General features: G+C 36.5%; 12 protein-coding genes, 1 long non-coding RNA gene and 1 pseudogene across 15 annotated transcripts in view; 8 read left to right on the forward strand and 6 right to left on the reverse strand.

The window, feature by feature from the left end:
- The first annotated feature begins 2,234 nt into the window (after positions 1-2,234).
- On the forward strand, positions 2,235-10,286 carry LOC110713018. Its single transcript, XM_021891484.1, has 10 exons — positions 2,235-3,930; positions 4,937-5,095; positions 5,213-5,296; positions 7,400-7,468; positions 7,720-7,812; positions 7,898-8,041; positions 8,858-8,965; positions 9,652-9,703; positions 9,782-9,798; positions 9,926-10,286. The coding sequence occupies exons 1-10, from the start codon at positions 3,568-3,570 to the stop codon at positions 9,956-9,958; spliced, it is 1,122 nt and encodes a 373-aa protein (XP_021747176.1). The 5' UTR covers positions 2,235-3,567; the 3' UTR covers positions 9,959-10,286.
- Positions 10,287-17,282: 6,996 nt separating this feature from the next.
- LOC110713019 (uncharacterized protein YuxK-like) lies at positions 17,283-19,895 on the forward strand. The gene is made up of 3 exons (XM_021891485.1): positions 17,283-17,703; positions 18,603-18,770; positions 19,381-19,895. Exons 1-3 carry the CDS (start codon positions 17,403-17,405, stop codon positions 19,602-19,604), a joined length of 693 nt encoding a protein of 230 aa, XP_021747177.1. The 5' UTR covers positions 17,283-17,402; the 3' UTR covers positions 19,605-19,895.
- A 203-nt stretch (positions 19,896-20,098) lies between these two features.
- LOC110713056 (protein PLASTID REDOX INSENSITIVE 2-like) lies at positions 20,099-22,660 on the reverse strand. Its single transcript, XM_021891521.1, has 3 exons — positions 22,324-22,660; positions 22,135-22,230; positions 20,099-20,546 (listed from the first exon to the last, which is right to left on the reverse strand). Exons 1-3 carry the CDS (start codon positions 22,567-22,569, stop codon positions 20,352-20,354), a joined length of 537 nt encoding a protein of 178 aa, XP_021747213.1. The 5' UTR covers positions 22,570-22,660; the 3' UTR covers positions 20,099-20,351.
- Positions 22,661-34,512: 11,852 nt separating this feature from the next.
- LOC110713045 (DNA polymerase lambda-like) lies at positions 34,513-43,501 on the reverse strand. 2 transcript variants are annotated; one of them, XM_021891513.1, is made up of 14 exons: positions 42,982-43,501; positions 42,716-42,853; positions 41,089-41,475; positions 40,668-40,743; positions 40,456-40,586; positions 39,857-39,919; positions 37,267-37,446; positions 37,108-37,161; positions 36,196-36,284; positions 35,860-35,950; positions 35,566-35,646; positions 35,292-35,359; positions 34,980-35,064; positions 34,513-34,886 (listed from the first exon to the last, which is right to left on the reverse strand). In XM_021891513.1, exons 1-14 carry the CDS (start codon positions 43,090-43,092, stop codon positions 34,788-34,790), a joined length of 1,653 nt encoding a protein of 550 aa, XP_021747205.1. In that variant the 5' UTR covers positions 43,093-43,501; the 3' UTR covers positions 34,513-34,787. The 2 variants fall into 2 exon arrangements, with proteins under 2 accessions (XP_021747205.1, XP_021747206.1); XM_021891514.1 differs by lacking the exons at positions 42,716-42,853; positions 42,982-43,501 and adding an exon at positions 41,904-42,483.
- A 6,049-nt stretch (positions 43,502-49,550) lies between these two features.
- Positions 49,551-50,636, reverse strand: LOC110713068. Its single transcript, XM_021891531.1, has one exon. It carries the CDS (start codon positions 50,634-50,636, stop codon positions 49,551-49,553), a length of 1,086 nt encoding a protein of 361 aa, XP_021747223.1.
- Positions 50,637-53,022: 2,386 nt separating this feature from the next.
- Positions 53,023-56,004, forward strand: LOC110713069. Its single transcript, XM_021891532.1, has 5 exons — positions 53,023-53,136; positions 53,897-54,684; positions 54,733-54,955; positions 55,038-55,181; positions 55,399-56,004. The coding sequence occupies exons 1-5, from the start codon at positions 53,023-53,025 to the stop codon at positions 56,002-56,004; spliced, it is 1,875 nt and encodes a 624-aa protein (XP_021747224.1).
- An 11,301-nt stretch (positions 56,005-67,305) lies between these two features.
- LOC110713071 (protein FAR1-RELATED SEQUENCE 7-like) lies at positions 67,306-68,802 on the forward strand. Its single transcript, XM_021891533.1, has 4 exons — positions 67,306-67,460; positions 67,566-67,644; positions 67,742-67,879; positions 68,629-68,802. The coding sequence occupies exons 1-4, from the start codon at positions 67,306-67,308 to the stop codon at positions 68,800-68,802; spliced, it is 546 nt and encodes a 181-aa protein (XP_021747225.1).
- A 10,476-nt stretch (positions 68,803-79,278) lies between these two features.
- LOC110713037 (DEAD-box ATP-dependent RNA helicase 22-like) lies at positions 79,279-87,153 on the forward strand. 2 transcript variants are annotated; one of them, XM_021891508.1, is made up of 9 exons: positions 79,279-79,737; positions 81,139-81,426; positions 81,666-81,788; positions 81,880-82,319; positions 82,552-82,879; positions 84,376-84,528; positions 85,169-85,220; positions 85,557-85,633; positions 86,395-87,153. In XM_021891508.1, exons 1-8 carry the CDS (start codon positions 79,423-79,425, stop codon positions 85,601-85,603), a joined length of 1,746 nt encoding a protein of 581 aa, XP_021747200.1. In that variant the 5' UTR covers positions 79,279-79,422; the 3' UTR covers positions 85,604-85,633; positions 86,395-87,153. The 2 variants fall into 2 exon arrangements, with proteins under 2 accessions (XP_021747200.1, XP_021747199.1); XM_021891507.1 differs by lacking the exon at positions 86,395-87,153 and having other exon boundaries at positions 85,557-85,896.
- Positions 87,154-88,774: 1,621 nt separating this feature from the next.
- LOC110713041 lies at positions 88,775-92,370 on the reverse strand (annotated as a pseudogene).
- A 6,113-nt stretch (positions 92,371-98,483) lies between these two features.
- Positions 98,484-108,549, reverse strand: LOC110713035 (protein NLRC3-like). The gene is made up of 17 exons (XM_021891504.1): positions 107,846-108,549; positions 105,646-105,858; positions 105,324-105,382; positions 104,127-104,264; positions 102,560-102,634; positions 102,081-102,164; positions 101,920-101,981; positions 101,675-101,744; positions 101,396-101,471; positions 101,034-101,164; positions 99,884-99,943; positions 99,708-99,782; positions 99,514-99,618; positions 99,325-99,420; positions 99,140-99,220; positions 98,952-99,053; positions 98,484-98,858 (listed from the first exon to the last, which is right to left on the reverse strand). Exons 1-17 carry the CDS (start codon positions 108,144-108,146, stop codon positions 98,790-98,792), a joined length of 1,797 nt encoding a protein of 598 aa, XP_021747196.1. The 5' UTR covers positions 108,147-108,549; the 3' UTR covers positions 98,484-98,789.
- Positions 108,550-110,136: 1,587 nt separating this feature from the next.
- Positions 110,137-111,962, forward strand: LOC110713046. The gene is made up of 3 exons (XR_002509747.1): positions 110,137-110,774; positions 111,060-111,120; positions 111,694-111,962. It is a non-coding gene; the product is annotated as an uncharacterized LOC110713046 (long non-coding RNA).
- A 3,010-nt stretch (positions 111,963-114,972) lies between these two features.
- LOC110713072 lies at positions 114,973-119,099 on the forward strand. Its single transcript, XM_021891534.1, has 3 exons — positions 114,973-115,103; positions 115,160-116,454; positions 118,927-119,099. The coding sequence occupies exons 1-3, from the start codon at positions 114,973-114,975 to the stop codon at positions 119,097-119,099; spliced, it is 1,599 nt and encodes a 532-aa protein (XP_021747226.1).
- An 18,937-nt stretch (positions 119,100-138,036) lies between these two features.
- On the forward strand, positions 138,037-141,179 carry LOC110713020 (protein MAIN-LIKE 1-like). Its single transcript, XM_021891486.1, has 4 exons — positions 138,037-138,176; positions 138,998-140,335; positions 140,416-140,841; positions 140,937-141,179. The coding sequence occupies exons 1-4, from the start codon at positions 138,108-138,110 to the stop codon at positions 141,075-141,077; spliced, it is 1,974 nt and encodes a 657-aa protein (XP_021747178.1). The 5' UTR covers positions 138,037-138,107; the 3' UTR covers positions 141,078-141,179.
- Positions 141,180-141,270: 91 nt separating this feature from the next.
- LOC110713021 overlaps positions 141,271-143,079 on the reverse strand; it is a 1,980-nt gene continuing 171 nt past the window's right edge. The window contains exons 1-2 of the mRNA XM_021891489.1: positions 142,043-143,079; positions 141,271-141,954 (exon numbers count right to left, since the gene is read on the reverse strand). The exon at positions 142,043-143,079 is cut by the window's right edge and continues 171 nt beyond it. Coding sequence (XP_021747181.1) covers positions 141,332-141,954; positions 142,043-143,079 — 1,660 coding nt within the window. The 3' untranslated portion in view covers positions 141,271-141,331. The remainder of the gene's footprint in view (positions 141,955-142,042) is intronic.

Consider the following 143,079-nt stretch of genomic DNA (forward strand, 5'->3'; position numbering starts at 1 on the left):
CAGTACAATGTGTTAAAGAGAACACTATGCAAGAGAGTTTATTGCTTGAGGCTTTTGTGTCATCTCCTAGAATGTATGAATGAACATGTATATATGTATGTATGAATATTGAAGGCTTTTATACCTCTTCATAAATGGATAGGTTGGGCCTTGGCCCAATTGACTTGCTTTGAGGGCTGACCATTGACTTTAGCACAATTGGAGAGTTGAACCTTGACCTTGGGCTTTTAATTGGATCATTTAATGCCTAGGCCCAATTGGACTAAATTGGACCCAAACAAATTTTAATACACTACTTCGTATTTGGAATTTGGAAATCAACATCTAATCAACCCTACTAGATAACCTTTATCTCATACAAACATATGTTTCAAAAATAATGGATACATCAAACAAAAACGGAGAGAAGTACATATTTCCTTTGTTTTCTTTCGTTGTATCCAACCATATTTTTTTTCTTACATCTTTCAATGCGCTTTTTTAATCTTTAATTATGTATTTCAGGAAAAATTGGTTTTAATAATCCCAACTTTGTACGATTTTCTTTTTATAATCTCAACTTTTACTTATTTGGGAATAATTCCAACTTTAGGGTGTATTTTCTTTTATTAGGCTAGATAATCGGTGACGGGTTAAAATTTATTACACCTTCCCCAAAAACTACCGATTCACCCCTCCCTTCCCCTGAAACAACTCCACCCTTTTCCCTCAAAACAACCGATTCACCCCTTCTCTTCCGCCGAAACCACCACAACCTCATCTCTTCCCCCCCAAAACCACCAACCGATATCTAGGTTTTCAAGGGGGTTTCGAGTGGGGCTAGGGGAGGGGTCCATTTTTGATGGGGGGGGGGGGAGGGGTGAATTCGAGTGTGGGGCTAGAGGGGTTGGCTGCCGCCGATTTACATTTATTTGGACTAAGGTGATGGTTATTGATTTTATGTATGATTTATACACCTTAGTTTTTTGTTCAAGTAGTTAGTACACCTATATGCCTATTATGGATCTGCATCCCTTCTATCTTGTTGATTAACCTTTAATAAACATGTATTAAAAGCATTTTACAAATTAAAATTTGCAAAATTTTGGGGGAAGGGGGGAGATAGTTTCCTTAAAAAACTAACAATTACTTTAAAACGGAATAAAAATTACCTAATTTTTACATATAAAATTACTCTTTTAACAAGAATTACCCCGTATAATCAAATCACTCGTAAGGAATAAAAGCAATAACCATGTATCACCAATTATAAGATACATCCCTAAAAAATTATTTAAAATAAAAAAATAATAAAAAAAAATCATATAGAGCAGAGTAGCACATGATAATTTTAAGGTTTTTTTTTTTTTTTTTTTGGTGTTTAGAGAGCCACAAGGGCGAATGATGAAAATTGATCTCAAGATCTCCTGGAACCGGGAAGGAAGCTCCAATCACTTGAGCTATCCCTCACTCTCAGTATTAAGGTATTATGTACATGCGCTAGAATTTTGGCCCGTCTCTTGGATGGTTTTTTTCTGACCCACATAACAGGTATCCTAAAATTTCGGGGCCCAAAAGATAAAAACTTTACCGAGTAACCAAAAAAAAAAAAAAAAAAAACTCTTTCAATTTCCCCCTTAATAGCTTCTAGCTATAATGCTCACCATTACCAACACAACAATTCAACAAACTCTACAATTCTCCAAGGTTATAAATGATTCTAATCTCTTTTTCTCCAAAATACAATTAATTCTTGTAAGGGGTCGTTTGGTTCGCTGTAATGTGGAAAGGGAATGGGAATGATTACCTTTGTTGGTGTTTGTTTTCCCTCTTTTGTCATTCCCATTCCCCCTTTTTATTTTTGGGTTTACCCAAAATCCTCCTACTCCCATTCCCCCCCACCTTACCCATTCCTTTCCCCAACCACCACCATACCCCTTAACCCTAAACCACCTCACCGGGGCTAATAGCACCTCGCCGAACCTCGCTGCCCCTTGTCGGATGCTCGCCGGCCTTCCCCCGACCCTCGCCACCCTTCGCCTACTTCTCTTGGTTGCTTTGCGATCTTCACCACTCAACCATCATCATTATCACAAAAAAACGACAGTTGGATTAATTGAATTAATCAAAATCGTCCAATTTCATTAATTCCAAGCAATCTAAACTCGTGAAATGGAGCCACCGCTCTACCCATTGGAGTTTGATTTGAGATAATTTGCGCGAAGGTGGCTGCTTGGCGGTGTGAAGGCTGTTGTGGTTGTGCGCGGGGCTGGGATTGGTGGTGGGTGGTGAGGTTGCTGTTTTGTGGGCGATGAACGGTGCTGGTGTTGATGGTGAGGTGGTGGAGAAGCGAGGTAATTGCTACAGTTCGTTGAGGTCTAGGGGTAAGGTGCGGCCGGTGGGGTGGTTGTTGGTTGGGCGGTGGGGTGGCTGGAGAAGGTGGAAAAAATGAAGGACGAGTGTTGTGGTGGTGATGTGGTGGTGCAATGGTGGTGTGATTCCCTAGCTTTTTTTTGTAAACAAACAACATGCTTAATTTTGAGGGTTTCATTCCATTCTCCTTCATTTCCTTTCTGCATTCCATTCCGATTCCCCTCTGCGAACCAAACGGCCCCTAAGTATCACTCTCATCTTCCCATGACTAATTTCCTTAACTTGATTCTTCCCCCCACCCCATTATGAGAATAAAAAACCATCCAATATCACGTCTATTAAACTATTTATTTCAATGTCTCAAACAATCGACCCAAAATAATATTGTTTATCAATCATTTAAATTTTTTATTTTTTTTTTTATAGTTTTAGAATTAAGCTCTCAATTCCTTTTTTTTTTTTTTAGCAAATGAATTCTTTAAGTTTGCCGTTGACGACTTTCCTTCGTCAATTAAAATCCAGGATGTATCTATTTTGTTTTTTATGTTCTAATTTTGATATTATTCGGTTTTTCAATTTTTGTAATTATCATTGTATTTAAGGTGACTATATGAGTATAAAATTTGTTATAATAGGGCCTAAATTTTGTTTTTAGCACATGGCCTCTAAATTTCCAAAGACGATCTTGCTAGAATTCTTATTTTTTTAGGAATTATATGTAAGTGTTACATACTTACATTGTTTGACTATATATATTAATGACATTCCTTTTGTTATTGTAAAAAAAAAAAAAAAAAAAAAATTACCCGTAATTAGCCAATTTACGATTAAAGTAATAATTTTGTTTTAAAATGTCATGCAATTTAAACTTTTTACTCATACTCTAAAATAATGAATGTTATTTAGGTTGAATATCCCATCCTAATCTCATCCAAAATACGAGTAATTTATTTGCTATCAAATTTTTCATTATTTTCCAGCTCCGTCATTCTAGGGAAAGAAATAAATACAGTAAAACAGATGAATCGTATTCGTATACCTTGTTTCATCGTTAAAACTAGAAATACCAAAAAACCCAACCCCAACCCTGTTTCCGCCGTATTTCCGCCGCCGGAAACCCATCTCTGCCGCCACCCCATCCTTCTTCCATTTGTGGGTTATGCTAATTTCTGTCAAAAAAAACCACCCATTTTTTGGTGGGTATAATACATTCTAATGAATAGCTTGTTATCCCAAATTACTGCTTCTATTCTACTCAAATCCACTCGTTCTATTCTGGGTACTACTTCTTCTACATTGTGTGGGAGTTGTTTTTCTTCCAATTTGTCTTGGAAAAGGAGTTCCAATCACCCACTTGTTAATTCTATCTGTTTGAGTTCTTCATCGTCTGTTTTCGAGAGGTTTGGTGCAATCCAGTGTTTTTCTTCTAAGAGGAAGTCTCCCACGAAGCGAAAATCGAAGCTGGAACCGGAACCGGTAGTGGAGATGGAGAAGGATGCGTTTTTCGTGGTCCGAAAGGGGGATGTTGTTGGTGTTTATAAGAATTTGAGTGAATGCCAAGCTCAAGTTAGCTCTTCGGTGATTTTCTTACTTGCCCTTGTTTTCAATTTTCAATATTATCAGTAATTTTTTGAAGGATTTATACTAGTTTGTGTTTTATATTTTATTTGGGGAATGATTGTTTGTGTTGTAATGCAATTTGTTGGACTCTATTTAAGAAATTGCTTCTGAGGGGGTGGGGTTTGGGGTGAGTGGGTTTAAGAGCCTTTAGTTTGCAATCTGGATTTGCGAGGCAATGGTATCCTCCATCCTGTCTTGTATTGATATTTTTGGAAATGGCTTATATTTTTAATCAGAGTTCATTGATACATTAAACTCTCTTGCATGAAATGTGTGATACAATGAGCTAACAGAATATAGCTTGCATTCTTGATTATGAGTTATGTCTTAGAGAAAGCTGATTGTGTTAGCTTGTTTGTTCATGATATCGATTGTTCCTGTTATGCATTTGCATCAGAAGCTCACTTCACTAAGGCTTCAGTTTAATGATAAAGCTGGTTTGGGGAATTGGGGGTTTTAACTTGTGTTGGATTTCTTAAGTGGGCTATTAGTGGCTTAGTGCGGATAGCTTTTGGGATTTGTAAACCTTCATTATACCATGGAATCTAATAATGATAGAACGTACTTAGAAATGTGCATAATGAAGGATACATTGCTCATGTATCTTAAGTAAGACTATCCACACTTTATTTTTGACATATTGATAAGGTATTTGTAGCTTGCTTTCTGGAGATGTGGGATTATGCTTTACAAAGGAGTTATAGGTAATTTAACCTTGATGGGGGTATGCTTTCTAGTAGCCAATTAAGTTTTTTCTACGGAGTATTTCTGAAGTTGCAATGTCTTATTGTATTCCCTTGCACTGTCTTCACTTAATTAAGTTTTGTTTTTATGGAGTACCCTTTGTTTTGACATGGACAAAGTTTACATCTTCATATTTTATCTTTAGCTTTGCTAAATTCTTTTGTGACATCTCAATGGAGAGTATAATAATGTCAATATACTGTTCTTTTTAATGGCGCAGATATCAGATCCTCCAGTAAGTGTATATAAAGGGTATTCTTTGCCTAAGGATGCAGAAGAATATCTTGCCTCCCGTGGGCTTCACAATGCTCTCTATACCATCAAAGCTTCTGATCTGAAAGATGATCTCTTTGGCACACTTGTTCCTTGCCCTTTTCAGGTTAGATCCGTTTTCATTCAAAAGTGCTTGTGGTGGATGTTTAATAAAATTTTTGTGTTTTATTCATGCAAATCTATTTAGCTTTGTAACTATAGTGTTATTTCCATTGCTATTTAGGAACCAACATCTTCCAAAGGTGAGACATCCAGCGCTGATTTGCCACAGAAGAGGCCTCATGGCGTGCTAGGAGCTGGAAATGTGGTTAGTTTTAGCTGTCATTAAGCTGCATTGATCAGTGGCTGTTTTAAAATGTTTTCTCTCACATTGCAGGCATATCATTAACATTTGCTTTGTGGACTGATACAAATCATGTCATATAGACTTATCATGATTCTCTGTGGAATATGGCTGTCGATATAAATATTTGTTCTTGTTTATTCCCATGGATGAATCCTGCTTGTACTGCAGCGTGTTTGTTTGAAGGGATAAAAAGGGAGGGATAGGGATGGAGGGGTGGGGATTTGATAAATCTTTTGTTTGTTTAAGGGGTTAGGGCAAAATTTTCATTCACAAGTTTCTACAATAACTTATAACTATTCATCTGTCTCACTATACCTTAAGCAGCACCAATGCCAATTTTAAGTCTCCAAACCCAGTTCAGGGTGAATTTCTTACTGTTTGAACCTGATCATGGCCAAGTGAAAGAGTTGGTAATTCAAAGACCAATGAAAAAACAAATTTTGCTTACCCTTAATAAGCTTTTTGATGTTGCTGCCATACCATATAGGCTGTCAGCTAGTGATCCACCACGCAAATATTTTTTAAACCAGTATCTGCTGCTTTGATTCGTGACAGAACCCTTCCAAAGATACCAAGTTCTGATGTCTAATTTGCGATAGTAGATGGACCTAAAAACAGATACAAACCTTTTATAAGCAACTCTACTGTTACTCTGTTAGTAGTTAGAATATTGTATATGCAGCAAGTACAAATGTAATAATTCCGTCTGTTCACTTTAGAAATTGAACCTCGTTAACAAAGGAATCAGCCCCAAGTTGAGTCTTATCAGATCGAACTTTCACTGCTACCATCTTTCCATTAGGAAGCTTCCCAATTTTAACAGATCTAAAACTCCCTTGCTCAATTACACCCTTAAAGTTATTTGTCGCTTTTTTAATTTCTTTGTAAGAAAAGACTCTATCTGCATTCCAATTTCTGATTTCAGCTTCTTCCTCTGAGCATTACAGTAGAATACCCATGTTAGGGTGAAGGCATGATGTTCATAATAGAATCAGAACTGAAGTACTGAAATAGGAGCTCAGAATCAAGTTGTGCTTACTTGATATGTTATTCAACATTGGGGTTTTCTTTCTCACATATGAGAACACCGACAAACCAATCAAAATAACCAAACATATGCTTCCGATAACTGCACCAAGTATGATGGCTTTATGTGTGTGGCCTCTGTGCTTCCTTTCAGGGATTAAAGTAAATTGAGGTGCCTCGATTGGAGCTTCTCCTGAACTGTTACAAGCAGATGTAGAGAAAGACAGGCACAATTTCCTGATATCCTGAGCCAAAATTACAATCAAGGTTAATGGTTTGTTTTCAACTAGCTGATGAACTAGAGAACTAAGGCATTGTTCAATATTACTTGAGAATCACATTCTCTTTCTTCAAAGAGTGCGGAAGAGGCCCTCTTAATTTATTTTTCCAGGTTCCTGAAGATGGCCTCTTTTTTAGTAGAGAGTATACACACAAAGATGGAATTCTTGAGGGAATATTACGACATTGTATGCAAGATTTAATCTCTTACAGTAGATGGAGCTTCTTTAAAGCTCCTAGCTTGTCAGGAACTGTTCCCTGTAAGCTGTTGTTTTGCAAGTCCCTACAGAAAGAAACCAAATAACAAGTTTAGATGAGTACAGTTACTGAGGCGGTAAGTTTTTATAGATTAGGACTAACATATGATGACTCACAGAATTTGAAGAGTCGCCTTGCTATGAATTACTTAGTTGGATAGAAATGGTCATATTATAAGGGTTTTTCTACCTACTGATTGCTTTGGAGACTGTAAAATCCAGCTTTCATGTGATCTTCTGCAGCAGGGGTTGTTAAGCATTATATTAGAAAGATGTATCAAAATGGGGTAGATTTGTACTCTACATCGCTTTTCTGTTACTCAATTACTGGCTGTGAGCTCTAATATATCAATAATTTTCTTTTTTACGCCCCCTTCTTCCCGGGGAAATTCTGACGTGTTGAAGCACAAATGGCTGCTTTGGTGTGTTGCTGAATGTGAAAAGAAATCTAATTTCTTGACATTGCCAGTACAAAAAGTCACAAGTGCTTCTCATTTTGCAGGGGGATGTTGGAACCTCTACCGATCCATTGAGCAAGCTTCAAAAGTTGGATAGTGTGCCTTCTGATACTGTGAGTATGTTTGAATTGCTCTGAACTCTGACATTGTTTATTTGTTTGTTCTTATGTTTGCTTTTTTTTTTTTTTTCTTTGTATGAAACAATAACCATGTTTATGACTCTTTGGTCACGTATGTGTCCACTTTTGCTTCTAAAAACTCAAGACTGTCTTTATCATCCGGGGATGGAATATTTGATGGTGCTTTATTGATTCGATGTTGCAGTGATTCCAGTAAAACCTGATCCCTTGTTTGTGATTTACAGCAAACCTGTATTCTTCATTTTGATGGTGCTTCTAAAGGAAATCCTGGACAAGCTGGTGCTGGAGCTGTGCTTCGTACTTTAAATGGAAGCTTGGTATAAAATTAATATCATTAATAATATATATGAGTTTTTAGTTATCAGATTTTACTTTTTCTAACTGATTTGAGTATCCATCTAGATTTGTAGAATACGTCAAGGCTTGGGAACTGCCACCTGTAATGCAGCTGAATATCGAGCTGTTATTTTAGGATTAAAGAAAGCTCTTGAGATGGGTTATACAAATATTCAAGCGCAAGGTGACAGCAAACTTGTCTGCATGCAGGTTTTACCTTCTCTCTTTCTTATGCAGAACAAGTTTTTTTCATGTTGTTATTCCTCAAGGAGAGTGATATTCTGTCATCCTTGATACCTTTTATTTGCTCTTTCTTGATTGACTAGAGGAAGAAGGGCTATTAGTCCGTCTTTTGTGATACCATTTTCCTAACTTTCAGAAATGGTAAATTACTTTACTAGGCACCGTGTGATCTTTTAGATCCTAGCTATATAATTAAGGATAGATTTGATAGTATTTACCCTGTGTAGTCATACACCAGGATAGACTTTTTGTTCTGTTTTACGATTAAGAAAATAAGAACCATAATCTATTATGGTCTTCAATATTGGTTTAATACTGGTTTTATGTTCTGCATTGTAAAATCAGTCCTACATAAAATACTATGCATTTTTACCAACACATTGATGCTCTACGCACAATCTTGAAACTTGTTGGTTGTTTACTTTGTCATAATGAACATGCTGAACTTACATGCAATTTCCTTTTTCTTAGGAAAATTTGCCAAAAATCACCTTAATACACTTTTTGTGGGAAGCCACCTTATAAAAAAAACTTGTAAGAACAAACCTTAAATTAAATTATATTTGTGATACACCACCTTAAATTAAACACACTTTTTAAAAAAAAATTTCATTTTTATAAGGTGGTTTCCCACGAAATTATTTATTTATTTATTAGGTGCTTTTGGGCAAATATGCCTTTTTCTTACATATAGATCTTTATTTGCTGAGACTTGTTGATGCATATTCTTGCTTTTTTGTGTACTTAATTTGTTTAGGATTTGACGTTGCCTCTGAAATGCAGCTTCAGGGTTTATGGAAAGTCAAGAATGAAAATATGTCTACCTTGCATGCAGAGGCAAAGCTTCTGATGAACAAGTTCTCTTCTTTTAAGATCAGTCATGTTTTAAGGGTGAGTATGCTGCCACGGACTGGTCTTAAAACATATGACTTGATTTACATCTATTACTTTTGCTCTTGCTTGTACCTATTGCATTCATTCATTTGGTTGATACTCTCATCTTCCTTTGAGTATTTGCTACTAAAGCAGCCATTAGCTCGATAAGTGGTAGAATTTGGTCTTGAAGGCACGCTCTCTATTCCTTTCCTTTTTCCTTATTTTTGCGCTTGTTGGGGGGGGGTGTTTATCTTGAATGTGTCTTAACTTCTTTCAGGATCATCTCTTAAAAAAATTATCTTAGAAGTCACAATTCATCACCTTTTTTTTGGATAGGAATTACCTTCTTGTATTTGGGTTGCTTAGATATGGTCCTATGGCTCATCTTAGCGGAGTAGAAAGTTTATTGAATTGAAATAAGCATAGTTCTACTATTTTTTGTAGATTTGTTTACCTAATTTTCACATTATAAATGTTTCGCAGCCTGTATTTCTCAACTGGTTAAGGTTTAACATTGCACATCTTGACTGATCAACCCTATCCCTTAGGGCATATACTTGTGGGATCTTCGTTGGCTCGTACTAATATGTAAATGAGATATGTGGATGAGATGAGAACATAAACCATTTGTTTGAATACTTTGCCAAATTGCACAATGAATTTCATCGTATGTCTATGTCATGACCAAGGATTATTTGCAGGAATTTAACTCTGATGCAGATGCACAAGCAAATTTTGCCGTTAGTCTTGCTGGTGAGTTGCACTCTTTACTAATTTATTCCATATAAAACCTTCCTACTCTCTGGCTGACCAGTTTCTCTGCTATAACAGATGGTCAAGTTCAGGAGGTGTTCTCTTAGCTCAAATCTTGTAAAGTCGGGTTTTGGAACCTCAATAGCAGAATCAGTTAGCTGCTGCATACCTTTTTGGCTTTCCATCTTTTATTTATCAACTTTCAAATAATATTGCATACAGGTGAATAAGAAATTGCACATGCTTTTGGGCTGAACATACTCAAGAAAAATCATCAACATTGTGGCCCTGTGACATTAAACTTGTAGTTTTACATGTCTAGCAAGAATTGACACCATGAAAGCCACAAAAGTGAGATACAGTATGGAGAAACAAAGCCTGATACTGAAAAGGTATTTCAGGTAGCATTAACAAGATCTCAGTAATCAGTATATACTATATACTCTCTGTCCATTTTTTGTAGGAGGTTTGGAAAAAGTCGTCATATGTACTGAATTACTGACATGGTGGATTGGTTGTGGTTGATTTTACCATGATCCTAAGAATGAAATATTTATATAGGGTTTTTGATTTGACATTGGCATATGCGTGATTATGAGATAATATGACTTGTTTTTGGACGGAAGGAGTATTTTTTGATCTTTTTGAGCTTACAAGGCTGATTGACAAATTGTCAAAAAATTATTGCGTACTTGTAGTAATAGTTTCATGGACAATTATGTACTTGACGCTCTATACTTCCAGAGGCAATTAGGTATCATCTCAACTTCACTCGGCCTTTCTACAATACGTAGCAAACATGGAAAAATTGACTTCTCACAATAAGCAGCAAATGGCGATGGTTAGATGGGTTGTCATAGTAGAAACAATGACTACCATGAGTCCATGACCATAAACGGGAATTGTGATGGTAAGGATTTGTAACCAAGATAACCATTTTGTGATTAGTTAAAAATTAACCTAGAGGAGAAACGCTATGAATATATTTAGGGGTTAGCAAAAAATTAGGGTACCCTGAGTCGGAACCGAAACCTATTAGGAATTGTAGGTTTTGGAACCGAAACCAGTACAAGAGGTTTTGGTTCCGGATAGCAAAATAGAGAATCTTTTGCAACAGGTTTCGGTTCAGGTTCTTTATTTTTTGAAATCGGAATCTTTAGGGTATCCTGTTATAAGTATTGCTTAATTTTAAATTATACATCAATTCTAGCTTATTTTTTTAAATAATAAATATCAAAATCACAATTATAAATATAAGTATTAAATTTGTTAGACAACTACTATTAGTTTGTTTATTTTGCAAGTTGTAAACATTATAAATTAGTGACCAACCAATTTTTTTATTAAAAAAATCTGCAAAAAGTTAGCAAGTATACTACAAGACAGGGTACCCTGACTCGGAATCGAAACCTGTAGGTTCCAGTTCTGGTTCCTAATTTCCAGGAACCTATTCAATAGGTTCTGGTTACAGTTCCCATTTTGAGGAACCTGTTGCAACAGGTTCCGGTTCCGGTTCCGGTTCGAAAATTTTTTACAGGGTACCCTGTTATGCTCACCCCTAAATATACCAAGGATGAGTAATGTCCGAACAAAAATTTATTATCATTATAAATTTATAATCCTTTATTTATCATTTTAGGAATTTCAACTCCTTAATCAATCGACTTTACCAAACATCTTTTACAATTAGCCACATTATCAATTTCAGTTAAATCATTAGTTTCAACCATTCTAATCAATGTTTGAAGAAAATATTTTAAACAGAGAAGGGTAGCTATAATTTCAAATAGTGAGAATACATTAATACAACTAGAAGAGTTAAAAAGGACCTTTTTATAGTAATAAAATATATTTTGATCATCTTAACAGAAAAGAGGGCTTGCTGAGGTGGCAACCTCATTGCCACAAAAAAATGGTCCCTCTCAATTTTCTTTTTGGCAAAAATCATTTAAATAATTTTAGAAAATGCTAAAATCTTTTAAAATCAGATATCACAGTAATATTTATGAAAAATAATAATAATAAAAAAATTAAAAAAATAAAAATATTTTGTCATGATCGGATGTGCCATGAAAGCATGTTGCAACACATTGTTGGCATCAGTCATAACCCAAGTGAGGTATTTGCTCTGTCTGGCCAAATGAAGCGCTTGGTGAACTACCTCTCTTCCCTCAAATCGCTCCATTCTGATGTTACTCCTACAGTTGTAGACATGCCTAATGTTTGGATGGTGTTCGGGAAACTTTTCTACAAGAGCTCTCATGATATGCCGAGGCGACACCTGTGCCTGAGTCATGTCACGCACTACCTGTTAGCAGCAGGACTAAGACGGCTGATTTGTCGATGACCCTCGGGATACACAACCAAAGAATGGTTGTGAGTGTCGTTTAGGCTTCCAACCACTTAGTACTCTGACATACTCAACCTTGAGTTTGAAGGGAAAATTGTTTGCCTTGCTTCACGTGTCCTTGCGTATTGCGTTCATCAGGTCTCTTATCATGCTCTTTTTTCCACGATCACAAGTCATATATCGATACGGTCGACCACTCTGTTCCTTCTTGTAAGAAGATTTCACTAACATAAATCCGAGCGGCCGACAAATTAAACATTTTGTGCCCATAAAACAACATCCACAAAACTCAGAAACACAGTGTCTGTCAAAAAATGTCCGCTGTAGTCCACACCATCACCATCCTCGGTTTCCAAATCCAATATAATAATAATAATAAAAACAAATATTAATAAAAGTTGAGAACCAATAAACACAACTAATAATAATAATAATAATAATAATAATAATAACACACGACTATTTATAAACTATTTAATTATTTTCAACAATACCACAACTTTTTAACCTTATAACACTCTAATTTTATCAAGATTATATTATTGAGTGATAGGGTAATTGATATTAAAATTGTGAGATTAACATTACTTTATCAAGTATAATGCTAAGAGAGTTTATCAAGTATAATTCTAATAACAATAATAATAACAAATGCGTGAAATCCAAAAAAAAAAAATCGAAATTCCCAGGCAAACGCCCAGGATTTTCGAAAACCCTAGGCAGGCAGTTTAGCCAACGGTTTTCGAAAATTCTAGGTGTTTGGCTGGGAATTTCGAAAACAAAAAAAAAAATTAATAGACGTACCGAATTTGTACGGTCCGACGAGCCTCCGATGAGCATCATAGGTGGTGTTTCCGATCTTTTATCGTCGTCCATAAGATCCAAGGAATTTGATTTTGCAAAATTTAAATAATTTGTTTGATTTTGAAAATTACGGTGGTTGATGGTTGACCGATAATCGTTGGTGGCCGGTGACCATTAGAGAGAACGGTTAAAATTTTTGTGTAGGATAAAAATGTTAAGTTGAGGTAAAATTAATTATTTTTATAATAAGCATAAGTAAGTAATTTTAGGTTATTTTGCAGGCGTTAGTTGGAGATTCGAGGGCGGCGTTTAGCTTTCCACAATACTGCCTCCGTCGTCGAGTCGGTCCGTCACATATACTTGGGACGGTGGGGTGGACACGTAGTTTAAGAAAATTACAAGTGGGTTCATTTAAAACATTTGTTTATAATATAAAGGATTCTCTTTTGTATTTTTATATTGTAAGAAAACAAAAAGTAGGGGAGGTGGAGTAGTAAGGAGAGAAAAAATGTACTTCCTCTGTTTTTTTTACATGACCTATTAGTTTTAGGCACACATATCAAGGAAGGGTGGTAAATAATGTCGAAAGACAAATGCACTCTTGCCCACTACCTCAGCCAACTAACCCTTACCCCGTTCCCATTACCCAATCACCACCACAACCACCTATGTCGCCAGGTTCGCTACGACATCCGCCATCCAGACCTCCGAAAATAGCCACCACCGTCCAAGTCACTGCCAAGTGGCAAAGTAAAGAGGAGAGAGACAAGACCCACACTCCAATAACCACCACAAAAATAGTGCATACCTTTAACAACCACCACCGTCCATTCCATACCACCAGAAAAGAAAAAAACAAGAGAAAAGTGAAAAAATCCACACCACCAACCACCGTCAAATACTTGAGCAAGCTTGTAAGAATTGAGAGTTTGTAGGTCGAATTTGACTATGGTGGTTTCAAATCTGGAATAACCTCCCAAATTCGACCACCATGGCCTTAATTTTGAGAAACTTGAACACTTCCACAGTTTACAGTGACGTTGTGAAGGTAAAGGTGATGTGTGTGGGGAGGAGGGGCGAGGCTTTTTCCAGTGAAGATGAGAGATAAGAGTGGTGATTGATGTTTGGCGGTGTTTCAAAAATAAGGTGGTGGTGCCGTACGGTGGTTTCCATGGAAAACTTGGAGGAAGGAAAGGTGGTTTCAAAAACTATGGGTTTTGGTGAGTGACTGAGGTAAGAGAGGATGGAAGGTGATAAGAATGTGGTGGGTTATGATGTTGAAAAAGGTGAGGGTAAATAAGTAAAGGTGTAGTGTAAAAATTGCCAAATAAGGAAACAAGTCAAGTAAAAAGAAACTTCCTAAAAAGGAATACAAGTAATAAAGAATGGAGAAAGTAGGATTTAATTGATGTAGGGAATATTTCAAACATCAATTTTGAGCCCCACTGTGATAATGCATTTAAGCATGGTGGCGTCCAAAGGGAAGGAAGCTAGAGATAAAGAGTTGCCAACAAGTTTTGGAACTTGTAAACCGTTCACGGGTGTGAAGGTTACACCCCATTCACAATCACGGAGATCGCTAATTTCATAGTGGTCCGGAACCATGACTGGATATTCAGGGATGATGGTATGAAGCCAACCTAAAAGAGATTGAACCTGCCTTAAATCGGCCTCTAATTAATTCTTATGATATTCATGTGTGTTTTCCGATCAACATACATACAACAAGTTAGCCCTAAACCTGTTTAATCTACGTTGGTTGATTATTAATGCACAAATAAATCTATTATTGGCAATCACTTGAATTAAAATCATATTAAGCCTAAAATCAGATTATCAATTATCTTATTAGGCGTGATTTCAAATACAAATTCCCTTTAAACTTGCAAGAAAGGGCGTGATCAAGCAATAACAATAAAATATGAATAATCAAGTAATGTATAATTGACTCAACAATCATCATCATAATCAATTTAATCGATATCTCATCAAAACATGATTAATAGCAAGATCCTAGGCATGATACTAAACGGATTAATAATAAACCCTAGCATGTCACTAATAAAAATCATAACTTTAGCCTAAACATGATACTATAAACCAACATGATATTAGAAATACTAGTTAACACCCTAAACATAATACTAGGAATCAAATTCAACTTCCTAATATGATACTAGGAATCAAATTCAACATCCTAACATGATTTCTGAGAATCAAAAGAATAATTAAGTAATTAAATTACTCACTTTGATGCCTCGTACTTCTTTCTATCAAAACAATACACACGTTAGTAACTTCAAGAAAGATTAAATCAAATAATAATTGAAATATAGATTTGGGACCAAAGCCTCAGAACTATCACCTTTCACGTCGAGGTCGAAGGCAACTTCGAGCTTGGCTTGGAGTATTCGAAACTCGTGAAGGAGGTAAGATGTGTGATGTCAAGAAGGTGTTGGGATGTGTTTAGGTTAAGGCTAGAAAGAAAGAGAGAATAAACTTTTAGCTTAAAGAGAGGATTAGATGATAATTGTTGGTGATCAAACTTGTTGATGATTGAAGATGGGGTGAAACGACCTCTATTTATAAGAAAAAAAGAACGTCAAAAGATCATAAAAGAGTTAGAATTTGAATCGGAATAAAACTCTCTTCATTGCGGCGCGACGAAACCATCGCGGCGCGATAGGACAATAGTTTTTGCGATTTTTGGTTTTATCATAACTTTTGATCCAGAAGTTGGAATAAGATAAATATTATATCGTTGGAAAGATATTAAAGTCTAATTTCCAACCCAATTAAAATCAGATTAAAATATTTTGTAGAATAAAAGATATGGTCAAAATAGTGGGACAGTGTCAGTTTTGGATAGAGTTTGGTATTTCGTTCATATCTTTTGCGTTATAACTCGAAATTAGGATTATGATATATCATTGGAAAGATAATTTCAAGGCATATCCAACCATCTAATATTTTGATAAAAATTATGAGGCACGAAAATCATATCTGAGCATCTTTGAATTCGAATAGGACAAGGACTTTCAAAAAGAGGAGTTTTATTCAATTTCAAACTCTTTGATCTTTATCTTTCAAAAAGGATAGATTAAAACCTTCTAGAGGCTTCTAGAAGTTCCTAATGGATCCTAATTGATTTAGGATTGGGATTAAGGTTAATGAACCCTCCACATGATTGACATGAACATTGGGTCGTAGGTAAGGTGGACCTAGGTTCGGTTTGGGTTTGGTTTAGTATTTTGGTCCTAATTTATTCGTTTTAAGTCGGATTTGGGCTTATAATATATCGTTGGAAATATTTTTCAAGCCCCATCTAACTACACAATAATTGGACCCAGAATATGGACCCAAATGATCAGGTTTGGACGTTTTTAAGGTTTGGACACGAAATGAATGATTTTGGGTTTAAAGACACGAAATAAATGATTTTGATTTAAAACATTTAAGGAAAGATTGGAAATGGTCAAGGCTAAAGGGAAATTCATGAGACTCTTCAACTCTTTACCTAACTCGATAATCAAAGACGTGAAAAGTACACATCACTGAGTTTGGTTTTTGGGGAAACACAATCAAGTGTCTACAATTGAGTTTTGGGGTTTGTGGTCCCAAATAAAGTATAGGAAAATATTTGTTTATTAGTGATCTCATTTCATATTTAATAACGTGTCAAGTATTTTGAGACAGACCGAAATGGTAACTATATCAAGTATTATGGGACGGAGGGAGTAATTTTTAAAACAAAAATCGACCATAAACCCAGCCCCTTCCACCCACGCCGGCGACCACCAACCAACAACCCACCCCCCGCCAGTGACCCATCCCTTCCCTGCAAGCTAACCCACCGCCCTCCCCCGTCGACGATGACCTACCCCCTTCCCTTTCCCCCATTTCGCCATCTGGTTTTCACCAAAGACCCCTAACCCCTCCCTAAAACCTAAACCCCCTGCACCCTCTCCCTTCCCCACCACGAAACGACCTCCCTTGTTGTTTCTGGGTGGGGGAAAGGGAGGGGGGCTGTTTCGAGGTGGGGGAAGGGAAGTAGGGGATGTGGCAGGGTTAGGGTTTAGGGGAGAGCTTGGAGGATCGCGTCGGCGGGGGAAGGAGGGGCCGGAGTCGCCAACTATAATCTTAATAATACACTTTTTATTATTGTGGTCTATATTTTGCCACATAGGATAGCTTATGGTGATCATTTTTTTACTTAATCACCTTAGAATTTTCAGTGTTAAAAAACTTGATTCATATCTCAACTCTTGTGGACACATATATTAATACATATACAAATTTGACATTACTCGACCTAATCCGTACTAACTAAATCCGACCTAGTAACCCAAATTGACATAGTGTCGACTAAATGACTGGGTGAGTAATAGAACCTTGTTGCTGTACTTGGAGACCAAGCAAAGCAAGCCATATAAATTCTGTTAAACAAAAATAATGAAAATTGAAACATTCCATTAAATTTCCCCTAATTTCTGGTTTCTCCCTCCATTTTCTCCAGAGTTTTTCCAAAATCAAGGGTATGACCACATGACCTTTGTTCAAATGCGTAACCTTCTACTTCGATCTCTCACCCTCAATTCCTATCCACCGCCGATAACTTCGCCGGCGTCGGCGCCGGCAATTTTCTTCAGTTCGAAGCTTTCACCACCGCCTCCGCCGCCGCAGTCGTCATACTCCGCGGGAGCAGTGTCTGATCTTGCCGCCGACGACGACGATGATGAAGACCTCCATATTCCTCCAGTTAGCGTCGTTAAACCTGCTGTAATGCCCACTCTTCTTCAGCCTCGTGTCGTCGTCTTTGACGGCGTTTGTCGTCTCTGTCACACTGGTATTCTCTCTCATATATCTCGCACTTCACCTGGAAAGTTGATGTTTTCTTCAATTTTGGTATTCTATTTTATGTAGTTAAGAAAAATGGAAATGGAATTGTAGTTTAATTCAGAACTTTTAAATTAGTTTTGAATTGAAATTGACGCAATTGCTTGTTCGATTAATTTCTTTTTGATTTGTTATGATGATTATTTTTGGATGTTGGTCCTAATTTTCCCTAGAATTTTCCTTAATGGTGTTTGAAGAGATGAAATTTACTGGTCATTTGTCTAATTACACATTTTCCTTTGTTTCCCCAATTTACTCTTTCTTTATTGCAAATTTAGGTTCTGGTTTTACCTTTTACAATTGATAAGGAGCTGTTATATGTTTTCCGGTATAAGATTAGGCAATGCCCGACAATTAGCAGAATAATAGCTATTTGCGGGTTGTATTGGCTGGTTTGACTGTCAGAATTAAAATGAATTATTTAGACAAAAGGACGGCACTTGATAGAATTGCATAATGTGATGTTACATCCCACAGACTAAGCATCAATGTGTACACTGTACATTTTATAACCAAGTAAGACACTTGGTGACCCGAAACTAATACCATTTCCTATTGAATTATTGACTGTTCTTCTATGCATACATGGGCATTAGGCTTGCTAGAGGGTGACTCGATCTGTAAATTAAACTCAACCCGAGTTCGATAACAAAATTATTCTAACCCCCAAAACAGAATTTGTCAGAATTATTGCTAAAGGTGACCTAAAATCACTTGAACATGGGCTTGCCTCGAAAGGTGACCTAAACCGATCTGATTGGACTTGTTACCCTACTTGAAATCAATGTGACTTGTCTATTTTAGGTGAACTACATAACAGGATTAATGTTCTTGTTCATTTGTTTGCAGGTGTGAAACTGATTATCAAGGCTGATAAGTATGAGAAGATTAAGTTCTGTTGCCTTCAGTCTAAGACTGCTGAACCATATATGGAACTTTGTGGTGTGGAAAGAAAGGATGTGCTTCGCCGCTTTATATTTGTTGAAGGTTTAGGCCAATACCATCAAGCTTCCACAGGTTAGGACCTTCTTCCTGTAGTATATAGCCTTATCTTATAAGATATGAACTATTGATTTATTATTGTACTGGTTCTCTTGTTTAACTAGCCAATAATTTGTCACTTTAATCTCCATTTCGATATGTAGAATTCTTCCTAGTGTTATACGTATACCATCTGTTTCCCGTTCACTCGTTTTTTCTCCAGTTGTGGTTTATTATTAAAAAAAAATTCCTACTTTATCAAATTTCTGCTCTTGGTTGAATTAGATTTATGTAATTATGGTTTGTGGCAACTAGATTTTTGACTTTGAAACAAAGTCTCAAGTCTCAATTGGTCTGTACAACTAGTATAAAAGTAGTCTTCAGAATTTGGGGTTTGAAAACACAAAAGCATGGTAGACCCTTGTATTGTGATGCTATCAGCCTATCAGGTTCTTGTGATTTTGGTGACCAGTTAAAAAGTTTTTAATGTGTCACTTTGGAGATAATATTTGGAGGTGGTCTTCGGTTGAATTTGTAACCTAGTTCTATTGTCTTAATCGCTTTCCGGGGTTGGTGTTTATATTTATCTGCTACTGTAAGCAATGTCAAATAGTGTCCTAACATCGGGGCTTGAATATGTTTGCAGCTGCATTGAAAGTTATGTCATACTTGCCATTTCCCTATTCAGCGCTGAGCTCCCTCTTGGTAATTCCCACTCCAGTAAGGGATGCTGTCTATGATTACATTGCTAAACGACGCTATGACTGGTGCGGAAAGGAGAAGGAATGTCTTGTTTTGAAGGAACCAGGGTTGCTTGAGCGTTTTATTGACAGGGAAGAACTTCTGGAGCGACCTCAGTCAGATATCTAGTTGGGTTTGCATAAAGTAGTTAGTGCCTTATCACTGCACCTTTATACAGTTGTCTTTTTTTTTTCACTTCTTGTTTTAGTTGATTGACTTGTATAAGTTGTAAATAGTGGAATGAAAGGTAGGCCGGCCTACACCACAGCAGAGTTTTTTGTTTGTAAATGAGGTAAAATATCTGAAAGTAACCTAGTGTAAAATGAAATTCTGTTTTTTTAAGTTAGTGACTTTCTGCCTGATTGAGGCAAAATACTATCTCCAGCTTATTAATTTGATCTAGCTTGACTATTAACACCACTCCCAAGTTTCACAAGGCTTTTTAATTTTCATTTATAAATGTTGTATCAACTGTTAAATTTTGCAGGAGAACATCCAACGCGCAATCCTGCATTTAGTTGGTTCATTCTTAAATTGAACAGAGTAACATGATCACTCTTAAAACTTAAAGCATGTGATTTTGTGAGGGGATTGGACAGAATTCTTTATACTGTAAAAAATAATTATAAAAGTGAACATCATAGCTAGTGATTCTAGCTATTGCTAAATGTCATTAAAAAAATAATTACGAAGTATCTGATTTTCCAATTTTTCTCAGATCCTGATGCCTCACCCACAAGCTCTACATTCCATAAGAATAGTATCATATTTCAAATATTCTGATAACAAAGCTATCTCAAAATTTCCTGCCTATAACTATCTCAAATTACTGTACTTTTATTCAGGTCCCAGAGGTCACTATAGTCACTACTCGCATTACTTGCTATTCCCGCTTGTCCATTCCTCCCAGTCTTTGTCTATATTTTTTTGAGCCCACTTAACAGCTATCCGTGCAGCTTGAGGTCCTCCAGGCAGTCCGCGTTCATTCAGAGTATCAGCCATATCAATGAAAGGAATCACTAGCAAAGTACCCGGTCCCCCATATTCTGTGTGCAAGAAGTTATCCAAGATCTGTTGACATTATAAGAAAGCAGTTATTTGCATGAGTACATTATAACTTAAATGAAACTAAAAACACATCATAGGAACTGTTAAACGAGTATTGAAAGTACACAATGTCAGAAACATATAATCCTTCAGAGTCAGGATACATGTGAAACAGGGATTAACAGAAAGAGCTTCTAAGCAAATCCAGTGTTGGAATTCCAGATTGATATTTACTAGGTGTTCATTGCGTATAGCAGGATAACCTTGAGTTATTTTTAACCCCATCTCAGAGGTGCACAAAATCATCCAAACATACTCTATTTCATGTAACCAGAAAACCCCAAAACACCACTATGTATGATACAGATATCTATAAAAACCCAAGATTGGATCTTTAAATTTTAACCTATCTTTGAGAAGTATATATCATCTCTTGGAATCTTGGATAACCAAAGAATTGGGGCATATTTCAGCATCATCGGCCATAGTCTTCTAATAATACTCTACAAGGTATTTCATCAGTCAGATCTCGTGCCTAGATTCTATATTGTTATCTCATACTTTCTGTCTCCATATGGTGCACATCTGGCGAAGATTACAGAAGTACTATATAGTACTTAGCTTGAAATTCCTCTACCATTCTTCCTGTCTTTTAACTATACATAAATATTACATCTTGCAAGTTGCACCGTGTAAAATCTGTAGCAACTGAATCAGATAATGGTTGAACTAGTCACTGAATCAACATCTTCCATAAAGTAAAACAGTAAACTATACAAGCGCACATAAAAGCACAAATTATACATTTACACAAAGACTAATGCCAACGATTCATCCGAAATATTCATCAGCTTGAAATCCTACATATTCACACTTTATGTGTAGCATACAAATTGGAATATAATGATATGATGAAAAAACTTATTGATTGAATACTATAAGTTTCAATCTGCCTCAAGGTTTTGAATAAGAAAATGTATTCACACAGCATGCCTTCACAACAACAAATGACCAAATCTATAACTAATACAAGTAGGTGTTAAAATAGCAACCGCTAACATCATCCTATCCTAAATTAAACACATGTCCTAATGTCATTGAAATTTTTCACTCCAAAACTATATGATATCATCATTTTATGATTTTTATTTTATTTTATTTCTAGTCAGTTATATTATTATTAGTATCAATTTCTGATAATAATTATTTAATTTTTTTTCCTCGCGTATTTCTTTCATCATTCAATTTTTGTATGAGCTCTAAATTTTTTTTAATATTCGATGTATTATTTGTTTTGGATTTTTTTTTGTTTTTAATTTTGGTATGAAAAAATAAACAAATTTAGAAAATTTTATTTGTTCAGATAATCTAGTTATTCTAATATTCTTTCATCCTACTTAAGAGCAGTGTAAATACCTAAAGCATGCTCATTTGTTCCAAATAATCTACAACAATGCCTTAAATTATCTTACAAAATTAAACTACCCAAAATAATCCAAGTAGTCACCCTAAATTACCAAGAAAAATTTTCAATTAATGAACATTCATAATCAATAGCACAAATTTCAACCTTTTTAATCAAAAATAACAGTTTGTTAATTGAGTTAATTACCTCAGTGCAGATTTCTACAACTTCATCCACTTTATCTCCAAAAATATCTTTGTTTGACAACTTCCTCAGTAAATGGGTCTTGAATTTCTCTATCTCCTGTAAACCCCCAATTAAATTAAAGAAAATAAGACAACAGTTAACATAAAAATACAACCAAAAATAAAAACTCGAAGTGTTTAAAGAAGTTACAGTATCAGCAAATTCAGGAATTGGGTCAGGGAATTTGTACTCAGCTGCCTTGCAAATTAGTTGTGTAGAGGAATGAAGTTTTTTGTGTAATGGGAAATTCCATGGTTGCTTTGAGTTGGGTGTACAATTTTTAGAGAAATTAAGAGTTTTGGGTAAACTTGAAGAATTAAAAGTAGCGGAAGTAATGAAGAATGAGGAATTTTCTATTGCAAATGTTGAAAGAGTAGGAGCAAGGCTCCAAGCCATTTTGTTGGTTTTGCGCCTTATCTGCTAACTCTCCATATAAAATACAAATATACGACTAGATGAACTTCTTGCATCACCCTTAGCCCTAACCAACGAGTCCTTTCAGAAGTTACGGTATTTAAGTGTATTACTACTCGAGAAAATACACATATTGATTAGGGGATTTTTATCCACCAATCACCGTCTGACGAGTGGACCAACCAGGTTCCGCCACGTGTCCTTCACGTAGGCCAATAGGACCTGCCACGTGTCAATCACAGATACGTCCTCTACGGACCAATCGAGACACGTCACGTGTCCACCCATGCTAAATGGGAAAACCGGCCAACAAGGCCCAATCCTGTTTAGAGGCCCAGTCAGCCCTAGGTTTACCCTAAACCTAGAGAGTGGCACGCTTCTCAAGACTATAAATACTTAATTAATCCTCATTAAAGAGAGAAGAGCAATTAATTACTCTCACCTGGAGAAGTCTGAACACATTGATCACTTCTTCCCTAGAGGAACCAGATCTTCCCCCTTTAATTTCCGCACTTTACTCCTCAAACAAGTACTAACTTGACCGTTGGAGGCGGAGCTCCCAAGAGTCTCCGTTATTTTGCAGGTACAGGCGGCCGGTTCCAGTCTCGGTGTTGTAACTCTCCCGCAGGACATCAGAAAACCCCGAAACATTTTGGCGCCGTCTGTGGGGAGAGTACTTCTGAGATGGCATCCACGTTTGTACCGACTTTTGAAGAGAGGCGTCCCCTAGACGACCCTCAAGTCCAGTCGGACCATGATACTGACCATGAACTTGAAGTTGAAGCTCACACAACTCCAGACGGGACCCTAAGGGCCCGACATACCCGTCAGACCGAAAGGAGGGAACGGGAACATTTTCAAACTGTAAGCGAGCCAACAGGCATACCGCCTGTTCGGCAGCAGGCGACTGATGGTTCTGCTCCCGTCACAAGGAACGAACTCATGACCTTCATGAGGGACTTCAAGGGAGAAATTCAAGAGTTGCTTAATAAGAAGCCTGTTCCGGCCAAGGAACAGTCGGCTAAGAAACCTTCCACCTCAGGCAAGAGGAAGCCGGTTCAAGGGCGAGAGGGAACTCCTCATCCTAAATCCAGGAAGTGGGAGCCGCCTGCCCTTGACCTCACGAACTACCGTTTCCCTACTCCAGGAAATAGGAAACCTGTTCGTCACATTCAGGCGGACGGGTCGAAGAAAACATACACAGACGCTCGTCTGCTGTTAGAACAGAAGAAGAGTGACCGACTGTCAGAGTCGGCCTCTACTTCAAATTTTCAAGAAAGTTTACAAAATACCTCGATGAGGCATACCCAGTCGTATCATGAGAGTCAGTCAGGCGGCACCCCCCGTCAGTCAGGCTTTCATAGCGACCAGGCGGTACCAAACCTACCGTTTGTACCACAGCAACAGTATTTTATGCAGCCACCTCCGTTTGGTGGACACGCAGCTAAAAATGTCCAACCTTTGGACTGGCAGCTACGGTTGCTTAGACTTGGTGAACAGCCGTCGGCCTTCTCCAAGGAAATCACTGAAGCCGCTCAGCCGACCAAAGTGAAAAATGTGTTAGTAGGCGCCTATGATGGCACTACTCACCCAGAAGATCATCTGATGGCATTCTCCAACCTAATGTACCTACAAGGGTTGGATGATCCCACTTGGTGCAAGTGTTTTCCAGCGACTCTCAAAGGAATTGCACAGCAATGGTTCGGCAACCTGCCGACTGGTTGTGTAAACAACTTCAGGACGCTTGCTTACTTGTTCACCTCCAACTTCGCCATGAACATCCCTGCGAAGAAAACGACCCTTGATTTGGGAACAATTCAGCAGGGCGAGAAGGAGGGGCTTCGTTCTTACATCAGGCGGTTTAACCTGATGAGAATACAGATTCAAGGGTTACCGGATGAGGTAGCTTATACTGACTTTTTCAGGGGTCTCAAAGACGGGTCGACCTTCAAATTTGATCTGGTTCGAAAGAGGGTGGCGACTCTTCAGGAGGCTTTGATTGAAGCAGAAGCCTATATACAGGCAACTGATCTTTGTAGTACAGTGAAACAGTCGGACGGGAAAAAGTTCGACAGAAAAGAAGGACGACAGATACAGTCGTCAAACAAAGAAAAGAAGAGAAAAGAGGTCTGGGCGGCTGATTCCTCTAAACAGCCGGCCCTGAAGAAGAAAAAAGAATTCAAACCATACTCCCCAAAGTATGCGTTTAGCAAGGATACCCAAACTATCCTAAAAGAAATCAAGGGACGGATCTCTATTGAGAAGCCGGTCCCCATGAAGGGTTCTGCAAGCAACCGGAACCAAGATAAATTCTGTGATTATCATGAAGACGTTGGTCATCACACCAGCAAATGCATCAGTCTCATGCGGTATCTGGACCGCCTGGCTGAGCAAGGTGATCTTGACACTTATGTCAAGAAATCTACGGGGAACACTTCCTCAAAAAAGCAGTCGGCCAAAAAGAATCAACAGGCGGACAGCTCTGATACAGATGATGCAGTCGTCTACACTATTGCAGGCGGCTTCGCAGGAGGAGGTCCCACTATTAGGGGCAACAAAGACAATATCAGGCGGCTAGATGTAAATTCTGTTCACCCAGAACAACCCTCCAAAAATTCATTTCCTGAGATTGTCATTACTGAAGAAGATCTAGGAGGGATCAGGGGGCCGCATGACGACCCTATCGTCATTGAATGTAAAGTGGCCAATCAAAGAGTTGGCCGAATTCTAATAGATACTGGAAGCTCCTCAGATCTTATCAGTAGCAGATGTCTATCAAAATTGAAGTACAAAACTGACTGTATACATCCGGCCTCCCACCCTTTAGTAGGGTTTGGAGGAGGAGTCGTCCACCCTGTAGGACGAGTAGATCTACCAATCCGCCTGGGTGAAAAAGGGGAAGGACGACACATGGTAGTCCGGTTCCTGGTGGTAGAAGAACTCTCGGCCTACAACATGATTCTGGGACGACCAACCCTGAATAATTCCAAGGCTGTAATAATCCCATCTCTTATGTTGCTCAAGTTTGAGAGGGACAATGGAACAGTCGGCTCCCTAAGGGGAGATCAGAGGATGGCACGAGAGTGCTATCTCTCGGATGTCAAGCCCACTGTTATGGCCGCTGGGTCCAGTGGAGGAAAGATTGACAATGTCAAGGACAATGCGCCTGATCAAGAAGCAGGCGGCAAGAAAAGAAAGGCATCCCAGATGGGGGCAGCAAGAAAAGATAAAAAATAGCAATCATTGGCAAAGGAGCGGTCGGGTGAATTCCGCCCTCAGCCGGCTGGTGAGCATACGGACCTAATCTTAGATGTCTCGCGTCCTGACAGAACAGTCAAAGTTGGGACGACTGCTCTAGGGGTCCTAGGTGATGACTTTCACAATCTGTTGAAAGAATACAAGGACATCTTTGCATTCGAAGTCCATGAAATGCCAGGCATTAGTCCTGAGCTGGCGGTACATAAACTGGCCGTGGATCCGAAAAAGAAGCCGGTACGGCAAAAGAAGCGGAACCATGGCGAAGAAAGAAGTCAGGCAGCAGCCGACGAAGTTAAAAAATTACTTGATGCAGGGTTCATTCGGCAATGTTACTTCCCAGGCTGGGTTGCAAATGTGGTTCTTGTTAAAAAGCCGAATGGTACCTGGCGAATGTGTGTAGACTACACAGACTTGAATAAGGCGTGCCCCAAAGACAGTTACCCTCTGCCTAAAATTGATAGCCTGGTCGACTCAACAGCCGGCCATGCTTTGATGAGATTTATGGACGCCTACTCTGGTTTCCATCAAATTCCTTTATGGAAGAAAGATCAGGAGAAGACGGCCTTCGTCACTGATCAGGGGTTATACTGTTACACGGTCATGCCGTTTGGTCTTAAGAATGCCCCGGCCACCTTCCAACGTATGATAAACACTGTGTTCTTTGATCAAATTGGGAGAAATGTCGAGGCATATATTGATGATATGATTGTCAAGACTAAACTTCAGAAAGATCATCTGTCGGACCTCCGTGAAACTTTCGCCACACTCAGGCGGCACCATGTCATGCTCAATCCCAAGAAATGTGTATTTGGAGTTGAGTCTGGGAAATTTCTCGGATTCCTTATCAATCAGAGAGGAATAGAGGCGAACCCTGAAAAGGTGCAGGCGGTCATTGACATGCAGTCGCCTCGTACCATCCGAGAGGTTCAGAAGTTAACAGGTTGTCTGGCGGCCTTAGGAAGATTTCTAAGCCGATCAGGCGACAAATGCCTATACTTTTTCCAGGCAATCAAGAAAAAGGCGAGGTTTGAATGGGGGACGGATGCTGAGGCCGCCTTCCAGAAATTGAAAATTCACTTGCATTCCTTGCCGAGGCTGGTCAGCCCTTTGCCCAAAGAAGTACTCTACATGTACCTGGCCGTCTCTGATCATGCGTTAAGCGCTGTTCTCCTTGCTGAGAGAGACGGTTGTCAGCTCCCGGTCTACTTTGTCAGTCACGTACTGAAAAATGCCGAGTTGAGGTATCCCCTAGTGGAGAAATTTGGTCTTGCACTCTTCATGGCTGTTAAAAAATTGAAGCCCTACTTTTTGGCACATGCAGTCGTCGTGTATACAGACCAACCTATCAAGCGGCCACTGACCATCATGGAGTCGTCAGGCCGAATGATCAAATGGGCCATCGAAATACAGAGCCTCGAAGTTACATTTGAGCCTAGAAAAGCAGTGAAGGGGCAAGCCTTTGCTGATTTTATTGTTGAGATGACTCGTCCTCCTGACTCTCAAGTTCCAGACCAAGTCTGGAAGGTATATGTGGACGGAAGCTCTACTTCAAATGGTTGTGGAGCAGGCGTCATATGTCAGTCGCCAGAGGGCGACAGGTACGAGTATGCTTTACGCTTCAGTTTTCAGGCTTCAAACAATGAGGCAGAATATGAAGCTTTACTAGCTGGAATCCGCATGTGCAAGGCGGCAGGGGCAAGAAAAATAGACGCCTGTTCCGATTCACAATTAATAGTGAGTCAGTACAATGGCGAATACGAAGCGACCCATCCGGCCATGATCAAGTATTTACAGGCGGTCTGTCAAGCAGTCGGCTCCCTTGAGGATTTCCATCTGATCCAAGTGCCGAGATCAGAAAACAACCAGGCGGATGCACTGTCAAAATTAGCATCATCCGCCTCCTCTGATACTCCTCGAACTGTTTTTTGGGAAGTAATGAAGAAGAGAAGCATCGAGGAAAACCCTATTGGAATCCTAGACAGAAGCTCAATCTGGATGGATCCAATCAGGGCATATCTGACAAACGGTACCCTGCCGGATGATCATCAACAGGCGGCAGTGCTGAAAAGACGAGCCACCAATTTTGAAATTATAAAGGGAGAACTTCACAAAAGGGGGTACCTACAACCCTTCTTAAAGTGCGTTACTCCAGAAAAGGGGCGAGAGATACTAGACGATCTCCACTCTGGATACTGTGCTTCACACATAGGTGGAAGGACGCTTGCTCAAAGGGCAAGGCGGCAGGGCTACTTCTGGCCTACTTTGGAAGCAGATGCAATGGAGATGGTGAAAAAATGTGACAGGTGCCAAAGGTTTGGCAAACTAATTCACCGTCCGGCTACTGACCTCACTACCATTCGCAGCCCACTACCGTTTGCTAAGTGGGGCATGGACATTCTGGGTCCATATACGCCTGCTACAGGCGGCAGGAGGTACATACTTGTTGCCGTTGACTACTTCACTAAATGGGTAGAGGCGGAGGCGGTAAAGGGAATCAAGACGAAAGATGTAATTTCATTCATTTGGAAAAATGTCATCACTCGGTTCGGGGTTCCCATGTCTATGGTTTTTGATAATGGTCCCCAATTTGAGACGCCTGTTCTCAAAAGCTGGTTGGGTGACCAAGGAATTGCAAACTACTTTGCATCTGTCGGCCGACCACAAGCAAACGGCCAGGTAGAAGCCTTTAATAAAATCATCTCAGACGGTCTGAAGAAAAAGATTGAACGAGCAGGCGGCCTATGGGCGGATGAACTACCACATGTTCTCTGGGCCATTAGGACGACTGAAAAAGGAGCGACTGGAGAAACTCCATTCCTCCTAACTTATGGTGCGGAAGCTGTTCTTCCAATAGAACACTACGAGCCGACTCTTCGAGTAATGCTATATGACGAAGAGGCAAACTGGGAAGCCATGCGCCTGGCGTTAGACTCACTCCCTGAAAAGAGAGGCAATGCTGTCCTACGCCATGAGATTTACCGCCTGAGAATGACTCGATCATACAACAGAAAAGTGCACAGGCGTCCACTCAAGGTGGGGGACTTTGTACTTAGAAAAATGGAAGCTGTGGGTAGGGCTAACGAGTCTGGCAAGCTAACTCCCAACTGGGAAGGCCCCTACCGAATATATGAAGAGGTTAGAGACGGTACCTACCGTTTGGAAACACCAGACGGCCAGCCGTTACCTCGAACTTGGAATGTAGATAATCTTAAGAAATATTTCTTTTGAATGATGTAAATAGTCAAGGGCTACTTAATAAAAGTTTGCACTTACTATTTAATTTTGTATTAAGAGGGGCATGCCAACTTACTAACAGTCGGCTGCTCTCCATGTTTATATTCATTTTGAAGAGGGGCATGCCAACTGACAAACAGTTGGCTACTCTCCATGTTTATATTCATTTTTAAGAGGGGGCATGCCAACTGACAAACAGTCGGCCACTCTCTATGTTTAATTTAAGAGGGGCACGCCGCTAGACGGCTACCCTCACATAATATAGTTCACCAAGAACTATCAAAAAACATGATCAGACCAGGCGTCAAGCCAACTGATCAAAATATATAAAAATTCAATTCGACCTGTCCCAATCTTATAGCAGGTGTCCGATGGCATCCATCCGGATGAAATTCGTCGCAGAGAGCAGCTCCCTTTTGGGTGGAACATTGTTCTATAAACTAATCACACGGCACCTATACGACTGTCCCCAAGGGCAATCACGTAGCCGTTTTTGAGACAAGGATAACTTTATCACTAACCAAACTAGTGGTAACAGTTGACATCTGAGTCGGATTACCGCCTGTATTACTTGGGATAAATGCAGGGGGTACCTTTTGAGTTAATAGCCAACAAACATTGGCGAATCAAGGGGTCCAGCCGGCATCTGCCGCCTGGTATCTCTACTACTCAATCTAGAATGAGGATGACTGAGTATCACCAACGTTAACTCATACTCTCCCAAACTTGGTATGGAACCTAAAAAGTTTGAATAGACCACCTGTTTTTTGGCAAACAAGGACATTCAAACTACTATTCCTACTAGGTTTCCCTTCGAGTTAATAGCCAACAAACATTGGCGAATAAAGAGGAACAAACGGTACCCACCGCTTGATACCTCTACTACTCAATCACTCGGCGATTAGGACCGCCTGCCTAAGGGTAATCCAGTCATAGACTGCCTACAAGTCTAAGTAAGAAAACCCTTTGGTTAATTTTACTAATAACAGGACCGCCTGCCTAAAGGTAATCCAATCTTTTAAACGGAAACAATACCGATTGAATAAATGGCCGATTGATCGCCCAGCTTGGAAACAGACAACCAGTCGTCCAGGGGCATAGGCGGACCATCCGTACCTGTCTACAATCGGCCATGCAAAACAGTCGATATAGTGTATAATTCAATATCAAATATTCAACACTTAGACAAATTTGAAGCAAAAATGGCATTAAAGAAGAATAAAATATTCAAAACCCCGGCCCCCTGGCCGGGTAAATACAAGCAAACGGCACGCAGGCCGTGGAAAGAATACATAAAGCTTAAGAAGGGGGCAGTTCAGTATTAGCAGCTGCCGCCTGGTCAGTACTCTTCTTGCTGGACTCGGCTTCAGCTGCATCCTTTTTCGATGCCTTGCCCCCAAGTGGCACAAGCGCCACTATCGGCTGCTCATCCTCAACCAAGGCCTCCTCCAACGCCTCGTCCTCAGCAGCCGCCAGGATCTCTTGATTATATATTTCAGAACACTGGCGGTACGTTTTTTCCCACGAGGCAAAGTCGGCACTGGGGAAGAGGCGGCTCCAGGTCATGCGCTGGATCTGGGAAGAGTCTTCAATCATCTCTCGGACGAGCTCTCTCTTCTCTTGCTCAGCCTTCTCCGAGAGCTCTCTCTTCTCTTGCTCATCCTTCTCCGAGAGCTCTTTGGTTAGACTCTTCTCCTGGGTCACCAGGCGTTCCTTTACATTAGCCAAGGATTTCTCCATGGCATCGTATGAGAGTATATTTTGGCGGAGAGGTTTAAGCTCGGCCTTGAGATTGGAGACGGTCGCCTCCAGCTCGCTGTTCCTCTTCTGGGCCGCCTCTAACTGAGCCCGGAGAGCGGCGGCAGCCTGCGCCTGATAATAAAGAATATCAATTGTCAGAACTTCATTTTGGGCAATTTGAAACATTGCCTTATCACAGTCAGAGGCGGCCATAGCTTTTGCAGCCTTTACCTCTTTGTTCTTCCGGTCAAGCGGCTTGCGAAGGCCGTTCACTCGGAGCAGGGCCTAAGTAAAAAGGGGAACAGGCGTCAGTTTCCAAACAAAAAGAAAACAGGCGTCCTGGAATTCAAATACTCAAAAATATGCCAAGTATACCTCAGCAAGGACCCCTGCAATCCCATCAAGGTCAAGGGTGCCGACACCCCTGACCGCCTCCCTTTCAGATGGAGGAACTGCTTTGATCATGGACTTGGCTACCTCTACCATGTCAGGCTCCTGAGGTCCGGCTGCATCAAGCGTAAAAAAGAAAGTTAGACCTAGTCAAGAAGGAAGCAAGTGAAAGTTTTACAAGTAATTGTCCATACTTCTAGGCGGCCCCGCCGGAGTTTTAGAAGAAGTGGCCGGCTGCTTCTCAGCCGCCACTGTTTTCCTGGAAGACCCAGGAGAGCTTGCAACAGTCGTCCTCCGGGCCTTGGGGTCCGGCTGTTGCGAGAAAGAAGCTCTTGGAGTGCCCGACTAAAAAAAAAAAAAAAGTTAGTATATGCATAAGACAACTCCTAAAAGAGGAAGAGTTTCGAGGCCTACCAAGGGTGCCCCCTTGTTGGGGGAGTCGGTACAAGACTGTTGCATGAGAGAGGCCCGCAACATGGCCGCCGCAGTCTTGGATGCTGTTATTTTACTCATGGCGTCAGCTGCAAAAAATAAACAGCAAAGTTAGTAAAAATCCCAAGTAAACAAGGCGTGAAAAGCAGAGTATTTGTCAGGCCGGCTACCTCTAGAGCACCGACTGCTGAGGCCACAGGCGGCCAAAAAGTACTCGTCGTAGAGCCACTTGAAGCTCGGGACGCAGTTCAGGGGTACTTGCTCTCGTACCCCTGAAGTAGAGTTCACCCTAGTCTCTACTTTGAAGAGTCCTTTGTCTAGGATCTCTTTTTTAGCCTTTGGGGGAACAGGCGGCATGCTGCGGCCGCCTGCGAGAAGAGGCGGATCCCTATTCCACTTGTTAAAACGTTTGTTCAGCTCCGTGTCTGAACCCTCGATGATAAGGAAGGTATTCCGCCAATCCTTCCATTTGTTCGCCTTACCTCTCGTCATGAGGTAGCCCCTATGGCTTGTTAATTGATACCAGCCGGTGCCGCCCGACTTAGGGGTCCGGCTGAGATAGTTCATGTGGGCGAAAGCCTCAAAGTTTGGCTCCACCCCGTACATTTCGCACCCGGCCACATAGCCGAGTACGTTTACCCAAGAGTTAGGGGCTAACTGCCATAACCCCAAATCATACCCGTCTAAAATCCGCTGAACAGCCGGATGTAATGGGAAGCGCAGCCCAGCTTTGATGGCCGCCTCATAGCAGCCAAAGCAGCCGCCATCATAGCTGGTACCAGCCGGCCAGACGACAGTGTCTTCTGGATCCGGCACGAACAGTAAAAATCCGGGGCCCATTCTGTGGTTAGCTATAAAGCTCTCCACTTTGTCTTTCATGGCCGCGATCCGGCCCCGGGGTACCGTGCAGTAGTAGGGGGTGTTTTCCTCTCTGTAAGAGGCGGACGGCTCCGCCCAATTGCCCCCCTTCTCAACTGCATGAGAAAGCCTCGCCTCTTGTAGGCGGCTGTTTCTTTCTTCTGAGCCTGGAGAAGCGTGGCCAGAAGAGCTGGACTCGGACTCGTCCTCTGACGAGTCCGAAGAGGACGACTCCTCCCCTCTCCCAGAGGGGCCCGCCTCCTCTCCCTCAGAAGGAGCAGGAGAAAAGTTGGACATATCAACGGTAAAATGGAAAGGGACCACCTTGCCCCCTCCCACAGAACTGTCGGCTTGACAGCCGCCTTGTTTCCTTTCTACATCTGGCGCCTGGTCAGATGTTTCACTAATGGGCACCCTTTGGGAGGAGCCGTCCGAGTTTGAGATCCTAGCAGTCTTCTTTGTTCTGGCCATCACGTTCTGCATAGACACAGATACAGTCGGACTTTGTATAAAGGGCAAAGATGGGTCCAGAAAAGGGCAGGCGGCACTCCTAGTCCTAGATTCAGCCGTCCCCGGTGACCGGCTGATCACTAACTTAGGTCGTGTCGTGTGCTTCCATGGTGCCATTTCAAAAAAAAAAATAAGAATAAGAAAAAAATTAAGAATAAGAGAACCGACGGTTACCTGAACGAGTGACGACTGATGAAATTCTGAAATCCTTTGCAAACGGCTTGTCAGAGCAGGCGGTAGGCAACAAAAGTCCAAAGTGTCAGAGCAAGTTCAGGGGTCCGAATGTTCTCTTGCAAAGTTCTCAAATGTGAAAAATGACCGAAGTCAGCACTTCCTTATATAGGCAAAGTGAGAAGGCGAAGGGTCGCTTCCAAATTCAAAATTTGGGCGGGAAAATCTCTCGGCCATTTGCAAGGTGACACCTGTAGCAGGCCGTCGCCTGTCACCGTGCGGCACCTGTCACAGGTGACACGTGACCAGTCACGTGCCACCTGTGAGGGGCAAATGATTAGGGGATTTTTATCCACCAATCACCGTCTGACGAGTGGACCAACCAGGTTCCGCCACGTGTCCTTCACGTAGGCCAATAGGACCTGCCACGTGTCAATCACAGATACGTCCTCTACGGACCAATCGAGACACGCCACGTGTCCACCCATGCCAAATGGGAAAACCGGCCAACAAGGCCCAATCCTGTTTAGAGGCCCAGTCAGCCCTAGGTTTACCCTAAACCTAGAGAGTGGCACGCTTCTCAAGACTATAAATACTTAATTAATCCTCATTAAAAAGAGAAGAGCAATTAATTACTCTCACCTGGAGAAGTCTGAACACATTGATCACTTCTTCCCTAGAGGAACCAGATCTTCCCCCTTTAATTTCCGCACTTTACTCCTCAAACAAGTACTAACTTGACCGTTGGAGGCGGAGCTCCCAGGAGTCTCCGTTATTTTGCAGGTACAGGCGGCCGGTTCCAGTCTCGGTGTTGTAACTCTCCCGCAGGACATCAGAAAACCCCGAAACACATATATCTCCGTGATAAAGGAAAATTCTCTCTAAAAAAAAAAAAAGTAAATATTTTTTCGGAGATAAACTAAGATAACCTCATTACTACTCTCCCTCTTTTAAAATAAAATTAATTACGACCAGATTTTAGTATGAAGAAAATCGAGCAAGAGACTTTTTTTTTTAAGGAAATCAAGCAGTAGACTTATATAGTTTAGTATGAAGAAAATTACTTTTAATAAGTCTTAGCCTTTCCTTTGGCATATCATCACATTCGCACCTCCCTACACAAGTTTTAGTCTTCCTGGCTCTTGGTTAGCATTTAATTCGATAAGGATGCCAAATAACGGTCCATCACGACAAACACCGAACTCAAAATAAGAAGGTAATTGTTGAGAAAATTTGACCCGGATATATAAACTACTCACCCTTTACACACGACCATCGCCAATTACTAAGAACAGTTCCAAACTTTCAAAAATTTTCTCCTGGCACAAGAAATGTAGAGAAGGAAGAAATTCTATTGCTCTTCTGCTTGAATAAGCATAATTTGATAAGCTACGCTGAGGAAAACCAAAATATGGAGTACTTTTTTTACAGCTTCACAGTACAATTGTGAAGATTCTCCTGTACATTTATCTAGCAAAAAAAAAGATGTATATTACCAACTAAATTTCATCTCTTGGATGCTTAATTAGTACGAGTAGTAACTAACATAACAACCAAATTCACAAGCTACAAAATTACACATGTACAAATAGTACAACAGTTGCATATCAAAGGTTTCTTTCATGTGGTTCCAGCCAGGGAAATTCTAGGAAATCGAACACTTCCTTTTCTGTATCAAAGTGCAAACTCGTCGTTCCTCTTGAACCCTGGAACAACAGTTAATTCACAACATACATAAATATACAGAAAAAAGATAATTAACATGAAAGTTTCCAACAAAGTAACAACTATATCCTTACTCGCTGGCCGCCCGAACTTTGGGTGGCAAAAAATAACCCCGTCTCATCAAGTCGATACCCTTTTGATGATGCCAGTATTCTCAGCCTAAACAGAATTGTCACACAATGACACAAATACTCAGTTTTTTTTTCCATGTTGAAAATTCTCCTTTACATAAAACATCCCACTTCTGGTGGACAAGCGTTAATACAAGTATTACTTCTGACACTGATACCAGTCATATTGAGTAAAGAAGATGAAGATGAAATTCGAGAGAGATGACATTAAAGATTGAGAATCTGAACATTGCATATATGCACACCAGCACATACCTTCTATTCAATGTATCATTGCCTGTCCAATGTATCAGCCCAAACGGGTATATGCTTTTAGGAAACACCTAGCCAAAAAAAAAAAAAAACAAACAACCAACTACCAACATCATCCACACTATCACGTATCAAACCAATTTATAAGCTTGTATCAGAGGTTAACAATAACTCTTGGTGAAAAGTTGCTCATTTTCCGTTGCAATGTATGGCGTGGACCCTAAACATGAGCACCGCATAAAGGGAAAGAGATAGCAGGAAACTAAGCAAGATATACCTTCAAATCTATCCGATGGCGTAGCTCTCGGCCAGGATAAGTGCACAACCCAAAATACGTGTCTACTCCAGAATCCTTACCCTGCATATATGTTTATGACAGACGCATAATTAGAAGTACTGTACAGCAACAAAGCCATGTAGTCCAAAACAACATTTCTTAACCTGGTCCTACTAAGTAAACCTCAAGGGGTTTATACATCAGATACTATCACAAGAGAAATCAAAGTTTTAATTGCTTGTTAAGCAAGAAATATTATGGTCAAGGTAATTGTCAAAAGACAAAAAGGTTTACCTCTTCACTGTGATAACTTACGGCCAAGTCTTCTCTCAGAAAATTTATATCTTTCAAACGCCTAACAAACTTTGCTAGAAAACCTTTGTGACTGAAAAAGAGGTGCACATTTCGCAGTATCAAAATGTTAGCTAAAACAAAGAAAACAAACTAGATATCTTTGCAAACTAATCTTTCCTCTGAACTATTGCTGTATTATACTCTGATGTATTTTATTACCTGTATACAGTTGAAGTTGGCTAGCATTTTCTTTAATTGATTTTATTTATTTATTTTTTTCAATAACTTATGCAGCAAGTAGTATACTGATTGGCCATACAAAAAACTACCAATTACCTCTGCCCATCAGGATGAGTAATTATGATGTCCATATCTCCACATGAAGATTTTCCACGTCTATAGGATCCACCGCACACAATAACCACCTTCCAGAATTCAAACAGTAGATACCAGGGTAACATTAGTGGAATACATAAATATTAATACAAGTAATAAAAATAAAGGACTAATGGCTAACTGATACATTGTAGTGGATAAGACTCTACCAACTAATGGCTAATAGCAAATTAATCTAAAGATCAGGTCACAGAACACGTTTAATTGTACCCAATAATACAATTATACCATCAAGGAAAATTTACCACAAACCACCTTTTCAAGTCTGCATATTGAAAAAAATAACCTTTGTATAAATTTTTTGTCTAAAACCATCTTTTAATTAATTATAAAATTTCACTTAACACCACCTTGTGCCAGAATCTGGCCAATCTTCTGTCAAGAGATCCCTTATATTTTCTTCCCTATGATTATATCTCCCTCTTAAACTTTGAAATTTTATTTATACTACCAAAAACGAAAATTAACTAAACAACAATCCAATTAACATCAGTCATGTTTAAATCAACAAATAAATAAAAAAAGATGTGCCCTATTTTTCAAGCATCCAAAATATTAAAGAGAAAATACAAGTTTATAAGCATAGTTTATCAGGGGGCAAAAGTGGCATAATTTGGGATAAAAAGGGTAAAACTGCTAACATGGGTAAAACTGCTACGGGTAAAACCGCAACTACCTACTGGTGTTAACCATGCAGATTCTCAAGAGGGCATTAACCATTTAATCAACTCCTCACTTGCCCGCCCACCCACCCACTAGTCCAATAAGATGGCAAGGGGTGCAACACAAGTACATAGCCAAGTAAGTAAACAGTAAATTCATTGTATCCCAAGAGAAGATCAAAAGACATACTCCTGGCAGAACTTCTTCTCCAATTTTCTGAAGCATTTTCTCCATTTCTGAAACCTGTCAATTCATTAAAGTGTAAGATTTTAATGAAACAGCGTAATAGCAATCTCAGAGACGGACTACTTCTTGAGCATAGAAAATCCAAAAAGTACAAGATGGAACCTCATGCCGTGGAATTCTTGTCTTGATATCATCAAAATATTGTAAACCTAACTTTTGAGCTTTGGTCAAAGATGGGTCGTTTTTCAAATCTTCCAAAGTACGATGTCCTTTGTCATATAGTTTTTGAGCTGTAGTAGGACCAACACCCCAAACCTCCCCAAATAAAGATATTGTTTTCACCTACAAGGATTCATCAAATGAGGTCATTCATCAAATAAGGTCAAAGAGATAACTAACACAATTGCTAAAAAAAAAAAAAAAAAAAAAGACACCTCAAAAGATTTGCTTTTAAATTCAATCCATGGAGAAGTGTGAATATAAAATATGTTCTCTCAAAAAGATGCCCAGAATGGAAGCTATATTACCAATAAGTCAATAGCACACTTTAAAATGGAATCATAGGACCCAAACCAATTGATGTGTAACTGCTCTCCCATCCTTAGCCCAGCAGAGGAGTGAACAAGAGAGAATTCAAGCATATGAATATAATAACCACAAATGAAACCAGCAAAAAAGACAAGACATAAGTGGAAATCATAACCCAACCTTCGGTGCCCCACCCCCTCCCTCCTTTCTTACAGAAAGGATGACACTAGTGAGTCAGTGGCTGAACACCTTGAAGCAAAGCCTAACATTATGGCTTAGTCAGGATTAATTGCAATCCAACAACTAGGTAATCCAAACTGAATAGGTAAAGCAAACAATAAGCCATTTTTAATAGCTTTATGGATACTCTATCATTGTGAGATACATAAATAAACTCAAACCAAACACTTTTTTTAGGAAACCAGCGTAGCATATTTTCTTAAAACCATATATATTCTAACTTTTTCTTAGTTGTAATCAAGACTGGTTTTAAACCATTATATAAAGCATCACAAACACTATAGAGACATAGTTTGATGTACTTAATGAAAAAAAATTATATAAAAAGAAGAAAGCATGATTTTATAGTTTCAATCTCTTTAAATAAGCATAAAAATTTATACTATCACTCCTCCCACACTTTGATTTTATGTTAAAATATATTTAAGGAATTAGCAATAGGTTGAAAACACTATAATATAGTTTGAAGAAAGAATAAGTAGATTTTATTTTCAAAAAACTAGAGAAAATCTCATTGTTTTCTTTCCTTGGCATAGAAATACATTACCTCTTCTCCTCCACTTTTATATATTTTACAAGACACTTTAGGAAATAGCAGATTCTTATACCCACATTTTGTATTGTATAATAATATATAAGTTCAAACATGGCTACAAAAAAACAAATTCGAACTACATCTTCCTAAGTTTAACTAACTTAAAAATTATCTAATACTAGTTCATCCATTTAAATATATCTTTTCACACTAAAGACTTATGAAACTTGGTGGAGATATACTTATGTCACATACCCTACAACATTCGAGTTTATCAACAAGGAGAATTGGTTCTCTATTGGGACTTGAGATTATATTTTATGGCGAGAAGAATAGTATAGTTTTTAGGAAAGTTGCATGTTTTTACTTATTCCTTAGGAATAAGGTTTTACATGTGACAAAAAAAAAAAAGGGTTTTATTGCAATTAGAAAACCTAGTTAACATAGGACTTTATAAGCCTATATAAAGGGCATAAGATTGTAATGTTTATTTAAAGTTGACAATTGAGTAAGTTGAGTTATTGAGTTTTCCTTTAAAAAAAAGACTTGTGCAAATTTGTGAGATATGTGTTCATGAGAGTAAGAGAGATACTTAATCACCCTAAATGTGAAAAGCAAGTAATTTGGCTCCTTAGCTTAGTTGATCCCATGACAGGAGAAAACAAAGCTAAATTTTGGATTTAAAATGTGAAAGCTAAATTTGGATTCAAAACATAAGAGCTAAATTTGGATGGGAATGAAATTGTAAAATAAAGTTCAAAGGCATTGTTGAAAATTGATAAATATTATGATCATTTCCTTCATTTGAGTTATCTTGTAATTTAAGAAGTTCTATACTTCCTCAATTCCCTACTTACATTATGTTTTCTATCACACATTAATATAATTACCAAGTATTGTTAAGCATTACCTAGTATATGTATCTAAAGTTAGTCAAAGTAGGTAGGAAATCTTCAAAATATATAACAATGCCAACCACAAAAGTACTCTCATTCTTTATTAACCTGTGCATATATCCTAACACCATGCTTTTTCCGTTTTTTATTAGTTGACATGTTTCTTTACCGCAGTTATTAATGCACAAGTTCAATGATTAATACTTCTAATAATCGATTAGTAAAATTTATAAAAAGTTGATATTATGAAAATATACTTTTAAGACAAATCTAACAAGATCATATGGCTATATTCTATCATAACTATAAATCACAAAGGGTAGTCAAAAATAGAATTTGTAACTAGTGTCAAAAGTCAAAACATGTCAATATTTAGCAAGTCCTTTTTTGATCTAATTACGTAGGTTTGAATACATGTACTGAGAACCAAGCCATGCTGATTTAAGAAGATAAACTACTTAATTTATATTTAAAACAGAGCATGCAGGGTGAAGAAAACTTCACATTATAAGGAGTATAAAGAAGCATAAATTAAGGTAAAAAGATAACTTACCTTTTCATTATTCTCAAAGTGCTCTAACTTAGACAATTTCCCAGTTGACACTATCTCCTGTATCTGAAACAGAAAAAAAAAAAAAATAATAAATAAATAAATAAAAATGCTGGACTTTTAGTCTAAAACCACAAGAAGTAATAGAATAAATCAGCATAATTCATCCTCCAGAATTTCAGAGGATTGAAAATATCACTAGATGTTATACAACATAACCCACAATGGTTCCCACCACTGATGTAGAGCTCAATATGAATGAAGATTAATCCTTTGACAGCTTAAAATCAAGAGGGAAACTGGTCCAGAAGGACTCCCGGAAGGGGGGATGTTAGTGCAGACAGCAGAGTAATGTACTCTAATAAAGCAGAAAAACAATAACGCTATCAGATGTCAAATAATAGATGTCTAGATGATTATTTATATATGAACATGAAACAGATAATTGTATTTAAGCAAAAAACTATTTCAAAATTGAAAATGCTCAGTAAAAATACAAAATCCAGTAAGGCTGCATAACTCATAGTCAGCGTAGCACAGCAGTCAATAGTCCATAGAATTATAAATTGAAAACCAAAATTGTTCAGTTTCAGATCACTTACATGATCACGCAATGACTTCCCAATATTAGGCAAGCCCTTGACTTGATCAGCACTTTCAATTTTAAAAGGCAACTTCTCAATCACAGGAATGGCCTTATAATAACTAAATGACCTTCGATCTTCACCTAGTGCTTTTACATTCAAACAACCAAATATTAGCAACAGTAGATTGGAAATGGCTAAGGAAAAGTACTTTTATAAACAGATTTTACCTCTATACATGTCTATAAGCTTCTTGAAGATATTAGTGATATTCTTGTTTAAATCAGGAGGGTTATATGTGCTAGCCTGAAATGGGAGGAATAAATATCACAAATTCCATTAGACAACTTCATGAGTTTGATTGATACAGCACTTTCTCTCAGACACACTCGATGCTTCTAATCTTTTAATCTCATGAACTTTTACATGAGCACCAATATAACCTTTGACCCTGCCAAGAGAGAAAAGGAGGGGCAAAACGAAAGAAAGATGAATTGAAAAAAAGATATTGGTAAAATTCATGATTGGAGACATCCACCTGAACAAACACAAGAACAGCATATGCATCTACGTACATGCATGTCTGCAATTGACAACATACAGGATACCACCATAACATAAGATTAATTATACAAAAATACGAAAATTTACTTTGTTATCTGGAAGACCGGCTACATTGAAACAGGCAGTCTGTGAATCCAAGGTGTTGCACAACCCATCATAGCTCTTAGAGGTATATGATTCCTCATTTAGTTCATCACTTGTTCTGGTTTCCTTGCTCTCAGCACTCAAATCTCTTGAATCTTTGGGCAAAGATCTGGTTGAATCATTTGAATTTTGGGGGGAAGAAGATCTTGGCTTCTTGTGATGTGGAGGCTCTTCACTACCCGAAGAGTTTCCATTTGTATTACCAGAAACCTCCCCTGAGGGTTGACGGGAAACATTTTCACTAGGTTCCTCTTTGAGAAGGTAGAAATCCTCTGATACCTTTTCTCCTGATCTCAAACTATCTTCCAACCACTGGTACGCTAATATACTCTGTGAATGGAAGCAAAATCTGTCATAAGTGACAACATATTAACACTGCTGCAGCTCCTAATAAAGCCTGTTGATTGTACTCCTGCACAAAGGGCTATGTCGACTTGGAGATGCATGATGACAAAAGGAGTCAATGATTCTTAATTTATTATAAAAGAAACTGGAATACGAATGCATTATGTATTGTTATTGTCAGCACATTATTCTTTAATGTCAAGGAGGACAAGAGAAAATGTAATACTACATTTTTTTTTTTGAATAGTATGTAATACTACATATAAAAGTGTTACTTTGAGACTCAACTAGGATTAACACAATGTTTAATCAAACTTCTCATTTTTAACCAAGGGATTGTTCATCAAATTCTCACACAAGCATATGATGGGAAAGCGAGTTCAAATTAGACAGACAAAAAAGATGGAACTCACAGAAAGTAGATGGATCCAATCTTGCATCCACATTCCACAACACTACCTGATCAGAAGATCTCAATCAGATTTTGGGTGTGAGTAACATACGATGAACTCACTCACGGTCTATAAAGTATCATTTCAAAAAATTTGCAAGCTACATCATGGTACAATCTTAGGAAAAACCTTGCAACCAAGCTCTCTCGATTTAAAGTTCTCAACAAAGAAGATCTCGATTTAAAGTTCTCAACAAAGAAGTATCAGAAGTCTCTTGATTATACTAAAATCTACATCGAAGTATTCACTTAGGCCTAGCCTTATTCCTATTTGCATTGCCCCATCCTCCAATAACATTCCACCTTCCTAAAATTACAGTGCACTTCTCTATGCCATACACTTCTAAAGCTAAAACTGAGCTGATAACCATTGTTGACAAAGTAGACCTTTAATTGCTATTAACTATGGACATGCATTGCACATTTTTAAACAAACCAACATAGTCATTGAGAATCAAATCTCATCATCATACCAACATTTTGTGCAATTATTTTGTTTTTAACCTTAATATTACATTCAAACACAATCACAAATAACTCCAATCTACAAAAAAGAAAAGAAAAACCTTGTCCTAAGAAATTAACACACACACACACACACACAATGACACGACACCAAAATTAAAATCAAAAAAATTCTTGGAGCAACTAAATAGCTTAGTTGGTAGTCTTGGTACCCAAGAGACCAAGACCTCAACCAAATTCCGTCTACATCATTGTCCAAAATAGCTCTCTATACACCAAAAAAAAAGAGGGAAAGATAATCAAACTTACTCCTTTAAAGGTAGACAAGCGCTCAGAATCAATTTTCTGTTTAAGGGCATTCCAATTCATGGCAAAAATATGGGTTACTCTCTTTGACAAATACCCTTCAATTTTAGCACCCATTTGCTCCAATCTCTGCTTCCATATCTAACACCCACAATCATAAAAATGGAAACTTTAATCAATGAGTTATATATAATCATAAATTAAAAGGCTAAAGTTAGTTTTTTTTTTTTTTTTTTCTTTTTTTGGGATATATAGAAAGAATAGAGGACCTGCAATCGACGAGGTTGAACCGCATCATCAAGTAAGAAGACGAACATCCCAGAAAACATGCCATCTGAAGAAGATGGTGGGGAGGTTTCCTTCTTCTTCTTTGGCGCCATTTTTAATGATTTAGTTACTGGTATTAAGGATTCTACGGCAAGGGAAGAAATTGAATCCAGTTAAAGTAGAATTGGGGGGGCTGTTTAGTTTGTTCTACAGAGTGTTAGTATTTGTGCAGTTGTTGCAGCAGTAATAAAGATTCAGGTTTTACCAAGCAAGGGCTTCATTTGATATCGTTGATGTTACAAGGTCGAACCGTCAACGGGTGTTTGGTATGTGGGATTATGAGGTGGGAATAGAATTATTAATTCCAAGTCCGTATAAATTTATGTTTGTTTGATGAGAATTATATTAAGGAGTGGGAATATATTTGAGATTATTTACCCTCTATTTCAGGGTAAGTAATAGAACTGTGGGAATTCTCTAGCTAAATACAAGACATAATTACCTTTAATTAAGTAATACATACTCCCTCTATCTCTATTTTTTTATCTCATTTGACTTTTTACGGTCTCCAATGCGTATTTTAAAAAGTATTTATCTCTTATTTCACAGACTAAAAATTACAAAAACTTAATATTAATAAAATTTAGGAAATTTTGACTTTTGCTACCATAAAAAACCTTGAGTTTCATTTTTGCTACCCCTTAAATATTTTTTTTTATTTTACTACCACTAAAAGTCATTGTTGTTAGAATTTGGTACCAGATGATGGAAACTGTTACAGTTGTCGTTGGTGGGCCCCACGCAGTTAACTACCCAACGTTTTCCTTTCGTCTTCTCTCTCCTAGAACCGTTTGCTCTGCCTAACTGTTGCTTGCCCCTCCATTGAATGCTCTCAACAACCTTCATTGAAGGCAGGAGGCAAATTATATTTTTTCTTCAATTGTTCTCTCTCCCCCGTCACCATCTCCATCTCTCACATTTCTAAATTCTGCAAATTGAAGCGCGTGGAAGGTCGAAGTGAATCTGCTGCGAGGAAGCGTCATCTCCATTGTGGGAAGTGAATCTTGCCTGACAACGGTTGTTGGAAGGTACGCTTAACCTATCTACTTATAGTGGTCCAACAATGGTGGTTATTTCGCAATAATGCATTGTAGTTGGGGTATTTTTGGTAGAATATGCAATTAACCCTAGGTTACTGACATTTGATTATTTTAAGCGTTGATTAAGTAATTAAAAATTGATGCTTGCACAGTCATGTGGTAGGGTATGAGGGTACATTAAGAATGCTTTTTTTGCTTAATCAATTGAATTGATTTAGTTACAGTCAAGAATAAAATAGTGTTTGATGTATTTCTTTATTGCTATTAATTGTAGATAAAAACAAATGGCTGTTGTTGATAATGAGGTTGACATTAAGCTTAGAATATTTGGGGGTTTTGTGATAAAGAGCCGTAGGGGAGGAGGGCAGTACCAAGTGTATGAAGCTGGGTTCACTTACTGGAAAAGGAATGTATCCTTGACTTATTTGATAGTAGGATACTTGAGATATTTATGTACTGAAGGGATTAGGGACAAGGGTTGGGATGTACCTAATATATATGTTATGTGCTTCAAAGAAAAGGGTAAGTCTTGGATGACTGGAAAAAGGAAGATAGAAAGTGATGCCAAACACAGGGATAGGTATCTAGAGTTGTTTTGTACTGTTTCTGATAACCCTACCCCCACTGAGGACCCCTCAAGCATTGTGGCTGAAGATAATAACCCCACCTCAATCTCAGAACAATCCACATTGAATGACAGTGGCCATGTGTCTAGGCAGACTGTAACTGGATCCAATCCAACCCAAACACAGCCCACCCAACCAAATGAATGCTCTACCTCACCTCAAACCCATTTGTCCACCCAGATTGATACTGGATCTAACCCAACCTAGACAGAACCTTCCCAAACACAACATACCTCACTCCTTACTGAAAAGTTCCAGAAACAGAACCTGGTTTGACCAAATTGAGGAGAAGCCTTAGGTTTTGTAGAGATGTTGATAAGGGGAAGGGTAAGGTTGGAGAAAAAGTTGATGATGTTGTTGTGAGCTTGCAAAAGGGTGTAAGGGAGGGAAGTGGGAAAATAAAAACAAAGAGGGCTCTGACATTGGGTGAAGAGGATGAATCAGGTTCTAAGTCATCAAGCTCAGATGAAAGTGATCTAGAAATTGATTGGGAGCCTGGGGAAGAAGACACTACTACAAAAATGGTCAAAGAAACCTCTATTAAGAGACCTGTTGGTTTATACAACAGGTCTCTTAAATATAAGAGACCTAATATTAGAGATAACAGGTCTCTTTTATGTGAAAAGGTCCAACACGTATTTGGGGAGAATAAAAGGAAATAAATAAGAGATCTGTTGTCTTACTTAACAGGTCTCTTATATATATATATTGTTAAAGTTTTACCGATAGAAAGTTTTATAAAGGAGTAAGAGAAGATGGAGAAATTGATTATGTATATTGCTCCGGTAACATGGCTTATATAGCCAAGAGTTTTACATATAATGCCACACAAGTTCACAAGTCTTTGGACTTGTGTGAACATTGTGAAATCAAATCAAATAATTATAGGCATTCATATTTATCTTCTAACACTCCCCCTTGAATGCCCATATTTATTATACAGAAAGGTATTTGTTGCCTCATTAAAAACCTTGCTAGGTAAAACCCTTATGGGGTAAATACCATAGCTAGGGAAAAAGAGTACAACGATATAGTATTATATGCTTTGGTATACTGCCTCGTTAAAAACCTTGTCAGGAAAAACCCGGTGGGATAAAAACCTGATCGAAGGGAAAAAGAGTGCAGTACATATAATACTCCCCCTGATCTCAGCATAGTTCACGAAGATGTCGCATTCCGATTTTGTGAACTAACTGTTCAAATTTCTTCGAAGGAAGTGATTTGGTGAAAAGGTCGGAAAGATTTTCACAAGACTGAATTTGCTGGATATTTATTTCCTCGTCCTTTTGCAGATCATGTGTGAAGAACAGTTTTGGGGCAATATGTTTCGTTTTATCTCCCTTAATATATCCTTCAGTTACTTGAGCGATACATGTTGTATTGTCTTCAAAGATGATGGTTGGGTCTTCTGTTATTGCGTTCATTCCACATTCCTTTTGGATATTACTGATCATCGACCTCAGCCACACACATTCCCGTCCTGCTTCATAGAGGGCTATCAACTCTGCATGATTTGATGATGTCGCGGTCAATGTCTGCTTTGTTGATTTCCATGATATTGCAGTGCCGCCATAAGTGAATACATATCCATTTTGTGACTTGGCATTTTGAGGATCTGATAAGTATCCAGCGTCTGCATACCCAATGAGAGCAGCATCTTGTTTTGGTTGGTAATATAAACCAAGGTCTTGTGTCCCTCGTAGGTACCGGAGTAAGTGTCGAACTCCCTTCCAATGCCTATATGTTGGTGCATTGCTGTGCCTGGCTAACAAATTCACAGAGAAAGCTATGTCGGGTCTAGTATTGTTAGCTAAGTACATTAAGGCTCCAATTGCACTTAAGTATGGTACTTCTGAACCCAGAATCTCTTCATTTTCTTCTCGGGGTCTAAATGGATCATTTTTCATATTCAAAGAACGAACAACCATTGGGAAGTTGGTTGGGGTTGCTTTGTCCATGAAGAAACGTTTCAAAACTCTTTCTGTATAGTTTGATTGATGGACAAAAATGCCATGACTCAAGTGCTCAATTAGTCCAAGGCAAAATTTAGTTTTCCCAAGGTCTTTCATCTCAAATTCTTTCATCAAGTATTTTGCAGTTTTCTCGAGTTCATTTGGGGTTCCGATGATATTTAAATCATCAACATAAACTGCAATGATAGCGAATCCTGATTGTGATCGCTTTATGAAAACACAGGGACTAACTTGGTTGTTTTTGAATCCTTCTCTCATAAGGTATTCACTCAGACGGTTGTACCACATCCTTCCAGATTGTTTCAATCCATAAAGTGACCTTTTTAGTTTTATGGAAAGCAGTTGTCTAGGCTTGTGGTTTTCTGGTAGTTTTAGTCCTTCGGGGACTTTCATGTAAATGTCCGTATCGAGTGACCCATACAAATACGCAGCCACTACATCCATTAATCGCATTTGCAGTCCTTTTGTGACTGTCAAACTTACCAGAAATCTTAATGTAGTTGCATCAACCACTGGAGAATATGTTTCTTCATAATCAATCCCTGGAATTTGAGAAAATCCTTGGGCTACAAGTCTTGCCTTGTATCTAACTATTTCATTTTTCTCATTACGTTTTCTTACAAATACCCATTTGTATCCAACGGGTTTTACACCTGCTGGTGTAAGGGTTATTTTTCCAAAAACTTCTCGTTTTTCAAGTGACTTTAACTCAGCCAACATTGCCTCCTTCCAATTTGGCCAATCACTCCTACGTCGACATTCTTCTACAGTTCTTGGTTCAACATCATTTTCATCAGACACGATGTCGATTGCGATGGAATTTGCAAATGTTTCATTAACGATAACATCTTTCCTATTCCACTGAGTCTTTGTAGAGACGTAATTCATTGAAATTTCATTGTTATCGATGTTTTGAACATCTTGTTCATTCCCCGTAGGGTTGTCTTCTTGTTCGTCCCCTTTTGGATTATCATCATTTTCTTTACTTTCATCCACATTTGGTCTTTCTTGACCTTCTGACGGGGGAACATCATTAGTCTCATTTTCTATTCCATCCAATCTTTTCAATTTTCTTGGCTTAGAATATTTTGAACCAAGTGGTCTCCCATGCTTTCTACGTGCTTGAGATTCATTCTCAATGGCCTTATTATCAGTTGGGATTTCAATACGTGCAGGGGCATTTTCTGCTGGTATATGTGATTTTGTCACCTTCTTTGTGTCTACAAATGCATCGGGCAATTGATTTGCAACACTTTGTAAATGAACAATTTTCTTGACTTCTTGTTCACACATATTTGTTCGTGGGTCTAACATCAACAATTGTGTTGCATTCCAAATAAGTTCTATTTCTTTCTTGTGTGGGTCCACTTTCTCTCCCCCTAAGGCTGGGAATACTGCTTCATTAAAGTGACAGTCGGCAAATCTAGCCGTAAATAAGTCACCAGTCAATGGTTCAAGATATTTAATTATAGATGGGGATTCAAACCCGACATAAATTCCCAGCCTTCTTTGTGGACCCATTTTTGTTCGTTGGGGTGGAGCAATAGGAACATATACAACACAACCAAAGATTTTTAGATGTGAGATACTTGGTTCTCTACCACAAACAAGTTGTAGTGGTGAGAATTTATGATAAGTTGTAGGTCTCAATCTAATTAGTGCTGCTGCATGTATTATAGCATGTCCCCAAGCAGATGATGGCAATTTTGATCTCATTAATAATGGTCTTGCAATCAATTGTAATCTCTTAATTAGTGATTCAGCTAGACCATTTTGTGTATGGACATGAGCTACTGGATGTTTAACATCAATTCCAATTGACATACAATAATCATTAAATGTTTGGGATGTAAATTCCCCAGCATTATCGAGCCTTATTTTCTTTATTGTATGATCTGGGAATTGTGCTCTTAATTTGATAATTTGGGCAAGTAATTTTGCAAAAGCAACATTTCTGCTTGAAAGCAGACTGACATGTGACCATCGTGTGGAAGCATCAATTAAAACCATGAAATATCGAAATGGTCCACATGCTGGATTAATTGGCCCACATATATCTCCCTGAATTCTTTCCAAGAATTTTGGAGATTCAGTAGCAATTTTGTTCATAGATGGCCTTATTATTAATTTGCCAAGTGAACATGCAGAGCATGTTAATTCATCTGATCGGGGAATTTTGACATTTCTTATTGAATGTCCAACTGAATGTGCTACTATTCTTTGCATCATCCCAGTTGCTGGATGTCCCAAACGATCATGCCATAAAATAATCAAATGTTTGTCATCTAACTTCTGCTTAGATATCATATTGATTTCCACGGGTCGTATGTTTATTCGGTATAACCCCGAAGAGTATGCTGGAAATTTCTCATAAATGTGTTTCTTGCCATATTTTCCTGCCGTAAGGCATAAATACTCCTTTTGACCCGTTGTCATTGTTTCTAAATGATAGCCATTTTGGCGCACATCTTTGAAACTTATGAGATTTCTTCGAGATTTACTCGAGTATAAAGCATTATTGATCATCAATTTTGTTCCATTTGGAAGCATTATACAAGCCTTTCCAGATCCTTCAATTAATTTTGCTGACCCGGAGATAGTGTTTACATTTGCCTGAAACAACTTTAGTTGTGAAAAATATTTCCTATCCTTTAAGATAGTGTGTGTTGTTCCACTGTCCAAAAGGCAATGATATTCGGAACCAACTTCGGGTATATCCATATCTTCATAAAATAAATATGAGATTAGTTTAGAATAATATCATACAAACTTTTATTTATGATAGAAATTAAGAGTACATGACTAATCATTTAAAATACATATCAGAAAATTCATTAAAACGTAGTATATATTACATCAGTAGATGGGTTAATTAAGCATTGTTATTTTCTCCAAAGATGAAATCATTCCCAGTTTCAGCATTGTCCATGAAGAAATCGGACACATCAAGGGTAGGACATGGAGCATTTTCTTCATTAACATAATTTGCTTCTGCATTTTTCTCTTTGCCTTTTACAGAAGCCTGATAAAGGTCTACCAAATGTTTGGCCGTACGACGAGTACGTCCCCAATGTCCTGTCATGCCACATCTGTAACATGTGTCTTTTCCTTTTGAAAGAGTTTGTTTGTGGCTTCCAGATGACTGTCCCTTCTGTTTTTCAAAATTTTTGAAATTACTGTTTCTTTGAAAATTGTTTCTACCACGTCCTCGGCCTCGTCCGCGATAATTTCCACGGCCATTGTAATTTCCACGTCCACCTCTTCGTGCAGCATTTGCCTCGAGTGGATAAGAACTTGTTGCATTTGCCTCATGATGAGTGGCCAAAGACCCAGTTGGTTTGAGATTATGATTTTTCAACAAAATATCGCTATTTTGTTCCGCAACAAGCAATACACTCATTAATTCATTAAACTTCTTAAAACCTCTTTCACGATATTGTTCTTGCAACAGTATGTTGCTTGCATGAAAGGTAGTGAGTGTTTTTTCAATCATTTGTTCATCGGTGACTGGATGATCACAGTATCTCAATATAGATACTATCTCATGTATGGTTGAATTGTAATCTATTACAGATTTGAAATCCTGGAACCGTAAATTTGTCCAGTCAAATAATGCCTTAGGAAGGAGCACCCTTTTGTGGTGTCCAAATCTTTCATTAAGGCAGTCCCATAATTCTTTGGGATCTTCAACCATCATGTACTCAGTTTTAAGGCCTTCATATAAATGATGCCTTAACAACACTAAGGCTTTTGCCTTATCATGTTCAGTGATAGGTTTTTCAACCGTCATTGCAGAAGAGGTAGCATCAGTTGTTTGACCAGAGGGACTTTTATTTTCTTTAACAGTGTGCTCCAAGCCTTGAGCTTTCAAATTCATCATTGCGTCCACTTTCCATTCCAGAAATTTCTTTCCAGATAAATCTAAGATGCTGAACTGTCTTTTCATAAGGTCTCCCATTTTAGCTACAACAAATTTCGTGATAATTAGATTATAATAACAAATTATATGTACAACTCACATGTTTAGTTCTTCCATATTTATAATTAAGTTAATAAGACACGTGATAATTAAATTTAATAATAATAAACCATAAATAATGTAGTCTTTTCTCCCCCTTGGTTTATTATTGTGAGTAATTATGTGATTAGGCAAAAATTAATCATGTTAGTTGCAAAAAAAACAGCAAAACGACAACAATGACAGTAGTAACAATAATTATAATGATAACGGTAATATTATACAATGATGATTAATAACAACAAACATACATAATAAAACAAAAACAAGCTTTTATTATACTAAAACGACAAAATAAGTGAGTTTTACTTATACATAATGACAAAAATTAATATTGCTACTAATAAAATTACAAGCGCCGTAATTAGAAGGAAATATTGTTTTATCTTCATTAAATCTTCCTCAAAAGTGAAGTTGTGGGTGTTTTGGGTGTTTTGGTTGCCGTCGTCGGGGAACATATCGGAGAAGAAGGGGGTGAAAATTTTTTTTTAGGTGATTTTTGGATAAAAAGTGGGAAGGGATAAGGGATTTGTGGTGAAATCGGGGAAAAATCCGCCTTTTATAGAGGTAGGTTTATCCGTTACTGTTCTGTACAACTGTAAAAATATCATATAACAATCTAATATACTGACAAAAATTATGGTCTGAATATATATATTTATAATTGTAAAAGGTTATCACACTGGGAATGCAAGCCATAGTGGTCCGAGAGCCCTAATATCTATAAAAGATCATGGGTTCGAAAACGGAAAGAAACACAAAAAAAAATGTAAAAGTAAGAAAAATAATAAGTATAAAAAAAGGCTGCATCTTTTTGTTAATCTAGTTAATAATAATATGCATGCAAAGCTACTACTTAGCAATTAAAATAACTAAGATAAAAATTTACGTAAAATGAGTATGTAATATCAACATGGATCAAACAAAGAAACATCAACATGAATAAACAAAAGATGATAGTAGTAAATTCACAAGTAAGAGAACTTTCACCGTTGTTTTTGAGGTATATATAGTAAATGTTTGAGTTTCTGTTATAGAGGATCCCAAATATGGGCAACTATAGAGCATACTCCTCGAAACAGTTAGAAGTATATAGTATTATTTTGTTATAAATTTTTATAAGTAGGTATAAATATACCTGACTGAAAACTGGTGCTGATAACGTGTTAAAGTTTTACCGATAGAAAGTTTTATAAAGGAGTAAGAGAAGATGGAGAAATTGATTATGTATATTGCTCCGGTAACATGGCTTATATAGCCAAGAGTTTTACATATAATGCCACACAAGTTCACAAGTCTTTGGACTTGTGTGAACATTGTGAAATCAAATCAAATAATTATAGGCATTCATATTTATCTTCTAACATATATATATATATATATATATATATATATATATATATATATATATATATATATATATATATATATATGGGTCCACCACTTTCTTTTTTTATAATTTTTTTTTATTGAACGGCTCTCTATCTCCTCATTTACCCTTATATGCTCCTCTCCCTTTCATCTACTCTCTTCATTTGCAAGAGAGCTACGCCACATCTTCTCCTCTCAATTCATGTTTTTCTTTTTCTCCTAGATCAAGAAAGTACGGCACATCCTCCTTCTCAACGACCACTTTAAGATCCTCCACTTTAACGGTGTCACTGCGGCATCCTCCACCTTAACGGCGTTGTTGCCGCATCCTATTTAACGCCGGCGTTTCCTCATCCTTAATTGTTAATTTTTACCATAAAAACTCTAGATCTAGAGTTTTTTACGGTCAAATTGGGCAATTAAAGTGATAATTGAAGAGCTATAGCAGGTATAATACCATTTTCTATTTTCTATTTTATATTTTTAATGGTTTTTAGGCGGCTGACAAGAAGTTTTTATGTCATGGTGGTTTTGAGTTTTAGACTGGGTAAGTGTTATTTTAATGGGTGGCTATGAATTTTTTTTAAAAAAATTAGGTGTGGTTCATACCGGGGTTGGGGGGTGGTTTATACGAAGAGTGGGTGGTTTGTTCATACAGGGGTTGGGGTGGTTGATTTATACGGGCTTCGAGTGATTTATACGGATCGGGGATTTTTGATTTTTTTATGGTGGTCGGGGTTTTTTTATGGTTGTTGTGCTAGGTGACGGTGGTGGTTGGGATTCATATGGACTGGGGGTGGGTGGTTTATACGGGCTGGGGGTGGATTTTTAAAGACCGGTGGGGTTTTTAGTACAATTCTTTTTCTGATTTTTTTTTTCATTTGCATGTTAATTTTGGTATATTTTTTCTTGTTTAATTTTTCTTTTTAAAGTGAAAGGGTGTATGGGAAAAAAAATGTTAATGTTGGTTTTGATGGATCAATTGATGATTTTTCTTGTTTATATTTTGGATGATAGAAATGATTTTGATGCTGAAGAGTTGATTGATTTTTATGAAGGCTTCAAATGGGTTAGTGTTAATTTTTTATAACTGATTTTCTTAATGGTGTACAGGACGATGAGAAATTCAAGAAACTCTCGATCAAGGAAGTTCATGAATGGAGGGATAAATAAAATCGACCAAAGGATCGTTGGTTGGATATATAATTAGACTGTTAGTTGTTGGTTATGGTTACTTGTAAATTATTTTATTGAGTTCTATACTTGTAAATTGTTTCAATGAGTTCTATCCTTGTTAATTATTTCTTTGAGTTCTATCCTTGTAAATTATTTCAATGAATTCATTAACTATTTCGTTTTATAATTTACAATTTTTTTGCCATATTAGTTCTTTCAAAAAAAAATATTCAATTAATAAATATATCATTATCAATTTTTTTTTTTTTTAAAACAATTAAGCTAAAAGAGACATGTTATCTAGCAGAACAGGTTTCTTTGATAAGGGTCAAAGAGACCTGTTATGTTAAATAACGGGTCTCTTTCCCTGCATAATTTAAGAGGTAATTCCATGGAAAGAGACCTGTTGCCTTACTTAATAGGTCTCTTATTGATTACAAAGAGACTTGTTCAGCTTCAAAGAGACCTGTGAGCTAGAGACCTCCTCTAAAAAGGTCTCTTAAGCCATTTACGACAGGTCTCTTTGACCATTTTTGTAGTAGTGAGAGGCAAACAATGATGATGAGGATTGGCCTAGGCAGACTGGAGAAGGCATCTTATCTACAGTAGAGCAGAGCTTGCAGCTTGTTAAATATGGGGGTGAAACTTCACAGGGTGTAGGTGTGGAAAAGGAGGAAGTAAAACAATTAAGTAAGGACATTGGTTGGGAGGAAGTGGATGTCCATGATGAAGGCTCTGAATCTGATGAGCTTAGAATTTTACATGGGTCAGATGAGGAAGAAGATGATAATCCCTGGTTTCATGCAGAAACTGATTTCAAAAAACCAGTTGAGCTGGTGAAAAAATTGAGGTTCCCCAACAGCACCATTCTAAGGAAAGCCCTTAGGATACATGCAATAGAGAACAGGTATGAGTATTACTATCTGCACAATGGTGGTAAAAGGATAACCACATTTTGCAAGAGAAGGTGTAAGTGTCCGTGGAATTCCAAGAGAAGTAAATTGGCAGGGAGCTGCAATTGTAGTGTTAGGGTTAAGAAGTGCAGACTTAAGGTGTCAGCTAGAAGATTGTTCAACAGTGAAGCTTGGAAAATTATAGATTTTAGGCCTAAGCATATGTGTATGAGGAGTAAAATGAATTCAATGGTGAATGCTGAATATCTTGCTGAGAAGTATGTTGAGGAATGGAGGCACAACCCTAGTTGGGATCTTAAAAGTTTCAGAGCTAGGGTGTTGAGTGACTTGGGCATAACAGTGAAGTACTCTAAAGCATGGCTTTCTAGGGCTAGGGCAAAGCTGATGATTTATGGGTCAGCTTCTGAGCAATATGCCAGAGTTTGGGACTATGGCAAAGTTGTAATTAAGTACAGTCCTGGCTCTAGGGTGTGCATAGTGGTTGATGTGAATGATAGCAGACCAGAACCATCCCTTTTTATGAGGATGTACATATGTCTTTAGCCACTGAGAAGTGGTTTCATTAAAGGATGCAGACCTTTAATAGGTCTTGATGGTTGTCACCTAAAGGGAGCCTACCCAGGACAAGTACTTGTGGCTGTTGGCAAATATGGAAACAACAACATATATCCAATTGCATGGGCTACAGTTGAAGTGGAGAATAAGGACACTTGGTGCTGGTTCTTGGGGTGTTTGAAAAAGGACCTTGGTGATGTGTGTGAGGGTGGTGGTTGGACTTTCATGTCTGATAGACAAAAGGTGAGGCATCATATACCTAATTCACATTACATAATATGATATGAGTTGTTCTTCACTAATGTGTTGGTTTTTGATATGTCAGGGTCTCCTTGAAGCCTTGGAAATGCAGGTGTCATTTGTTGAGAAGAGGTTTTGTGTCAGGCATATCTGGGCTAATTTCAAGCTTCAGTTAAGTGGATCAACCTTCAAAGACCTCTTCTGGAATGCTGCTAGGGCTACAACATTGGTGAGTAAATTAACTTGACTTGAGTTGCATGAATGAGATGCCAAACTGTCTAAACTAAGTTAGTTAATGTTCAATGTGCTTTGATTGTTGTTCAATGTGCTTTGATTGTTATTGATACCTGATTTATGTTTAATGTGCTTTGATTGTTGTTGATACCATTGGTGCTGAATTAGGAAACATTTATTTATATTCTGCTGTTTTTGGTATGACCTGGTAGGCTGACTTTGAGGTGGAAATGGAATCTATACATTTCTTGTCTGAAGATGCATATGTGTATCTAGATAACATTCCTGCTAAGCACTGGTCTAGGCATGCATTTTCTTCAGACTGCAAATCAAATATGCTTCTCAATAATGTCTGTGAGACATTCAATGCTGTTATAAGAGATGCTAGGGACAAGCCAATACTCACTCAGATGGAGTGGCTGAGAAGGTATATGATGAAGAGGCATAATGAGAAGTGGGAGGCAGCCAAGAAGATGGATGGGAAGCTCATGCCCTATGTCACTAAGTTGTTTGATAGGATTGAGAGGGCTGCAAGGCACTGTATAGTGCAAGTTTCAAGAGGAGACTCCTATGAGGTTGAGCTTAATGGTGATACAGTGCTAGTTGACTTAGGTAACATGACTTGCACATGTTACCATTGGCAGTTGACTGGTATTCCATGTGTACATGGGTATGCATGCATATTGGACAAGAGGGTGGACCTAGAAGACTTTGTGCATGAGTATTACACAAGACAGAAATATCTGCATGCATATGAGGAACCTGTGAAGCCTATGCCTGGACCCAAGCATTGGGAGAAGCAGCATCATCTTCAATAGCCCCTACCTCTAGCAGTAAGAGTTATGCCTGGTAGGCCAAAGGCAAAGAAAAGAAAGCTAGAGAGAGGAGGGGGAGAAAGCAGTGCCAAACAAACAAAGAAGTAGAAAAGACAAAACAGGTGTGCAAAGTGTGGAAAACTTGGTCATTATGCCAAGACTTGTAAGAATGAACCAATGCAAGCTCCTACAGTTCCACCACAGCCTAACATACCATGCAAACCAGTTTTACAAAATGCATGGATGAAGGAACAAAGAAGGAAGAAGGAGGCAAGGGCTAGTATGAAGGTGTTTACATTACCCTCCCTAACATATTACATGTATAGGGTTTTGGTTCTTGTTTCTTTATTTTTTTGTTGGATGGCCATTTATTTTTTACTTATGCCATTACATACTGGTGGAACTCCTGGTCCAAGGATCATAGCATACAAATCATTCCCTCAAGAGAGAGCATCCCAACAAACTGTGCCCTCCACACAACCATCCCAACAACCTGTGACCTGTGCCCTGCACCCAAGCATCCCAGGCATCAACAACAACAACAGCAGCAAAAGGATCAACAACAAAGCAAGGGAAAGGGAAAAGGAAGAAGAATTAGGGAGTCCTAGTTTTTTAGTGCCTAGACTGTTAACATGTTTGGTTAATGTAGCCTGCAACAATGATTCTCTGCTTTTTAAGACAACTTTGGTTTCACATTTTTTGTATTTAACAACTAATCCTCTGGATTTGCTTTTAAATTTTATGTGCCATGCACTTTAGTGCTAAAACTGCTATGAAAAGGAAGACTATTTTATTGCTAATAAAAAACATGGCATCTTTCATTCATAATAATTCAGAGTCTTACATATGCCAATTGTTGTCTAAAAATAAGATCATCTAAATACACAATCAGCACCTCTGACCACCTGCACTACCCTAATCTTATTTCAATACAACTAAAACAATTACCATTACAATCACAAATACACAACAAATGCTAATTGCTAGGACTGTTGTGCATCCACCAACATTGATTTGTTGCCCTCCTTGCTTGTATTTCTTCCTCTCAGAAGTTAGAGCTTTGCGCTTCACAAGCAAGTTGTCATTTTCACTTAGCAAACACCTTCTTTGCCCACTTAAATCTTCAACTTCTCTCTATAGTGAGTTGATTTCTCCCTTCATCAATTTCTTGTCAAGTAAAAGTTGATTAATGACATCCCTTTGTCAGTCAGTCCCTTCTTCCTCATCCACCCACTCAAAGCACTTGCAACCCCTACTTTATGTTTTAGGATCATAGAATTTGCAGACTTTGAACTTCCTTCCAGGGTTCTCTCTTGTCCATGATGTCAGCCTAGCCATAGGTATACCACAGTCACACTTCCTCTGTTTGGATGGAGAAAACCTAGCCAACGACATTATAGCTTGCAATTCAACCAAATTTAGCAACAACTACAATAACACATCCATTATTAACCAAACATCACCATCAATTTCATCCACTAATAACCCAACTCAAAACCCCTAATTTCAAGTGGGATAAAAGCCCTAAAACGGAAACATGAAATTAATTGCCAATTAAACCATTTGAAAATCAAATTCAAATTCTGCACCATTCCTAAACAATCGCAATTGCCAGTAAAACAACAATAATTTGACACAAAATTGCAATTTCCTTTTCCAATTGGTTTCGCATTCACAAAAAATTAAAAAAAAAATTGCTGGCTACAACTGTGCTCACCTTTGGAGAAGATGGAAACAACTCCAACAAATTTCGTCCTTCACCAAAAAACTATTCCCAATTGCTTTACCACCTCCAATTAATTTCGTATTACTTCAACTTTGGAGAAGAGGGGTTCTTCACAGCTATTACATATACTCAATAAACTGACAAAACGAATGTTATAGTGGGGCCCACCAATGGCAGCTGTAACAGTTTTCGTCATCTGGTACCAAATTCTAACAACAGTGACTTTTAGTGGTAGTAAAATAAATAAAAAAATTTAAGGGGTAGCAAAAATGAAACTCAAGGTTTTTTGTGGTAGCAAAAGTCAAAATTTCCTAAAATTTACAAAGAGGCAAATCTAACAAAATCTAACTTGACTATATTAGTATAGATTAACGTGAATATGATCAAAGATTTTAAAGTTTGACACAAAAATTATCAATGGGGCAAAATATTAGGGACAGAGGGAGTATCAAATTTGAGATTTAAAACAATAGGGATAAAATAGTAAATTTGGCATTTAATCCTAATTTTATTCTCACTTAAATGTCAAACAAGAGATTGGGAATATTTAATAAATTCCCAATTACCAATTCCCTGTGTCAAAAAAAAAAAAAAAAAATCCAATTTCCATTCCCACTTCACATTCCCAAATTCTCATTCCCACGTGTCAAACGCCCTGTCAGGGTCTTGCCGTCTTAGGTGTTGGACCCTGTTGATGATTTAGGATTGAAAAGCTAAACATCTTTCACTCTTAAGAGTATTAAATATTTAGGGGTGTTTTATTTTTTTTTAAAAAAAAATAACTAATTGGTTGACCCTCGTAACAAACACTTAAGTCCACTTATTGATTAGTTAGGCAAACAATTAGTACTCTTGCACAAACACTTAAGGAGTCTAAGTTGAAAGTGTTTGCTTTACTTTATTAGCGGGGTGAGATTTAATTTTCATTAACTTTAATTACTTAGTCAGTTACTTAGTACTCCTGCACAAACTAGTCAACTCTATGTAACTTGTATTCCGTACTAATTGAGTAGTAGGATTAATTGTTACCGTGAATAATATGGATTTTTTTTTTTTTTTTTATAATTTTTTAATAATGTTTCTTACTCAATGAGAAGCATGCTTTATCTGTTTTTAGTGATTGTCTTGTTGCTAAAAAAAAAGTTTAAATGGCTAAAAAAAATTAAAGGGCGAGCCCCCATTAATCTCAGGGATGAACAATTTCGAGTATCTCAACTGCCACGTCCGCAAATTTAAATGTGGGACCCTTTATGTCGTTAAGTCACAGCAGTACAATACTGCTAAGGAGTTCTCAAAAATTCTCTCTGCTTATAGATCTTTGTTTAATTCGACCGGTTTTATTCAACTTCGTCCTGTTGATGGTATTTGAATTCGGCTGTTCTGATGTTCAGTGGTGTTGCTGGGTGTTCAGTATGCGTCGTTCGTTTGCTGCTGCAATCTGTTAACGATTAGCTAAATTTCGTCATTCTTGATGTGATTATTATCATTTATTCGCCAATCATTTTGTAGTTCGTAACTATGGAGTTGTGCCTTGTGTGTAGCTTAATTGGATTTATATTTTGGTTTAATGTTTGAGTAATTTCGAATATAGGGTAATGTTGTAATTGCCTTTCGATTGTTGGATTAAACTTTGAATTATGTGGTAAATTTGTTGTTTTAATCCAAGTTTAATTGTTAGGTTGTGTTTAAAAATTATGAATTTCAATTTAATTTTTGGTATAAGTTTGGCAGTGTTCTAGAAAGAGATTCTGGTTTAATTGAATTGTGGTTTACACTGCTTTAGCTTATGTAACCTTGCATTTACATAAGCTAAAGCAGTGTAAACCAGAATCTCTTTCTAATGAGTGGATAAAGAATGCTGTTACTCATTTACAGTAGTTGTAGGTCTTGGATTAGATGTATGAAATGGTAGCAGGGAACTCTGAAGAGGTTGGTTCCTTGATGGAGATTGGTGTACATGACAATGAGCAGGAGGCGTATGATGATTTGAATACAGAGGAGCTAGTCAACCTAACCTTGACTCGGACAAATGAAAAATGTATACCCTCAGTGTGTAGGAATGGCAAATCCTGTACTACATGTAAGAAATACTTAAGAAATTTAATGCGGAAATAAACCTTAAGCTTAGAATCAATTGGTACATTACATACCATCAGATGAGCTTGAAGCCATGATTGTACCTTTGATTGATAAACCTTGATAGGGAAGAAAAACAATACCAAACCCTTCTCCTCTTTCTCTAACTTAATTACTAGATGTTTTTTATTTGTGTCCTTTGTGATGGAATGAAAACAAAGTTAGTTTCTAAAAGAAGACATAACCCTTATATATATATATATGAATATATATATATATATATATATTTTATATGTAGTCCAGTTGTCCTTAATAGAGGAGAGCAGAGAGTCTGGTTTTAATCGGATAAAACCAACTATCTTTTATATCAATAACTGTTATCTTTTATTAATTATTTATAAATAAATGATTAATCGGCTAAGTAATCTAATCCATCAAAGGACACTTATCTTTTATACAGTATTGATTTAATATGAGCATTTCTGTAATTGGATATATGTATTAACTTAAATAGTGGGATTTAATTAATTAAAACAATAGATTAGCGGGTCACCCACTTGACACGTAATGTGAAAATTACATTCTCCTAATTGGCCCGCTAAATCGATTATGAAAAACTTACATTATATATAAATATAAAATATATGTAATATATAAACACATATTTCAAAAAAATATCTTTAACACGTGATCACGATTACAATAATACATATCCAACATGCTCAAAAATAATATAATTACACTAATATTGAAGTTAGCACAAACGATTAGCACAAGTCATGGCGGTTACGCAGCAACAAAAAACGCCACGCTTCCTTCCATGTACTACATACTAATAATCCATACTAATTCAACCTTTAATACTATAATGACCCCTGTAATTTGTCTTGTCAGGACAATTCTTGTTTTTTACAGAACATAATGTATACATTAACAAGAATAAGCAAAAACAAAATTCAATTGCGCAAAATGTCAATTAGTACCACTATTAATATACATTTATGGATTTCCCAAAAGGCCCATCCTTATAACATGTTCTAAGTATGCCTTTGGTGATAATCCTTTAGTGAGTGGATCAGCTATCATAAATGTGGTACTTATATTTTCAATTGACACTTGTTGTTTTTGGACTCTTTCTCTAACGACCAAGTACTTTAAATTCATGGCCTTCGACCCACTCGAAAATTTACCATTCTTCAAGAAGAATACAACTGCGGCGTTATCACAAAATATTTTCAACGGCTTGGCAATAGAGTCGACAACACCAAGCCCTGAAATAAAATTCCGCAACCATAATGCATGATTTGAGGCTTCAAAACAAGCAATAAATTCGGCTTCCACCGTGGAAGAAGCAATAATGGACTGCTTCTTACTTTGCCATGAGATTGCCCCATTTGCTAGCATAAAAACAAACCCAGATGTTGATTTCATGCTACGGGAACAACCACGATAATCGGAATCCAAATAACCAACAACCTCTAATGTTTGTGACCTTTTATATGTGAGCATGTAATCCTTAGTTCCTTGAAGATACCTCATAACTTTCTTTGCAGCTTTCCAGTGTTCAAATCCTGGATCACTTTGGTATCTTCCTAACATCCCAACAGCAAAACTAATGTCAGGTCTGGTGCATGTTTGAGCATACATCAAACTCCCAACTGCCGATGCGTAAGGAATTTTTCTCATTTGTTCCCTTTCTATTTCATTCTTTGGGAACATCAATTTACTTAATTTGTCACCTTTAACAATAGGTGCAATACCTTTTGAACAAGAATGCATGTCATATCTTTCTAAAACTCGATCAATATATCCTTTCTGAGATAAACCTAGCAATCCTCGAGATCGATCCCTAAATATCTCGATGCCAATAACATACTTTGCCTCACCCATATCAACCATCAAAAAGTTTTTAGAAAGATATTCCTTGGTTTCACGTAACAAACCAAGATTACTACTAGCTAGCAAAATATCATCCACATATAGTATCAAAAATATAAACTTGCTCCCACTAATCTTAAGGTATATACATTGGTCAACAATGTTTTCCTTAAATTCAAAAGATGTAATGGTATCGTTAAACTTAATATACCATTGTCGGGAAGCTTGTTTAAGACCATAAATGGATTTCTTTATTTGTAAACTAGATGTGCACTGTCCTTACTTGTGAACCCTTCAGGTTGTATCATATAGATATCCTCATCCAAATTCCCATTTAAAAAAGCAGTTTTCACATCCATTTGATGTAGCTCCAAATCAAAATAAGCTACAAGTGCCATGATGATTCTAAGTGAATCCTTCTTGGAAACAGGGGAAAAAGTATCGCTGTAATCGATACCTTCCTTTTGAGTGAAACCTTTGGCCACAAGTCTAGCCTTAAATCGTTCGATATTGCCTTTAGCGTCGCGTTTGGTCTTGAAGACCCACTTACAACCGACGGGTTTACATTTACAAGGCAATTCAACGAGATCCAAACATCATTATGGGCCATAGATTTCAACTCATCTTTCATAGCTTCCAACCATTTATCAGAATCAATACTTTCCATGGCTTGTGAATACGAAACCGGATCCTTTCTTATCCCAATATCAAAGTCAGATTCTTGTAGATACACCACGTAATCATCCGAAATGGCAGATTTTCTTTCCCTTTGAGATCTCCTCAAAGCTGCCGGTTGTGGTGGTTCTACATCATTTTCAATGGCAATATTTTCTGGTGGTAATGAACTATCTCCATCACGTTGCTCATGATCCTCAACGAAAACATAAGGTTGAGGAGCAACAGTTTCCATAGGTAGAAAGGGTGGTGGGATATCCACTCTTATCTCCTCAATTTCAACTTTTCTTAGTTCATTACTCCCACTATTCTCGCCATTCTCTAAGAATCTAGCATTTCCGGTTTCAACAATTCTCGTACTATGGTTAGGACAATAAAATCTGTAACCTTTCGATTTATCTAGATAACCAATGAAATATCCAGATACCGTTCTCGAATCAAGTTTCTTCTCATGAGGGTTATATTTTCTAGCCTCCGCTGGACAACCCCATATATGCATATGTCTTAAACTCGGTTTCTTACCAATCCATAACTCAAAAGGAGTCTTTGGAACAGCTTTACTAGGAACTCGATTTAAGATATACATTGCGGTCTTTAAGGCTTCACCCCATAAAGAAACAGGTACAGTAGAGTAACTCATCATACTCCAAACCATTTCCATTAATGTACGATTACGCCTTTCAGCAACACCATTCTGCTGAGGCGTTCGTGGCATTGTATACTGTGCACAAATGCCATGCTTTTCAAGGAATTTGGCAAAAGGTCCAGGATTTTGTCCCGACTCATCATATCTACCATAGTATTCACCACCTCGATCTGATCTCACAATTTTAATCTTTTTATCTAATTGTCTTTCGACTTCAGTCATGAACATCTCAAAGATGTCAATGGCCTGAGACTTTTCATGTATTAGATAAACATAACCATAACGAGATAGATCATCTATAAAGGTGATAAAATACTTTTCTCTTGTAAAACATGATACAGATCTAGAGCGGTCCACAAATATCAGTGTGATTTATCTCAAGAAGCTCAGTACTTCTTGTGGAACCCTTCTTTGTATGTTTAGTTTGCTTTCCTTTTATTCAATCTACACATACAAGAAAGTCACTAAAATTGAGATTTTGTAAAATTCCATCCTTTACTAATTTCTTTTTTTTTTCTCTAGAGATATGCCCTAGTCTTTTATGCCACAAAAAAGAAGAATTTTCATCAATCATACTACGCTTAGAACCAACAACAGAATGCAAGGAATTTAAAGCTTGTGCAAATTCTTGGTCCAAAATCATTTTATACAAACCATCATATAAAATTGCAGAACCAACCATAACATAATTTAACAACAAGTCCATACGTCCAGAACCGATTACAATATTATAACCAGCATAATCTAATCTAGACAATGAAACTAAATTCCTGGAAATCGAAGGTACATAAAAAGTGTTTAAAAGATCCATTACATGACCAGTCTCTAGCAATAAACGATTGTGCCAACAACATGCACTTCAACTTTGAGACGATTCGCCATAAAGAGGAACTTTGCACTTTCCTTCGGTTTCCGAGTGGAAAGGAATCCCTGCATCAAGTTAGTTACATGAGTAGTAGCTCCAGAATCAATCCACCAAGTATTTGAAGGAACATCAGCAAGATTTGATTCATGACATACAAAAGAAAGATTTATACCTTTCTTTTCGAACCAAGCCTTACGCTTGCTACATTCCTTCTTCACATGTCCCTTCTTGCCACAAAAGTAGAATTTGACAGTGAATTTTCTCTCATGACTCTGGTTACCTTCCCCAGGTCTATCTTTCTTTGGTGAGATTTTCTTATCATTCCGAAACTTTCTTTTCCTTTTCATGCTTACTTGAGATACATTAAGAGCAAGGCATTTTCCTTCTTGTCTTAACCTCACTTCCTCCTGAACACATGTACTTGACAACGCATTCAAATTCAACTTTTCACTATTAGCATTATACTGAATTTTGAATGGTTCAAATTGCGATGGAAGTGAGTTAAGAATAAACTGTACTAAGAAGGACTCATCTATGCCTATGCCCAATGCTTTAAGTTTTGCAGCCTTTTCAGACATGTTCAAAATATGTTGTTGAACACCTTTCACGGTGGTCAATTCAGCCATTAATGTGCCTGCAAGGGACTTATCAGCGCTTTTAAAACGCTCCTCGACATTCTTCAGAAATTCTGAGGCAGACTCAGTAGTCGGAAGAGAGGTCTTAATATTGCTGGCAATAGTCATTCTCATAAACATCATACTGAGTCTATTAGACCTTGTCCATGCTTTATAATTTTCAACCTGTGCCGGAGTACTTTCATCCGTTATTTTCGCAGGTTTTTCTGTAATTAAAGCCATGTCAAGATCTAATACTCCCAGTGAGAATTGAAGCCTTTCTTGCCATTCCGCAAAATTAGACCCGTCAAACACAATCATTCCAGATGCCATGTTGTGCAATGAAGTGGGAACTGTTCAAATAAAACATAATGCTCACAATTAAACCTCATATCAAAATATTAGGATGAACCATTGATATCACAAAAAATTTCCTTTGGGTAAATTTAAGCATATATATTGTTCATTCCACGGAAGCTTAAATATTCAATTGCTTGTGCTATTTACATGTAACCTTTGGGTTTCCATTATACCTACATAAATAACACAAATAATTAACTTTCATATTGTGGTTAGAAAATCAATACTCTCCTTTGGGCTAGTATTAATCCCTAATCACAAACACACTTTATCCTTAATAAGTCTTCCTTAAAATTTTATTTAAATTAATAAGTGCATACTTCACTTCTTTAGGCCACTTTGGTGACAATCTAAATTAGTGATTCATACACCCATTAATTTTACATACGACATACTCTTAGAAGAGTTAGTTCACAATTTACCATAATATGAATTTTTAAGCTTAAATTCAAATTAGTGGACAATCCAACATTTAAGCATTCCATAATGTCCAAATAAAAATTTTCATAAATTCATAATAATAATTTAATACACAAATATGATAAAAGCCCCAATTTTATTTCATTTTATTATGGTTATATATTTAATTAACCATTACCGAAAATAAGAACTAAATTAGCCCAGAAAATCTACTTCATGAAAAAATGATTTGAAGGTACATGTAGATACATAATCATGTAACAATCAAAATCCCCAAAACAATTTGTAAAAACCACACACAAAATTCACCCAATTTGAGAGATCTTCAACCGAAAAAATTAGGGTTCTTCGTTCTTCATGCAAAATCAATTCATAATTCATCAAGGAAGCATGTTAAAATGCTATAAAAATCATTTATATTAACTATAATATGATTCTATCATTTCCCCTCAATCAATTTTGCAATATATCATCAATTTCATGTCCGGAAAAATCCAACTTGGGCTACATACGAAAATGGTATTTTCGAACCCTAAATTGCGAAAATCTCTTTGTGCATGCAACCAAAAGGCAATTAAATTTCACCATATATCAATAACAACATGACAAACATAATCCATGCATCAATTTGGCCAAAAAAACGATTACAAGAATGACCTAATTCATTATTTTGGGCGTAAAATGCAAAAAAGATGCATGCAAAAATAATATTATATAGTTGATGAAAAAACAATTAATTCATACCATAAATTTACATCAACATGGTGAAAAAAAGCCCTAAGTTAATTAAGCATAATATTAACTTTAAGGAATCTAAAAAAAAAAAAAATGGCATGCATGAACGATTTTCGGCAAGCTCATGAACAAGCTCAAATCAACAAATTCGTTAATGCATGTATCAAAACAGGCTCGGATACCAAATGTAAGAAATACTTAAGAAATTTAATGCGGAAATAAACCTTAAGCCTAGAATCAATTGATACATTATATACCATTAGATGAGCTTGAAGCCATGATTGTACCTTTGGTTGGATAAACCTTGATAGGGAAGAATAACAATACCAAACCTTTCTCCTCTCTCTCTCTCTCTCTCTCTCTCTCTCTCTCTATCTAACTTAATTACTGGATGTTTTTTATTTGTGTCCTTAGTGATGGAATGAAAACAAAGTTAATTTCTAAAAGAAGACATAACCCTTATATATATATATATATATATATATATATATATATATATATATATATATATGAATATATATATATTTTATATGTAGTCCATTTGTCCTTAATAGAGGAGAGCAGAGAGCCTGATTTTAGTCCGATAAAACCAACTATCTTTTATATCAATAACTGTTATCTGTTATTAATTATTTATAAATAAATGATTAATCGGCTAAGTAATCTAATCCATCAAAGGACACTTATCTTTTATACAGTATTGATTTAATATGAGCATTTCTGTAATTGGATATATGTATTAACTTAAATAGTGGGATTTAATTAATTAAAACAATATATTAGCGGGTCACCCACTTGACACGTAATGTGGAAATTACACTACAAACCAATTCTGTTTCCCAATGCAGACTGGTGATACTTTTGAAACTACAATTTCTACCAATCAGCTGAGTGGTGATGCTTGTGTTGAGCCTCTAAAAGTTGGAATGCTTTTTAAAGGTTGGGAGGAAATTGAGCTTTACTACAAAACTTAGGCCGAGTAGTGTGGATTTGGGGTTACTAGGGTGCAAGGTTCATTCACTAGTAAGAAAGAGAGAAGGGGAATAACTTGGAGGTGTGAATGTTGGGGTGCACCAGATACGAGGGCGAAGCGTGAGGCAAAAAAAAGGTCAAAGTTAATGGAAGTTGGTGGAAGTGCAGGAAATGTGAACGGTGTTATCAGTGAGGTAGAGCTCGCAAGAGGCAAACGAAATCTAAAAAATGTGAGTGCTTAGCTAGGGTGTACGGGAGTGTGAATGCTGAAGGGATTTGGGTGTTGAAAACTGTTGTCTTGGAACATACTCATACCCTCTCTCCAAGTATGGCAAATATGGTTAAAGAGTATCGTATAAAGAAGATAACTTCAACCGTACGAAAGAGGTTGTTGAATTATTATGAGGTGGGTGTACCCATGTCTCAAATTCGCGGTTTTTTACGAACTGAGAATGAAAACTTGCCTAATGTCAAGGATCTCCAACATGAGGTGTATAAGAAAATGCGGCACAAGATGGTCGGGGGAGATGCATGAGCTATGATGGCCTACTTTGATTACATGCAAGCTGATAATCAAAATTTTTATCATGCTCATAGGTTGGATGAGGAAGGTCGCCTAAAAGATGTCATGTGGGTGGATGCAAGGAGCCGGGTAGCTGATGAAGACTTTGGAGATGTAGTTTGCTTCGATGCAACATACCTCACGAATGAGTACGAGCTACCCTTTGCTAATTTTGTGGGAGTTAACCACCATGGACAATCTATTTTGTTAGGTTGTGCTCTCATTTCTCAATGAAGATTGTGATACCTATCGTTGGGTCTTTGAACAATGGGTTTCTTGCATGGGAAATAAAGCTCCTGTCGCCATCCTAACTGATCAGGCAGCTGCTATGCGGAAGCCGTTAGCTGAAGTCATGCCTAACACACACAACCGATGGTGTATATGGCATATCATGAGGAAATTCCCTAAAAAACTTGGGAAGTGTGCCCTATAAGTATTGCCTTTGTACATGTTCTTTTAGTGTTTGAATTTAATGTTTGTCTTGTACTTATTGGTCATTCATTGTTTACTGTAATGCCAAACTTGTTATTATTTTTGCATTGTACTTCATTTGAACTTATCAGTATTTAGAATGTTGAGCCTAATTGTGGGTCTGGTATTGTTGCAGTGTTGAGTTCCTATTTATATTTTCATGTAGAAACAGTAGGCAGTAATGTTCTTCAAATTATTGCTAACTACCTGGATTATATTTACTTCCTATGAGCAACCATGTGCCTAATACAAGTTGATCAATTCAATGATTCCAGTATGAGTATGATTTTTGTTATTTGCAGAAGACCATTCTCTTGTTCTACCAGCCAGACCTAGTTCATATTAGGAGTGGCTTTCCTTTTAAAGTTGATGCCACATGTTAGTTTTGTTGGTATGAGGCTCATGAATGTTAAATAGGCATGAGCTCTGTAATGTAGATTCTTTGTTGTTGTGGTGGTAACTATGTCCAGAATATTGAAATAGCAGGCCCTTTAAAAAACAAAATATTACATTAGCATGAACTTCCCAAAGCAGTAGCTATGTTGTGTTGTAGGTATCTGTGACATGAATATATTGACTTCTGTACTGCAATACCTTTCTTTATGTATTATGATAATGCTCGTTCAGGACAATAAAGTGATACATGACAGGTACAATGAGTTCAAGAATCCATTGAAGAATGTAATTTATGACAGCTTCACTGTCAATGAATTTATTAGTAGATGGAATGATGCAACGAAGGTGTATGGCCTCGAGGACAATGAATGGCTGCAAGAGCTATTTATTGAGAGGCACATGTAGGTGTCGGCTTACGTGAAAGAGTACTTTTGGGCTGGTATGAAAACTATGCAACGGGTTGAGAGTATAAACCGGTTTTTTGATGGCTTTGTTACTCGGAAAACAAAGCTCTTTGAGTTTCATGAAAAATACTCGAGCCCGATGAAGAAAAGGGTAACAAATGAGACGGATGCAGATGCAAGGGATTCAAAGTACATAAGACGGCTTGTGAGTGGATTCAAGGTGGAAAGGTATTTTCAGAAAATATATACTGATGCAAAGTTCCAAGAAGTTCAAATAGAATGTGCAAGGTTGTTATATGTACAGATTAAGGAGGAGAAAAATATCAGTGACGTTGAAATTCATTGTTTGGTTGAAGATCGCATCTGGGTTGTTCGAGAAGGTTCAAATGAGGAAACCATCACTGATTTGAGGAGGTTTAACTCACTTATTTTTAACCCTGTCACTGTTGAGTTACTTAAAGTATTGCATTGCTTGATGAAATAAACTGTATATGACACCTTTTGGAATAGTGTCTATTCACTTTTATGTATATGACACCTTTTGGAATAGTGTCTATTCACTTTTATGTATATGGCACCTTTTGGAATAATGTCTATCCACCTTTTTGGATATGACACCTTTTGGAATAATGTCTATTCACTTTTTGCATGCTGCATATATATTTTCAACGTAAGGGTTGTGAAGAGATGATTAGATTTTTAACTCTTCATTAAAATTCAATTTGCATGTGTTTGTCATTGTTTATCATCACAAAATAAATATAATAGATTACATTGAATCATAATTATACTACACATAATTGTGATTGTTCTTCGTTGTATCTCCTAAGTGATTTCGTGATACCCGGGTTGTAGTTTAAGGGTCGAAATATTACTTTTGGGAAAGTGATTCCATTCACGCCTCGAAGGTTATTATTGTTTAATTCCGATTTCTTCTTTGTGTCCCTTGTATTTTTAGTATTATCCCCAACAGTCACCAAACACATTAGTTGCGATTGTAGGAAGTTTGAAAAGGATGGGATTCTTTATAAGCATGTGATTAGAGTATGGGATCAAAACTTTGTGACATATTTTCCATCGGAATATGTTCTTCATCGGCGGCACAAGGATGTGTTGAGGAAACACACACGTATCAAAGTTTCATATCATGATCCTACTCAAACAGAGGAATGTGTTCGTTACAACAAGCTAATTCCAAACCTTGAGGCTTTGTGTGATGAAGCATCTGCCATTGATGACGATACAATAGATGTTGTCCGACAAGCAGTGACAAGATTCGTGCTCAAGTACGTGAGTGGCGTGCAAAACACATGACTAATCATGCTCCTTCTGTGGTTCTAAGTACCGTGGTCCCATGTTCTAAAATAGGGTCATCCAATCCTCCTCAACCTGGAGGCACTCCAATCTCCAAGCCTAGTAATGTACCTGCGTGGGGGTAATACAAGTACCCCCAATAACTCAGAATATGTTGGGGGAAAGTCTTCAGGGTACCTAATTCAAGATCCTGAAAATCAAAAGAGGCCACGAGGTCAGCCAAAGGGCTCAAGAAACAAAACATTGGTTGAGTTAGGGTACAACGCAGGCAAGGTGAAAACCACTAAGGTCAGTATGCTGGTCAGTGTTCTACACTCATATCTGACAGCTTGGTTGTATATGTTTGCATTCAGTATTGTTTTGATTTGGACATATTCTGCGTTTAAATTTCTTTGTACCACAGAGAGGCCAATCACAAGCACAACCCGGAGCTGCAGGTGAATTAGCCCAACCAAAGACGTTACCGGTATTTAGTTAACCTCCTCCTGTTTCTGTGCTATTGTTTGTGACTCTTGCAACATATGGACTGATGCAATTTTGTTCCCAGGCGAAAAGGAAACACCCTTACACTGAGTTCTACAATGTGACTCCTGCACACGATGTTCCATATGATGACTTTGATCTCAGCAGGAATGTGCAATTGAACCAGAGCTGTTCTGAGTGTTGTAGCGCAACATTTGCATTAGATCTTAATGCACTCTTTAGGAGGTGTTGGTCTATTTTCAAACCTTTTCAGCAAAAGCAATTAGTTGTATGGTTCTTATGACTGTTAACTTTTAAGTTGCAAACATTACGTTGTGACCCCAGGTCAACTGCAGCTATGTAATCAAAATGCTTAGTGTTTGTTAGAACATGGAGGTGTAAAGAGTCGTGACTCCATATATTGACTCCCTCTATTGCATATTCTGAAGTTCTATTCAGGGTTGTGCTGTACTTCAACTAGGCTAGTCCATTTTCTTAACATGCTCCATCATATGCAGCCAAAACTGCTTTCAGATTATTAATTTGGTCCATTCTAAGCATATATTGTACTTGATAATGTTTACAAATGGGCAATTGGCATATTGAATAGTTGAACTAATTAGGCTTGTTTAATGTGATTTTCCTTGTTATATATAGGCTGTATCACATAAAGCCCATCATTTTGGAAGTAAGTTCCGTCTAGCCCATCATTTTGGAAGTAAGTTCCGTCTAGCCCATCATTTCAGTCCATCATTTTGTTAATTTTTACTCCGTCCAGCCCATACACATAGTCATAAATGACTTCAAACGTCTCATCATCCCTAATTTCATAATGAACGCCTCTATCATGACGTTGCATACTCTTGACTAATGGATCAGCCACATCCTCCACTGTCACCGGGACACTATAACCTGTTGGACCGTGACAATGCTAAGCCAGCATTGACTTGTTCATTCAGCTTCTCGTAAGGCCTGCTTGGTCACACCATCTGTTTTCGCAGCCTACCTGTGGCTGTGGCATTGCGTTTGAAGGTGGAAGCCAATTAGTTGTATGGATGCACATGGGTTTTTGTTTGAGTTGGGCATGGGAAAGCAGAAGTTCGATCGAGGCTTTTGGGGTAGTGTGGTGCCATCGGTTCCAAAGGGGAAAACCAAACATGGAACTGAAGGGAGGGCAGACATGGTTGCGATCAACTTTGTGATCCTAGGAGTTGCTAACTGTTTGATTGGTGGGTAACTATTTTTTCCCACCAATGCCCTTATATACTAGTTTGTATCCAATGGTGTTTCACCACGTGTACATGATTATGGCGGGAATAAGGGCCACTTTTCCATGCCCTAATTATTTTAATTTAGTGACTAAATATTCTGATTTTTCTATGCATTGAACACTTATATTCAAAGGCTCAACATCCTTTAGGGTTTTGTAACTATCCATATTAACACTTATTTATTGTAGAGTGTAATTGGTATTTTAGTTGATAACTAAGTAATTTAATGTAATGAAGCATGTTTTAAAATTTTAACGTAATCATACAATATTCCTAACTATTATCTTAACATATAATGATATAATTGTAATATGTAAAAGATTATACTTTATATTATTAGCAGTATTAGCCACCGATAAATTTTTAAGTACATTTGTAGGTGCAAACTTCTGTATACTGTACAATTTACACATATCTTTTATTAGCTTTAGAAAAAGATAATGGGACATAAAACCAATTCATAAATCTACTGTTTCACTAATTTGGATATTTCCTTATCACAAACTTAGAACAATGTGTATAGGCTATATATACATTGGTATTTGTTTAAGACAAGGTATGAATTTAATTGAATTTTGTTTAGAATGTGTCACATTTTGTTACAATCTCAATTCGATATTGTAATTTATTAAAATTTGGTGATCATGTAACGATAATTGTAACTTGTAATAGATTATAATTAAAATAATTAGTTACTATGAATATAAGTGTCCGATGCATTGTTAAGTACAATTTTAGCGTTTAATATTAATACATGATAACTGATCTTATTCGTAAGCAAATCTCATGTTTGCTTAAGAACAATATAATGGGACAAAAATCAAATCTCAACTCCATATTTTCACTAATGTGTATATAGCCCTATCACAGACAATGACCAAAGGATAAAAGCTTCAACTTTCCTTTTCCATGAAACTCGCTTCACCAAGCCACCTTTTCACAATTTTATATCATTTCATAGCTATTCAACCGAATTCAAGATATGACAAACTCATTTGTGAACTATATTAGCTTTCCTATTGATTAAAATCTTAGAAAAGGATTTTGGTAAAATCTCCTAGGAACCTTACTTTTAATAAGATATGACAGAGTCTTTGTTGAAGTTCTTCAATGCAAAACTCCTACTTTTCCCCTTTTTATGTATGTCTTTCTTACACTTCCAACATCTTATCTTTTCCCTTACCTATGATGTCTATCTCGAATACAAATATTTTTGTTTAGTAAAACCTTTGTCATTGTCATATATAACGAGTTGTGACATTTGTACGACATAGCTAATATAATTACAGTAAATTACAAATAAAGGGTTTAACAATTCCAAACCTAATCAGAGGGTTATATTAGCATACTTGTATTGCAGTTTTTTTTTTTTTTTTTTTTTTTTTGTTTTTGTTCTTTACATTAGTTCTCTTAATTTTTGAATTAAAACTCTTGAAAAAACCACGATTATGGATAATTCTATAACGAAATACAATTTTACGTACTAATAAAAGGGACATAACACATTTACTTCAAAAATGTAAGACCATTAAAAAATTACTTTTACTAATATACGCTACATGAGAATACACTCTTCTTCATGCAAGTCATAAGTACCACTACTTGTCGATTACATTATATTAGTGGGTCATTATCCCTAATATCATAAACACAAAATATATTTAAATATAACCTTGGCTTGTCAATTTATAATTACTCTACTCTAAGTACTCGTACTCTTCGTCAGCATCCGAGTCTTTCAGTAACATAGGCCAATCTCCTAATATTCCCATGGTCCTTCATCCTGGCTAGAATTAATAAAAAACATATTAATTACACGAATGTCATATTGGTCTAGTAGTTGGAGGACTACATGCCAAGGCCAAAATATTATATATAGGAAAATTTAAAACGAAATTAGGTTCATGAATATTTACAATTATCCTGATCGATAGAATATAACCGTATAAACTATATTGCTTGCTATAGAAATAGGGGATAGCTCGTGTATTCCATATAACTAAGAGCCCTCCTAGACCATTGTAGGGAATATTTCAAACACTCTTTAAGCCCCACTGTGATAATGCACTTAAGCATGGTGGCGTCCAAAGGGAAAGAAGCTAGAGATAAAAGAGTTGCCAACAAGTTTTAGGAACTTGTAAACCATCCACGGGTGTAAATGCTACACCTCATTCACGATCACGGAGATCGCTAACTCCATAGCGGTCCGGAACCATGACTGAATATTCGGGGATGATGGTACGAATCCAACCTAAAAGAGATTGAACCCGCCCTAATTCGGCCTCTACTTAATTTTTATGATATTCATGTGCGCTTTTCGATCAACACACATACAATAAATTGATCCTAAGCATATTTAATCTACGTTGGTAGATTATTAATGCACAAATAAATCTATTATTGGTGATCACTTGAAATTAAAATCATATTAAACCTAAAATCAAATTATTAATTATCTTATTAGGCGTGATTCAAGTACAAATTCCCTTTAAACCTGCAAGAGAGGGAGTGATCAAGTAATAACAATAAATCATGAATAATCAAGCAACACAATAATTAATGACACAACAATCATCATCATCATAATAAAGCAATATCTCCAAAATAAAATTAACAAGATCCTAGGCATGATACTAAACAGATTAATAACAAACCCTACCATGTCACTAAATAAAAAAATATCAAAACTTTAGCCTAAACATGATACTAGCAAGCATGATATTAGAAATATTAAAATAACACCCTAACATGATACTAGAAATCATAAAAAACATCCTAACATGATACTAGGAATTAAAATAATATTCTAAGCATGATTATTTCTATATCAAAGGAAAGGAATAAAGATAGTAGATCTACTCACTTTGATGCCTCGTATCTCTTTCTATCAAAACAATACACACGTTAGTAACTTCAAGAAAGAAATAAATCAAATAAATAAACAAAAATAAGAATTGAAACGTAGATTTGGGACCTAACCCTTGAACTATCAACCTTTCACGTCGAGGTCAAAGGCAACTACGAGAAGGGCTTGGAGTATTCAAGTATTGCAAAGGTCGTATGGTGTGTGATGTGTTTAGGCTAAGGCTAAGAAAAGGAGAGAGAGAAAGCTTAAAGCTTATACAGAGGATTAGATGATGATTGTTGGTGAATGAAAACGAAGGAAAACGACCTTATTTATAGGGAAAAACAAGGGAAAAGATCAGAAATAGAGTCAGAATCCGACTTGGAGTAAACGCCTTTTATCGCGTAACGATGGTTCCATCGTGTCGCGATGCTTATATCGCTGCGCGATATAAGAATCGTTGTGCGATATTTCCGATCCATCGCTGCGCGATGCTTTTCAGAAGATAAGATCCGTACGGAATCCGACTTCCAATCAAATTGGGTTAGTCGAATATCCATACCTATCCTTATTTTATCAGAATTAAATCTATTAAAAACAAGTGTTTTATCCGATATAAAATTCTTAGTCTTTATCTTTCAAAAAGAGGATAATTTAGAACCTTCTAGAGGACTCTAGAAGCTAATAACCAATCCTGATGGATTTAGGACTCAAAACAACCTTCTAGATAATTCTAGAAGCTCATAATAAATCCTAATGGTTTAGGAAAGGAGTTAAGATTAATGGACCCTCCACATGATCATTGGGTCGCAAGTAAGGCTCGATTTGGACCCAGTTTAGTATTTTGGTCATAACTTTCTCGTTATAACTCGGATTTAGACTTATAATATATCGTTGGAAAGCTCTTTTCAAACCCCGTCCAACTACAAAATTATTGACCCAGATTATGGACCAAAATAAACTGGTTTAGACGTTTTTATAAAAAGGACACGAAATAAATGATTTTAAGGACACAAAATGAATTATTTTGACTTTAAAGGCATAAAATAAATGATTTTAGGTTAAAACATTTAAAGAAAGGTTAGAAATGGCCAAGGTTAAAGGGAAATTCACGTGGCTCTTCAACTATTCACCCAACTTGTTAATCAAAGACGTGAAAGGCACTCATCACTGGGTTTGGTTTTTGGGGAGACACAACCAGGTGTCGATAGAAGCCCCTACTTTGACTGAGTTTGGAGAAACATAAGTTTCGAAAACAAAATTCAAAGTATCGATAGGGACGGAGAATGATTCGGAACGTTCTGCGATCCTAAATCATTCTTTTTAACGCCGATACCTGCAGAAAAATGTTAGTTCTACAAATAAGGGAATTAGAAACGCATATCTTGCACCGTCGAGTACACGCATCTGGGTGACATCAATTCGAATCAAATTCATCTAGTTTTACAACCTCCACAATCCTAGCGAAAGCCATCGAAGACCGCTACATCACGAACCGCCTTCTCAAATCAAGGTGACAACCTCCACAATCATAGCGAACGTTGCCGAAGACTGCTTCATCACGAAGCGCTCCTCTAAAATCAAATGATAACCTCCCCAATCATAGCGAAAGCTACCGAAGACCGCTTCATCACAAATCGCTCCTCTCAAATCAAATGATAACCTCCCTAATCATAGCGAAAGCTACCGAAGACCGCTTCATCAAGAATCGCTCCTCTCAAATCAAAGTGACAACCTCCACAATCATAGCGAAAGCTACCGAAGACCGCTTCATCTCGAACCGCTCCTTTCAAATCAAATGATAACCTCCCCAATCATAGCGAAAGCTACCGAAGACCGCTTCATCACAAACCGCTCCTCTCAAATGACATACCCTTTAACCTTAGAGCACCCTGTCGAAGACTACCTCATCTCGAGTCTTCAAATTTCCTTGTCTTCACTCCGAGAAGTGATAGACCTTTCCAGGTTTGGAAAATTCATCGTAAGAACCATATCTTAAGATTCTTCGAGTCTTCACATTGATTTCCGTAGAAATATTAAGGATCTCCAATCTTAGGTGTTAATCAAATAAAGTGATCGTCATCAGGCCGATCATCAATCAAAACTGTAATCGGGCCGATTACTAATCAAAGGAGTTCACGCAATGTGTAATCAAGACGTGATCGTCATCAGTCCGATCATCAATCAAATATGATGATCATCGGGCCGATCAAATCAATTAAATCAAGATCTTTGGTAAACTGCTCATCACGAGGCCTAAAGAAGAATCATTTGCTCATCACAAGGCTTCAGGAAAAATCAATGGTTCATCATGAGGCCCTAAGTGGATGATTATCATCCAGCAAATCGATCTGTAGGAGCTCAAGTCCGACGTGCCATGCCAGGTTTCATCGCGCGGTGACAGTGTTGTCATGCCACATTAGTGTGTATCGTGCTACGTTGTTTCTGTCGTGCTGCGCTTAACTTATTCTGCACGTTCGGCTTTGCTACTGTTACTCATGCCTTTTGCTCACTTTTACTCAATCAAATCGCCTCAAATCTTTTGTAAAAGTTGCTCGTCTGCCCGGGACTTAGTGTACCTGCATCTATATTTTGGACTATAGGACTTTGCTCATGTTTATAGTTTCCTTGAGGTTGACCCAAGACTTGGTGTTACTTGACTCATTGTGCAACTCAATGTGTTTAAATCAACTCGTCTCAATGTGATGTGACACGTATGTGCAGACTCAACTCGATATGACATGACATGACTCAATGTGTATGACTCGAAAAAACGAAAAATTTCCGTCATTTTTTGTGGAGGGTACTGACTTTCTCCCGAAAAAGAAAGACGTGAAAATGAATGAAGGTAGAGTGTAGGTGAAAAATGAAGTTTTTAAACTTCCTCAAAAGGAAAGAAGATGAAAAGAATGAATCAAGTAATGGTGCATATTGAATGAGCTAAATCAAGTGTATGCATTGATGTTGTATCTCATGGTGCAAGGATTGTAGCATCCTAAGCTATCTCAATTGATGATTCGATAATGAAAGTATTTAGGAAACTTAGGCACAGAGGCTAAGTACTTCATGATGATTATGAGTGTGTTATTCTAAGATGACAAGGCGTGCTTCAAGGTTGTATCAAGATTTCATGACAAAGGGTTCCTAAGGGAAGGATTATTTGGCTATGTATTTGTGATGTGTGTGAAAGTGACCCTAAAGTTAGGCTGCAAAAGCTCAGGGTGTGGAAAAATGTTTTGAAGAGAGTCAAATGATGGTGACTCTTAGGCTGGGTAGGCTAATGATGTGGGTTCAAGCCCCCAAGTCTAGCTCTAAATGGATAAGGGATGAGCATTGGAGATCCCTTGATATGATCATGCATGAATGTGAATATGAATTTATGAAATTCAGTACCATAAAAATTTGACTTGATAAACCTTTTCTTTGAAAAGCTATTCCATTCCTTGCTTGTAAACATCACAATCTCCCAGCTCAATATATACACCCATAGCTCCTAGATAACCTTCATTCAAAATGAAAAAAACACTGGGATGAAGGAATTACTATTGTTGGCATTCCACATCAATCATCAACATCAACTGAGCACATCCTCACCAAATTTTCCAAACCGAATTGCATATGGATGACATAAATAAGATAAAGGATTTTCTGACTATATACGATTATGACATTTCTGCCGTTAACCACATTCAACCAAGATGATGCAAACCACACAAGAAATGGAGGGCAAACAACACATCAATTAATTCACACTACATACCAATGCCATCATTGGGGACACACAAGATCTACATTACTTAATTAACAATATACCAACATTATTGGTTGATTATATTTATAAAATATCACCAAACATTGCAGATGAAAGGGGTTCAAAATTTCTGAATTAGGTTTTACAAATTAACACATATCCTATTGTAACCAAAATTAACAATAAAATACTCATAAATATCACAAATTGAAAGCACAACATTGAATATGGGGTGACTGCAATATTCGTACCTGGATGGAATTCCTCAATTTGAAAGCCTCAATTGCTATACCAAAATTGCAACGAATTGCTCGCCCATAAACAATCTCGTAGCCTCACCTCAGCTTCACATATGATGATCAACAGAATTGTCCACTTCCCTTTCAACAGATTCCCCAAATCAGAGATCAACTTCCCTAATATAAGATTCAGCAAATGCTTCTCTATCGATGTTCCCTTCGCAATGAATTCCAATATCACAAAGTAACCTAGGGTTTCGTTTATCGTGTTTATGTTATGTCTGGGAGACTTTAGTCAAACTTTTGACTTCCGTTTAACGCTTTAAAACCGTCAAATAGTAAGTTGCTGTAAAATACCTTTTTTAACCCTGAGATAAACAAATTTTGTTTCTCCCTGAGATAAACTTGTATTTACCGAAAATTAAATTTACAAAAAATTGATGTGGAGTAAAAAGAATACGGAGTAACATAGGTAAATAAAAGTTGTGCATGACCATGTATATCGATTAAAGTGTTGCGATTAATATGAAACGGGAGATTGAAATTTTAGTTTTTCAAAATTTAGCATGAATCATGATGAAAGCTGTTCATTTGTCCATCAAGTTCACAATATTTTCAAAGAGGGTTTATGCAAGTTGCTTTCAACCCCATCAAACCTAAAACCCTCCATCATCAATCACTCAAACTCTGAATGAAAAGATTTTATTGAAAACCCTAATTAAATTAAAACCCCAGAAAAATGCAACAAGTTTGCAAATTCTACAGACAACCTTCAATTCTATCTCCCTTCTTTCTCTCTCCTCCACCGCCATTTTTGTCATCCATTAAGCTTGGTTCTTTGAGACCTCTTCATCTCAGGCACACCACCATCACCATTAAAGCTTTTGCTACTGCAACTGCAGCTTCTGAAGCTGTTAACAATGGCGGCAGCAACAGTAGCAGTGATGAAACCTTCTTTGCTAATGACGCCGTTTCGTGGGCTTCTCTTGGTGTTTCTGAAAAGCTCTCTCATTCTCTCTCTAATGCTGGCTTTTCCAAACCCTCTTTAATTCAGGTTTTTCTGCTTAACTCTGTTTTTTTTAATTTAAATTTTAATTTGCGTTTTTAATAATTTGGGAAGTTTGTAAATTGTTAATTTTATTATGTTATGGATGTGTATTTTAAGAATATTTGGTGATTGGTTGTGGAATTTATGTTACTCGGGCTATTCGTTTTATCGGAAAAGCACTCGTGTTGGATCCTCAATACTCTAACATGGGTATGGACACTTGGACACCTCATTTAAACCAAGAACATGGAAATTTTTTATTAAAAATTTTAGTCTTACTGTAGGGGAGGGATCATATTATCATGCTTCTCTCTTATCAGCATGTTTAAATCTTTGTTTATATTTTAATTTTAGTTTAATTAAGTGTAGTTGTAGATATAGAGAAAAAAAATTATACTAGTAGAATTTTGAGTATTGGACCTCTGTTGATGAATATGCATAGTGAATTAACTGTATTTTCTGTAGTAGTCTCTTCGATCAATGCATTTTCGGGTTATGTTTTTCAAGTGATGGAATTTTCAACAAACTTCTAGTAAGAACAGAATCACGTGGAAATGCCCTATAAAGTTTAGGAATGAAGAATGATTTTTGACCACCACTTATTGATCATGAGATAGGGCAAGGCTCCAAGCTTTCTCGAGCTGGAAGCCCCTAATTAATCTTAGTTCTTGCAAACTTTATTAACTAGTAGATCGTGTGTTTTTTTAATGCAATATTCGATGGATATGTTATCAGGCTTGAAAAAATTTCTATTAATTTTTGCCACTTTATTTAGACACGCATCATAGAGTATGGGTTCTTTTAAATTTATTGTCCTCACTGATGGGCAAAAATCAAGTTTTGCATTGGAATGTACTAAATATAATGTCTCTCACTTTCTCTGGCTATCCTCTGCCCTATTTCTTTTAAAGTCACAAATTGCAATCTAGTCCAATTCTAGGTTTTGCAACGAATTGCAATTGTTGGGGGTACTACATTTGACAACCTATTACCTATATGGCTAAATGCCATTAGTTGGAGCCCTGTGATTCTATAATTGTAGTTTACACTAAGATACACATGACAAATAAAGACACTTTAGGTTAAACTAATGTTATTCTTTAATTAGCATGCTAAATCAGTTAAAATCTATATCATAAAATTGGGTTTGATGCATTTATTTTGAATGATAAATCCTGCAGTGTGAGTTTGGTATGATGTAGCCAAGTTCCTCTCGTACTGGTATATCCGTATATAATCTAATTGTCATTCTTAAATTAGATAGTGATACATTCCGGGGTAGAGACGCTTTATGTGAGTTAAGAGAAAAGGGGAAAGTTCGTCTTCAGTTGTCGAACCTGGCCAAATACTATATGATGTATTCTATGTTAACATTCTATGTTAACTGGAATTTATATTGTTATTCAGGCTGCTTGCATACCATCCATACTGTCAGGAAAAGACACAGTTGTTGCTGCAGAGACAGGAAGTGGTAAAACACATGGTTATCTTGTCCCACTGGCTGAGAAGCTTCTTAATGCAGGCAGTGACCCTGAGCTAGGAGCTCCTGTTCTTGGAAAAAATCATCTCTCGCAGCTTTCTCTTGTTCTCTGCCCTAATGTTATGCTTTGTGAGCAAGTGGTTCGCATGGCTAACTCTCTCTGTGGTGACAATGGTGAACCCCTCCTTAGAGCAGCTGCAGTATGTGGGAAGCAGGTAATACTCTTGTATAGTTGTGTGTGGTTTTCTTCAGTATTTTGGTTGTCTGGTGATTTTGAAAAATTTATATGTTGCTAGAATCTCAATAAATGGAGATCCCTTTGGTGATTTTAGGCTCACACTGTCGTGGTTATCTTTATCTGAGAAAATGGGGTGCTATATTAAGCCGAGGTTTCCTGGTTTGTGGAAAAGGTTATAATGGGATTACCTCTCACATGTGAGAATTTCTCTTGTAGGGATGGCCTCATAAGAAACCGGACATTATTGTCTCTACACCTGTTGCTCTTTTGAATTATCTCTATGATGTTGATCGAGAAAGAAATCGTCAGTTTAACTTTGTGCGTGGGGTGAAACATGTGGTAAGTTAACTGGTAGCTTTACTCTATCCTATCTAAAGTCTACAAAAAGCACTAAATATATCATTCTTACTTTTGGTGCACTAAATGGCAGGTGTTTGATGAAGCTGATCTGTTACTTTGTGGCAGCTTCCAAAATCAAGTTGTTCGTCTCATAAACATGCTTCGTTTTGATGAGAAGCTGTTGTCGCGATCAAAGAATAGTGCATCTGAGGAAACAAAAGAATTGAATTCTGACCTCCAGTTATCATTTGTTTGTGAAGATGAAGACGATAAGGACATCGATATTTCCATGGAAGAAGAAATTGTTGAGGATGGTACAACATTGGTAGATTTGGTAGAAGAGGTACCTGTCTCTGGTGTGAAAAAGGGCTGGAGAAGAAGTCGTGAATATTATGAACGTAGTAAGCAGTATATCTTTGTCGCGGCAACTCTTCCAATAAATGGAAAGCAAACAGCAGGTGGAATCTTGAAAAGGATGTTTCCAGGTGCTAGCTGGGTCAGTGGAAATTATCTGCATTACCACAACCCTAGGTAATACCTGTACAATTGACTCTATTGTCTATTTCCATCTTAATTTCCTTATTAATTTCCATTTTCTGCTTGTTATTTATGCTTCTTCCTATTCGATTGGTTCAACTATGTCCTGTGCTTAATTCTAGAATGTGATCGTTTGTCAATATTTAAGAGTGCCTAATGTAGACTATATGTTTTCTGTAGGACTTCTTGTTAAAGTTTATCATATGGTTGCTCTTTGGTGCTTCAGGTTAGAGCAGAAGTGGGTAGAGGTTTCTATCGATACTCAAGTTGATGCTCTTATAAATGCAGTAAATCAAGGTGTCAACTACAGTTCGCAGGCTTCTGATTCTGCTATAAATAGGACAATGGTGTTTGCAAATACTGTTGAGGCAGTAGAATCAGTCGCTAAGATATTGCAGACTGCTGGGATCCAATGTTTCTGCTACCATAGGAACAGCTCCCTTGAAGAGTCTACAAAGAATTTAGTTGAATTCAGAGAAAGGGGTGGTGTGCTAGTGTGTACTGATGCCGCAGCTCGTGGTCTTGACATTCCCAAAATATCACATGTTATTCAGGTACTTGCCCATCCCCCCCCCCCACCCCCTTCCCAAAAAAAAAAAAAAAAAAAAAAAAAAGGGAAAATTCATCATCACTCAGTAGTAAGGGAAAATCTGTGACTGTTGTCCTTAATCTTTTTTTTAAAAATTGATTTTTCCTCTTAACTTTCTATGACTTCATGCTGCTATTGTTATCACTTAGTTTTTATCAAATCTAGATAAATTATTATCATACTTGAATGATTTTAGACTTACTATAAAGAAGGAAGTGTGCATCCCTGATGTTTTGTGCTGAAAACCCATGTAAAATAAGTAGCAATATAAGATTACAAGATTTCTCTGTGTTCTTCCTTTCCAAATGAGCCCAAAAAAATATCTGTTTAACTAGTACCTTTTTATTTGTGGTTTGCTTTGTGGAAGTAATTCGTACTAGTATTTGATAAGGGTGGAAAAATTTTCGTTTTCCGTGTTTATAATACGTTAATGCTGTTTCTTTCAAGTTATTGATATTTGTGGAATTGTAGCTAAGATTGAATTGATCTGGAGGTTTTCCTTTCAAAGTTTTATAGTAGTGGAAAGTGATAGATTGATAAGTTACAAATGAGGTTCTTGGTGTAGAATTTTGACTTTGGTGCTCAGTTCAAAATCTCTTAAAGTTAATGATCTGATATAGCATGGATTATCAAGTTCATACTCTTGAAATCAGATTATCTTTTGCCTAGACCTCAATTTTGATTGTCTTGTGATAATCACATTTCCATACCAGCTCCAATAAGCATATTTTGTGTTGGTATGGAAAGTTGATTCCCGTTAGCTGAATAAGAACATTTGCTTGAACCTCCAAACATAAGGGACTAAAGGTATGCATTTATTTGACTTCCATCAAGTCTGCATTTGGTTCCTTCATAAACAAATGTATTAGAAAATTTGTGCCCTTTAACTAAATGGTTTGAAACACCAGTTCATACAGGACAATCCTGCATCAAATTGTCTTTATTAAACCATTCAAAACTATGCTATTCAAATTTTTTGTTCCATTATGAGGTATGAGCGTATGACCCTTGGACAATATAACAGATACCATAGTGACTGAAAACGTCAAATTTCCTCTTTAAGACCCATGTCTGATTCCACTTAGATCCATATACTATCCCATTGTATGAGGTATGACCTTTGAACAATATAACTTGGATACTTCATGACACAGAACATCGAAAATCCTCTGAGAGACCCCTGTCTTATTTCACTCAGATCCATGTTCTATCCATCAAATCCTCGCAATTAATGTTAGAAAACTATCTTCGCAAAAAACAAGATTTTTTCCAGCTTACCTACAAGTTCTGATGGTTTTTCCTCTCTGTTTATTGTTTTTAGCACATCTTAATTCTTGGGTTGCCTTTCAAAAGCTGTCCAGTGCTGGTAGCTTAGTATGCCAATGCAGATATATTCTTTTTGAGTGCCTTCTCCTTCTCTGTCTCTCTTTCTATCAAAATTGATTTGTATTTTTGTTCCAGGCGGAATTCGCTTCTTCTGCTGTGGATTTTCTGCATAGAGTTGGTCGTACAGCCAGAGCAGGTCAACATGGTCTTGTGACAAGCTTATATAGTGAACAGAATTGTGATCTTGTTGCTGCAGTCCGAGAAGCAGAAGAACTTGGAAAGCCAGTGGTATTCCTCAAACCATATACATTATGCTAATATAACAAACCCCTCTTGTGACCTTTAAAAGAAGAGAAAAAAAAAAGGAGGCTTTCCATGCGGATGTTTGAAAAATACAAGCCTGGCTGTGTGGAGTGTATCCATTACATCAACATGACCTAGCAGACCTTGATGGCCTCATTTTCTAGTCAGATTTAGCAATTGTGGCCATTTGGGGTGGCAAACCTAGACCTTTGGGCTGAGGTGGGCTTGAATATAGCTCTCTGTTTCAGGCCTAATTTATAATGAGATGAAGGCCTAGTGGGACCTATCCTTACCACCAGGTCCACCGCCTTCAACCCCAACCCCCCCCCCCCCCCCACCCCCCCAAACACGCACAAACACCAAAAAAAAGGGAGTGTTTTACACCTGTGAGGCATCTGCTAATCTGATGTCAGTGTTGCCTTTTGTGTAGGAGGTTAGGGGTCAGGTCTTGTGGCTCCCTTATTCCAATCTATACGCATTTTGGGGGAAAGGGTTCCTGTTTGCTTGGGTCTGGGAATAGTGGGTAGTGGGTGTTATTATTTCTATGCAAGCCCCATGCATAATTCCTAAAAGTTTAAGGTTTCTTTCAGATACATCTGAATTTCTTTTTGATTTACTATTTCAGGAGACGGCATTTAGCAGGAAAAGAGGCTTTCGGAATAAGCTTAAGAAGAGAGGTGAGGTTTTCTTGCCTTGAGGCAGAGAGTTTGATTTTATTAACAAACCACTGCTGCCCGGTTATTATCATAATCTTGCTTAGGATAGTGTATTGAAAAAGGAAAATGAGGCCTACCATATTTTGACTTGTCGATAGTGTCATAAACTGGTTGCAATTGGAAATAGGTTGCAATTTTGAGTGTAGTAAGCCAAATTGGACAAGCTATAGCCTATACGGCTATACCCATAATCACTTGGCAACATTACAATTTATCACTTATCAATGCTATCGTATTACGCTTTAGCTTCTTATTCAATCAGTTAAGCTGAAACTTCTATGTTTCCATTGGAAACAGGTCGGAACAAGGCTAGGGATGCATCCCCTGTTGCTGAGGTCCTGTAACATGATATCAAATTTTGGCGTAATAGAGAGGTGAAATTATTTTACCTGACTTTTTAATGTAACTTATTCAATTCTCACTGTGTACATAATTTCTTTTCTGATAATATCAATGAAAAAGATATTATATGATTGGGATCTCTTTTTTTTTTTTTTGTTTCTTTTCTTTTTTAGATAGTAAAAGGAAGATTTTGTTAACAGCATCTTAATAGGCCCACAACGAAGCATAAAACAGCTTCTTTTTGTTTTTTAATAAAAATTTGACCAATAACTCTAACAACTGTGGATTTTCATGTACATTCATATTGATTATTGCATTCATATTTGTGAATGTACATCCCACAGTCAAGATGATTTCAAGGTTAATAAAAAAAAAAAGCTCTTTTATCATACACAAATAATGCAAATTTAATAGCCAGTTGGCACATTTCATAAAAATGTACATAATTCACAATGATTACACTAAAACACCTTTTAAAATAGATGTGTATATTTTCTCACCACATATGATTGGGGGGTTCTATAAGGAAACGTGACAGATTTTTCCTGTTGTTTCGTATGTGGGTATGTGACAATTAACTATTATTTGCGGATGGAAGGAGTATATTAATTATTAAATGTTTTCCTTTTCTCTTTAGTCTGCCTTTTCATAGAAAGTTAAGGAAGATGCACCTGCATATTCATATATGGTGAAAATGGAATGCTTGGCATATAACTTGGACATGAATGTGTTATAGAATTATAGCTGTGGCCTGTGAATCCGTGACCAATAACGCATACTTTGCTAACTGTAGAGTCGTAGAGCCCTTATAAAGTTTTACAGGGGGTTTGGGTTACGCCAGATATTTTTCATCTCAACGAAATTGCGCGAAAAAGTGCAATTTTTAACAGCCAAACGTTCACAACGAGGGAATCGATGCTCCATTATCTCCTACCCAATTCATAGACAAAGGATCACAAGGGAGCGAACTCAGTGACCCACGGATCTATCAACGGACCCAGGTCAGACAATGATCACACTATAACTACGCAGCTTGATAATGCCAAATTCATATCTGGCATGATGAACTTTCACATCATCATTTGAATGGTACTTGGCCGCTGCAACATTGGCTAGTGCCATACTATAGGCATTTGCTAGTGTTCTGATGGATATGTTTACGGAGTTTGGTTCGTATGTACGTTCTTGTGCAGGTCTATAGCAACTTCAATGGTCCATTTGCTTCTCTATATTTAGCTATGTAGTCCATTTGCTTCCCTTGGTATATCTAGTGAAGGCATGAGCAGGCATAATTATCTGATGCTGTTAAGAGTGTTTTCAGGGCCCTTTAATCCGATATTAGGCCTTGACAACAGATTTCACTTCGATATTCATCATGTATCTCGGAGTAGGTAAAGTGGTGGTGGGTAAATTACTTTGCTACTACTTAGTGGTTAATAATTACCTCCCGATAAAGCAGTAGCTTATTTTAAAGGGTTTTTCTACATAGTGCCCTTGTGCAATTGACTTTTTCGAGTTGTGCCCACTGTTATTCCATATTACACATGGTACATGTTAGTTACAATTTTTTAACACACCATGCCCTTGTCGTTAACCTGACGTTATGTAGTTCAATTAGTGGTCAGCTAATTAATTTTTTTTCTTGTTTTGCATGCCGAAAAAGGTTCCGTTATGATTTTAGGGGTCGATTTTTCCACGAAATTAATTACATGGTGCTAATGCATTAGCTTATTCGTATCTTTTTTTATTAGTACATTATTCTCAAGGTCTCTTTAGTCTTGCCTTTTTCATAGCACATTGAAGATGGTGCCCCATTTATATGGACAAATATGGTGAAATATATGGCATATACCGCATATCCTTAACTTGGAACATTGCATGTTTTAGCGCTGAGCAACGCACTGAATAATGCTCTACTTTTTTTTAGCTGTAAAGACCTTGCAAAGTTATTAGATTTGTAAGAGAAAGAACGTTTATAAGGGTATCGACAAGGCTACAGTATTTCGTGCAAATTTTATAGACAAAGGATGAATAGGGGGCGACCCATCGGATCGACCCGTAGGGGCCGGGTTGGAAAATGATCACACTAGAACTTCCCAGATTGATCATAGTGTCAATTTCAAATCTTTAAGTTGATGAACTTTTACAATGTCACCTGGTTGATAGCTGGTGCGACGTTGACAATGGACAACACCATAGGCGTTGCGAGTGTTTGGATGCGAGTGTTTTTGTTCATATGTAACGTAGGTTCTTGTGCTGTTTATACACTTTATAGCAACTTCAATGGCTAGCAAGTCAATTACTCACCTGTAGGGTTGGGATGATTTGGCTGTTGAAACTGTTGTCGCTATAACAAGATCTAACTGATGATTCTGACCCAACATACCAGCCTTTAGAAAAAGTGTTAGCCATTTAGCCAATTTTGGCGCAGGTTGTGCACACAGGTTTTGTTAACGGTTAGAAGCTTAGAATACGTCTATTCATTTAATTATTAATCATCTGAATTTGTTAGATCTTATAAGAACTTATTTTAAACGTAAATTATATTTTTAAGACGGATTCGTTATATTAGCTACAATATGTGTTATACCCTCATTTGGCCGACAACAAGCTACCCACTTATATTACTCCGTATTTTATTTTTGGATCCTATCGCAACATATCACTCACATTGTTGAGTGAGTAATAGTCATTCGTTTCTCCACTTGTTGCCCATCTTTACTCACTCTCTTAGCCCATTAATTTTCATACACTAATTAAAGTGTTTCTAATCTCTCTCTCTCTCTATATATATATATATATATATGTATTAAAATTCAATGAGAAGACATGAGCCCGCCACGTGTCATCATGACTAGGCATATGATGTGGTGCCATGTCATACGATTATTATAATTCATTAAACAAAAATAATGAATTGTTAGCATTAATGATCGAATGTATGACCTCATGCTTATTATACTTTAACTTCAACCACTATTCCAATGGCACATCTCACGTCTATAATGTTTTGTTAAAAAGAGTTAATCATATTCATAAACTTGAAATCAAACGAAGAAAATTAATAGTTTTAAGTTAGATACTAGATATTGGATAATATATTTTGATGTTCAACAATAATTAAAAAAATATATTTACATATGTAACTAATTTAATCTATTTTATATTTCTGATTTTCATCACATAATTTTTATTATAAAAGCTTATTTATAATATACATATAATAACTCGGGGCATTGCCCGGGCCAAAAACTAGTGAATCATAAATCACCAAACAATTTATCATGCAGGCTTTATTTCACACTATAATCACACATAACAGATATTAATCTCCAAAAACTAACTCAAAAAAATAAAAAGACCTTAGTCTAAGCTAATTAAGCTACCATTTGGTTTATTTGTACTAAAACTAATACATTTTAAATGTTCAACAAAATCTTCAACATGCTTATCAGAGCTCCCACCATCACTAACTGCTTTCTTAGATAATTCCTTCCATTTCAAAGCATTCTCCCTTATTTCTTGACTCCTTTCTCCTTCCATTACTTCCTTCAAACATTCACTAAGATGTTCCTTTCTTACCACTCCCTTCTCATCTTCCTTTGCCCATACTCCCACCCCCAAACCTCCTCAATAAACTTGGCGTCAGGCAATTGATCACTCCATTGTGGGACTCCCACCATCGGGACCCCAAGGCTAAGCCCCTCCAGCGTCGAGTTCCATCCACAATGAGTCACAAAGCACGCAGTTGCTTCATGTGCCAATACCTCGAGTTGGTTGCACCACGTAACGATCATTCCTTTTTGTGTTATTTCAACTTCCTCTAGGAATTCTTTAGGGAGTTTACTAGCTTGGGAATCCCTAACTACCCAGAGGAAGTAATAGTTGCTTTCTTTTAAGGCCCATGCAATTTCCTCCGTTTGTTCTTGTGTTAGTGAAACCATGCTACCAAATGAGACGTAAATTACTGATTTAGTTGCCTTATTTTGTAGCCATTCTTTGCACTTCTCGCTTAAGGGTTTCCACAAACTCGCTCCGTATCCAATGTCTCCTTCTATTCTTCCATCTAAGTAGGATGATGGAACCATCGGCCCAATTAACTTCGCAGGCCATTTCTCAAATACACCTTCAATAACCTACACCATAAACATCTATGTTAGAAATATGAGTTGTAAATATATTAGTACGTGTAATATTTTTTCCTAATGTTCCTAAATCTATCTTAACATTTTTTCTTATTGATTATTGCAATAAATTATTTGCAATCAATCCGGTCGATATCAAATTTTAGTCAATGTTAATACTCCGTATAATTTATAGTCAAACTGTGAAATACAAAAATGTAGAGCTTATTTTGGCCTCATATTAAGGGGGCTAAACACAATGATTATTTTAATCTCAAATATTATGTCGGCAAAAGTATGACAAACCTAACAAGTTGGGCTAGTAACTCGTTTTAGCACGTACACGTCATTTTTAATTATGATTCATTATACCAAAATTCTACGTATCTTTTTTATTTCTGCACTAATATTAATGGGACCACGACTTTTAATTATCATTTATTATTCCCAAATACCTTTTTATTGCTGCACTAATAATATTGATAATTGGCCGGCTGAGTCTTTTGTTAGTACTTTATCTATACAAGAATTTTTCAAAAGTAATAGAAAGATTCAAAAATTTTGGGTGCTTAAAAAAATACGAAGTATTTAAATAAATAAAAAGTGAAAAGGTTGCTAGATGTTGATACAACGAGTATATAAAGTCAAAAGGTTACCAAATGTTGATACAACAAGTGTATTCTCAGGTGGCTCGATTAATCATAACGTTTGAAATTTTATACTATTTGCGAGTATTTATTTAACCGTCTTAATTTAATAATATCTTGTAAATACGTGCTTTGATTTTTCATTTTTTCGGATATTTAGATATTATTTGCCAGACAAGATGTAATAGGACTTGTGATCAAATTAACTAATCCTGGTCTGCCCTGGATTTGCTTACTACCTAACAACAATTCTTTCATCATTTTAGCACGTTCACTCATAAAACTAGCTTTAATATAACCACCACCTAAGAAAACAAAAGGGTGAAGAAGAGCAGGGCCCATATAAAATTCTTGTATATTGCAATTTTCCATGTAGATATTTAAATTTATATAGTTTAGTACGAGAAATTTAAATATCTATTCTATACTAGAACTAAAACCTTCTATTTATGTTAAGAATTCATACTTTCCAAATAAAAAAAAGTGATTCATAATTTTTTTTTAAAAAAAATAGGAATCTATAATTCCTAATGTATAATATGTAATTTTTATTCTTTTGACATCTCATCGTCCATATTTGTACACATCATCTGCTATATAGGATTGTGACATGTATATTTTTGTCGCAACTTGCGACCTTTAGCAGTTTCAATTTTTCGTATGATGTAAATGAAAATTGGATGTTTGTCCTAAGTAGGGCTGGCAAACCCTGACCCGACACGAAAACCCGATCCGAACCCGACCCGAAGTTACTGAGAGAGACCCGAACCCGACCTGAACCGAACCCGAACAACCCGAATTCGACCCGATTTGACCCAAATTTCATATTTCGTAATAATATTAAGTTTTACACTATTTTTAATAGTTTCTAAGCATAATCCGAAATCGACTCGAAATCTAACCCGAACCCGACCTGCTGACCCGAATTGCCACCCCTCCTAAGTTTAGGGGGATGGGTCTATTTTGACACTGATGAATAAAATACAAGTAAAAGGTAATACGAAAAGAAAACAATAGATAAAAAAAATACCTCTAACTCCAAATCTTCGAAAGAGTTGCAAAATATCCAGTCAGCCAAGTCAACATTTGAGAATTGGCTCAACTTCATAGCCAAATAAGCCGGGTAACTTTCAGGCTTCCTTAAAAAAGTAGGCAAATCCTTACCCTTAAACAAGGGCATTTTAGGCAAAGCACACCCGACCTCGACGGGCTTAAGGGGCAGCTCAATTAAGCTATGCTCCACACAACAAAAAATGGCGCAAACTGCAGCCGCGTTAGTAAAAAACGCGGCTCCAAGTAAGCCATAATCCCTAGCCACATCCAATGCCCACGGTAAAAACGCGTCGTATACCACACACGTCACAGGAAATGCCGTATTTTGATGGGTTTCAATAATACGAGCAAGAGAACTCGAACCATTTGATTTAAATGAGTTGAGGAAAATGTCCTCGGACCCGACTTTGGGGGAGCCACCATCATCAAAACCGTCTGATATCACCTCGACGGCTACATCTCGGAGGGAAGATATAGAGCCCATGGTTTGTTTGGTGGTGGCTAATGTGGCTTTAACCCCTTTAGAGGCTAAACGTTTAGCAAATTGAAGAAGTGGGTTAATGTGACCTTGGCTAGGATATGGTACCACAACTACATGAGACTTTAAACAATTATTTTCATCACCTAGCTCAATCATTTTTTATTTTTATTTATTTATTTATTTCTGGGGGTATTATATGATTTCTCTCTTTATTTGAGTTTGATTTATATAAAAATGATGTGTTGATGAAGAGAATGTAACGTTATATATAGGGGAGAATAAATGAAGGACGTGCGTAAGATTAGTGAGCTAACTGATGACGCATCTAGATAGGAATCATAGGATTACATAATTAGAAAATGAAGATATACTCAATTATACAATTAGTGGTCAATTTTATAGCCTCTTTGTTTTTATTTATTGGCATTGGCTACGTGGCCTTGCTTTTGTACGGGTGCGCCGCAAAAGAAGTAATTTAATTATATTCAACTTCAATTAAACTACCACTATTTTTTAAGTTAATTTATTTACTCCCTCCAATGTTAGTATTTTAATAAGTGTTACGTTTATTAAATGCGGTCATGTTCTAATAAGTGTTACACCATCTTTTTTGGCAAAAAGCTTCTTCCTTCGTTTTTTTTTACTTGACCCGCTTTGACTTTTACACTATTTACCACCTATCCTTTGACTGTCTTTTTTAATTAATATGTAAGGCAAAACATATTCATGTGAAATTTTTTTGAATTCGTCTTAATAAGTACTATCATAATATATAACTTTTATAATTTTTACTTATGGAGAATTAATGTTATTGAACGTTAAAGTTTTGCATTGACAAGCGTGATAAAAGAAAAATTATAAAAGTTTTGCATTGACAAGCGTGATAAAAGAAACAAGTCAAGTAAAAAAAACAAATAAAGTACATTTTAATATTATATCTCTCTCATTACATGATCCCCACCTAAATCTACTACTGCTTTTTTATTTATTAATTATTCTTTCCTCTTATATTCATTACTTTATAAACTGTTAGCCCTACTGTTTTTTTTTTTACAATTTTTTTTTAATATTCCAATACTCTACTTCTTATTTTATTTACTACATGTGTTTTGTAATAATCGCAACACTAAGGAGGGCATCAAGTTTTAAGAAAATTATAGGGTGGGACTAAAGGGCTAATTTTATAATATAAAGTATAGTTGGTGAGGATATATTTAATTGTAAATAGAAAAGAGAAATAATAAAAAAAGTAGTGTAAGTGCGGTTGATAAGAGAGAGTAATATTAAAATATTAGTGTGTCCTTATCAAATTAGCAAGTGTTGCAATTATTACGAAACGGATGAAAAAAAAAAGTGTTGCAATTATTATGAAACGAAGGGAGTAAGTCAATTAAAGCACCTAAAATTATGTGCCAATCAAAGTGTAACATATATTAAAACACGCAGGGAGTACGCATAACTCCCTCTGTCTCATAATATAGTTTATATTCATTTTACGGTTTTTAAGTTATTTACAGATTTCTCTCTCTGTCTCATAAAAGTTTCTCAGTTAAGATCACTTAACTTCACCAATGATTACTTTACCCCAAAACTTATCTGTAATATAATTGGAAAATCTATTCTAAATCAACTACTCCGAAATACTTGTACGTATATACTTACAATACATATATGGTTACGATAATCAAACTAATTTCGTAATTGCACACAAATTCAAGGAATAGGCATTATATTATGAGACGTAATAAGATATCACGTCGATCATATCAAATTATTATGTGGTGATAAATAACACCTGGAGCATTCATGAGATATGAACCTCTAGTTTTGAGGAGTAATGAATTGCGGCAGACCATGGATGGAAACTTGTTCACACCTACACAACAAACATGTAATGCATGATTAATTATTTCAATATTTGACTTAATTATATCCTTGCTTACGTCATTGTTGCTGAGGTCATTATGATTATGTCACCTTTCTTTAGTCATCTTTTTGTGTAGACGTACATCATTGCTCAATTGGGAGTATTATATCTTGAAAAGAATTACGTAGTAAATCAAATCTAAACATATCTATTGATTACGTAATTGTTTTTGGTTTAAATTTTTGGAAGTCAAAGCTTAATAAAGTCTACCATTTGTTGTACTAAAAGATTATGATTTACGATGTAAAATATTATTAGTGGATCTTATAAAAATACTTTTTAATAAGCTTAATTTTTTTTAAGAAGATAAATAAATACTAGGAGAAAATGACACAACAATGATTAGTTTTTAAACATCATGAAAAGTCCAAAGAAAGGGCAAAGGGAGAAACTCAATGTTTTTTCTGTATGCTTTAGATTTGGCATATGCTTTGTACATCCCATTATTTTAATATCTTTAGTTTCATAGTATGTAAGAGAAATTCAACAAAAGTCAATATTAAGAAAACATATACAAGCAAATGGTTAGATGATTCTAACAAGATCAATCTCACATGGTAAGAGGCGGTAAATATTTTCAAAGTTTGACCGTAAGAACAATTTAATGAAAAGATCAAAAGAACAATGTGAGTATAATTGTCATGGATTATGGTGGAAGACAATTAGTTGAGCACTGATAATTTTAAGGTATACATGCTAATATGCAATTAGAAGGTGAAAATGGTAGTTGTAGTAGTGGAAAGATATGTAAAGAGTTTGGAACCAAATCTAGCTAAATTTCTTATTTTATACCTTTTCTCCTTTTCTTTCTTCTAGATATAATATTATCGCTTTTATTATCTATGTACCCCTTTCGTTCTTTTTTTTCTTTACGTTTTGAATTTCACTAATTCACTGTTTCTAATATTTGATCACATTTGAATCAACAAGATCACACATGATATGATTTTGATGTTTATAATAGTAAATTTTTATTAGTAAATGTTTTAAAAAGTTGACCGTAAAAGTCAAAGTGTAACGAAAAAAAAGGAAGCATTTTTTTGTATAAATGTCAATTAATTTAATTAACTAAATTACGAAAGTATTGGAGGTGATACTTACAAAGTACAAGCTAGATATATATATATATATGATCAAATTTGTTGCATCATTTGTGACATGTGACTCGATGTGCACCAAAAATATGGCAAGGATTATCGCTAGAGAACGCAAAGCAAAATAGGCACCCAAGGTCGACACTCAATTGGAGCCTAAGAGGGCCACAACCCGAGTAGTGATTCGCCAAACTCGCGCTTATTGAATTAGTCCTTATAGCCCCATATTATTTATTAGACTAACCCTCCCCGTCCCTCCTCAATCAAGTTTGGCTTCGCCCCTTGCACCCGATCAATTGGAAATATAATATTAATGCAAAATATTTTTTGTGTAGCGAAAATTGTATGGTACAGTGAGATTCAATCTCATATCTTGTATTGGTCCCACCACTCTAAACTAATTGCCACCAACATCCATTAAATATATAAAACAACATTAGTTCGGTAACAATTCATACACCGTACCACCGGTGGTACCTAGCCAGTGCCATATTTGCAAAATATCCCTAACTTTAAGGCTAATTCGTTACAAGTCTGCTAATCCAATTAACAAGTTCCTAGCAAAACATATCAATATCAACAATAGTTAATCAGGAATTTTCCTTAAAACTTCAAATTGTCCAACCATGCCAAAATTAATTGCAAAGTTACAATTACTGAGTATTTACTTAATCAAATTCAATAATGGAACAAATTCGAATCTATCTCCTCCTCTTCTTCATCATCTTACTTATTTTCTCTCTCCCCTTCTTCATTATCTCACTTATTTTTTCTCTGCTCCTCTTTATCATTTTTCAGTAGTAACTATCAATCTGGGATATAATAAAATCATTTTTTCTGCTCGCTTTAATTTGATATTTCTAAAATGGTGCATTAATTGGTAGGAACAATATTACTTAATATGTTTGGAAATGAAAGCCGCAAACAACAGAGGAAAAAGAGATCAAGTAGATTTCTTATTTTGAATAGTATGAATGAGCAAAATAATACCAAGTATTTGCTCATTTTGTGTAAATGTACACGGAAAGAAAAAAAAAAAAAAAAAAAAGGTTCGTAGTAAGAAAGGGAGAGGAGGAAGGAAGAAGAGGAGGTTGGGCAAATTACTTACTAATTTTTTGTTCAAATGAATGAAGAATGGTGTTGGTTATTGGAAAAGGAAATATAAGAAGGAAAAAAAAAAAAAAGTTTCACTGTTTTGCTCATTTTATGTCGATGAGTAAAAATTATTCGCTCATTTTGTGCAAATGACAAAAAAAAAAAAAAAAAAAAAAAAAAAAAAAAAAAAAAAAAGTGTTGTATAAAAAGGAGAGAAAGGAGGTACTCCATTAAAAGAAGAGGTATAGTTGGTTATTTCATGTAAATGAGTAAAAATTGCTTATTTCATGTAAATGAGCAGATTTTATGTAAATAAACAAATATTATTGTACCTTGTTAGAATGTTAGGTATAGTTGGTTGTATAATTAAAATTACCGGTAACATGTGTTGAGCTTATAAGATTGATCCTTCTCTCTACTACTCGGCATGCTTGCCACCAAGTATTTCTGTTTAATTTATTTTATTTGTAAAACTATTCCATCTTCAACTTGTTGATATTCAACATTCCATAAATTGTAGAAAAAGTAAAATAAAACCAACCATTGTGAAGCCTTTTAATATACTCCGTAATATTTACTTAGGTCTAAAAAATTGTCCAGTCTCCAATTTTGAGGTCTACTTTTTATTTTTTTTGAGGGGATTTTGAGGTCTACTTTATTAAACTATGATCATCATCTTAATTAGATTATCCTAAAAATTTGTGAGAATATTTGTCTTATGCTTTACTTTTTAGCATAACTGCCTTTCTTAGAAAGCAGAATATCTTGCCTTTCTTTAAAAGTAGAATATCATTGACTTTTTGTTTTTGAGCTATCATTTCATTAACTTTATTTATTTTCATTTTTTTTAAATATCTATCATTAAAACCCCGTTTATTTCACTTTATTCTTGCTAAATTGAAATTATTTTTACTGAATTGAAATTATTTTTGGTGAATTTAATTATTTTTACTGAACTGAAATTATTTTTAGAAATTATTTTTGCTGAAATGAAATTATTTTTATTGATTTTTAGTTATATTTCTTCTTTTAAGTTACTTATTTTTGCTGAACTGAAATTATTTTTATTGAACTGAAATTATTTTTACTAAAACCGAACTTATTTTGAACTAAACTTAATTTTGCAGAATTGAAATTATTTTTACTGATTTTTTTTTTTTTTTTTTTTTTTTTTTTTTTTTTTTTTTTTAAGTAACAGGCCTAACTTTATAACTATGTATTTAGTTGCTTTATGTTGTGGTTTACCATGTTTGAATATCTTACACGATGTTTGGTGTTGAAGAAATAACATGAGTCACAATCTAAAGATGATTATTTCATAATATATATTTTGTCATTCCTATACTTATCCCAAGTTTTCACCATTCATTCCTCTAAAAAAAAAAGTTTTCATCATTCAACTACGGGGAGTATTTTAGAAACTCGACTCCAAAAATAAACAAATACGAAGTACTATTTTTTAATCTTTTACGATATACGAAGTACTATTTAGACTTTCAAATAAACTTTTTGTGTGGATATGTTATCATAGTGATTAACTAATGTTTTGGAAAAATATATACGGTTAACAATTAACATAGGTCTATTCATGTTAACCAATATAACACTAATCCAACCCAATTTACTTAACCAACTCCTTAACCATTAAATTTGGTTCTTATACAGCTCTTTCATGGAAAAAATAAGCTGCCATGAAAGAGTTGAGTATATCACGCAAACTTCCCAAACTCATGTTAGAAACCAACAGCCATATAATTCGATTCTAACCTACCAGCTTGAAACAATGGCATTTAACCTACCTTGAAAGAGAATCATCTGTTGTAGCCTTAGAGAATTACTAGTAACAACACGAGCATCGATACACACAAACTCTATACACAAACATTTTGTTCAAAGAGAGGAAAAGAGACAAATTTAACGCGAAATGGCAAGATCTTGATAGCAAAAATACAATCTGGGGCATTATGGGAAATAACTTGCCTTGAACGAATCTTATTTACAAATTGCTTCAGTCATTTATAGATAATCCATCAATTTTCACCAACCTTATTTTGGTGTATGACCATATCCAAACCAGGCAAAACAAACTCCTAACTTGAAACAACACGAGTGTCGATACACACAAATTCTATACACAAACGATTTGTTACAAAAGGAGGAAAAGAAACAAATTTACATGTGAAATGGCAAGATCTTCACAGCAAATCCATACAATATAGGACTGGTAATGGGATATAACTTGCCTTGAACGAATCTTATTCGCAAATGGCTTTAGTCATTTATAAGTCCATCAATCTTCACCTACCTTATTTTGATTGCAGGAATCATATCTAAATCTGGCAAAACAAATTCCTACCTTACAAGACCCAACTACAAATTGTACCAAATATTACATAATCCCATCAAAACCTGCCTTACTCAAAAATGACTTGATGTAAAACTATTTATCACAATAACCAAATTGAAAATAGACTCGAACATGAATCGACTTGAATAAAACTGAATTAAGTTGGAAATGGACCAAATGATTTGTTACATGTATTCCGTTTATGATCTGAACAGAGTAGAACTTGTTTGCCACTTCTATTTAATCATAATGTTAGCTACAGTATCTATAAATGTTAACTTCGCCTCAACATCAAAATTTCCATCCCCAGTCAATGAAGGGGATAAATCTAAAATGTAAAGAATCTACAAATGTGAGCAGGAACTAAATTGCTATAGGTATGCTGACAACCAAAAACTATTACTCTACGCAACAAGAAACCTAGAAGAATATGGCGACTTCCTGTCCATTCATTTCTAATACGTGATCACTTGCATCAGTAAGAGCACTCTGTATGTTATCAAAACCTAGGTAAGTTATGGCAATTTAAAAGTGGAAAAGAGAATTAGTTATAAAAAAAACTTCACTTCTAAATGGATTTACCTGTCCAAGTTTTGTAATAAAGTTGCTGGTAAGATTTATTGACGTCAAGGCAACATCTTCATTAGCCTTCAGCGCTTGTGCAATTGCATATGCCCCAGAATCCTGTCCGAAAATTCCAGATTAAAGATGGAGAAAAATATTGCCTTTCAAAAAAAAAAAAAAAAAAAAAAAAGACAATATGTCTGTACTCTTATTTCATTAAATCCCAGATCCAGTGAAGTCAGGGCCTCATTCACCACTTTCAAGCTTTGTGCTAAACAAACCACACCCTGCAAATTACAGAATGAAATAAAAATAAAAAAATAAAAAAGATATCAAGCATGGCTACAGTAGTATATCCAGGAAATACAGAGCATATAATTTAGGAAGATACTTCATCCATCAATCCATTTGCTCGCAAGTCAAGAGTTGATATGGTGGTGTTATACTTTATCATATCACTAATGAATTCTGCACCTTTTCGTCCAATCTGCAAGATATGACCAGAGAAAGTCTTAGATATATATATGAATATATCTCAAGGGGCATATGCTTGCAGACATTTTACATATAAAAACTTTACCTGACACCAGCCAAGTTTTAGTGTTTTAATTTTCCCATGAAATTTGAGAACGTCGGCTAAAGCTTTTGCTCCATCAGGTCCAATTGGATTATAGCCGATTTCCAACTAAGAGAAAAATAAAGTTGAAATAACCAAGAGAAAAATGTAAAAGAATAAAAGATAACTGGGAGAAGAGAGGATGAGGTTGGCTTTACTGTAGTAATGACATCATTATCCTTCAAGACCTCAGCAATGCAACTGATTCCTTTAGCATGAATGTTATTTCCTCCCTGAGAGTTCCAAAATCCCAAAATTTTGAGATTATGATATATAGACTGTAGAAAGCAAATCATCAACACCATTGTGCAAACACAAAGTGCTATTTTCTCACCAAGTCGATGGTAGTGATTGATCGATTCTGCTTAAGTGCATCAGCAATTTTTTCTGCCCCCTAGTAAGTTCGCAAAATTCAAGATCATAAGATGAATCAAGCAACAATTTCAGAATTAGAAAGAAGAAAATATAGGAAGTCTGACTAATAAAGCAGTGTCAGCCTCTATACTCTTAATAACAGAGTTTATCATTATCAAATTTCCAACCATAGCCATGACCCGATTCTAATTTTGCTCCAAGACAGAAGTGACAAAAGAGGAAACCAAGTAAAAAAAAATGAGAAGGAAAAACAAAAAATGTCAGAAACCACCTTTTAAATCCTTACTTTTGTGAATAACTACCTTAAAAGAAAATATAGTAAATAACCATCCAATTAAATTTGTTTGTTGTAAATCACCACCTACTGCCAGAAAATGGACTTTGACGGTTTTCTCCGGCATTGTTGACCAGGTCACATGCAAACCCTATCCTGCTAGAATGGAGCAAAGCATGCTATTTCCTAACTCTAATAGCATAGTATACAAAGACAAACATCTATGACTTACATATATATCGAATTTTTCTGAACTGATGTACATATATGAAACAGATGTTGTAGCAGAGAAAATCTTAAAATATGGTTTTCCTAACAAGAATTGAATTAATCTAAGCCATTTACTTCGGTAACTTCCAATATAGAGAGACAAAAGAGAGGTTTCAGTCCAACACAGAGTGAAGTTGTGAAACACGTAAAATTAGGTTGGGGTCACGGATAGAACTCTATGGCCTTAAGGTTAAAATAAAAAAAGAATAAGAAAATATATTCCATCAAGGTGCCAACACTTATATTTTCTGGCAGTTGACTAGATTATTAGAAGCACAACAAATGTTTGCCACCTTCATGCCTTAAGATCTATCCCTGGATAAAAGATTGAACTTTATATCACATAAGAACAAAAGAAGACATCCAGATGTAAGTAATTCCCTTTTTCATTTTCTTCTTTCACCACTCTTTGAGTGGAGACCCAAATACTACACTTAATAAGGGGAGGAGGTATGAAACAAAACAATCAGATTGGTAAAGCATCATTTTATAATAATAAACTGTCAATGAAAAATAAAAATATAAGAGACTGATAATGGGAGGAGTTAGGTACGTAAGAATATACCTCATCCCCAATGTCGTTCATGTAAACATTCAGCCACAACAAGCTCTTGGAGATCTTCACATATTCTGCTATGTGAAAAGCACCTCTAGGACCAATTTCATTGTTGCTAATATCCAGCTGTATCAATTTTCCTGTAAGTACAATCCATTAGGTTTTTCTATTCCCCAGTGAAAACCCAAAATGAAAAAACATAAAACAAAGAAAAGAAAGAACCATGTCCCTATTCTCCTCCATGGAGAACAAAGAGGGGAAAACATGTAAATAAAAATTAAACTAATAATCAAGTGCCAGAAAATTGGTGATAAAAACGAAGTTCTTAAGCTTAAGACTCCTAAAATTTTACAGATTACAAAGAGATAAACCTTTACGTGTTGACAAGCCTGACATCAAAGCACGAACTCCTTCATTTCCCATAGAATTTCCATGCAGGTGAAGGTCCTGATATTTATAAATTATAAGCCTTCAGATTACGTACTAGAGAATACCAAAATATCATAAAAGCAGTTGCTTTTAATTTAAATAAGGTTTAAAAAGCAAGCATCTTCACAATTCATATCAATTATTAATAAGGAATTTCTTACAACTAAAACCAAGTCAAAAGAACAGCCAGGAGAAGCATTCAAGTATAATAGAAAACATACCCTTAAGGACTTGTTCGCCTCTATACCTTTAGCTAGAGCAGCAACTCCCAAAGCCCCACCGTAGTTGCCACTGCATCGTTAGAAGAGATTATAAAAGCAAACAACTATAGTATAAAACAAATCGAAGGAATAAATCTTTATCATTTTTCAGGGAGGTTGGCCAGGTTGCAGAGCTACCATCAGAGAATGAGAAATAGAAGAGAGCTTGCAAATTTTAATATGAGATCTAGATAGCTTAAACTCACGTAAGGTGTAAGCTTTGGATGGTGTTGTTCTCAAGTAGCGCCCCAGCAATACTTGCAAAACCCTACTTCCATTTTTGGAACACAACATAAATAGAACATATTCTCAAGTTCCAGTTTGACAAAGATACAGCAGAAGTGGAATACTAAGGTCAGTAGCATACAGAATAGTCGATCATGTTGTTGTTAAGCTCAATAATACGCAAAGTTGTATTTTTCTTCAGCATTTCTGCGATAGCTTTGGCACCCTGCATGAAAAGAGTATTTCTTTATTGTCACTATATGAGTAAGTGGTTTAAAATCTGATAACTCTCTTGGGTACCATGAAAGGCTCCAAACACCAGACACCCCACCCCCAATATATATTTTTTTTTTAAAAAAAGAATCATAATTAAACAAATTTTAAGCAAAGTGGTCTGGGAGAAGAGTGAACCATAGCCCTAGAAAGCTGAGCTCAAACAGGCCCCAGGCCTTTGCCTGGTGGACTTTAGACCATAAAGTAATAAACAAGGGCCTCAAGCTTCAGAACTAAGCTAAGGTCCATCAGTCTTACAAACCTAGAGAGCACAAAAATTGTTGGAAAGAGCTAGGCCTTTGAAGCAAAACAAACAGTGCCAATTTATAATTTGAGATGTAAACTGACCTCATCTTCCAAGCCAGTACTATTCAATTGCAGCTTCTCAATACCACTATTATTTGCCAATACCTCACACAAGCACTGCAAAAGACAACTAATAATGATAACATACAAAGATTCAACAGAGTGATAAAAATATGTAACATGCTTAACACATATCTAGGATAATTTGCATCCATTTGCAATGTAGTTATAAGCCTTATAACAACATGATGATTCTTACGTAGATATTCCATCATACGCACTTCTACTTGTAAACAAGCAAGGACCAAAATATATTGGGAAGGGGGGAAGGCAAGATCCACAATAAACAGTCTCACACAATGGCTTCATCTACTATAAGGAAGAGACATCTTCTAAATTGTTACATACTGCCTCTCTTTCCTATTGTTCTTCTTACTTTGACCTTTTTTGTCTCAGCAAAAGATTTATGAAGGAAGAACAGTAAGAAACAGAAGGAGTATCATATTTGGCAATCAATACGAAAACACATAATGAGGAAAGTAAAGAAGCAAACCAGAGGTAATCAAGTCAATTATCAATACAGACCGGGAGACACACAACGGCATTGATTTATCAGAATACAAAACGAGGCTCTTTACAATCACTCTCACAAAACAGAACCTTGAGGCTCATAGCATCTGGACAATTTTAATGTTTTATTTTCGGGATTAAGAAGTTCATAAGATCTCTGTAAGATTATAGATGAGACAGATTATGCACCACTTGTCATATATCCATAGCTTCTACAAAAGAATGTTCATTCAGGCAGAAGACCAAGGCACATGGCTCATAGCCTCATAGATGGCCATCAGAAGACATATATCCTCCATGCTTGCTTAAGAGCAAGGTGGAAGCACAATCATATACTACTAAATATTTAATCAGAGATGTTAGGGCTCTGATGGTTAGTGACCTGAAAAATTTGGCCCAGGCATTTAATCTTAAAGCTGGTAGATTGTAAGAACCACAACCAAGGAGCTAGCTGTATGTAGAATTAAAAGTATTCTAAAAGTTGGTTATTTTGTACACTACAGAGTGCTATACTATTTCTAGTTGTTACTTCTGGTCCAAAGGCCTTAAGGGGAGGGGAGGCTGTTAGGCATCTCATGGGTTTAGGATAGATTCGATGCGCACTAAGGATTAGGTTAGTAGCTGGTTATTGATGCATGACAGGTTGAATAAAAAAGACAAATTAGATAGAACTGGAGTAAGTCATGATGATGTTTGCTTGCTACGTGGCCAAAAAACCGAGACCACCTCTCGTATTTTCTTCAACTCAAGTTTATAACTCTTCTGCATAGAATCCACCTTCAAGCCATTTTGTTTACAGTACCATGACCTTTATAGGATGCCATCATATAAAAGCAAACAAAGATAACACAATAGCTAGGATGTTGAAGCAAAAAGACGGAAGTGCAACTTCTAGATGTGGATCTTTAAATTTCATATGATTTGTACGCGAGATATATATTCAGGCTCCATACAAAATGAACTAAATTGTTACTGTATACAAACATATAGCATTGCTCATCTCTTGAAATTGTGGATGCTATGGTTTCAAAAGGCTAACCTTGGCTCCTTCATCTCCAATAGTATTTCCAGAGAGATTTAAAGTTTTCAAGAAGATATTTGACTGGAGAATGCCATCAAAGGCTTTCACTCCAGCTGATGTGATTCCGTTAGCAGAAAAATCTACTTCTTCAGCAACCTAAAGCAAAATGATGTTAATGAAAATCAGCAGTTAGCAAATGATGGCAAAGCAGATTTTTCAGATAAACCAAACTTCAAACCAAAAATAAATATAAGAGGACATTTACAACATACGGAATAGATGGTTATAGACATACAACAGAATTTTTTAAAGAAAATGTAGCGCCAGAGGCTGAATATAAATGAGGTAGCTGGTTAGGTTTGTATCTCTTTTTACGAAAAAAAAATAATTCTAATCTGATTGGGCTCCGTATTTGATATTTATTATTCAACAGCACCCTCTTCCTTAAAGTACTTTCATTTTCCTAAATTTCGTTGATTCATTTGCACCAACTTGGTCCCAGCTTCTTCCTCATACTCTAGTTTTGGCTTCTCATTGACCTGTTCTAGGTTTGGTATATTTCAATCCATATGTCTTTCTATCTCCCTACTTCTAGTTTTGGATCTTGTAACAGATTCACCTTTGGCTTCAAAATAATATATATTTTGGAAAGTGTTGTCTTATGCCATAGTCATTTGCCTTGTTTAAATCATCAATTGGAAAAAATCACAGGTTAAATTATAAGCTCAAATTTTCAATTTCTACATATGTCAAATGCCACTTTATCATCTACAATTACTTTATCTTATTGTTCTATACAATAAGTATTAAAATTTCTTGAATAAGACAGTTTTATCATAAATCACTCAATTCTTCAATTATTTGATATTGTATGTCTTGACATAAACAATACGAAGTATGTACATTACCCCCACCACACCCTCCCCCCCAAAACCCACCCCTATGTACATTACTCTCCCCCCCCCCCCCAACCCACCCCTATGTACATAACCACCAACCCACCCCCCCCGGCGCAAACCCACCACTATGTACATTACTTCCCCCCCCCCCTCTCCCACAAAAAAAAAAGCACACCAGTTTTTTCATATGCTAATTTAAATTTGGAAAATGAAAAAAATCTAATTAAAAAACATCAAGCCCATCTCATGAACATCAGTAGTTCAGTACATACTGACAATATTCAGAATGAAGATCTTTTTCAAACATTTATCTAACCTGATTGTATGCCAAGCTTTCAGCAAGAAAAAATAGACCTTCATCCCCAAAATTACGGCCTACAAAAAATTGATTCAAATCAATTTGATAAAGTGTCCTTCAATATTAAAACACTTGAATAAATCACGCCTAGATGGTAGACAAAGACCAGCATAATAGAGACAGCTACAAAACAAGAAAGGGCTAAAAAGCATAACAGTATGATGAAGTGATGAATCATAATAGATGATTTTGAAACCACCTTTAAACAATGATTCTATGAATACCTCAAGAGGAACATGAAGGAAGCACAGGATAATATCATGAAGGAAGAGGAACATACCTGACATATCAACTACATTGAATGACCGAAGTTCTTTGGCAAAGTCGTCGAGCTTTAACTTCGAATCTCTCTCAATCTTCTGGCTCATATTTTTTAACAAGTTTGTCCCAGCAGCAAATGACCACTTCATATCCGATGACGCAGGTTTATTTTCTGTTGTTGAAGCCTTATGGGGCTTTGGCAAAAGGAATTTACCAACCACCTTCCACAAAACTGTGAGCTGAAAGAACAAATTAGTGAACTCTTTTTGAAACCTCCATTAACATTCAGGAACAAGCTAACAATTATAAAAACTAGTGTTAGAGAGATTTTGTCTAATGATCTAGCGTCCAACCAACAATTGTAGAGAAGGTACTTCACATTAAATTCAGGGATATCGTCTTGATAGATGAAACTAGAGGTCTAGAGGTGAGATTAATGCTAGATTGGAGCAATGGAGACAAAAGTTAGAAGCTCACGGATAAGGTTAATTAGGATTATGAGTACACGGGTTAGGCTAATTAGGAGTAACATGAGTACACAAAATGCCATTAGTATTGCGAGGGAGCCAATCAAGAATATACTAACATCAGACGGTAAGGACTAAGGAGTTACCCTTAAGTGGATGCTTTAAGTACCTTGGAATTACTTTACAAGGAAATGGAGATAATGCTATCATTTTGGACACAAGACAGCAATTTTTAGTAAGGCTTTAAAGCAGCAGGGTAAAAGCAACTGCAATTTCCTTTGCGGCTGGTAAACTTACACTTTGTCCCTTTTGTACAAATCTGCTCCACATTGGGGCGTATCCCAAACAATTAACTTCTAACTAGCAAAATCTAAGAGAGCATTTGTCCCAAGGGAGGGATTGCATAACCACCTAGCCTCCCCAAGTGGAACTTTGGCCTATCCAATCCACCTTGATTACCTCTAAGGAAACCATTCTAGCCTAACTCTTGATTGAACCCTACCTCCCTCTTACATTAGCTAAACCAAGTAAACGACCCTCCAAAGAAATTTGCAGCATTCCTAGGTCTATAAGTTGCAATTGTAGTCATATTGGACAGCCTTAAGTCACGTTTATATGTTCACTAAGTCCCAAAGAAGGATCACAATTGCCGAAAAATCTGACAAACATAAATCTTATGAGCTTTCTATAAGTATATCCATAGCAGTGTCTCCTAACAAACATTTCTTTTCTGAGCTTTGGTTAACTATTGTCCTTTAATTCATGAAAATAATCGAAATTCGGGTTTCCAAGTTACAAGAAGCTAACTTTCCATAATATAATCACCCGAAACACTTGTAAGTTGTAACTTGTATTTGATAAGTAGCACTCAACTAATCAATAGAAATAAAACTAGAGTAAGCATGTTAGAGGACTAACTCAACCAAATGATTAAGCTGATGGTTCAGGCCCAAGATTATGTTTTATACTCTATCACGCCCCCTCATACGAGAGCCCGTTAGGCTTGAAGTATGGATGCAGCATGGGCCCTCCTCATATCCAGCACTTAATATTCCACTTAAAGGTGGGGGTGGATGAAATTCGAACCCGTGACCTCTATGTCACGTTGGCTCTGATACCATGTTAAATAAGGGTCTAAGCCGCACCACAAACCAAGAGAGAGAGTCTATTTCACAAGACCAAAGGAATATCCATCCCAAAATCTTATGGCAATAGGAGGTTTAGCCCCTTAGCCTTATAACGTGTTTAACTCTGTCGACATTATGTTGGACACTTACATGTGTTATTTGATAGGATATACTGAACATTTTTCCTCACATACAAGGTCCCTTTAACTCAAGGATCACATGACACAATTTAATTTGGAACAGAATACTTAATGTCATTAAAGGTCCCAAACCATGGACCTAGCAATATACTCAAGCCATTAAAGGTCCCAAACCGTGGCTGAGCTCTGATATCATGTTAGATAACCATCTCCACGTAGTTAAAACCCAAAAATATGTTTTAAACTATATCAAAGAGTAATTTCCACATTGAACTTTAATATCATTTAATTACCTACCATTAAAAAAACCGAATCCAAGACCTAGGATCGAATCCTGTCTACATCTATACCGTATGCGTATGCGGCTCTCTCCACACACAATAAACATTAAAAAAAAAAAAAAAAAAAACATCTACATTCTCTACTCAAGAAAACTTAAAACAAACAAACACATAATATTCGAAAAAGAAGAACAGTTAAATTACCGAAGGAAACAGCAATGAAAATGGCAGGAGGAACAATTGCCGAAGCAAACTCCTTAAATTGGCCAATGGATGTCGGATTTTGTGCCTGAGATTCCCTGTAAACTACTCTACGACTACGAGAAGAACCACCGCTTCCGGCGGCGGCTCTAACGGCGGAGAATTTCAACTTTAAACATCGTCTTCGGCCACCAATTTTCGTCGGAAAAAGCAACCCCCGACGAAGAGGGTGGTTCTGGGGTTGAAAAGGGAGTTGTGTCGAAGAGAGAGAAAGTGTGGAGGAAGGAGAAGGTGTTGACGCCATTAATGGAGCTTGAATTTGGGGATTTTACTGCTTTTTTGGGTTAATTGAACATTTGATGATGAACGAAGAAGTGCTACTGCTGCTAATTCTAGGTAGTATGAAAGTTGAAGTTACAGAAAAGAATAAGATATACCGATATAGTGCCGCTTCTCGAAGTAGTGAGGAGAGTGAGAGAGTTAACAAAATGGTTTGGAATTTTGGGCTGAGATAATGAATCTGTAAATAACGTTGGCCTCTAATGTGATATGGCCATATGGGCTTTATCTTATTTTCGTCGGCATTGGATTAGGGTTATTTGGCTATGTTTAGTTCACCTTATCTCGCTTGATTAGGGTCATTTGACTTTGTTTAGTTTATCTTATCTTTTTTATCCGATCTCAATTTTTTTTGACTAAACTTGACCGTATATTATAAAAATATATATTAAGTGGGGTCTTATTAGACCTGTAATATTTTATAATTTATTAATATGTAATTTTATAATTTTTTCATTACGAACTTAAAAATATGTAGTGATAAAAAAACCACACAACAAAATGATATTGTATATCATAATTTGTTTTTCTAATCCAAACTTATTTTTAAGGTCTAATCAGAAATGAGTAATTAAAAATTGGGTCCATTAAACATAACCTATTGAGAGTGAGAAAGTACAAAAGTGGTTATGAATTTTGGGTTGGGAGTTTTTTTTTTTTTTTTTGAGGAATTGGGCTGGGAGTTTGAGACAATGGATTTGTGATTATTTTGGGCTCTCTAATGTGATATGAGCCATTACGTCAAACAAACTTAACTAAAAGATACAAAGTAAATAATACAACTAAATAATTACTACCCCCATTTCTTATTATGTGTAACAAATAAATGTTTTTTGTCTCACAAATAATACCCTTTTTTGCACATAATAATACATGAAGATAATATCCTTAACAATCACCCAAAACATAATATTACGGAGTATTTAACAAAAATATACGAGTATCTAAGGCCTTGTTTAGTTCAACTTATTTTTACTTATTTCAGAAAAAATAAATTCAGATCAGATCATCGTTTTATGTGAGGTTTTTTATCGCTACATATCTTTAATTTCATAATGAAAAAAAATTATGAAAATTACATATCAATAAAGTACACATTACGAATCTAACAAGACCTCACTTGATATTTCTTTTCCTTATAAATTATCGTACACATAAGCAGTAGCAGGGGCATAATTTTTTTTGTTAGGGGGGCGGGAATCTTATATATGTACTCATATCTCATTCGTATTCAAAAACAATTTGATATATACTTACTTAAAATATATAAAATACAATAATTTTCAATTCTTGAACAATATAAATTGAATGAGTGAACCTAAATATTTTTATAAATAGTAAAATATTTAGTTGAATACATTTTGGAAATGGAGAGGCAAATACCCAAAGACCTGAATTTGGGTACTTATTTACGAGTCCATACAAGTGATGAGGGCACTAAAGCAAAATAAACAAAAAAATTGCAAAAGACAAGATTTGAACCCGAGATGAGGAAGACAAAATGAACATTGCAACCTCACTAAACCATACTTAGCATATGTTACTTGTTGCAACCTCTAATTAATATTTACAGCCATGAGGGAGGCCATGGCCCACGCCAGCCATCCCTTGGCTCCGCCACTGCACATAAGATCAAAGTTTGGTCAAATCAAATGTAATCCCCCGAACTCTGGGAAAATATTTTAATAATTTCTTAAATTATTTAATTTGGAGCCAAAGTGAATTTTAAATTTTGGCCCCAAATATAAGCATTTAATCATTTGAATAATTAATTATTTTCGAATTTCTAAATTAATAATATTGGTTTAATATCTTTTAAAGGTCAGCCCATATGTTATTCAATATGTATGTTGTTATCTTAGAAATTTCAAAAGTTTTAAAGATAATACCTAATATACATTATGATTTACAACAAATTTTAGTTTTGATATTATCTAAAATATTTATATATTTGTATAATAACTTGATTTAAGTATCAAATTCAATCTTTCTATTCATTTAAATATGATTTTTGTTTTTTTATTAAAAAAAATTAAAATAAATAAATAAATCAGTTTTTTATATAAAAATCAGTAGCTGGCCGAAAACTTGAAAAAAAAATTATTATTATTATTTTGTGATTTCTATCTTATTCTTTACTTAACCATTAAACCCTCTTCATCATCTTATTTTTTCTATCCCTATCTTCCTTCTTCCAATCCTCCAATCAAATGAACTTTTATCTAATTTCTACTCATCTTTTATGCCCAACTATTAATCTAGGCTTAATTTGGTTCAAGTACTTTAACAAACCCCAAAACTTATCATGTTTTCTAGTAATCATATCATACATTAATCTCTATCCCTTCCACACTCTAAACACTATAAATAGACCCTTAATCCTCCTCAATTACTCACACCAAAAATCAAAAATTCCTCCTCTAATTCACACTCTAAACACGCCCTTTTCTCTTCCTCTTCCTTCACTTCTTGCTCCTTCTTTGCTCCTTGCCGCCACCAAACAAACACCTCTGCCGCCACCTGCTGCCACCATCCCTACCGCCAACATCCACCCAGCTGCCACCATCAATCCGCCGTGAGCTGCTGCCAGAAGGTGCGAACATCACCTTCTTTCTTTCACCTTTAAAAAAAAAAAAAACTTCTCTTTTACTCTTATTAATAATATTATGATTATTTATATTAATTTTTGGTACTAACAACTATTATGATACTAAAATTGTTATTTCGATACTAAAATATACAATTTGCTATTTAAAAATAAACAAGACTTGATTTTATAAAGGTTAATATTAGGTGGTTCATGCACTAGTAGAGTATTATTTATAGTTTGGGTTTATTTTGTTAACCTTATATTAATTAAGGTTATTTTATTGTGTAGGAGGTTTCCCTTGATCGTGGTCAAGTGCAGTAGTCGTACCTTAATTGTTCTCGTGATCAAGGTACGTATAGATGGCTAGACCTTTGATAAAGGTTTTTCTATATATGTATATGTTTGAATCATTGTTTGTTTGAATGTTTGAATAAATTATTTAAAGGATTTATCTTGAAATCATGTTTGAATTAAATTGAATTTATTTATGATTAAGGGAATTGAATTAAATTTGCAGCTCATTATGGGCCTGAGTATTTAATATTTATTGTTCCTCTACCCGGGACTGGTTAAGTAAGATCATGAACTTTGTATGATCTGGTCTTTCCTCGAGTATAGTCTTATTACTTGCTCGGGGGGTGTGCACACTTAAGAGATGAATTGATTTTTGGAAAGTTCTATCTTTAAATATTTCTTTGTTGGAAGCCTATATTTGGAAAGTCTAATTTTGGAAAGTGATGAATTTGGAAAAGTCATATTTTAGCGTTTGAGTTGTAGTGTAACTGTTTTGAAAGCATGTTTGTCTAATAAAAGCATTTACATGCCTTGCACTTATATGTACTTAGCGTTTTTGCTAATTCGTTTTCCTTTTTGTTTTTGGTTCGCCCTATTTACCATTATTAGTAAGCAATCTTGATTTCAGGTGTGGAATTGATCGTGCGCATACTTGAGTCGGGATTGGGATCACCTAGCTAGGAATTTACTCATTCACGAGTCAGACATGTTTTATTTAGAGTATTTTCGAACTATATGTTATGGTTATTATAATATTAATAAAAGTCAATTATTTTTCGCTTCCATTTTTAATAGTTAAGTAAGCCTTACGTTTTCACGTGGTGGTGATACGCCCAAATCTATCTCTACGTTATTTTATACGTATAAATATAGTATTTACGTAGAGAGAGATTTGGGGGTGTTACATCAGATCAGATCAGATAAGCAAAAATAAGGTGAACTAAACAAGCCCTAAGTCTACAACTCTACACGACATCATCTCTTTAGAAACAACCCAAAATAGTGTATCGACTAGATACTATGCACATCAAGGGAGCGGGGGAGCCTCATGTAGAACTTGGGTGCCTTCGGTCTCAAGTCATCATATACTGTCGTGCGTACCAATGCCTACATGCCTAAGACAAATTTAATTAGCTAATTAATTTTAACGCACTTTCTCGTGTCATGTTGTGTTGTTGTGCTTCTCAAAAAAAAAAAAAAAATTTAATTAACATGATGTGTTGTGTTGGTTTTTTTTTTTGTTTTAATTTTTTTTATTGTAATGCTGGGCAACAAGTGTTTGTTTTTTTGACAACGGGTAAAAAGAAGACTGCTCCCAACAGACTCGAGACTACCAAATACGTAAGGAGAGACTAGGGGAGAGTTTAACTCTCCTAACAGAACTAATACAAGAACACAAATGAGGGATGGTGGTATAATTTTTAAAACATGCTAAGTAAGCAGTACAAATGTGAGGGTTGCCATGCTTTATCACAGATCATAGTCCTCAGATGCTCAAGGCTTGTTCCTTTGTGCTTCTTAGACATGCAAAGCCAATACCTGGAAAAGAGTTTACCTTTCTTATTCTTCATTTCTGATTTGTGAGACCTTCCATAATTCCTTTTTGTGGTAGATAAGAGAATTCAAAGGTAGTGTGTGTGGGGGGATAACCTGTATTGAATCGAATTCAAGAGCCATGAGGTCATCTTCATTCGAACCTACGGATTCCACTTTCACAAGCAATACTAGAAAAACAAGTGATTTTCGACGGAAAAATTCTGTCGGAAACACCCCGTTTTCGACAGAATTTCTATCGAAAGCGGTTGTCGGAAAACATTTTGTAGGAAAAACGACCTTTTCCAACAGAAATTTCGTCGGAACTAGTTTCCCGACGGAATTTTCCTGTGGAAAGAGATTTTCTAGCCCGGTTAAGTTCGTCGGAAATTTCCGATGGATATCTTTTCACCGAAATTCCGTCGAAAAATCCTATTAAAAAAACAAAAAAAAATTGCACCTCTACCGCCCACACCACCAGCCCCCACCCCAGAACCACCAACCCACCCAACCGGATCCACTGCACACCGACCCATCCCAACCACCAACTCTCCCACCACCACTCACACCAGCCTCTATCCCACCACCACACACCACCACCACACACCAAAAATTAACCCCAAAAACCGAAACTTAGCCCAAAAAAACGAAAATCAACCTTATAAAAACAAAAAGCCCCAAAAAAAGCCAAAAATTTACCCCAAAAAACGAAAATTAGTCCAAAAATACGAAAATTTACTCGACAAAATCAAAAAATACCACACAAAAAATCAAAACCAGTAGATCTACATGTTTAATCAGAATTTCATTGAAAAAAAAACGTTAATTAACCAGCAAAAATTAAATTAATTATATAAATATACAATTATCTAATAATATTTAAAAACTAACATTACTATTACATAAGAAATTAACTAAATCTACAATCTAACCTAAATTAAAACAAGATCTACAAAATAAATACCTTGAGAGTGAGTGGCTCGCGACGGTGGTTGTCGACTTTGTTGTTGAGGCGTCGTTGTTGTTGCGGTTGATGTTGGTGGTGGTTGACGGTGCTTCATGTTGTTGTTGACGGTGCTTGATGTTGGTGGTGGACGGAGAGAGAAGAGGAGGACGGAGAGAGAGAAGAGGAAGAAGACAAGAGAAAGATCGAGGAGGGAGACGAAGAAAGAGGAAAGAGACCGAGAAAGAGGACGGAGAGAGAGAAGAGGAAGAAGACCGAGAAAGAGGAAAGAGGAGAAAGATCAAAGAAGGAGAAAGGGAAAAGAAGAGGCGAAAATGAAAGAGGGGGGGTTTGGCTATGTAGGGTTTGTTTTTTTTTTTTTGTCTAAAAAAATAGATTTCGACGGATATAAATTCCGTCAGAAATTTTATTTTCTGACGGGAAAATCCGTCGTAAAGTATATTATTTCTCACGGAATAATTTTTCGTCGGAAATTTTTAAATTCGTCAGAAATATCCGACAGAAAATAAATCCGTCGGAAATTCCTATTTTTCCGACGGAATTACGTGTCCGTCGGAACCTATCTGTCGAAATTCGACCTGATTCTAGTAGTGAATGTCAGTGGGGGTCAGTGGGCCATGGGCAACAAGTTGATCCAGCCTATTTTTACTTATAGGGATGAGGGATGACAATATAGTGCAAAACCAATTTTGATTCTGACTTTGGTCAAAGAAACATGACAAACTGTCCAATTTGAATTCGTAACTACTACCTTCGGTTTTTTTTATGTGCAACTTTCATACAAGTTGCGATTCACGAAGCAAAAGTTTGAAGGGTAAAGTTTATGAAGAGTTAGTGGGTTTAATTAAAGGGAAAGGAGAGAGAAAGTGTGGGCACCCACAATGGTTTTTGGTGGGAAATTGTGCAAGCAAGTACAATGGCAAAATCTCCCCCCAAATTTTCACCAAAAATTCAAATTGGGGGATTTTTTGGTGGAAAATTTAGTTCCCTCCAATTTTTTTTTTTTAAAAAGGCTGCACATCTGAAACTTTTTCAAGCTATTAAAGGCAACATTGAACATTTAAGGAGGCTATAAAAACCAGCCTCCATTTTCACAGAAAATATTACAACCATTAATGTTAGAAGCTGGGTGACACAGTCCAGCAAAATCAAAGTTTCATCCAAACAATTACCGATTCCTACATTAACCATTACGGTTAGCTTAATTACAAACTAACTACACTGTTAAAACCCAAACAAAAAGAGGGCTGCGCTGCTGTCATTCCTGCACATCAGGGTTTAGGCTTCATCTTCTCCACACAAAATCAGCAGGCCCCCTACTTCATCTCCCTGTGCTGAAGACCACAAAGACATGGTAGAATATGTTGATTCTGTTTTTTTTATGTTGAACACATACTAAATGAAGAACAGATGGCAGAGTTGTGGTTAGACGAAGAAGAAGAAGTGCAGGATGCAGGCATTTGGGAGTATGAATCAGAAACTGAAAGCATGGATGACAGCCAAGAAGAAGAACAACAACAACCACACACACAAAAGCTGAGGTTGCTTCCTCACAAATGCAACAACAGCCTCAACAAGAGACTCCAATTGTATGCAGAAAGCAACTAACAATGCACAACAGAAGGAAAATTGTAGATGCACTTTTGGTGAAAACGAATAATGGCACATTACCAAGGGGTCACATGAAGCATTTATCATCTGAATTCAACGTTCACAAATCAACCATCACAAGAATCTTCACAGAAATCAAAAGACAGTTGGCAAAAGGGGACTTGATTGATGTCAGGACTAAAAAAATTGGCAGAACAGGGAGAAAGCCATTGCAAATTTCTGATGAAATTCTACAGTCAGTCCCTTTGCATTTAAGGCAGACAGAAAGGAGTTATGTAGGAGCATTGAAGATAAGTCACAGTACTGTTCACAATTTGAAAAAGAGAGGAAGGCTAAGAGCACACACATGCTGCAACAAGCCAGCATTGACATCAGACCATAAGATAGCCAGACTAAGATGGATTTTGTCACACATAAATCCAGTTACAGGAAATGAGGACCCCACATTTGTTGACATGAGGAATGTCATACACTGTGATGAGAAGTGGTTCTATTTGAACCCTAACAAGAGGAGGTTTTATCTACTACCAACTAAGGAGGATCCCTACATAGCAGTTCAGTCAAAAAGATTCAAGCTCAAGGCAATGTTCATGGCAATTATAGGCAAGCCATTATATGACATAAATGGAGAACTGTTACATGATGGGAAGTATGGCATATTCCCATTTACTGTCCAGCAAGTAGCACAGAAATCAAGCAAAAATAGGGCAAAAGGGACTCTGGAAACAAAGGCACTCCAGAATATAAACAGAGAAGTAATTAGAAAGATGTTGCTGACAAAGGTCATCCCATCAATCATCTCAAAGTGGCCTGAAAGTCTGGCCAAAGATGTGGTCATCCAATGGGACAATGCAAGGCCTCACCAAGTTCCTAGGGATGCAGAATTTATGGCAGCGACAACAGAAAATGGGTTCAACATTCAATTTGTTTTTCAGCCAGCACAATCACCTGATTTGAATGTGCTTGACTTAGGGTTGTTTAGGTCTATTCAATCTTTGCAATATCAGTCTTTTCCTAGAGACTTAGATGAGCTAGTACAAAAAGTGAGAGACTCTTATGACACATTCAATCCCCAAGTTAACAAGTACATTTGGGTTACTTTGCAACAATGCATGATGAAGATACTCAAGGCAGAAGGTGGTAACAAGTACAGAATACCACATATGAACAAAAAAAAGCTTGAAAATATTGGCATTCTACCAGAGATAGTAGAAGTCCAGGAAGAAGTAGTAATGGAGGCTGTGGACTACCTAAACACCATGTTTAGGCTAGCAAATCAAGGCAATGAAGAAGTCACAGAAGATTTGGAGGTGGATGCAGATCAGGGGACTCATTACAAGAAAAAGACAACACATGGACTGCCACACATAACCACTTATCTATGTAAGTTTGTTTATTTGTTTTTTCAAAAAAATGTTGAAGTACCAAGTGGTTAAGTGTATTTTGTTCATTACAATTATCCAAATATGTAAGGCAGTCTGTTGTAATGTCTTTAGATTAAGGTATGGTCTTTTGTAATGTCTTTTGTTTGTTACTCAAAGGTATGGTTTTTTGTACCCACATTTTGAATGGAATATGAATGACAAAGATAGAGTGTTTATGTGGGCACTTCTTCCATCAGAGGGTTTGAATACTACACTAATGCACAAGGGTACCTCTACAACAACAACATTATGCATGTTGTTGGTGCAAGTCACTAGTGATTAGTGATATTCAATGGAGTCCCTTCATCATGTGGATATGGATAAGGTAAATAGCACATCACAGTATGGGACTCAATATAAACCAGGATACACAAGCTAATCACAGGGGACTCCTTTAAGGAATTAAGAAAACAGTAAGGGACTGACTAGGCAACAATAAACATGCACAACGTACCAGCCTTGAACTTTTTTTCACTATATTCACATATTAACTTTGACTATAGTTTTTATTATTAACATAAATAACAACACATTTTATCATAAATTATGTTGTTAGATAGGTATTGATATAAAGTTCATAACATAATTTTTTTTTTTTTAATAATTTTCATTAATGTTTACTTATGTAAAAATAAGGTCAAACAAGTGCATTGACATGTGTGCAAAATTTGACTTTGTCAGTTATTTAGGGACAGATCGAGGGAGTAGATTTTCAATTTGTTTATCTAATATCATGTGAACTTATTTTTTCTAATCTCACCTGATTGTCTGATTTGAATTAAATTTGACCTTATATGAAAAAGCTATTCTACAAGGGAAAAAAAAATATCAGATGGAGTTTTGTTAGATTCGTAATAATATGTATTTTATTACTATGTATTTTTTATAAATTTTTTCATTATGAAATTAAAGATACGTAGTGATGAAAAAACCGCACATCAAACGATAAAACATGTTAGAACTTATTTTATGATATAGACTTTTTTTTTTCTTAAAAAAAAAATTAATTTTTTTTTTATTTTTATCCAATCTGAGATAAGTAAAATAAAGGTGAACTAAACGGGATAAAATTCACATACTTGTAATTGACAAAGTCATAATTAAATTAAATTCTGAAGTCAACCTCAACCCTCACTGTTTGTCCAGTTCAGCAACAAAAAAGTATGATCACATTATGCTTTAATTTAATATAATTTACTTCGTATATAGTAATGAAAATGATGCATGATTCAGGCTGTTCATCACTCCGTATGTGATACGGCTGGCTGCTAGCTTGTACAATAGTCAAAGTTGATAAAAAAAATAAAAATAAATAAATAAATAAAATAAAAATAAAAATAAAATAGATCAATTATTTAAAATGGATAGATTTCGTATGTGCGTACGGAAAAATGTCACATTTCAATTTAGCACGCTCCCCCTAAATAAAAATCACCAACTAAATTTGTCAATATGTTAAAAAATCATACATGTATATATATGTACGTCCCAATGTCACCCTTATTGAAATCCTATTATTTATAAGAAAGTTAAACAATACTTATTCAATTTGGACATTCACTAATTTCACTGTTTTCTTTAATGAGCATTTACTATGTCAACTTATGCATGAGTTGTTTAGAATTTGAGGGAGTATATTCGTATAAAATTTGAGTCACTTTATCTTATTTTATATCGTCACTCGTATATTTTTACCAATTACACCAATGAACTATTAAGTCATTCAAAATGAGCTTCATTCTCATAAAGGAAAAATCCATAAAAACATGCAGAAAACATCAAACTTTAAACATGAAATGAAAAAGTCGTCAAGACTCATAGCCATACAGTCAGCTATATTGACAAAATCAAAATGCAGCTTTAATTTATTTATTAATTAAATTGTTAATTCTTTCATGATGACATAATTTAATTTAACACAGTATATTAGCAAGAGTAGTTATGTACATAAATTCAAAGTGACGCGATATTCGTGCTGCTCTATACAACTTATGACTAGTACAATTGTTAGTTCACATTGTTCAATTACACGCAGTCATGCAAAACGAAAATCAATTCAGAATTAGTACATATGACAAATTAATTAAAGCTTGTAAAAATGGAACATGACATAATTTCGATCATATAATATAACCAGCCATTGGATGGCTTAGCTTCTATATAAATCTCAACTACATTGCATCTAAGCACATAACAATATATTACATAAATACAAGCCAAGTATAATACGTAGTAAATCAAATATATATATTTTTGGCCATGGCTAAGTCTCAAATCAAAGTGGCCGTGTTTGCTGCCTGTATGGTTGCCCTGGCGGTGATTGTATCAGCTCACGAAGGTCATGATCATGCTGATGGCCCAATGCCGATGATGAAGCATGGTGGACCTGGTGGTGATACACCAAATAGCCGTGATGACATGGGTGGTTCGAGCTCACTTGCACCCTTTTCTGCTTTGATGGTTGGACTTGTGGCGTTTGTTTTCTCCATTGCAAGGATTTGAATCATCTTATTTACAGGATATGATGATCTTTGTTTGTTACGTATAAACTTGGTGAATTTGATCGACTCATGTTGGTTTCGTGTTTAATGGTTACTAGAATTTGATTTCGCGAATTAAAATTGTGGTACGTACGTACCTTTGTTACGGCTATTATTCTACTGTAACTTGTCAATTTTATGCATTTTTGAGTTTCGACCTTTTGTTATCTGTGCTGATTTTATGTACAATATATACCATACTAATTTAACTGACGCTTTTGTGTTTTTGGGTTGCTATGGCGTATCGTTAATTAGTTTAGTCTATAGGCTCAGCTCATTCCATAAGTTACACATGATAAATTATCGACACTTCGAGGCGAGCAAATTAAATTAATACGGAGTATTTTATATTTCCGGGCATTTTAATATAATAAAAGGCTTTTAAGTTTTAAGGATAGGTCGGTAGACTAATAAACAATTATCTAACTATTTAGCTTGCTAATCTTTACATTATCTATTTATCTCTAGATTATTATTAGGTTAAAAACCCGTGTAATGCACGGTTGTTAAATATTTTTGACAATAATATTACAAAATATAAAGTATATAAAATATATTCAGAAATATTTTATTTGAATATATATGGAATATGATTGGCAAATTGGAAAGAAAGTACATAAGGTATAAATAGTTTACTTAAGGATTTTGCAAAAAAAAAAAAAAAAAAAAAAAAAAAAAAGCAAAAAAGGCGGGAAAAATTTTCACAAGTTAATGACAAGTGTCATGGAAGTATTTGCTTTTAGTATAAGTTAATAGATAGATAGTTGATCAAATCACTTTGTCAAACTACAATTTTTTAATAAATGGTATGGGTGTTTAATAATTATTGTGCATCAATTGTAAAGCCTAGCTACCCGATAATGATAAAAAGTTATCCTAATATATATATAAGTAAAAGTTACCTTAGTATACATAAAAGTTACTTATGTTTTATTGATGGAGTTGCTCTTTTTAAAATTGTAATCATACACAAATTCTTGATAGATTAAGACAAACTTTTATTAAGTTATTGTAAGACGGGAAGCTACCCTAAAAGTATTTAAAATTACCTTTATATACAACAAAAGTAACCAATTTTTCTAACACAAATTTACCCTTAAAAAAACACTTATAATGTATTAGATTAATCATATTAGCCTTCATAGCCACAAAAACAAATGATGAGAATCGATCTCAAGATTTCTTGGAACCTGAAGAGTAGCTCTAACCACTTGAGCTATCTCTCACTCTCACATTCGATCAAATACAATCAAACTCATTACAAATTAAAGTTACCCTTAAAGGGATAAAAGTTATCATAAAATTTGTTAAAGTTACCATCAAATTGACTGTCTTACAATAAAATTAACGTAAACATGTCTTATATAAGACTTATTGATAATCATAAATCTCAATGAGAGGATATATATTTATATTATCCTTAAGAGACTTATTGTATGGCTTATTTACATCAAAATCATATCAGGTTTAAAGTTAATTACTGTAAAGAAGGTTAAAGTTACTCTAAATTGATTAAAAGTTACCCTAAAATTGTTCGACCGATTACAACAATGATTGTAACTTTGCTGACAAAATATTTTTATTTGGTGCAATGGTCATATATTTATTAGACTTAAATCTCTTTATAGATATTTATGACTTTTTATTTTTTTGATAAAAATACAGATTCATAGAGAAAAAGTCATATGACATCTAAACACATGACAACTAAATAAAAAATATAATCATCTTTTCAACAAAGATGTATTGCGTCTGTTGTTACATATTATCCATTCTTCGTACTCTATTTCATATCCAGTGATTTACAAGATTATGCGGCGAGGGGACTATCAATTTGATGTAGTTGTGATGAAGAAATTTTTGTCTAACTTCCTTTTGATATGGCATAAGCATTTACAAGAAGAAATTAAAGAGTAATGGTTGAAGATAGCCAAAAGCACTACTTTTTAAGACCCTAGCCTAGAGAAAATAAACAAGGGAGAAAGTCAGAAAGAGAAGGGGCGACTAGGTTTTTTCTTAAAAAAAAAATTTTATACTGTGATCAGGAAATAAGCTATGAAGAGTATGAACAATCTTTTTTATCAAAAAAAAAAGTCTCCAAGCCGGACGCCAGCCAGCAATTGTCAAAATCAAATGTACATACCTAACAATTATTTAAGTCATTATCTATCCAGCTCATATCTACAACTCACAAGTAGACCATCATAATTTATGCATATTATTATTTTTGATACCCCAAATTCCAAAATGTCCTTTCAAATTGATACGTTAATTAGAAATCCATACTTCAAGAGTGACACAAGATTCATATACAACTAATTATCACTGTCAAATTTCAAACTGAAACCGTTTAACTGTCCGAAATCGATCGATCCAAATGAGAATCGAATTGAGTTTTTGAAATCGAAAACAGGCTCGAACCGTATTTTAAATAGCCCGAAATTGAACCAATCCAAATAATGTTAAAATATATAAGAACCGAACCCATTAATGAACCGAACCAGTTTTAAACTTAACTGAAATAGTTGTTAACCCGAAACCGTTTGAAGCGGGTTAAAAACCGTTTCCACTTAACCGTTTACAAACCAATTAAACCGCTTATAAAATGAACCGTTTACAAACCAAATCGTTTATAACCCGAACCGCTTATAAATCGAACCGTTTACAAACCGAACCGCTTATAAATCGAACCGTTTACAAACCGCTTACTTTTATAAATTGGCAATCTCAGTAGAATTAATCTTGTCATCTTAATCTAAATGTATGAAAATCACGTTAAAAGAAATTTTAAATGAAATCTAATTATGCATACATGTTTACTACGGAGTACATTATTACAAGAATATCGGTTAATTTAAGTTAGTAATTAGTTCATTGTTAATTAATTTTACGCATAACTGATTTAAACTATGTTCATACATCATTACTTTTTTTTTTATTTGTTTTTGAATAGTTACGTTCATGCAACATTATATTTTTTTTTTTTTTTTTTTGGAGGAATTATCAGAACAACTATAGAAGAAAAGAAAGGGTTGAAAGTGTTAAAATTGATAATGTTGAAATTGAATAAGTTACTAGATGAGAAATATACAAAAAGAAAGTAATGAAATTAATATTGTCATTTTGGAAGTAAATTTTAGGATAGTCATAAATAACGTTTTCTTTTTTTTTTTTCTTTTTTTCTTTCTTTTTTTCTTTTTATTTTTCACGCAAGAAGGAAAGCATATATTACATTAAAGATTTAATACCGTTTTTTAATCCCAACTTTTACCAATTTAGTTTCATTAACCCCAACTTTGGATTATTCCTCAATAATCCCAACTTTAAGGTGACATATCATTCTTCATACCCAACTGGTAACTAAACCTATTATATCATGTCACTTGACACGTGTCAAGTCCTGATTGGTCTAAAAATAAAAAAAAATAAAAAACAAAAACAAAAAAAATAAAAAATAAAAAACCACAAAACACCACCAGCCCTCCTCCCTTTCCACCACCGGCCCGCCTTAACCCCACCATTACCCAGCCCGCCGCTGCATTCCTTGCCGGCGAGCGTCGCCGATTTTCCCCTACCTCAAAACACTATCCACGCAACACCAACCAAACCCTTCCCCCACTCCCAGAAACTCCAAACCGCTCCTCCACCACCCCGAAACCTTAGCGGCTAGGGTTTTCGATGGCGGGGGAGGGCTGTTTGGGGGTTTTCGAAAGTGTGGAAGGTGGTTTTAAGGCGTATCGAGTGTTTCAAGGGAGATTTGATGGTGGGGAAGGTGTTTTCAAGGCGTTTTGAGAGTTGGAAAACGAGGGAAGGAAGGAGGTGAGTTGGTGGGTTGCATCACCGGCGTGGAGGAAGAGGGGAAACGGGCGCTGGGGGAGGGGGGATAGCGGCGCTGCAGGGGGTGGGGGAATAGCGGCCCTGCAAGGGGAAGTGGAAATGGTTGGCGACGGTGGCGAGAGGTGGCTGGCCGGTTTCGTGGCTGGTGGTTGGTTTTCTGATTTTTTTAATTTTTGTTTTTTTTAAAAAAAAAATTTTAACCAATTAATTAGTGACACGTGTCACTTTAACAAAAAAAAAAAAAAACCATTTGACCAGTAACTGGTTTTTGGGATTGAAGAATGATAGGCCACCTTAAAGTTGGGATTATTGAGGAATAATCCAAAGTTGGGATTAATGAAACTAAATTGGTAAAAGTTGGGATTAAAAAACGGTATTAATCCTACATTAAAAGATGACAATCACCAATCAAAACAATTATCAATACTTAGCAAAAATAGCGTTAGTGATTAATCAGATTTGATATTCAAACTTTTTAACCAGTTAAATTTCAAACCGAAACTGTTTAACTGCCCGAAATTGACCAACCAAAATGAGAACCGTACTGATTTACAACCGATTTTTGGAAACTGAAAACCGGCCCGAAACGTATTTTAGTAAACATGAAACAGACCGATCTGAATAATGTTAAACCGTATAAGAATCGAACCCCTTAACGAACTGAACCAGTTTTTAACCGAACTGAAATAGAATTGAAACGAAAAAAAACCCGAACCATTGTTAACCCGAAGCGTTTCTAACCCGAAGTCGTTTTAACCGGGTTAGAAACCGTTTACACCGAATCGTTTACAAATCGCAACCCATTTGCACCAAACCGTTTACTACCCAAACCATTTACAAGCCGAACAAAATTAAAGCTGCGCAAAAATAAAACGAAACCGAACTGAACGGATAATAATTGAAACCAAACCGAAACCGACCCGTAGATCACTTGGGGTAAAAGAGATAATCGAATGGCTTGTTTATTATTGATCAATAGGCAGAGTATTTATACAAAACCTACGCTCATAAGATAGGAAACAATCTTCCTACAAGATATACTATATTACTATCATAACCATAAATCCTAAAGATATATTCTCTAATGATATCTTAACATAAAATAAACCTAAATATATTATTCTTTTAATGATATCTACGGAATATATATCACACATTATTTTCCGATATCTCATATCTCTAACACCCTCCCGCAATCGTAACGGCAGTAACACGAATGTTGCAATTGGAAATTCTTCACTTTGTTGAAAACGATCGAGTTGCACTACTCTGTTGATGTCGCCTTTAATTTTTTTTTTTTATGCTTACCCTGTCGTTTCAAGGTATAATATCCTGTCGTCTCAAGGTGCAAGGAAACCAATATGCATGTCTTGTCGTTTCAAGATATAATGTCCTGTCGTCTCAAGGTACAAGGAAACCAATATACTTGTCCTGTCGTTTCAAGGTACAAGGAAACCAATACCATGTCTCATGGCACAAGGAGAACCATCTTATTAACCTTGTCTCACGGTACAAGGAGAGCCAATTCAATATATTCCCTGTCTCATGAATCAACGAGAGCCAATAATCATCATAATTTGCATTGAGGAATTTAATCAAAACCCCACATATCACTAATTCACCATAAACAACTTGCAACTTGTGTCACATGGGGGGAAATTTTTGTAAAACACTCTCAAGATCTAACCTGCTCTTGATACCATGACAAATATGGGGTGAAAGAGATAATCGAATGACTTGTTTATTATTGATCAATAGGTACAATATTTATACAAAACCTACGCTCATAAGATAAGAAATAATCTTCCTACAAGATATACTATCATAATCATAAATCCTAAAGATATATTTTCTAATGATATCTTAACATAAAATAAATCTAAATATATTATTCTCTTAATAATATCTACGAAAAATATATCACATATATATTTATATCATTGAGACTTTCATTTATTGTACACTTGTACATTATACCAGTACTTCATAGAAACATATATATAGCCACATTAATTGGATTTTCTAACATTTGCGTCAATTACAATTTTGTTATATAACATTTCCATTTTTTTTTTAAATTAACGATCATTAAAATTATGCATCAACATACGTGTTCAATATATTAAATATATAGCAGTTACATAATAAAAAAAGAACAAAGTATTATTTACTGATAATCAAAAATGAAATTGAGTCATGATTAGCATTTTATTTTATCAAAAACCAAGTACTTCATACAATGTTCTGTCTATCCAATACAATTGACTAGTACAAATGTACAATTATTAGTACAAGTGTACAACCACGCATAATCGCACCAAATAAGGAGGAAATTTTCAGAATTGGTATAAAAAATGCAGGATTGAATAATTTACTAGATAAACTTTATAAATTAATAGCATTGACTTGCAATTGGATCGTTCTATATAAATTCCAGATATAATTCGTTAAAGAACATAACAAAAAAAAAGCATATTACATACTCGTATTATTACTATAACAAGTCTTTTTAGCCATGGCTAACTCTCAAATGAAAGCTTTTGTGTTTGTTGCTTGTTTGATTGCTATGGCAGTGTTTGTGTCTGCTCATGAAGGCCATCATCATGCCGATGCTCCAACGATGAGCAAGGATGGCGGTGGTGACACCGGAGCTTCGAGCTCACTTGCACCCTTTTCAGCCACATTGATGGTTGGGCTTGTGGGGATCATTTTCTCTTTTGCAAGAATTTAAATTTGCACGACGACTTAATTAATGTCGATTTTTATCATTTTATATTTGTTGCTTAATCCGCACGTTTGTTATCTCGATCTATTCAGGTTAGTTTCGAGTCAAATTATTGCTGGAATTTGATTTCCGAATTGTATTGTGTGTAATTTATTGATCAATCATTTATAAAAAAATCATTCTATATTACTTCCAATACATGATATATATTTAAATCTAACCAAAATGCCTAATTATTTTTAATTTTTATTTTATCTCAAACTAAAGTTTCTTCAAATTTAAAGTCTTGTGGCTAATTAGGATGTGGATCCGGCCTAAAATATTTGGCACAAAGCGCACAAGTACAACCAAAGAAACAATGCTCCAAATAAAAGTAAGTTAACATAATAATAAAGCTAAGGGATTTGTTACTTTAAAGTAGAGGTGTTAAAATCTAACCCAACCGACTCGACTTGTAGCCGACTCGAAAAAGTCTCACAATTCAACTCGCATGGAAAAAATAATTTAACCTGACTCAAGTTTGAAATTAAACCCGACTCGACCTCACCGAATCCAATTCGGACATCCAAATTAACACCTCTAGTTTAAAGTGTAATTTTAAAAATTCATAAAATAGGAATCAAGGATCGGATTAGCTAGATGTTAATGTTTGAGATCAGAGTAGTGTCCCTAATCGGAGAAGTTTTTTGTAATTTCCGTAATCGCTTCATGAGAAATTACCTATTTTAACTCAATAAAAATATTTATATATCACATGACATTCTTCTTCATTCTATGTCACCCACTTACGTTTTAGAAATTCTATAATATGATCATAAGGTCGCTCGAATCCGCAACCTCAAATTTCACACCAAGAATATATACTATGAGGTAAATTATTGTTTTACATTCTCTCTAAACAAAATTATTGTAGATATAATAAATAATAATGAGGAATATATACAATGAGGAATCAATAATAATTCCATGCATAAAAATATATAAACCTAAAAAGTTTATATGTCACATGACACTCTCCTCTCTTGCAAAGGTTTCAATTTTAAGACAACCCCTATTCGAAAAATAACTAATATTTCTACAAGCTATTAAGCATGTGACCTTTGAAATGAAAGATAAGAACTTAAATAACATCGTTGTTTAATTATAAAATAAAGAGTAATACAAGTCTTAATAGTATAAATATTTTCATCCAAATTCATTGTAGAAATTATATTAACACTAGGCTACCTATGTTTGAAGAGTTGCGCTCTTTCAGCTGTTGACAATATTAATGAGAGAATATATATATGTACGCAAAATATTATAAAGAGTCAAAAAAAAAAAGTAATTAACATTAATGAGGGAAATAATAAGTAAATAAATATTTTAGAGAGTATAAATGTCCAAACAATTTTCATAGGAGTTAAATCATTATTGTAAGTCACACAAAGAAAAACTTAAGGCAATTAATATCATACAATGGGAGCATATAGATAAACAAACATTTTAGGGATAAAATTGTCCTCACACTATTCATAAGTTATTTCTCATACTTTTTAAAAGGTAGGGATAAGATGTTTCAATCCCAGAACTATATAGGTTTTTGTTTCAATTATTAAGTAATTACATACATACATATTACTGTCATGATGTCAAAAATTTTCTCACTATCATAACAATGACGAACTGCGAAAAATAGGGAATTTTTTGAACACTCACTGGTTTATGATGACAAGAGTAACTTCTAATCTTATAATGTAGTTTTATTATACTTGCTCTTCATATCCGGACAACTTATTGAACTCACAAGTGGGGAATTAATGTGATTTTAACACTTTCCTTCTTCTCATGTCAACTCCTTATACTCTCTCCGCATTTGTTTTAATAAGTATTACACTGACTTTTTTTTTTTTTTTTTTTTTTTTTTTTTTTTTTTTTTTACTATTTATATAATGGTTTTGACTTGATTATTTTACTAATATATAAAAACAAATATTATTGTAAAATACATTTTTTTTTACTAAGAGTTCATATAACGAAACAGAAGTACATTCTAACGAAACAGAAGTACATTCTGTGAGCAAACTAAAGCAAGAAAACACGACACAACAGAGGAAAAACAAATAACAATCAAAATGACCAGAAAAGAAAACGACGTTGACGAGCACAAACAACCAACCAGTGAGCTGGGGCAACCCAGAGACGAGGAACCTTACAAATCCAGCAAGAATCAAAATGTAACAGAATATCTCTGATAGCCTCCAACAACCAAACACAAGAAATATCATCCGAATACAAACGACATAACATATAAACCAGAACTATGCTGTTCGTATAGAGTAGAGGACTCAAAAAACCTTTACGTCTAGCAGCTTGAAGAGCCCATAGGCAAGCCTGTAATTCCGACTGTAAAGCTGACAAAGACAGACAGGCTCGAGCACACCCACCCAAAACTGTAGGGGAAAGCTCCTCTTTGAAAATCCAACCGCCCCTTGCAGTCTGATCACGACTATTCCAAGACCATCAAAGATTATACAACAATCTGCAATACCAAAATATGAGCCATGTAAACACCTAGATGTAACAAGAGGAGGACGAGGAAGCTGACATCGCCGGAAGGATGTAACAGAGCTAGAAAGCGTAATAGCCTCCGAACTACGCGAAACCCATTGTGCAGAAATATGAAGAACTAAAGCAGGAGAGACCACCTGTCTAAACACAATTTGGTTACGAGTAAGCCAAATGCCCACAAGAGAGAGACCAAAGTGGCTAGAGTATGCCAATTCCGAGACTTTCCATAACCAGAAATTAGCTCTGTGAACCAATGAGTAAATGAGTGTACACTTAAAGAAGTACTCTGGAGTCCCAAGGGGTCAGTGATCAAGAGATGAGAAACAAACGAACAATCCCGACATAAATGCGAAGTCGTTTCCAAGTGATCATGACAAAGAACACAGACGGGGTTAACAGGAAGACCCCGTGAATGCAAAGTAGCAGAAAGAGGTAAAGCATCATGAAGCAATTTCCAGCAAAACATCCTCAATTTGGAAATAGTTGGCATTCCCCAAAAGTGTTTCCACCAAGAAGCCGGAACCAGATCACTAGCCACTGACACCACAGACTGGCGAATCAACAATGCATAAGTTGATTTAGTGGAAAACTGATCGTCACGTGTAAATTTCCAATAAACAAAATCATCCATTAGTTTTTGAGGGCGGTCAGCAGACAAAATACGCGAAGCTGTAATATTATTGAAAAACCGATGGACCTTAGAAGTATCCCACGCGGATCAATAATAGAAGAAACATGAGTCGGAACATCCGACTCACTCAAACCATATTTGAAGGAAACAGGCCCCCCCACGGGCCCAAATATCCTCGAGGAGACAAACCTGAGTCCCCGAACCTACTTTCCATGCAATCCCCTGAGCTAGGGTGGACATACCAGTCAAAAGACCTCAACAGCCCCATGAAGCATGAAATTCGATTAGGCTGGAAAGGCTGAAGGAGGAATACTTTGCCGATAACACACGTGAAACCAGGAGCTGAGGATGCCGATATATACGCCAACTCTACTTGGAAAGCAGGGCAGAATTAAAGCTCTGTAAATTGCGGAGCCCTAGACCGCCCAAGCCTTTAGGAAGAGCAGAGAAGAAGAGCAAAGGGCCATCCCTCGAGACGAACTTGAGGAACACCACCAGAAACAAGCAAGCATTCGATAAACAAGTTGACAGATCGAAGAGGGAATCTGAAACACAAACAAAATATGGTTGAATGAAGCCACAAGAACTGAATTGATAATCACCAACTTAGCCGCAGAAGAAAGCCGAAGAGAAGCAAAATCAGAAAGACGCTTTGACACTTTATCCACCAGGAATCAAAACTCCGAAACCTTACTCCTCCCCAAGTCAACCAGCAGTCCCAAATAAGAATCCAAAGAGCTCCTATATTGAAGCCTCAAACTACGAGCCAAATAATCCTGATAATTTGAAGGAGTGTTTGATTGAATTTAACAAAGGATTTCTGCAGATTGACCATCTGACCAGACATACCACAAAAATCCCAAAGAAGGCCCATCAGATTATCACACGCAGACGGAGACACTTGGAAGAACAACAGGGAATCGTCTGCAAAAAACAAATGTGAAATAGAAGGTGCTCCCTGCGAAATACAAATGCCTTTGAGTAATGACTGCTCCTCCGCACTGCGTAATATGGCAGAAAGAACTTCCATACAAAGAACAAACAAATATGAAGAAAGCGGATCACCTTGCCAAAGACCACACTGTGGGAGAAAGGTGGAAGACGGATCCCCATTGACCAACACATGATAAGAGACTGTAGAGACGCACTGGTGTATAATATGAATCTAGTGTGGAGGAAAGCCAAAATTTTTTAAAACATGAAGTAAAAAATCCCAACGAACCCGATCATAGGCCTTGTTCATGTCCAATTTCAAAGCAGCATAAAACCGTTTCCTAGCCTTTGAAGCATTCATGAACGAGAGAAGTTCATGGGAAACTAGAGCATTGTCTAACATAAGACGTCCTGAAACAAAGGCATTCTAGCAATCAGAAGCCAAAGAAGGTAAGACAACAGCCGACTGATAATACATATAGCGATGCACTTGTAAAGAACATTACAAAGACCAATAGGACGAAACTATGTAACAAGCTCCGCACTGTCAACCTTAGGAAGCAGAGTTAAAAAATTACGATTCCACTCTTTCAACATATAGCCATGAGCAAAAAAAAAAACTGAACTAATCTAACCACAAAAGAACCGACCAATTGCCAATGGATCTTGAAAAAAGCCAAAGTAAAACCATCCGGTCCTGGAGTCTTATTATCATCAATACTAAACATGGCCTCCTTAATTTCCAAAGCTGAAAAGGGAATTAACAACTTCTTTTGCTGTTCAGAGGAAAGAGAGGGTAGATTAATCTGATCCCACCAAGAAGAGTCTGTCGCTAGAGAGGACCCTTGGACGGTATACAAATCCTTGTAGAACGAGAGCACCACAGACTTAATATCCACAGGATCCGTTACCCAAGAACCATCTAAGGACTTCAAATTGTGAATCTTATTACGACGATGACGAGATTGGACCAAAGAGAAAAGGAGATGAGAATGAATCTCTCCATTGGCATCCCAATTAACCTTCGCATGCTGACGCCAAAACATAAAGACAGCTTGAGCCTCCACAACCTTTTCCTCCCTCGTAGTGAGGAAAAGATGTCTACGAACTTGAGTTTGCAAACTAGAGGCCGCCTGACCAATAGACACAACTAGATTCTTCCAATCAATACCCCACAATAGTTTATGAGAGGTGCACCAAACTAACAAACGTTCTTTAACAAGAGATAACTTTTGAGACAGAGAAAACAATGGAGAACCAGCGACGACCATTGAAACTACAGAGTCAACTATAGAGTGTACGTCCTTTGCCGATAACCACCAATTTTCTATCCTATAAGGTCAATGAACTCTACTATCCTCAGCTGAGTCAAATAGAATAATAGCAGCATAATCTGAAAATAGAATAGGATGGTGAGTTACAGTTGTATCTGGATACTCCTTAAACCAAGAAGAAGTCGCATAAGCCTTATCCAGGCGCTCAAAAGTTGAGTCAACATCAGAACGATCATTTGTCCAAGTAAACTTTGGCCCTGAAAACAGAACTTCCAATAGACCTGACTATAAGCGCCAGTCCATGAATTCATGACGACCAGGTATAGATGTAGAGCCACCCACTTTATCCGTTAAAAATTCCACCTAGTTAAAATCCCCTAATAAAACTAAGTGGGAGTTTGAACACAAAATATCCGAAAGGGCAGACCAAAGTTGAGGTCGGTCAACGATATGGGGCGCCCCATATACAAACACCACAAATTTAATTACAAAGCCCACAAGTATTTTACAGAAGATGAAATTTGAAGTAGTCAAAATAGAAACTATCTGAAGCGGGGAAAACCACAACAAAAACAAACCACCACTCAAACCAACTGAATCTGTACCACAAAATCCCAAAAAAGGAACACCAGACAAATTTTTTGTAGCAATATCTACAGAAACCATAGTTTCCATCAAAAACAAAATATCTAAACCACACGAGCGGACTAAAGATCTAATATACGAAACTTTAGGGGAGTCTGCCTGCCCAAGACCCCTACAGTTCCATGATCCAAACTTCATCTCACACCGGGTGGCCCAATAGGGGGAGCCACCGACCCCTCAGCAGAGTCATCAAAAGTAATAGAAGAAACACGAAAGAATTCTGCAATAGCATGGCCTGTTCGCTCTTTTAAAGGAAAACAGTAGAATCGGTCTGATGACATATTAATTAGCTCTCAAATCATCATACAAAGTCGTGTCCAAAACATGCAGAAAATTCACTCTTCATTTATGCCTCTTTTTTCTCCTATTACTTAACAACCTGTTAGTCAAATAGGAATTAGAGACACTTCCAATCTCGAGGAATGAGGAAAAAGGGGTCGTGAGTTTGGCTTTAGAGCCGGTTCTCTTAAAAGGAGGTTTTGGTTGCTTGAAAGGATTTGATCTTTTCGAGGATAAGGGCACAATTGTCCACTTGGGGTTTCTGCTACCCAAGATTAAAGGAGATTGAGTAGATGGAAAAAGAGTGTTGGTGGGTGATGGGTGAGAAATATTCTTAGGATGAAAATTGAAATGCATCTGATTAAACCCTTTATTCTTTGTCGTATGTTAAGATGAGCCAAGGCACAGATTGTTCTTTTTTGGGTTGTGAAGAAGTTTTTTGTGGGTGAAATAATTATAATGGGTTGGTTCGTGGTTGGGTTCTTCTGGAGCGTGGTCGGGTTCTTCGGGAGCAACGATAGCTTGTTTCGTTGGTTCCAAGTATATTTTCCTCTGTTTCAAAGGTAAGGGGGATAGAGCAGCAAGCACAAGAGGTCTTTTTTTGGACTGAGTGCTTTTAGAGTTTGCAAGGTGTTGTTGTGGATTGATGCTTTTAAAAACAATCTGGAGGTTCACTTCAGTCGTTCTGAATTTTTCAATTCGGTTCAGACCAATGTTCAAATTTGAGAGATTATGTGTGAGATGAATAGCAGGCATACAAATCCCATTCATATCCATAGGAAAATGAGTAGACATAACAAGATTAAAATTACAAGAATTCTTCTTATGTCCAACTTTATTGCACCTAGAACACAGTACAAACATATTCTCATATCTGATGTTAATCCACTTAAATTCAGAATTTCCAAGGTCCAAGTAGAATCCTGGCAGTAACGGGTCAGAAACATGAAGTTGAAGTTTCACTCTAATTAAACATCTAATTGATTTAGGGAGTGGTTCATCAGCACACAAAATGGTATCAGCCAAAGCAAGCATTGGTTTAACAACATGAATCACACATAAGTTCAAAGGTACCTCATCAAGATGAACCCATATAGGAGCATCTTTAAACCTTACATTGTTGAATTCGTTATAATGTATACTTTCATAATATCAATTATCCTATGATTTTAATAACATATAATTAGATAAATTAATGGTCAAAGTCGTATCTCGACATGTGTGTTTGGTCGTAATACTTTAAAAACACCAAGGGAGTATATGTTTTCGATCCAAATTCTTTTCAAGTCAATTTGGTTTTACCACTATAACAAATCGATCCTCAATGGATTGGTATTCAATACTGTTTCGTGATTTTTTGGAATCCCTCGGGATACTGGTCGTGAATATAGCAGGACGGTAATTTGACGCCTGCAAAATAACGAATATTCCGGTATACAAAATATTCGCCTCCGACGATCAAGTTAGTGATCGGAAAGAGAAATAATTGAAGAGAGAGAAAGTAGAGAGAAGTTGGAATTTTCAATGCTCTTAGAATGATGTCTTTTTCTCACTCCTCCCATCACAAATGATTGGGGTATTTATAGGGGTGGGAAAGTGTGCCCTTTTAGGGTTAGTGCCCTAGAATTCCGTGCTTTGATTGGCGGAGCAATCAGGAGAAGGCACGTGTCCAGATAGGGGCGCCGTTTTGCGGCTTTCTCGGGATTTGGGCCTCCTGATGTAAGGAGGCCCTTTGCTCGCATTTCAGGTGCTCTTTATGTTCCTTGACACGTGTCATCTTCTTATAAGAACACGTGTCGCCCTTTGACTGGGCCACGTGTCACTAAGGGATTGGACCACGTGTTGGGGTATTTTTACCCTAAACAAGTACTTTCCGACAATTTTGGCTAAACGTTGGTGGTCGATCAAAATAACCAGTAAATCAACTACCGACAACCAAATCCATCGGTAATTTCAGATTTGCCAATGATATTCAATAAATGGGTCATTTAGGTCAAATACGGGTCGATTTAGCTAACATTCGGGTAGAGTCTAGTCAATTCGGGTTTCAGGTATATTTTAGGTCGGATATCGGGTCAGGTCAATTTCGAGTTGGATCGGGTAGGTTCAGGTCAGGTCAATTTTGGGTCGAGTATGTTCGGGTGATGTTTGGGTCGAGTCAAAATCGGGTCGTGTCATGTTCAGATCGTTCATTTTGTGTCGATACTCGATACTGCCTATCAAGCTCAAAATGATAATTTTATTCAGTTTATGAGTTGAATTACGGCTAGGGAGGATATAGTTTGAGTCATTTATGGCATCAGACATTTTTAGTTCGGGTATTAGATAATTTTAGTTGAGGAAATTTCGGGTATCGAGATTGTTCGGGTTAAGCAATTCAGGTTAAATTCAGATCGAGTCAACTTCGGGTATCGGGTCAACTTCGGGTTGGGTACAATCGAGTTGGGTCATTTTGGGATTCGGTTCAAGATCGGTTCAACTCCACTTTCGGGTACGGGTATGGGTCGGTTTGGGTAGATTTCGGGTTATGGGTCAATATTAGGTTGTTGTTTTCAAGTCATGTTTTGGGTCACGGGTCGGGTCATGATAGCTAGGTCTAATAACCAATGGTTATCCGTCAGTACTACCTTTACTGACAAATTTAGATTTTTACATGTAGATTAATAACCATATGGTCTCTTAAAATATATTTCACATCTAAATATATATATATATATATATATATATATATATATATATATATATATATATATATATATATATATATATATTTTATAAAGAGTATTGGAAGTATTGACACATCAAATTATTATTTTTGAGATGTAAGTATAATGATTGTCACTATAAATAATTTTCTTATCATTGTGTGTTACACCCGAATTCAAATTTTGTTAAATTTTGATTGACTCTAACCTTTTTATGGAAGGCAAATTAAAGTAAGATTTAATTAGGAAAACTTGACTTACCGAGCGCTGGCTAGTCAGCGTTATGAACTAAATTTGATTAGGTCCCGTGTCATGCATAGTAATTTTCATTATTTATTATTAATTTAACACTATATTTAATTATAATAATTATCAAATTGCAACATAAAATTAAAAAAATTCATAGTTACAAAATAAAAATAAAATTATATCATACTAAAGAAAATAGTGGGAGTATTACATGTATGACTAATAAAATAATTACGGATTACGTCACAAAGTTATATGAAGGAACGAAAATATTAATGCATAGTATTAAATAAGCGAATAATATTTTGTTAAATGTGTATAAATGGAATATAATTACCAAATATTGAGGGAAATGATTGCATATTATTAAATATTCTCTAAAAAGCTTTGTCAAAAAAAAAAAAAAAAAAAGAATTAGTGCGAAATTTTTTTAAAAGGAGATGACATATGTCATTTCTGGTTTCAGGTGCGTTCTATTCACTTGATTTTTACTTATCTGAACTTATCTGATCTTATCTGAACTTATTAGCCCTTATTAGAACTTATTTTAGTTATAAATTGAACTTGGATAGCCCTGATTAACTCTTATCACAATTTATCTGAACTTATTTTTCCTAAACTTATCATCTCTGAACTTATCTGAACTTATCTGAACTTATCAGCCCTTATCTAAACGTATTTATCCTGAAATAAGTGGAAGTAAAGTGAACAGAACAGGACCTTCACCTTGATTATAATATATAATATAATAATATATAATTATAGTTATAAATTTATGTGTTAAAGTCAATTTGATGCAATATAACGTAAAGGTTTTTTTTTCGTACTATAAATTAAATCCATGTTATTGTAATATATCAGAAAAATATCACAAATAATATTAATATTACTAATAAGAAAATTTGATTTCTATTATAATATGTAAACTAAATATATACTAGCAATTTTTTGGTGCAGCAGGCCATACAGTGTGGCAAGGGTTACCCGAGTTATTTTGTTAGGGGTTACCCGAGTTATTCTGTCAGGGGTTACTCGAGTTACTCGGTCAGGGGTTTGGACAGGGGTTACTCGAGGGGTTCAATCGGTCAAGGGTTACTTGAGGGGTTACTCGGTCAGGGGTTACTCGAGTTAGCCGGTCAAGGGTTACTCGAGGGGTTACTCGGTCATGGGTTAATCGGTCAGGGGTTACTCGAGTTACTCAGTTAAGAGTTATTTAAGGAGTTCGGTCGGGGGTTAATCAAGTAATTCGGTCAGGGTTACTTAAGAAGTTTGATCAGGGGTTACTAGGTCAGGAGTTACTTGAGGAATCAGTCAGGGGTTATTTGAGGGGTTACTCAGTCAGGGTTTACTTGAGGAGTTACTCGAGGGGTTACTCGGTCAGGGGTTACTTGAGGGGTTACTCGGTCAGGAGTAACTCAAGTAACCCCTGACCGAGTAACTTGAGTAACCCCGACAACTCGAGTAACCCCAAACCGAGTAACTTGAGTAACCCCGGCAACTTGAGTAACCCCTTACCGAGAAACTTGAGTAACCCCGGCAACTCGAGTAACCTTTGACCGAGAAACTCAAGTAACCTCGGCAACTCGAGTAACCCCTGACCGAGTAACTCGAGTAACCTCTGCCGCATGGTACAACAGGCCGCATACAAAAAATTGTGAATATATACAGAGTATAACTTTATTGTCTTAAATTAGTTGTCAATCAAAAAGATATAAAAAGAAAAATAAAGTTACGATTTTTTTTTTTTGGAAATGTTTTTTGAAGGGAAACAATGACACCAGAAAGGCAAAAAGTGACATGTATTATTCCCGGTGTCTGTTTTAATATTATGTTATTGATGATCATTACAAAGGATAAGTCTAGTAAATGTGTCCACGTTCAAAGAAAGTCATCAGCATATAGCACTCCCACCAAGGCCAAGAGCCAGCCAATTAAGAAGGAAGTTATCCGATGCAAAGTCCACTAACAAGCGACGTCCTCAACCAACTAGATCGAGGAAAAGATCAGATTGGTATACGAATGTCTCTATCTCATGTTCTAACCCAAACCTCGATTGCAGGTTCCAAGTTGGTCGTAAAGAAAATTGATACTTTCCCCTTAATGGATTGGGCAAGTCACCCAAGGAAGAAATTAGTTGGTCCCATGTTTAGTCATGTTCATTTTAGTAGATCTTATTGTCTCCATTCTAGCGTTAATTATGTTAAATGTCCTTAACTTATCCTTGAAAAAGCCAATGTAAACTAAGTAGCAGGTTGTGTCCTATTTCTTCCGTTTTTTAATAGTTACAACACACACCTTTTCACAATATTTAAGAAAAATGGCGTTTACTTGATTTACTCCCTACTTTTAAAAAAAAATATGATTAAACACTTATGAATAGTGTTGAGACAATTATGTCCCTTAAAATGTTTATTTACATAGTTACCCTTATATTTTATTATTATATTTATGAATAGTGTTGAGATAATTATGCCCCTTAAAATATCTATTTACATATTTTCTCTTAAATACTTTTATTTTTATATTTATGAATATTGTTGAGACAATTATGCCCTTTAATATGTTTATTTACATACGCTACAAACATTTACTTACATATTTTCCCTTATATTATTGCTAGCAACAATTAAAGTTGTGACATAACACCAAATCAAAAAAGCTCCCCAAATATGACTAGCTATAGCGTGCGCATCGTGTGCGTTAGCTGCCCTAGTATACATGAAAAATGGGATGAGAGGTTGTTAGAAGTATAATTTAGTGGGCAATATACTTTAAGTAAGGGAAATAATACAACATTTCCTCAAAATAACTTTTCAATTATATTATAGTGTGTTGTAACAATTGTGACATTTTCATTTAAGTAAAGTGTTACAAGTACTAAAAAAGCGGAGGAAGTATTTTCTATTTTCGCTGTTTGTAAAAAAAAAAAAAATGAATATAAAACTTTTCACCTTTCTATTATCTATCTAAAAGGTTCACACTATCCAATTCTTTAGCTCAATTGCTAAACATCGCCCGCGAATCTCCACATAAAGCCCACAAAATTAGAGTGAATTGTCACTTTTGCCCTCAAAGTAAAAAACACAATTTCTTCTCTCAATTCTCTACTTCCACTTTCTCTCTCTAAAAAACTTTCCGAGCGATGTCGAGGCGGCCCGGCAAGGAAGTGGCGGCACAGGCGGCGGGTGGACAGCGGTTTTCCGGCGAGAAGGTATTTTTTATTAATTTTGTGTTTAAAAATAAAAAAAAAAAGGTCGGAGGCGGTGGTGGCGCCTAGGCCAGACGCCGTGACGGTGGCGGTGGCGTCTGGCCCAGGCGCCAGAATTACGGCACCGGCGTCTGGCCTAGGCGCCGCCGCCGTGGTAGTGGCGTCTGGGCTAGACGCCGCCGCCACCGTCACGGCGTCTGGCCTAGGCGCCGCCGCCTTTTTATTTTTTTTTTTAATTTTTTTTTGGTTTTAAATTTGAAATTTAATTTTCGAAAATAATTATTTTTTTTTTGATTTTTTTTTAAATTTGTTTTTCTTTTTTTTAATTTTAAATTTTATGTTTCTGATTTTTTTTTTATTTTGTTTTAAATTTTGTTGGTTTTTTTTAAAAAAATTTTATGTTCCTCTTTTTTTTTTTTAATTTTTAATTTTATGTTCTTGTTTATTGTTCTTGTTTTTTTTTTTTTTGAATTAGTTTTTTTACTTAAAAAAAATTTTATGTTCCCTTTTTTTTGTTATAAATTTTTTTTAAAATTTTGATGTTCTTCTTTTTTTAAGTTTTTATAATTTTATATTTTTCACTTTGTTTTTTCCAATTTGTTTTTTTTGGGTAATTTTTTTTTTTGCTTTGTTTTTTCCAATTTTTTATTTATTTATTTATTAGGTTATTAATTTTTTTATTTTTAGGTTGTTAATATTTTGTAATGTTTTTAATTTATTTTCCATCATATGTATATTGTTTTATTTATTTATTTTAATTACTTTTTTTATGTTTATATTACATGTTTATATTGCATATTACATGTTTTGTTATTTTGTGTTAGGCATCGTATTTTCGTTCTGGGGCTGGGAAGAGTATGGACATTATGAGAAGTACGATGAACTCAATGGAGAGATCGGGGCCCAGACACGTTAGATCCCGTGGTATTTCGGCCTCGGCTCGTAGAGAACGGGTGCACTATTCTGAGGATGATGAAGATGATGATGGTGATGAGGAGGAGGAGGAGGAGGATGCAGATGAGGATGTGGACGATCAGAGTGGACCATATGATGATTACGGTCCATTCAGTCAGAGGCTTGATGATGTGTATGAGACGCGTAGGGTAGACGTGCGTAAGGGTAGAGATGGTAGATTTGTTAGTAGATCTGGCACATCATCTGCGTCCACTGTGTCTGCGGTTAGCAGAAAACGGTCGAGGGCCGTTAATGATTCTTGGGTGGTGAGGGGCGAGGTGGCTGGGGGACCTATAGACGGGAGTGTGATTCCTAGCTTTCTAGGACACATCGCTACCCGTATTTGGGAGGACCAAGAGCGGGCTTTGGATAGCGGCATTTTGAAATGCCAAACCCGGGAGAGGACTTGTAACTTCTTGTGTAGTTGGGCTGAGGCTTGGCCGGAGGAGAGCGAGATGGTCGGCCGATTGAGGGCCACTAGAGTGAGCCACCTTCCTGCCACCATGCATGAGAGGATTGACTCGACGCTGATCACGGCTTTCGTTGAGCGATGGCAGCCGGACACGAACTCTTTCCACCTTCCGTTCGGTGAGATGACGATCATGTTGCATGACGTCGAGGCCATCCTTGGGATTCCCGTAGAGGGAAACCGAGCATCTGTTGTCACAGATGCGGATCAGGCAGATTTATTGGCGGAGCTGTTGGCGGTGGATAGGGCTGCGCTGTACACAGCGGCACTTGGTGTGTGGGATCACGGCGGTGTTAAGATCGCAGCAGTTTTGCAGCGATGTTTGCACCCCACTTCACGTAGGACGCAGGACACACAGCTGGCTGCATATGTTTTTCTTCTTCTCGGGTGTACCTTGTTTCCGGATAAGAGCGGAAACAAGCTCAGGCCACGCGACATAGTTGACGCGTGTGAGCCCGACAGAGTAGGCCAGTTTTCTTGGGGGTCGGCTACATTAGCGTACATGTATCGCCAGTTAGGATTCTCGAGCCGGGCTGATGCGGCAGGTATCACTGGATGTATGACGTTGTTACAGACGTGGATATACGAGTATTTCCCGGCGTTTCGACCACACCGCGACCCGGTTCCTATTGGGGATGGCCAGCCACGTGCCTGTGCGTGGAGTCCGCGTGTCGAGAAGAAGTCCATTGACCGCCTGCGATCGATACGGTTATTGCTTGACAGGATGTCCCCATTAGAGGTAAAGTGTTTAAATTATTTCTACTTTTATAGTTTGATGTGTTTATTGTATGAATCTTACTAATTTTAAAAAATGTGCAGGTGAACTGGATGCCTTTCGGCCAGAACCCTAGTAATAGGGTACCCAGGACCCTCTACACGGGACTGATTCAGTATCGTGAGATCGTAGAGGCGTACATGCCGCAGCGCTGTCTTCGCCAGCTTGGATATGTCCAAGTTGTTCCTCCTCCACCAGCATGGCCCAGTAAGGCCGTCCGATCTGCGTCGTTGAAGGAGTACGTCGTCCAATGGCCGGCAAGCATGATTGGCACGTGGGAGCAGTTTCCGATGGTTGCCCGCATATGGATTGAGCAGTTGCAGCGGCCGCCAACTGGGGTGGCTGCCATGTGTGACCAGCACTACATGGAGTGGTACAACCGGCACTCGCACCCGAGGTTGATCAGAGACGTCCACCACGGCGACGACGCCGATGATGATGATGTGCCACCGCCCACTGCCGTGGATGCGGTACGTCTCATAAAACATTTGTAGTTGTGTTTTTTTTCATATAATACGTCTCATAATACGTCGTTATTGAATTTTATGTGTTTTGTTATGTGTAGTGGATGAGAAAGATGACGCAGTTGGGACACAGACTTTTTGAGGAGAGGGACAACATGACGACTGCAACAGGCAGAGCTGTTATTGATGAACTGGAACGGGCCCTTGAGCAGTGGCAGTGGGCGTCACAGAGAGATTATTGATATGTCGGCAGTGCATTTATAAAACATTTTCCTAGTTGTTTGTAAAAGTTAACATTATCTGTTCTTATAATTATTATTTTAAGTTCTTAGAATTTGACATTATATTTTTAGTTTTTATAACTTTTATTTTAAGTTGTAATTAGTGGGCATACGAAAACTAAATACAGGTTCACATTTAAATGGGAAAACTAAATACGAAAATTAGAATCCGAAAATTAAATAAATGGGAAAAACATAGCAATAGCAATATTAGGTCACATAGAAAAGGCAACTAGATTGTTCCACTGCTGCACCCGGTCATGATATAACGCATCCCAGCCCTCTACGCTTGCTGTACGAATGGTGTACCACGTTGGTATAATCGGTGGGACCGGAAAATCGGGTGACAGGTCCAGTCGGATGAAATGTCTGTATGACGGCCCCAGAAATCCAATAGCAACCTCTCTTACCGGTCTGGTGACGGTCTCACGCGAACACCAAGGCAGAACCGTGGTACACGGATAGTAAGCTCGACCATGCAAACCAAGGCCGAAATGCATCACTGCACACTTGTAGATGTTTGCAACGGCGAAGAGATCAAGGGGCGCGTCGAACCAATGATTTTGACCGCAACGTCCTCCTCCCCACCGGATACGCTGCAGAGACCTATCCAAGTCCTGTCCGTACACGTGGCGATAAACAGCTCGGTTTGAGGCGATTTCACTGTACATCAACTGACGCACTAAACCGTAGTTGTCTTCACCCATCTGAAACACATCAGCCACAACCCGAAATCCACAGTTACCATCTGCAACCACATCATTCCACCCGTCCAGGAACGGCATCATGATGTTAGGGATCCTGTCTTTATATGGAAAATGTTCAATGTCCATTCTGCCTGTTGCACACATCAAAAAACACAATTAACAAGTTAGCAGAAAACTAAACAAACACTCTAAAAAGTAAATTAAACTAAAGTACCGTACCGGTGCCGGGCATATTCACCGACGAAGATGTTTGACTACCACTTGATGACGATGTACGACCACGACCACGAATGTACTCAAACGCACTCCTTTCCCGCCGTGGTTGTCGGCCCCGTGGTCGCTCGACCCCCTCAGGTTCCTCATGATCCAAGCACGACGAGTTGAACATGTCATGAAGTACGTGGGTAGCACTACGAATGACTGAAGGGTGGCTGGAGGACACTTGGTCAAACATCGAACGAAACTGCTCCAACTCCTCCTGTTCACGGTTGACTGTCTGTGGAACAGCATGCTCTCCGATAACGAGCGTCCGCCAGAATGTATGAACCTGATCAACATGTAACGACGCCCTATCTTGCGTAATTACGCGGTGAATGGTGCATGCACAAGGTAGTCCATGAGTCACCGATATAGCACATCCGCACCGAATAGCCACTTCATCACCCAACTCCCTCATCCTGGTGTGCTCGCTCAGAATCAACCCCAAGCAGTAGTGTGACACACGACCATGGAGAATCTTAAATATGAAATGGCTATACATCGTGCCATGTCGCCGTCTGGAGTCCTCGAGAGAGTTCTTGATGCCGTTCCTCTGAGTATCAATAGCCTTGTTTATTCTCTCGAACAGTGTATCCAGAGCAGAGGTGGAAGAATCAATCCAGTCCTTCAGAGCTCTATGAGCGCTCTCAACTCTACATGTAGTAGTGTTTCCAAAATGAAGAACTTGGTTTGTCCAATATTTGACAAACTTTTCCCTCTGAGGCACCCACTGCTGCATCACATAGTCTACGATTGCCGGGCACCATTGGTATGCATCCTTGAAGTTATCCAAGGCTCGGTCGTACTCTGCCTCCGTGGTAGCTTGCAGGATCTTCCGCCACTTACCATTTACCAATCTCTCTGCTGAATCTAAGTTCTTGTTGAAAAGGTTGTAGGCTTTGACTTTCACGCATTTGTTGATGTGCCATGTGCACAGTAAATGGCTCGACTCCGGAAACAGCTCCGCTATAGGGGCAAAGAGACCTCCCTCACAATCG

Source organism: Chenopodium quinoa, unplaced genomic scaffold (assembly GCF_001683475.1).
Source record: "Chenopodium quinoa cultivar QQ74 unplaced genomic scaffold, ASM168347v1, whole genome shotgun sequence".
NCBI lineage: Eukaryota > Viridiplantae > Streptophyta > Magnoliopsida > Caryophyllales > Amaranthaceae > Chenopodium > Chenopodium quinoa.

Excerpts from the sequence above, each read along its gene's own strand:
- LOC110713037 (XM_021891508.1), top strand. The coding sequence starts at position 79,423 with ATGCAACAAGTTTGCAAATTCTACAGACAACCTTCAATTCTATCTCCC. Across the intron at positions 82,320-82,551 it reads CTGCATTACCACAACCCTAG|GTTAGAGCAGAAGTGGGTAG; the intron begins GTAATACCTGTA and ends TTGGTGCTTCAG. Across the intron at positions 85,221-85,556 it reads GAATAAGCTTAAGAAGAGAG|GTCGGAACAAGGCTAGGGAT; the intron begins GTGAGGTTTTCT and ends CATTGGAAACAG.
- LOC110713069 (XM_021891532.1), top strand. The coding sequence starts at position 53,023 with ATGTTAATGTTGGTTTTGATGGATCAATTGATGATTTTTCTTGTTTAT. Across the intron at positions 53,137-53,896 it reads TTTATGAAGGCTTCAAATGG|GGTGTAGGTGTGGAAAAGGA; the intron begins GTTAGTGTTAAT and ends GAAACTTCACAG. Across the intron at positions 54,685-54,732 it reads CCATCCCTTTTTATGAGGAT|ACCTTTAATAGGTCTTGATG; the intron begins GTACATATGTCT and ends TAAAGGATGCAG.
- LOC110713020 (XM_021891486.1), top strand. The coding sequence starts at position 138,108 with ATGTCGAGGCGGCCCGGCAAGGAAGTGGCGGCACAGGCGGCGGGTGGA. Across the intron at positions 138,177-138,997 it reads AGCGGTTTTCCGGCGAGAAG|GCATCGTATTTTCGTTCTGG; the intron begins GTATTTTTTATT and ends ATTTTGTGTTAG. Across the intron at positions 140,336-140,415 it reads ACAGGATGTCCCCATTAGAG|GTGAACTGGATGCCTTTCGG; the intron begins GTAAAGTGTTTA and ends AAAAATGTGCAG.
- LOC110713056 (XM_021891521.1), bottom strand. The coding sequence starts at position 22,569 with ATGGCTTGGAGCCTTGCTCCTACTCTTTCAACATTTGCAATAGAAAAT. Across the intron at positions 22,231-22,323 it reads TTCCTGAATTTGCTGATACT|GAGATAGAGAAATTCAAGAC; the intron begins GTAACTTCTTTA and ends GGGGGTTTACAG. Across the intron at positions 20,547-22,134 it reads TTGTAGAAATCTGCACTGAG|ATCTTGGATAACTTCTTGCA; the intron begins GTAATTAACTCA and ends TAATGTCAACAG.
- LOC110713071 (XM_021891533.1), top strand. The coding sequence starts at position 67,306 with ATGGTTAAAGAGTATCGTATAAAGAAGATAACTTCAACCGTACGAAAG. Across the intron at positions 67,645-67,741 it reads CTGATGAAGACTTTGGAGAT|GTTGTGCTCTCATTTCTCAA; the intron begins GTAGTTTGCTTC and ends CTATTTTGTTAG. Across the intron at positions 67,880-68,628 it reads TGCGGAAGCCGTTAGCTGAA|GACAATAAAGTGATACATGA; the intron begins GTCATGCCTAAC and ends ATGCTCGTTCAG.
- LOC110713018 (XM_021891484.1), top strand. The coding sequence starts at position 3,568 with ATGAATAGCTTGTTATCCCAAATTACTGCTTCTATTCTACTCAAATCC. Across the intron at positions 8,042-8,857 it reads GCAAACTTGTCTGCATGCAG|CTTCAGGGTTTATGGAAAGT; the intron begins GTTTTACCTTCT and ends TCTGAAATGCAG. Across the intron at positions 8,966-9,651 it reads AGATCAGTCATGTTTTAAGG|GAATTTAACTCTGATGCAGA; the intron begins GTGAGTATGCTG and ends GATTATTTGCAG.
- LOC110713068 (XM_021891531.1), bottom strand. The coding sequence starts at position 50,636 with ATGGGAGACCTTATGAAAAGACAGTTCAGCATCTTAGATTTATCTGGA.
- LOC110713072 (XM_021891534.1), top strand. The coding sequence starts at position 114,973 with ATGGCAGAGTTGTGGTTAGACGAAGAAGAAGAAGTGCAGGATGCAGGC. Across the intron at positions 115,104-115,159 it reads CCACACACACAAAAGCTGAG|AAAGCAACTAACAATGCACA; the intron begins GTTGCTTCCTCA and ends AATTGTATGCAG. Across the intron at positions 116,455-118,926 it reads GTTTAGGCTAGCAAATCAAG|CTCACGAAGGTCATGATCAT; the intron begins GCAATGAAGAAG and ends TGATTGTATCAG.
- LOC110713035 (XM_021891504.1), bottom strand. The coding sequence starts at position 108,146 with ATGGCGTCAACACCTTCTCCTTCCTCCACACTTTCTCTCTCTTCGACA. Across the intron at positions 99,221-99,324 it reads CAAATGGATTGATGGATGAA|GGTGTGGTTTGTTTAGCACA; the intron begins GTATCTTCCTAA and ends TGTAATTTGCAG. Across the intron at positions 98,859-98,951 it reads TTATTACAAAACTTGGACAG|AGTGCTCTTACTGATGCAAG; the intron begins GTAAATCCATTT and ends GATAACATACAG.
- LOC110713045 (XM_021891513.1), bottom strand. The coding sequence starts at position 43,092 with ATGGCGCCAAAGAAGAAGAAGGAAACCTCCCCACCATCTTCTTCAGAT. Across the intron at positions 42,854-42,981 it reads TTCAACCTCGTCGATTGCAG|ATATGGAAGCAGAGATTGGA; the intron begins GTCCTCTATTCT and ends TGTGGGTGTTAG. Across the intron at positions 40,587-40,667 it reads GCTTATAGACATGTATAGAG|CACTAGGTGAAGATCGAAGG; the intron begins GTAAAATCTGTT and ends TGAATGTAAAAG.
- LOC110713019 (XM_021891485.1), top strand. The coding sequence starts at position 17,403 with ATGACCTTTGTTCAAATGCGTAACCTTCTACTTCGATCTCTCACCCTC. Across the intron at positions 17,704-18,602 it reads TTGTCGTCTCTGTCACACTG|GTGTGAAACTGATTATCAAG; the intron begins GTATTCTCTCTC and ends ATTTGTTTGCAG. Across the intron at positions 18,771-19,380 it reads ATACCATCAAGCTTCCACAG|CTGCATTGAAAGTTATGTCA; the intron begins GTTAGGACCTTC and ends ATATGTTTGCAG.